The sequence below is a fragment of the Macrotis lagotis genome, chromosome 5 (assembly GCF_037893015.1).
Source record: "Macrotis lagotis isolate mMagLag1 chromosome 5, bilby.v1.9.chrom.fasta, whole genome shotgun sequence".
Classification (NCBI taxonomy): domain Eukaryota; kingdom Metazoa; phylum Chordata; class Mammalia; order Peramelemorphia; family Peramelidae; genus Macrotis; species Macrotis lagotis.
The window spans coordinates 57,358,940-57,503,118 of record NC_133662.1 but is presented as its reverse complement, the minus strand read 5'-3'; the positions used below and the strand labels follow the sequence as shown (position 1 = coordinate 57,503,118).

The following is a 144,179-nucleotide window of genomic DNA, read 5'->3' as shown; positions in this document are numbered from 1 at the left end:
GACACAAATCTTTAACCTTAAGCAAGGCTTATTATTCATATTAGCCTCAGAGAGCTGCTAGTTCTGCTCACCCTGTCCATTTTGGAATGTCTCTGTGAAGCAGCCTGGGGTAATTTGCAAAACCCAAATTAGTTGCCCTGGATAAAGATGGAAAGACAACTTTAAAGAGAGAATACCTTTCTGAACTCCAAAAGAATTATCTGAAAGAATTAGCACAAGTGACAGATGCAACATTGGGACACTGAATGGTTCATTTTGGTACACACCTTGCTTTGGGAAATTTCCCAATGAGAAAACTCCCTTTACCAAAGCAGATCAATTCCTAGAACCCTGAGAGTTTAAGTGACTTGTCCAGAGTCTTGTAGCTAAGATATGTCAGAGGAGAGACTTGAATTCAATTCTTCCTGACTGTTTTTAGGTTTCTATCCACTGCATCATAATATCTTTCATCATAGCTAACTCAAAGTGGAAAGAGGTATTCCTGAAGTCACTTTAAGAGATCTCCTTTGTGACAAGTATGAGGTCCTGGAACCTGTTCATAAAGCAGTAGGCAGTTTTTAAATAGGCAGAAGGTATTTAATATACCTAATGAAACAGCTATAAGACTCTTAGTTGAGTTTTCATCATCCAGATGATAAAAACATTTGACAGTGTATGCTAGGGCATAGCCAAACAGCATAAATCAGTGAAGTAGCTTCATCATTGAAGAAGGACCAATGAAGAAGGACTCTGAGAACAGAGAGAAGTGAAAGATAAGAAAAGGACCCAGGACCTCAGTAAGGTACTGAGGTCAGCAGCAGCAGTGGGATTCTAAAGACACCAGCAATGCACAGAGCAACCACAGAAGGGAACAGACTTACCCATTCCCCTTATTTGAGTCACAGCTAAGTTAGAAAAGGAGGCTATAAGATCCTCAGGGAAAGGGAGAGTTCTTTTTCTCTTTATTCCCTGTGACAAAGTCCTTTTGCTGATGAGGAAATGCTCCCAGGGAAAGGGGAAATCAAAGATCAGATTCATTTTGGGGTGAAAAACTCACCATTATCACTCAGGGAGGTAAGAAGGCTTAGTTTTAATTCACAAGTTGCTGCAAAATTCACATGTTATTACAGAAAGTTCACATGTTACTACATAAAGTTCACAGGTGATTGCAAACAGGTCAGAGATTAGGCTTTCTGGAGAGGCAGCAAGATAACTACTTAAAGGACTAGTTGAATAATAAAAGTTGATATGTTTAAGGAAAAAGAGAAAAGGAAAAGAAACATCCAGAGACATGACAGAGATTAGACCTAAGAATCTAGTATAGAGGAGGGTATCATTTAAACTTTTATAGAGAGTCTAACCCACCTCTTGTGCAGGGAAGAGTTAGGAGGAAGGGATCAAAGACTGAACCCACCTGGATGTGACTGAACCAACCAGGAAGGTGGAGGAGGAGAAGGGAGGATGGCTAAGATTGCTTTCTATTCTCATGGTGAATTTACATATGAGGAAAAGATTATACTGAACAATGAAGAAGGGAGTCAGAAATGCACAGAAAGTATCAGGCAAGCACAGATAATAGTTTCTTAATATTAAAAAGGCTAAGGGGCAGCTAGGTGGCATAGTGGATAAAGCACCAGCCCTGGAGTCAGGAGTACCTGGGTTCAAATCCAGTCTCAGACACTTAATAATTGCCTAGCTGTGTGGCCTTGGGTAAACCACTTAACCCCGTTCGCCTTGCAAAAACGTAAAAAGAAATATTAAAAGGCTAGACAAATATTTCTCCTTCAACACTTTTATATTTTTTACTATGAAAAATAAAATTCTAACTCAAGTTGTCTAAATGTATAGATGACTATGTGGATAGTATGGATGAATACCTGATCTTCCTCTTTCTTTCTCTCTAATGAAGAATATCAAGGACCAAAATTGAATTCTAGCTGGTGAGAGCAGGGGAAATTAGGAGGGGTTGGTAGATCTCAATAGTGTCATAGAGGCTGAGTACTTTTTCCTTCAGTCTTAAGGAGTCATACTGGACTAAAATTAAACCTCCCTGTGTCCCCTCCACACCCACCACTGTATACACCTACTCACACATTAATTTTTTTATGATCCAGGCACATGATTCTGGGATCAAAAGAGCAACCACTTCTTTTGTCAGTCCTGGTGGTGGTTTCAGGGAGTGAGGGATTGTTGTTATTTATTCAATCAATCATTTCTGCCACATCTTGCTCCTATAGCATGCTAGGCTCTTTTATCCTCCTCTATCTCCTGTCCCAGTTCATGTTCATTGCTGCTACCCTCTGCTATCCCCTTTTCCTTTTACCTTCAATCTTTCCCAACATCAAAATCTTTTCCAGGGAGTCCCTGTCATCTCATTCTGTAGACAAAAAAAATTAAGCTTCAGCTTCAGTGTTTGTTTTTCTGATGAGGAGTATGAATTAATTTCTTTAAGTGTTTACTACCTTGATGTCCATAGGACTCCCTAAAATCTTTTCTAGCATTACAATTCAAAAGGGCCCATTCTGTGGCACTCAGTTTTCCTATATTCAGCTCTCACAGCCATACACTACTACTGGGAAAAACTATAGCTTGACTATACAGACCATTGTCATCAGGGTGTTGTCTCTGTTCTTTAATATTTTGTCCAGATTTGTAATAGTTTTTCTTCCAAGGAGTAAAAATGTTTTAATTTCATGGCCCGGTCACAGTCTGCAATGATCTTTGAACCCAAGAATATACAATCTCTCATTGCTTCCATTTCTTTTCCATCTATTTGCCAGGAAGTGATGGGACCAGTTGCCATGATTGTAGTTGTTTTTTTTTTTAATGTTAAACTCCAAACCAGTTTTTACATTCTCTTCTTTCATCCTGATGAAGAGATTCTTAATTCTTCTTCACATTCTACCATCAGAGTGGCACTATCTGTGTTCTTGAGATGGCTGATATTTCTCCCAGCAACCTTAATTCCAACTTTTCATCAAGTCTGGCATTTTTGGAAAATTTAATCTGTATATAAGTTAAATAAATAAATTGACAATATACAGCCTTGTCATACTTCTTTCCCGATCTTAAACCAATCAGTTGTTCCATATTCAGTCCTAACTTACTTCTTAACCTACCCATAGGTTCCTCAAGAAACAAGTAAGGTAATCTAGTAACATCTCTTTGAGGACTTGGCATATTTTGTTGTGAGAGGAGCATTGCCCCTAACTCACATTCACCAACTTATTTCCTTCAGTAAAATAAACCTCAAGCAGAAATAGAAACTGTATTAAAGATTAGAATGCACCAAAGATACCTAAGAATGAATGAACTCTTTGACTGGGAGTGCAGTGAAGATTTAGCTCAAACCAGAAAGGAAAAAAAAAAAAACATTCACCCATTAGGGATTCATTCTGGACAATCTATAGATTTTCAAGCAAGTTCAGAAACATGATGGAGTCAGTTACCAATACATATCTACTATTTTCACATCTTTCTCATCTCTTTTCCTAGAGTATTCTTTATTCACTTTTCTCTTCCAAAGAATTTGTGTACCTTCCCAATAAGTCTCTTTTGTAGGTATATAACACTGAATACAGTATTTTCTCTCCCAGTCTGGAATCAGGTCTCAACCATGCAAGCTTTGTAACATGTATTTTAAAACTTTGTGAACCTAAATGAGAGGGTAAGAGATAGCTACACTTGGGACATAAAGGAGTGTTGGTCAAAGGAGAGAGTTTTGGTTTGGGAAATTAGAGGGATAGTGAGAGGAGTCATAGGGTAATGCATTGCAGAAACATTACTGGTGACCTAGTGACTTGATTATTGTGCCCAGAGCAAGAGGTGACATAAGTTGTCCTAGATAGCATGACTGGATTGGCATATGAAATATAATATAGTGTTATAGGCTAGATGTAATGTATTAGGTAAGTATGCACTCAGCAAATTGAGGTATAATGTGTTGATACTTTTTTTGCTTTTTTGAGACCATGACTGATATTGGAATAGGTTTTACATAACCTTGTCTATAATGGGTATCATATTGCTTGTCTCCTCAATATATAAGGTAGGTGTTGAAGAAAGGAAGAGGATTTAGAACCAAAAATTTTAATGTTAACAATAAATAAATTTTTTAAAAGATAAATTTACATTCACTCATTCACTAGTTAAGAAGTCTCAGGAATTCCAAAGCTATGTAGATTCAATTTCTAGAAGTCATGGCTTCTGGAGATCTGTTTTGAAGCATTTTGGTCCAAGTGGGGAAATGCAGGGCAGATGGCAAGATTGCCTTTGTGAAACAGTTGAATGCCAAATATTTTTTTAAAAGATCTAGTCTATTAGATAGTTGCCTAGATAAGTTGATACTCAGTCACAAATCAAAACAGTTCAGTATCAAGAAATCCAAAGTATGAACATATGATTTCCAAAATTCTCCTTCTCTAGACCTTTCTTCTAAGCAGTGGGAAAAAAACAGAATTTAAACCATAGATTTGGTGGATAGTTCTACTTGTAAGTGCCACCATTATTTCAAACTCAAAATAAGTAAAATCAATCAGTCCATCAACAAGTAATGCCAGGTATTTAGTAGGCACTTAATAAATGTTTATTGATTGATTATGAAGCACTTACTATGTGGCTAAGTACTATCTTAAATACTAGAGGAATGAATTGTCCTAAAGGAGTTCACATTCTAAGTGGGGGAAGACAATATGAAATAACTATGCACGTACAATATATCAATGCAATGTAAATTTGAGACACTCAAAAGGAAGTCATTAGTTACTATTTGGAGGGAGGGAAGAGACCTTGTAAGTGAACATATACCAAGTCTAGGAAGAAATCAGGGAAGCTAGAAGGTGTGAGGAGGGAGAGAATTTTAGGCATGGGAAACAGTTAATGCAAAGGCACAGGGAGAAGAGATGGAGTGTCATGAAAGGAAAATATCACTGAAGTTGCATTATAAGGTAGGTAGAAGGGAATAAAGTAAAAAAGATTAGAAAGGTAGGAAAATAGCAGCCAGGTGTTTATGAACTTACATGTCAAGTAAAGGAAATAACTGAATTGTATGTATCATTTGTTCATTGCCAACAAGAAACAGCATATTTGATCATCTTGTCTTACTATTCTCATAAATGTGAGCAGACAGTGAAAATAATGGCAAATGATGACTAATATAAGTTATACAGAATAAAAAAAAGTAGAGAAATTATATAAAGAACTAAGTTTCTTCAAACTGGATCAATATAGTTCCTGATAGAGAGATTATGGAATAATATGCAGAATAAGACCCATTTTGGGACATGGCTTTGGGTATTTGACTATATTTGACTTATTTGCTACAAAAGCTTTGTTTTTCTGGGTTTTTTTCTTTTTTAGGGGAAAGAGGGAAAAATATAATTGAAAAAATTAATTTAAAAATTGTTTTTAAAAAGATCTTGATATTCTGGAACTTTAATGGGGATGTGGGCATAGAGAAGAGTAACAAAAAATAAGCTTGAAAATGTGATTAAGGATTAGGAAATAAAAGAAGTCACAGACTAATAGATTACTTAGAAATTTCATGTGGAAAGGATTCTGGGAAAATCTAAGCTTTCCAGAGTTTCTCCACAAACAAGTCAAAAAAGCACCTCAGGGTGAATATAGAGAGAGGCAAAAATAAACAAGAGTTTCCCCAGAACAGTAATCCTCCTGGGATAATTGAAGAACTTTAGAACCCAAGTTCAAAAATGATGTGAAAACACCTCCAGCCTAGCTCCATAAACAGTAAGAAATGAACCCTACGTGCACCCAGGTTAGAAGTAACCACTGCCTCAGTCACATGAATTCTCACCTCCCCACTCAGCACACTCCTGGTTCATATAGAAGCAGTGGTAGGAATGCTGCTGACTGTGGACATTTACTGGAGAACTTGTCTTGGTCCCAGAGCTACTGGAGGATTCTGAGGGAGTAAAATCATTTGCACCACAGTGTGATGAGGGTCCCCAGTTGTGACTTGGAAGGAGAAACGAGGCTGGACCCAAGATAAAGCTCCTGAAGCTAGAGGCACCATCCCCCATACCCCAGAATAGAGGTGAATATAAAAATAAGCTGCTAATTTTTTTTAAATAAGCAACAAAGGGAAGCCAACATAAGAAAGTTACAGTGGAAATAGAGAAGACCAGGGTTGTCCTCAGAGGAAGATGCTGAAGCAAAAAAAGCCATCTCCTATCTCAAAGAGCAATGTCAAATGTCTATCAGATCAAAAAAGAATTCCTAGAAGAACTCAAAAAAGATTTTTAAAATCAAATAAGAGAGATTGAGGAAAAACTAAAAAAAAGAAAGTAAGAATGATCCAAGAAAAACAAGATTATGATAATAAAGTAAACCAACTGGAAAAGGAGATCCAAAATCTTAAGGAAGAAAATGATTCTTTGAAAATTAGAGTTTTCCAAGGGAAAAATAAGTTACAAGAGACTGAGAAACAGCAAAATAAAATATAAAGAATGAAAAAATAAAAGAGAATGTGAAACACCTCTTAAGGAAAAGCAACCACTCTGGAGAACAGATCAAGAAGAAAAAAAACATAAAAATAATCAGACTACTTGAAAAATACAATCTAAAAAAAAATCTTGATTCAATAATTCAAGAAATTTTTTAAAAAATTATCCTGAAATGTTAGAACAATAGGAGAAAGTAGAAATAGAAAAAAAAAATTTATCACCTCCTGAAAGGGGATCCTAGGAGAAAGCTAATAGCAATATCTTAACTAAATTTCCAAACTCCCAGGTTAAGAAGAAAATATTAAGATTAACAAGAAAGAGCAATTCCAAAATGACAGAACCACAATTAGCATTATACAAGACCTAGGAGCAGCTACTTTGAAAGATTGCAAGTTGTGGAACACTACTTATCAAATTATAAAAGAGCTGGATTACAGTCAAAAATATCATACCCAGCAAAGCTAAGCATAATCCTGAACAACAACAAAAATGGACATTTAAGTTGGGGCAGCTGGGTGGTGCACTGGATAGAGCATGAGCTCTGGAGTCAGGTGGAACTGAGTTCAAATATGACCTCAGATACTTAATAATTACCTAGCTGTGTGACTTTGGACAAGTCACTTAACCCATTGCCTTGCTAAAAGAAAAAGAAACATGGACATTTAATGAATTGCTAGACTTTCAGAATTTTATTGTAAAAAGATCTGAACTTAAGAGAAAATTTGACATCCAAGACCTAACAGAAACATAAGATAAACATCAAAGACTAATTACAAGAAACTCAAAAAAGACAAATTATTATTTACTATTTATACACAGAAGTGTAAATTTTATGTCTAAGATTGTTATTAGTAATTGAGTAGTTCAAAGGAAAGATTGGGCTAGAGCTTAAAGGGATGGGATTCTTAAAAGTAAAATGGTGTAGGATATATATATATTTTTTTGGTTTTTGCAAGGCAATGGGGTTAAGTGGTTTGCCCAAGGCCACACAGCTAGGTAATTATTAAGTGTCTGAGGTCTAATTTGAACTCAGGTACTACTGACTCCAGGCCTAGTGCTCTATCCACTGCACCACCTAGCTGCCCCGTAGGAAATGTTTTTAAAAAGAGTTATCATCTTATACAAATGAGGGTTAAGAGGAAGAATTGATACAGAGGAATTAGTTAAGGAAGAAAAGCTGGTAGTTCTGGAAACTGCTGTCATGGAGAATAGATTTAAAAAGGAAACAATATATTCATATATGTGTATGTGTGTGTGGATGTATGATATTGTCTAATCTGACACTTGAATTTGGAATTAATATTTCTGATCTATATTTCTGATTTAAAATCCATTTTTGAAGTCTAGAAGCTTGAAATATTGGCCTTTGCCCTCCATAAGGTTTTTCTTTCTATTGTTATGAATCTGAAGTCAGGCGCTGTCTGTGTGTAACAACTTAGTTCCCTTCTAATTGTATCTGCAAGTTTTACTTTCAAGTTGTGTGAAAAATGGGAGGCTAGGCAGCACAATGGATAGAGCACCAGCCCTGGAGTCAGAAGAACTTGAGTTCAAATTCAACCTCAGACACTTAATAATTGCCTAGCTGTGTGACCTTGAGTAAGTCACTTAACCCCATTGCCTTAAATAAATAATAAAAACAATTAAGACCATCCTGAGAGGTTGGGACACTGCTCTGGTTATCTAGATAAGAACTTGAATAAATTATCATACTTATGACATTTTTTGAAAGGAAGAAATTCCAATGTTTTATATGTCTATATCATATCTAATAACACATAAATCAAGTCAGGAGAGAATAATCCTGGTGCTAACTGGTTCTTTGTCAGTTCTGATATAGAACAGACCTTATGTATGGATTAGAGTAATAAATAAAGTAATCAATGACACCTTTATGCACAAATGTTTACAACTTGATTGGTTGGGTGCCAAAATGTTAGGGTTTTTGTTTAAATTCCCTAAGTATTGATAATTCATTTAATTCTGTATTGGTATACATAAGAATGCCATCCACCCATGGGTTTTTGGTAAGATCCTAGAGAATAAAACTTCATTTATAAAACTAACTTTGTTATTCATTTTGAGCCTAAGAAAAGTATGGTTAAAAATATATAGATATAAGTATAAAAACTGCCTAAATTAAGAGGGGAAATAAGAAGAGGGGATGGGGGTTACTGAGTTAGAGGAATAGGATAAAAGGAACATAGACAGTTATATGGATCAATGGGGAAGTAGGTATAAAAGAGTGTGAGAAGATTCTTGGAAGGATACTAGGTTAGAGAATAGGGAGGCAAGGTAATGAGTGGAAATAAAGATTGAGAAAGGATTGTTGCTTTCAGAAAAACGTTTTAAAAATAAGAGAGATATACAAACCAAATACATAGATGTTTATGAATGTGTATGTGTATATGAATATAAGTATCTATGGGTATGTGTGGGGGCATGCATAAAATGTTTACATTATATATAATATGGGTATGTTTATATGTATATGTTTATATGCATGTAATTGTATATGCGTGTATATCCATGCTTAATTGTAGCTAAGGGGGGGAGGGGAGAGTGAAAAATTAAGTAAATAGTATACAATAAAGAACAGAAGAAAACCTATAAGAAAGCAAAGAAAAGATGGAAAATTTTAAACACAATGTGTAGTATTATATGGATTTTCTTGAAATGGAAATGTGTTGCTATATATATTATAAATCTTTTCTTGTGTTTTACTGTGCACATGAAAGTGTTTTATCCTTATTCTGTGTTTAAGTTTAAAATAAAATTACATGATAAAAAGAAAAAGAACATAAAAATGTTTTCATGTATATACATCCTAAATGTTTTCTTAAAAAGCACTTAGTAAAAAGGTAATATGTAAGTGGTGGACACCACATATTTTTAATGCAATTGACTGCATATTAACAGACAGAAAACAACTGGCTCTTGATGTGCAAGTTATATCCAAATCAGCTATCTGAATGTGGTCAAACCAATGAGTATTTAGAGCTGGGGAAAAGAATGTCAGCTTGCAGGCCATTTGGTCTTGTGCTTTCAATAAATCTATGAGCTCTTCAAGGATGAATTAATTAAATGTTTGATCAAATATAGCAAGTGAATGATGTTATAAATATTAAATGTCCCTTAGCAAAAATAAAAGGTTCCCCATCCCAAGTTAGAGAAAAAAATCAAAATCAACAATAAATTAATAGCCAGAATAAAGAATAAAAATACTGGCTGTCCAGCGGCTAGGTGGCGCAATGGATAGAGCATGGGCCCTGGAGTCAGGAGTACCTGAGTTCAAATATGGCCTCAGACACTTAAAAATTCTCTAGTTGTGTGGCCTTGGGCAAGCCACTTAACCCCATTTGCCTTGCAAAATGCTAAAAAACAAAAAACCCAAAAAACTGGCTGTGGTTACAACTCCCACCTGACTTCTTTAATAAGGCATTGATTTCAGAAAATGGAAAATAGACAAAATTTGAAACAATGACATTAGCATATTTTTGGTAAATGTTCAAATGGTGTGGAGGAAGTAGTCATCATGGACCCTAAACAAACCTAGAAACCACTTCATTCAATAAGCACTTGATTTCCTCTCCAAGTACAAAAAGGTATGGCAGTCAATGCCAACATGACTTAAAAGCACATATTCTCTGGAAAGCCATCACAGCAGAGGATGACAGAAGTTTTCTGGTAACCTCACAAAGCAGTAAAAGTAGTTCACAGTAAAAAAGGCTTAGTATGATGTCTTGCTAATCCAGATCATCCTTAGAGGATTTGTAGACAAAACTGGAAGAACAACAAATAGATGGATGTGAATTGGAGCAGATCAGCTGGCATTTCATTAGGTATCTAGTCTTATCCATAGCAATAGTAGAATAAACAAATTTGGATTCTAATACCTAAGTATCTGATGATGAATTGGCAGTAGTACTTTAGGAGATCAAATTGGAGAGAGCAACCAGACATGAACATACAGAAGAAATTCATGCTGGTAGCAATGTACTTTTAAAGGGACTCTAACATTGATTTTCAAGGGATCTTCAAGAGGGAAAGACACAAAAGAATGGAAAATATCACAGATAATAGAAAAGCAAGAATACATTAGTAAATATTAATCTGTATGAATGCTTTCTTATAACCATAAAATATTTACAGTCACATAATTCACTAAGAAATATAAAGAATATAAAATATCATTATGTCTGTTGATGCAGATTTTTTAAGTATTCAACTTAGCACAATAAAATTTAGTAAATAAGATATATTTAACTCTTACTCAAAAGTGATTCAAAAGTAACTATAGATTACAATGACTACCTTAACTTATTCATTTGATTATCCACCAAATAGCAAAGTAGACTAGCATTTCACATCATATCTTATATCAAATTCCAAATTAATAAGTTCATTGCTTTTTTTAAAGTTATATTTTTAATGTTTTAATCGTGGCTAACTCTGTGATCCTATTTGGGGTTTTCTTGGCAAAGATACTGGAGTGATTTGCCCTTTCCTTCTCCATCTTATTTTACAGATGAGGAAATTAAGGCAAATGGGGTTAATTGACTTGAACAGAGTCAAATGACTAGTAAATGTCTGAGGTCAGATTTGCCAGGAAGATGTCTTACTAATTATGAGTCTGACATTCTGTCTTCTATGCCTCCTACCTGCTCCAATGAATGAATTATCTACATGTTAAAAAAAATACCATAAAAAGATTTAGAATAAAATGAAAGATTACATCTTCCACAACTATATTTAGAAGATGAAGCTCTAACTAGTTACAGCAAAAACATAAACAATTTGGATTACACAAAAATGAGAATATTTATACAAAAAATTATAATGAATCAAAAATGAATAAAATTCAGACTGAGAAAAATCATTGCATTATATATTTCTGATAAAAGTCTGGCAACTAAAACAAAAATAGGAATTGATACAAATCTATGTTATTAAGGGCAAATCCTTTTGTCATCAAAAGTTATGAATATTCTAACATCCAAAGAAGAAACAAACTTTTAACAACCAGTTGGATAAATATCCAAATTCATTTATAATCTGAGAAATGTCAGTCAAAACAACTTTGTATTATCTCGCAGTTATCAAATTGGCAAAAACAGCTAAACACATACACACATACAGGAAAAAAAAAACATTGTTGGCAAGGCATTACAAAAATAGACATGCTAATTCTCTATTGGTGAAGCTATAAGTTGGTCCAAATATTTTGGAAAACAATTTCAAATGATGTGAGAAAAGTTGACAAAGCTGTCTGTATTCTTGGACCCAGAAATTTCTCTCATTACTTATGCCCCAAGAAGGATGCTGACAAGAAGAAATTTATCTGTACAAAAATATCCATCATATTATCATTTGCAATGGCAAAAAGTTGGAATCAAACTGTGTGTGATTAGGAAATAGCTGAATAACGTGGTATGTGAGTATAATGAAATAATATTGATCTGTAAAAAATTACAAATATGAAGAATTCAAAGAAATATGAGAAGGCTTATGTGAAGTGAGGTTCAGTGAAGAAGCAAAGTCAAATTAAAATTACATAAATAGAAGTAATATTAAGCAATGACAAAAATAAAAGCAAATACAATGGGGAATGTGACTGATGTATTAAGATAAAAGCATGTGACCTTCCTTTAACAAAACTAATAAAGCATAAAATTACTTGTATTATAAGTTGCAATCACTCTTCTATTCTTTTTGCCTATATTCAGGGATTGTGCTTTTGTGAGTCTGTGGGAGTTTTTATGTTGTGTCAAAATTTATTTAAAAAAGAAGTCAATCAAGTTACTTTCAAATAGGTATTTGCACAGTTAGAAGATCTATGCTCAACAAAGGTATTTGCCAAGGTCTTGAAAGGGATGGCAAAGATGTGCAAAGATCAAAATATAAAAGAACTCTGTCTCTATTCTCTGTCTTTACTTTTGTCCCTTCCAATCCCCCCCTTTCACAAATATAATTTTAAATTTAATTTTTATGTTCATGGCAATATGTTATAATTATTCTAGTGCTTTAATTTGGGGGGGGGGGGATTTTTCTTTTGATGAATCTCCTTTTTCATGCTTAAGAAACATTTCTTTTTCAAGTCAGGAACACCTCAATAAGGCAGAGAGAGACTCAGGTATGAGTGAACTTGTCCCTGGGCCCTTTAAGTTCTCATTTTTACTGATGGATGATATTTGCCCTTTGTTCACAAAGAAGATTTTTGACATCAACAAGGTGGTTCTATGATATGCGAGTGAGTTAGATTTAAGAATGTACTGTGCAAAGTCTCCAGCCTCCCTTTTTCCTCCAGGGACACCTGAATCCAGTGGTCAGATATGAATCAAGATGAATGGAGATGACTCTGGATGCAGTGGGAGAGACCTTGATCTTTTAAAGGTTGGTCTTTCCCAAGCCATAGCTTGACTGAGATGAAGCCCTTCCAGTGATTAAGGTTAGATAAGAAAGAGCAGTGAAAAAGAGTCAAGAATGACCACTTCAAAAAAGAACAAACACAAAGCTGAGAGGGTAAAACCCTCAGGATTTCTCTAAGATTGAGTCTGATAAGAAAGACAAGGAGCAAAAAAGCCTCTTTTGCATAATCCAAAAAAGAAGAAAAATAAACCAATCTGATAACACCCGGGGGGGGGGGGGGGAGCAAAACATAATCTAGGTGCAAATGATGACCAAGAGGGTTTAGTTAGAGACCCATTGTTGAACAATCAAGGAGAGCCATTGGGATTTGGGCTTGAAAACTCCAAGAGGTCCTTTTTAGACAGAATATTCACAAGTATAGGAAGAAAGAAAAGGAGGGAGGGAGGGAGGGAGGGAGGGAGGGAGAGAGAGAGAGAATGGAAAAGCTCTTCAAAACCCTTAAGTTCCTAATTGCTTTCTCCTTTTTTAAGCTTGTGCAGTCATGATGCTTTTTTCCCCATTAAATATTTTATGTTTTCCAATTACATACAATGTTAGTTTACACCACTTATTTTTTTTTGCAAGGTTTTGAGTTTTACAATTTTTTCCCTCCCTCCCTCTCTTTCCTCCGCCCCACCTCCCCCCAACAACAGAAGAATTTGATATAGCCATAATCACTGTCTTGGAGCCAGTAACCCCATGTACCACCCAAATGAAGAGCCTAGGCACATCTACCAATTCCACCATTGTAGTGATGGAAAAGAACATACTGTTTCTTTACCATATCTTTCAAATACTTAGTAATTTATAAATATATATATATATATATATATATATATATATATATATATATCTTTTTTAACTTGGTCAGTGTTAGGGTTTTGTTTTGTTTTTTGCAAGGCAAACGGGGTTAAGTGGCTTGCCTAAGGCCACAGAGCTAGGTAATTATTAAGTGTCTGAGACTGGATTTGAACCCAGGTACTCCTGACTCCAGGCCCAGTGCTTTATCCACTGTGCCACCTAGCTGCCCATTGGTCACTGTTATAGATACTTCAGTATACTGAGATCTGAACAATTTGATTTTCATAATTTTGGAAGGATTAGAGGTTGTGTAGATCAAGTGAGATGTGGACCATTTTTTTAATATTTCATTAGGATTGTATAAGGTGAAAGGAAAATCATGAAAAGATTTTCTATTTCTGTGACCAAAAGAAATGTAATATTACTGATATTTTTTCATCACCTGTACATCACTTGGCCTCACTACATATGTCTCCCCATGTTTTTCCTAAGCTTTTCCTATTTATCAATCCTTATAGCACAATAATAATCCTATTCATTCATATAACACAATAATTATTTCAAATTTAATTGAATTGATTGATCTGTCATCTTTCACTCTAGCTACATGACCAACTCACCTCCTTTTCTGGTCAAATTGATTTGCTTAAGAGAAACAATGTAAATGACATAACAGAAACAGAATTGGTAATATACCTTAGCCTACTGACCCTGACTGTGAGTCTCTCTATTGACCTCTGGGGTCACCTAAAATTTTAATCATCTACATTTATGGTGGTCAATGATTTGTAAATATTCAACATCACAGGGATGTCATTAATATTTAAAATGACCCTTTTTAAATTAAAACTAGTGCTTTGAAATTATAATAGCTAAGTTAGACCCCCCAAAAGAACCAGGCTTGATAAGGATAAGCCTCCTTCCATTCTTTACAGGGGTAAGAGACTATGAATAAGGAAAACTACATATAAAGTTTGCTTGATTTATTACTTTTGCTGATTTTTTTTTTGTTTTATTTATTCTGAAGGAAGTCTGTCTGGGGAGGAGAGAAACAGGGAATATAATAAAAAATGAAGGTGCTGATGCTGATGTTTCCCCTTCATTCTCAAAGAAGACCATGATATCAGGGAAGTAAGGCCATAACAAGAACATTAATTGGATTTGAGTGGGTGGGTACTGTGGGAAGTCACAAGTCTCACTTTGTTCTTCAGAGCCATCTGGCTCCAGTGGCAGGATAGGGATCAGTATGATTGGAGAAGACCCTGAATGCAAGGCAGTGAGGGTTAGGTGACTTGCCCAGGGTCACACAGCTAGTAAGAGTAAATGTCTGAGGCCGGATTTAAGCTCCTGTCCTCCTGACTCCAAGACCAGTGTTCTATCCACTACACCTCCTAGCTTCCCTAAGAAATAAAATAATATAAAAATAAAAACACTAATAAAATTAAAAATGAATGACTGGATGGGTAATTAGGTAAATAAATGAACAAACAAATAAGTAGATAAATGGATGAACTAATGAATAAATAAATTGGAGGACAGATAGGTAAGTGAGTAAATAAATGGTTTGCCAAATTAATCAAAATATAAATGAAAGGATGAGTTTAAAAAATAAATAAATAAGAAATTCCAGATGCATCTTGGGATGTCATAAGTACTGTGTTATATAATTTCTCAAATGCAATCCAGAATGATCTTCTCCTCTTGTTCACTTCTGGATTCAGTTCATTATCTCCTTGAAGCATCTTTCCAGTATCAATATAGTGATAGAATAATTTCATAGGCTTCCTGTACAACTTTATGCTACTGTATAATCTGAGTAATCTAAAGAGGATTTGTAACATTGGGGGCTTAATGTAACTAATGTCATGTCATTTATGAAGACTTTTATTTAACAGAAGAGGAAATAGCATCCAAGTTAAATGTCTTTCCAATGATCATACATTTAAAACCCAGATCCTCTAATGTCAGATCTAGTATTCTTGTTATTATCCATTGGAGATGATATATGCTATCTGTTAAACAAGCTCTTATCTCCTCCTAAAATCAGTTGGGAGAAGATTGATTTTAACTTGGTCCAATCCCTGCCCAAGTCCCTGATTTTTTTTAAGGAAATTAATGTGAATCTAAGAACTATTCCTATAGCTTTTGATCTATTATTAGACACAAGAGGTGAGAGTGTAGAAAGCATCCAACCATTGTGAACTGTTGCTTTTAAGTACTTGTATTCCCACTTTAAAGATGAGAAAACTGAGGAGCCTGAGGGATTAAATAACACACAAATTGTCACAGCTAGTAAGAGACTCAAGCAAGATTTAAACTCATCTCTTCCTGACTCCAAGTAAAGAGTTCTATTTACCATACCATTTATGGTGGTCAATGATTTGTAATTGGCATTGATTTCCCCTCTCAATACCCATAGTTAAGGACAGTTAGGTGGTGCAGTGAATAGAGCACTCACTAACCTTGGATTGAAGAGGTAGGGAGTTCGAATCCATCCTCAGCCCCAACACTTACTAGCTGTGAGATCTTGGGCAAGTCACTTAACCCTGATTACCTCTCCACCAGAGCAACTCCAGGTGTTCTGATTCATATCTGACCACTGAACCCAGTGGTCTGGAGGAGAAAGTAAGGCTGGTGACTTAGCTCAGCATCCCCCTCACTCAAATCCAATTAATGTGCTTATCATGGCATCAACCCTGATGTCATGATCATCCAGTATAATGAAGGACAAACATCACCCACAGTTAAAAAAAAGGTTGTATCCTAAACTTAAACCCCAAATTTCTCATTCTAGTGCTTCTCATTAGCAAATGAAATTATCAGAAACTAATCAGAAATAGTCCTCACTGAAGAATACCCATTTGTTGTGTAGATATTTCAGTTTTGTCTGACTTTTTGACACTTTGGGGGGTTTCTGCGCAAAATTACTGGAGTACTTTGCCCTTTTCTTCTCTAGCTCATTTTCCATATACAGAAACTGAGACAAACAAGAGTTAAATGACTTGCCCAGAGTCACACTCCCTCTGGAAGTGTCTGAAGCAAGATTTGAACTCAGAAGAAGAATCTTTCCTGACTCCAGTGCCAGCACTTTTTTCACTGGGCCAGCTAGCTCTCCAAGAATGCCCATAAGATGACTTAAAGAAGAAATCCCGAGAATTTTATGTTTTAAGTGTCTATCCTTGCATGTTAATTCATGGTAATAGAGATGACCAAGTGAGATGAGAGATACATAAAAGGGACACAAATATTATTCCAGGTTTTCAGCTTTGTTTTAGGAAAGCTTTTAATTAACTACCATTTCGTAGTCGTTACTATCACTAGTAATTATATAGAGAAGCTCCTGGTAGAGCCCCAGAAAGATATCAGAAAAAAAAATCTTTTAAGTAGTAAAGAGACTGTATAATATAGTAGAAAAGATATTGGAACTGGATTCTGGTAATATCTGGGTATAGAATCTGATCCATAGGCAATTCACTGACCTTCTCTGAGTCTCAGAGGATGTGTGTAATTAAAGGGTATCTCACTTTACTTCCAGCATTAATCTATGACCCTTTAACATCTAAAGTACCTATTTTTCAGTCATTGTAAGGATCAAACAAGATATTTGTAAACCTTAAGATGTCATATAAATGACCTCTCTCATTATAACAAAGGCAAGATATTAGTTTCTGAGACTGGGCTAGTCTCTCTGTTCCATTGGCAAATAAAGCGCTTTTGAGGGATATGCTTTATCATATAAGAAAGTAGATTCATATGGAAGTGGAATGAATGAATGAATACCTGAATGAATGAGAATGAATATAAAATTTCCTTTTGAATATTCGGTTAAAGGATGGAGGAAAATAGGTAACATGTTAATGATAATGAATTAGATATCTGTGCATATCATCTCTACAACAAGTGACACAAAGTGCTACATTTTTCCTCTTTGAAAATAAATTTTCTAAAAGAGGAAGGTTACTTTTTAAGAAATTATGAGCTTTCAGGGTCTGGCACAAAATAAGCAGTTAAAAATGTTTTGTTTCCTTCCTTTCTTTATTGAACACAAGAACCTTGGGTATTAAAATTAATATTTTGAAGGATGAAGATAGATTGCTAAGATAAGAAATTGCAAAATAATTTCTACCAAATCAGTATGATAAAAGTATTCCAAAGGAAAAAGTCAGGCTAACACTGAACAATTACCAAAAACATTTACAACTTATTAAAACTGTATTCTCTTCCCACAACAAATCAGAGCAGACCCTAAGCCCTTTTTTTGTCCTATCTAAAATGAAAAGCAATCTAATTTCTTTGAGGAGTGTACGTGGGCTAGGAACATCCTTACACCATTTGTTCAGTATATTATGTTGTCATGACCAAAGAGGCAGACAAAATGTCAATTATCAAGGGTTGGCATTAGGAATGAAGCATATTTTCCTCTTGAACAAAATATTCTATAACTGCTTCTGAATACACAAAGCAATTTTTACTTTTTCACTTGAAGATCTCATTCAACTAGAGAAGATATAACTTCAGAAAATAATATTATCATTAATAATATGTAGCAAAACAAGTACTATATTTGGAGTTTGATGAAGAAATCACTTTAGTTCTCCAGGCCTCAAGTTCCTCATCTGGAAAATGGAGAAGGAGGTTGAAGGGATCAAGAATAAATGGACATCAAGCTTTAGCTCTAAGTCCATGATTCCAATAATAAGTGGAGATTTATATGATATTTTAAGGTTTATAAGAGATACAACATGATTTGATACATGGAGAGAAAACCATAAAGACCTTTTGTTCAAGTCCCATCACTGACATACTGCTGAGCAATTTACTTAGCTTTTCAATGATTCAAATAACTCTCTAAGAATTTAATTATACAAGTTGCCAATGCACACAGTTAAAAGGAGTTTCTTAATTAGGAGTTCTTCATACTAATGAAATCACAGGTCTAATTTTTAAAAGGTCTTTTAAATATCAATCAATCAATAATCATTTATTTAAGAACCTACTACTAAGGGGTGGCTAGATGGCACAGTGAATAAAGCACCAGCCCTGGAGTCAGGAGTATCTGGGTTCAAATCCGATCTCAGACACTTAATAATTACCTAGCTGTGTGGCCTTGGGCAAGCCACTTGACCCCGTTTGCCTTGCAAAAAAAAAAAAAACCTAAAAAAAAAGAACCTACTACTAGCTAGGCACTTTGCTAAGCACTATGGAATACAAAAAGAGACATAAGACAAGTCTCTGTCCCCGAGATTACAATCTAGACAACATACAAATTATACAAAGCAAGTTTTATACACGATAAAAAATAATTAACAGAAACAGGAAAGCAGAATTAAGAATGGTTGCAGAAGGCTTCTTTTAAAAATGGCATTTTATTGAAACTTATAGTCCTGGAAGTCATTAGGTGAAGTTGAGAAGGAAGGACATTTGACAGGCAAAGAAAACACAAGAATCCTAGAGATTGACTGTCTTATTCATGGTATATTCCATATCACTGGATCAAAGAGTATGTAGTGTGGATTAAGGTGTAAGAAGACAGGAAAGGTAGGCAGACCCTAATTTAGTTGAGTGCCAAACAGAGCATTTTGTATTTGATCCTGGAGGAAACACAGAGATACTGGAGTTTACTAAATGGAGAGTAATTAGTTGGATATTTGAAACATAATAACCTATAATAATATAACATGAAACATAATAATACTAATTATATAAAGTATGATGCAAGTACTCTAAAGTATGATAAAGATACTCTTAAGTGTCTTTTTAAGTATCCCTCTTTTGTAAAATGAAGAAACTGAAATTTGGAGAGGTTAAATGACTTTTAAAATTTACAATTGTAAATTTGCAATTCCAATTCAAACTCGGACTTCTTGGCTCCAGGTCTAGAATTCTAATTATTGCAATTCACTATTGCAGTTCTATGTACTGCAATGTGCCTCTCCACAATAGGAGAGAAGAGCTGCCCCACCAAGATTACATTAAAAAGGACCAATTTTTATAAAAGTAATCTGACTGACTAGTTTTGATTGTTCTAATCTCTTCTTGGCATCTAAGTGACTCTATATTCTTGAAGCATAAGTCAGTACAACACAAGCTTTGACAAATTTTGCCAAGATGGGAAGCTTTCATGCTTGAGACCAGGTATGTACTGAACAATTATCTTTCAAGGACCAGCTTTGTCATATTTAGAGAAGCACATTACCAAAGGCTATGCATGTTACTAAACTACAGCAACTTATGAGATACTCTACTAAAGGATGAAGGATGGCATGGTAGCTAAATACTTTGTCTGGTGTCAGGAGGTCCTGAGTTCAAATGTGACCTCAGACACTACCTTGGGCAAGTCATTTAATTTCTGTCTACCTCAGTTTCCCTATCTGTAAAATGGATGATATAGAAAAATCTTCCTCCTAGAACTGTTCTAAGTATAAAATGAACAAAATTAACACAACATACCAGCTTTGATCTGACTATGGCAAAATACAATTCCTTATTCCTGGAAGTTATGTGTCTTTTCATGTAATTTAATGATCACATTAGCCACATTTGATAAATGGATAAAAGGATATGAACAGGTAGTACTCAAAGAAAGAAATCTAAGCTGTCAATGCACACTTTGCAAATCTTAAAGCATATGGAAATATTAGCTATTATTATTAATAAAATATAACCACAAAATGTAAAGTTAAAAGAGATCCCAGTAGTCATAAATTTACCTGAAAAAGAATTCTCATTTCAACATACTCAGCAAGTGTTTATCTAAAATTGGACTGAAGGATTTCAGATAAGGGGAATCCACTACCTCTCTACACAACCAGTTATTAAGACTCTTCCTAAGTTCAAATTTGGCCTCAGATACTTATTAAACATAACTTAGTAACAAGTTACTTAACTCTCTTTGCCTCAGTTTCCTTATCTGAAAAATGAGCTGAAGAAGGAAATGACAAATCACTCCAATATCTTTGCCAAGAACCCCAATGGAGTCAAGAAAAGTCAAACAGATTGAAATAATTGAATAACAGCAAACTTTCACCCATTACTCCTCCCTCTTCCCTATGAGATTAATAAGAAAAAGGAAAATCTCATATAAATACTTGAATATGTCCATTTCCCCCTTTTTTTACCCTGCCTTAAAGTATTAGCTTCTTTTAAACTTCAACTGATTCTTGAATGCTGTGGGAGTTTTACTCTTGTATGGTAGTGCTCCTTAACAGCAATTCCCAGAACTAATACAACTTACCAGCTTTGATCTGACCATAGCAAAATACAATTCCTTATTCCTGGAAGCTATGCCTCTTTTAATGTAACTTAAGATCACATTAGCCACATTTGATAAATGGATAAAAGGATATGAACAGGCAGTACTCAAAAAAAGAAATCTAAGCTATCAATAGTTATATGGGAAAAATACTACAAATCATGAACAATTATAGAAATTCAAATGAATGTAATTCTGAGGTTCCATCTTACATCCATCAGACTGACAAAGTTTTCAAAAAAAAACGATTCTCCTTGGCAGAAAAACAGAAATGAAATAATCAAGCATTTCTAACTTAACGCTATTGTCAGCTGTCATCCTCCCATCTACTTCAATCATTCTTGTCCTTTCCTTAATATCAATTTTTCCATTCCTGCTTTTGTTATCCTTTAATTTTCTCACCATTCTCATACTTCATTCCAACTTTGACATCTCTGACACTGTTTTAACATTAGTATTCCAAACTTTGTTTTTCATTCCTATTCAAGTTAAGTCAAAGATTATTTTTTAAACCTTAATTCTGTGTCAAGTATTGTGCTATAAGTAATGAAAATGCAAAGAAATGCAAAGAGGGTCACAGTCTAATGAGGAGAAGCATGCAAATAACTATGGTTTGGAGAAAATTCCAGTGGGTTGGCATTAAGATTAAGGAGGACTAAGAAAAGCTTCTTGGAGAAGGTACGATTGTAGATGGAATTTGAAGGAATTCAGGGGAGCCAGGAAATGAAGATGAAGGAGAAAATTCCAAGTCTGACAGATAGTGAAACTGGATGGAACTGGGCAATGGAGTGTTATGGCTGAGGAACAGCAAGGAGGTGAATGTCAGTGGACCCTTTTCTTCGCATATTTTTACAAATTTTTTATAGGTTTTTTTGCAAGGCAATGGGGTTACATGGCTTGCCCAAGGCCACACAGCTAGGTAATTATTAAGTGTCTGCAGTCAAATTTGAACTCAGGTACTCTTGACTCCAGGGCCAGTGCTATATCTACTGCGCCACCTAGCCACCCCTACATATTTTTTAAAATCTAATTTCATGGATCCACATCTCTTCAGACAATTATTTTTCCCTTTGTGCCTTCAGAATTTCATTTTTGTGAATTTACCATCTCTGCTCAATCAACTTCCTCCATCTTTCCTCTGAACCCTTTGAAAGTTGCATTTCCAAAATCTGAAGTGCAAGACAGATTTTATCCTGCTTTCCGGTTCTTTCTATGCCTCATGAGGATCTTCTATTCTTCCCATGTCCTATAAGGGACCTCATCTGGAATCAATATACAGTCAGATCCCAGCTTCTCCTACTCTTCCCAACAGAGCCCATCTCCAAATTTACTCCCAATACCCTCTTCTCATCTCACCTTCCCACATAATACATGCTACAGAAAAACCCCATATCTCTTGATGTTAACAGGCTAAGAAATAGATGCCTCAGTATCCATTAGCATATGATCACCAATCCTTATTTTTCTCTTCTTCCTTTGGCCTTTACTCTTATCTGAAAAAGGGATAAAGCTACTTTGGAAGAAAGTGGGAGAAGAAAGAAGGAGGAAAGGAGGAGGAGGAGAGGAGGAGAGGGGAAAGGAGAAAGAGAAAGGAGGGGAGGAGAGGGGGAGGAGGTGGAGGAAAAGGAAAGAAAGAAGAAAGGAGGAGGAAGGAGAAAGGAGAGAAGAAGAGGAGGAGGAGGAAGAGGGAGACACCTTAGTTCCCATTAGCATATGTCACCAACCCTTATTTTTCTCTTCTTCCCTTGACTTTTACTCCTACCTGAAAAAGGTAATTAAGCTACTTTTGAAGAAGAAAGAAGAAAGGAGGGGGGGGAAGAGGAAGAAAGAAGGAGAGAAGGAAAAGGAAGAGGAGACACCTCAGTATCCATTAGCATATGATCACCAACCCTTATTTTTTTCTTACTTTAACCTTTACTCTTTTTTTTTGAAAGACAGTGAGGTTAAGTGGCTTGCCCAAGGCCACACATTTAGGTAATTATTAAGTGTCTGAGGTCAAATTTGAACTCAGGTACTCCTGAATCCAGGGCTAGTGCTCTACCCACTGTACCACCTAGCTGCCCCTTAACCTTTACTCTTAACTGAGAGGGGGGTAAAGCTACTTTGGAAGAAGAAGAAAGGAGGAGGAGGAGGAAGAAGAAGGAAAGAAAAGAAGAAAGTAAAGATAAATATGTGGGAAAGTAAAAAGACAAGCTAAAAATGTCAAAAATATTCTCCCATGAGCATCTGTAACTTATGACTACCTATAAGCTTCTTTTGCACATTGTTTTTAAACCTGACATACCTTTTTTCTTATCACATGATGAAAGACAGTCTGGCATAATACTTAAAGGGTTGAACTTGAAGATAAGAAGAAATGGGTTCAAGAACTTCTGACACATGCTATTTGACAAAAAGGTAAAACACTTTACGTCCCAGTATAGTGAAGAAACATCATAATGTTGTAAATTATAAAGAGATTTTGCTCATTTAATAAAGGATATTTCTGGCATTTTCCACCTAGAATTCCTGATGAAATCACAGATCCAAACAAAACAACAAAAACAACCTCCTGCTATGAGTTATAAGGAAATCATTTTGTTTGTTGAAAAAATGTCTATTTCATCTACTAGGAAATTTCACAATTATTTTTTTTTCAGGACCATGTTTCTTCTTCTATACCTTTCAGATGGGTATCATGTAAGTGGAGATAATGCAAAATATTGACAAGACTTGGCAACTAATGAAATAGGAGAGAGGTGGGTGAGCTGATTATCCAGGTTATAAACTTCAATCCAATAGTATGTTGTGAAAGAATGTATTAAAGGACAATGTATGTGTAATGACAGTATCTCCCACTTGTCATAAAACTATTTTGCTCTTCAAGGAATGACATTCTGAATTAGTTCATAAAAATAGAACTACTTTTAAATCTGTAACCAGACCTTTAAAATGAACAGAAGATACTTCCCTTAAAGAATGAGAGCAACTCTCTCCAAACTGACAGAAAGTGACTTCATGTACATTTGGAAGAGACAAAAAACCAAGATTAATGTAATTACTTTGCCTACTGAATTATTGGAAGTGATACTGAAGACATGTCTGATCTACCATGATCTCCTTTGCTCGGAAATGAGGTCAAGTAGACATTTTATTTTGTAATACAACCTAAAAGGACTGCTCCGAGAAGTGATTTCATGTCTTCCCAGTGAGAAATAAAATGAGGTCTTAAACTTAAGAATAAAAACTTCATGGTGTCCTTAGGTTTTTATAATGGACTTACCAGTAATTTGCTTTTAAAAGCATTTGTGTGTTTAACATGAACCTCTGAATTCATACTTCAGTATATCTCTGCAGTTATATGACATAATGTCTTTATTCCTTGCAGCAATTTACTTAAAGTCTTAAAACATCAGCTTTATTAAAGGCAATTTTTGAGCTACCTTTTCCTGTTACAATTTGTTAACTGTACAAAAAATTTTCAAAACTCCTTGAAGTCACCCCTTACACAGATGATGTCCTGCCCTTTTTCTGTAAGCCATTTTTTTAAATAGTCAACCTAAGAAATTGAAGTATTGCAATCCAACACTTTGAGGATTCTTTGCAATGTAACCTGACTTTAGAGGTTAGCAAGATGAAAAGGATTTCAGTCAGTGGAGAAATGAGAACATCCTGTAACTTCTCTCTCTTACAAAGGCAAATATGTCCTTAGTCAGTCCTTAGTAATCTTACATGCAGACACTAGTCAAGAAAAGATTTGTTTTGTTTTTTGTTTTAAATAATTATATCAAGCACAAATTTTACTAATATGATGAAATCTGCCCGTAGTTTATCCTGATTTAGTGAGTATTCTCTAAGTTCCCTCAACTAACAGCAATACAGGGGGGGGATTGGAAAATGTTGAACTAATAGAGTCTCATAAATTGCTATGGAAAAATTAATCTTGGGGGATGGGAAAAAAAAGGAGCAGGGTCAAGGAGGAATTCCATTTAGGGCATGGGCATCTCCAAAAGAGAATGATGCCCCAGGTCCTTCAGAGTGTATACAGTTTTTCAGTAGGAAAGTTAAGACTAACATTAATTAATTTATGACAATTCCCTTTGGACACTTTCTACTTTGGTATATACATGACTTCATCAGTGTGTGTTCTCCTTCCACTCAGGTTTAGGTTTTGTTGTGTTTGTTTTTGTTTATTTGTTTTTTTGTAGGGCTATGTCTTCTATCCTATGTTCAATCAACTGGACCAAGTTGTCATTGCAAATTTGCAATACTTGATTTTCCAAATGTAATAAATGTTGTTAAGCACCACAAACAAGGAGACCTGCATTCTCACCAATTATCTTGTTTCTTTCTGGGCCCCAGTTTTCTCATCTTATATTATGGCATTTAAAGGGAGTTGAAAGGCCACCTAATCCAATTTTCCATGTAATAATCTCTCTTGACCATCCTTGACTTTTGATGATAGAAAACTCACTAATGATATGAGCAGCTAGGTGGCACTGTGGATAGAATGCAGCACTTGGAATCAGGAAGACCTGAGTTTAAAAGTGGCCTCAGATATTTAATGACTGTATGACTATGGGCAAATCAGTGTACATATTTGTCTCACTTTTCTCATCTGTGAAATAGAGATAATAATCATATGTACCCTACCCTAAGGTAGGATCAAATAAGACAATGTGAGGATCAAATAACATAATAATCGCAAGGTATTTAGTACAGTGTCTGACAGATGATGCTACATAAATGCTTATTATTATTATTATTACATGATATAACTATAATAACATGTGTAGCTAGGCAATACAGTTGATAGAGTACCAGACCTACAGTCAAATAGAACTGAGTTCAAATCTAGCCTCAAATACTAGTTGTATGACTCTGGATAAGTCATTTAATCCTGATTGCCTCAGTTTCTTCATCTACAAAATGAGCTGAAGAAAGAAATGGCAAGGCACTGGGGTATCTTTGCCAAGAAAATCAAAATGAAGTCACAGAGTTGGATGTGACTGAATGACAACAACAACAATTATAATTATAATCATAATAATAACTGACTTTTTCTATCATTTTAAGGTTCACACAGTACTTTATACATTTTTTTCCATCTGATCCTGTGAAAGAGGTTCTATCATTATCTCTATATTATATGGGAGAAACCTAAACTAGATTAAGTGATTTGCCATGATTTATTCAGCTAATAAGGAATTGGGGCTAGATTTGAATTCATACCTTCCTAATCACAAGAAGTTATCCCTTGTTGCCACCCAACAGCCACCATTTCACAAGGCAGCCTATTCACTAAAGCATACTTAACTAAGGTATATGATATATTTTCCTACTTGCCTCACAGTTAGTGTGAGAATAAAATTGAGAAAATACTTTGAACTATATAAATATAAGAAACTGCTATGGTTATTATTACTATTATAGGATTAGGTGGATGCAAAAGAATGTAAGAGTATGGGTCATTGGAAAGTTCATCCACAGAATTAAATTTCAATATAATTCAATTCAAGCAGAGTGTTGGCAGCATGTTTGCTATAAATAGCTAGTGATGACATGAACTAAACTTGCATAGTAATATATGCTCTGAGAATTCTTAACCCAACTCCCATACTCAGAAATGAATGGGCTCCCAGAATAAGACTACAAGTACGCATCTAGGTTCTAGGGAGTGTTCCTCTGAGGAATTCAGCTTTAATGCTATCAGCTTAAGTCCACTTTAGCCCACATTGATTAGTGATTCAATAATATTTAACCAATTGACATAAATTAGCTTTTATAAATGATTATTTGCTTTGAAGATATATCAAGCAAAATTACAAAGCATTTCTTCCTTCCAACACTTGGGGGCAAGCTCTTCCCAATACCACCTTAGTCCCTGGAGGGCATAAATTTTTAAAAGTTTCTACATAGCATCCACCTCTCCAAGTTCACTTCCAAATCATTGTTACTCCAGCTTGGCTCCCCTTTGACTATACTGAATCAAACAGGTGGCTTGAGACTTCATTTCTCACCATCTGATTTCTGGCAAATTCCAGCACAAACTCTAAATCCTAGGCTATGGATGGCTTACTCTCATGATTTTTAAAGCTCACAAACTTCTTGCCATATTTAATGCTCCTTCTAAGAAAGAAGAATGGAGCCACCTAAGAAGGAAGAATGGACCCAAAGTAAAGAGAACACACATTCTCAGCTTCAATTCAACTCTATGTGACAGAAGGATAGAGGTTCCTCCCTCACCCAGAAGTCCATGGTTGCTTGTCCTCCTTCTCAAACACCCGTCAGTTAAGAAATAGCAAGACCAAGAAATTTGCATCTTGAATGCACCTAAGTTCTGGCTCTCCTAGTCATCCAATAGCCCATGAACAGTTCAGAGTTATTACAAAATATCTATGTATGTTCCCTGTCAAGGACCAGGGGTGACATTCTGCTTTTCCAGAAACAGGGTACCCAGATTCTTCTGCATTAGAACAGGATTGATTGAGCACTTTACACACACTCATCAGCCCCTTTCCCCTTATATTTAATATTGTCTTGTGGTATTACAATTGAATAAAGACAGAAAGGTCCCCAGGAGGAAGTACTCAGTGAGTACATTGAAAGGACAGTTTTCTGGGAAGACTAATTAGTCTTTCCTTTAGTCTACATTAACTTCATGGTTCTGAAGGAGGGGAGCATGAGGGTCAGAGAAGGGATCTCAAGAGTCAAGAAGAAATTAAAGGTCAAGTGAGATAACTTATGTAAGCTCATTGCAAATCTTTAATATAATATATAAATGTCAGCTATGTTGACAACACCTAAGAAAGCAGTGGGCACCCAGGTTGTGCTGTAGATAAAAACTTCCTAAGTTCAAATCTGGACTCAGACACTTATTAGCTGTGTGACCATGGGCAAGTCATTTAACCCTGTTGTCTTACTTTCTTCATTAGTAAAATGAGCTGGAGAAAGAAACAGACCACTCCAGTATCTTTGCCCAAAAAAAAAAGCCCTATATGAGACTATGAATGACTGAACAACAATAACAAGAAAGCAATAGAAATAGCCATTAGATAAATACTAACAGAAAGGCAAAAGCAGCAAGTTCTGGGAGGACATTTTTCCCCTTATTCTCTAATTGGATTCAATAAACCTTTAGTAAACTCTGACTATGTCATGGGCAGTCTTCACTTTTGACTCACTCCTCTCTCCCATAACTTTTTCTTTTTCAGGAGCTTAGAAACTGAAGAGAGACAATATTGCCCATTGGTTAGAGTATAGGACTTGTGATTGGGAAGACCTGGGTTTGAATCTGAACACAGAAATCAACTGCTTAGATAAAACTAAGCAAGTTACTTCACCTTTTGGAACTCAGTTTCCTTTTCTACAAAATGAAAGGTTTGGGCTCAATGAACTGCTAAATCTAAATCTATACCTAGAAGTACCCTTAATTTTCAGATGACGAACATGAGGCTCAAAAACCCAAATGATTTGCTCATTTCCGTCTATCTAGGAGTCAGAGATACAATCAGGTGCTAGTTAAGGGAAGTCTCTCTCCCCATTATTACCTTGAATGCTAAGGCTGTGATTATTTACGTTTATTGAAACTGAGGTGCCAGATGAGTTAATGAGGGGAATATGAACTTTGGTGGCAGGTATGACTTGATGCTTTTCCTTTTGGCACAATTTTTAGGGGAGAAGATGAGATTTGGGTTCCTGAAAACCAGAAAAATAGATTTTAAAATCAATGTCTTCAGAGACTGGGGGATTTTATGTCCCAGTTCATGCATTCAACCAACTAGAACTGAGGTGGCAGGGTGGTGGGGAGGAACTCCAGAGACTATTTAGACGAATTCCCTCATTTTACAGATGAGGAAATAAGTCTTGATATCATTTCCTTGGGGCTTTTTTTTAATTTGACAAATGTAAAGACTTAAGATTTTAGAATAAGAATTCATTATTTAGGAAAAATTGTTGGGAAAATTGGGAAACATTCTGGCAGCAATTGAGCATAGACTAATATCCATATCATTTACCAAGATAAGATCAAGACAACCTAGATATAAAGAGAAATATAACAAGAAAATTTAAAGAGCATGGGATTTATCAGTATCTGATTTATAGTTAAATAAGCAATTTATGAATAAATAATAAGGGACCAGTTTGCAGGGTAAATTGGATAATTTATATTATGTTAAATTAAAAAAGGTTTGCACAAATACAAAGAATGTAGTCAAAATCAGAAAGAAAGCATTAAATTGGGAGGGGGAATTTTATCAACAGTATCAGATAAAGCTCCCATATCTTAAATATATAAATAACTGTCAAATTTATAACAATATGAGTCTCAGTTGATAAATGGTCTTTTCATTGTGCTCATGGCTGACCAGTTGGCATCTCATAGCTGAGGGATCCGAGGTGATATATTCCAAATTCAAGGGAGGTTTCAAAAAAACTCTGAAAAAAAGTAATTTCCATTTATAGCCTTCTGGTGTGTATATTTTGTCAGCATATGTTTGTTAATAAGAAGCAATGTGTCAGAGTTGAGAGGGAACCAGGATAGGAATTCTGATATATAATGGTTATGTGACCCTGGACATCTAATTGAAATTCTCAGTGAAACAGGACAACATCAAAGATGATAAATTGCAAAAATGTTACAGATTTACATAGGTAGAGGGTATTTCCATAATAGAAAGACTCAAAGTCAGGGTGGGCTAGATTCAGATCCTGCATCACATGCTTCCTAGTAGTGGGAATCTACATGTCCTCTGATTCCTTAGCTTAAAATAGAAGAATTGGGTGAGATTATCTCCAAAGTTATTTTCTATTCTAGGTGTATGCTCCTACAACAATGAAATCTGAGATCTGGAAAAGAAATGACAAGGTGCATGCTCTTAGAAAAACCTGGAAAGTCTTTCATGAACTGATGCAAATTGAAGTGAGCAGAACCAGGAGAACATTATACAGAGTAACATCAGTATTGTATATGATCAACTGTGAAAGACTCAGGCATTCTCAGTAATACAAAGATCCAAGGCAATTAATAAATAACTAATGGTGGAAAAAATGCTATGCACCTCCAGAGAAATAACTGTTGGAGTCAGAATGCAGATCAAACTATGCTTTACTTTTCAGGGAAGGGATGAGGAAATCTCTGTTTTCTTTCACCACATAACTAATATGGAAATGTGTTTTACATGACTGCATATGTATCAAACTATCTCAGGGAGGGGAGAGGAAAGGAAAGAATTTCGAACTCAAATTTTTAAAAAATGAATGTTAAAATTGGTTTCATATGTAATTGGAAAAACAAAAATAATATTTGTGTATTCAAACAAAATTCTTTATGCAAAGACATAATTTGGTAAATCAGCATTTTTTTAGTAGATCTTGGCAAGACAAAGATATTCATGCTGATATATGGTCTGATATCTAAGAGAGATTGAATAAAAAGGAGAAGAAAGTCCAGTGGGAAAGTGATTCCCTTCATCTTGCATAAAGGTTATGGTATAGAAAGATTCAACTTGTCATTGCCTTGCTTGATAAATTGGTGAATTAGATAACAGTGTTATAAAACTAGGAGTATCGTATTGATTAGAAGCTCATGTTTCTCACAGTGAGAAACAAAGACAGAAAGACAGAAAGAGAAACAGAAAGAAAAACATACAGAGAAACAGTGAAAAAGAAATGCCTGACAAGCTAATGGGAGTAATGTGGATTTTGGTGGTAGGTTTGATCCTTATTGATAGTATTTCTAGCACTGTAAAACTGGGTCACAAGGATGGAGAAGGAAGGAGGAAGGGAAGAAAGGAGAAGAGAGAAAAAGAGATGAAATATGAGAGACAGAGATAAAGAGACAAAGAGAAAGTGTTTGCAATACTTGTCATTTTTTGTCTATCTAGGAATAATGACCAAGATGTGATTTTGGATTAAGGAAGAACTTTGACCAAAGGGACCTTAGTTGGGACTATGACTCTAGAAATTTCATGGTAGTGTGGAAAGTACATTGGCTATCAAATTTTGCCTCTAATACATTACCTGTATGACCATAAGCAAATGACTTAATCTTAGTTTTTCAACTTTAAAATAACTGGGTAGGGGTGGCTAGGTGGCACAGTGAATAGAGAGAGCACCAGCTCTGGAGTCAGGAGTACCTGAGTTCAAATCTGACCTCAGACACTTAATAATTACCTAATTGTGTGGCCTTGGGAAAGCCACTTAATCCCATTGCCTTGGGAAAAAATTAAACCTAAAATAACTGGGTAACCCTGACCTTTTCAGCTTTATCTTTGTTATTTCATGTACATATTTGGGGTCTCTGTTTACTTATTGCAAGATTTCTCTTTTGCTTTTGTTTAAAGCTTTGTTTTATATCATGATAGGTAAACTATAGCCAATAATTAAAAAATGTAAAATCTATTATTTGGTCACAGGTTTCATATAGGAGACAGATCAGATTTAGCTCTCAGACTGTAGTTTGCCAACACTTGTCTATAACAATAGGAGCTGCTTTCCTATGCTGAGGAGTCAGTCTCAGTATATCAGGAAAAATACCATGCAAACATTTTCTCAGGAAGGATAGAGGCTAGGAGCCAAGAAATGAAGAAAATCTATTTATGTGTCCCTGGGCCTTTCATGTCATGAGAGTCTCTGACACTAGGTTTGCTAATAAGAGGAAAATGTGAAATTGGACAAATTTCAAAATGCAGAATTAACAAGTTCTAAGAGTACAGGAAGATCATCTTATGACATTCACAATCTAGTCATGGAGAATGGGATAGCTTCCAGGCATAATTGGTTCTGTTATGATCTAATACTTTCTTGACCTTGTCTAGACTATACTCTCTAGGTTGTCATCAAGGCTGATATAAGCCTTAAGTAAAGTTCGACTTCATTGCTACTGGCTCTAACTAGCATCCAAAATTGGCCTAATCATATAGCCAGCTGGCATGATCCCTGGCATGGTTTTCTCCTGCCAGGGCCCCAGACCAATTCTCTTACTTTCATAGCACATATCCTTTGTTGCACCTTTCTCCTATTCCACTTTCATTTGCAAAATTAAAAAGAGCAATGTCCACTGAATCAGATGGCTATTTGATATCTGTCAGGGTCCCGCTCTTGGCTCTACCTCTCTCGCTTTTGTTGCAATAGGCAACATGTATTTGCCCTCTTTCCTTTAGGAAAATGTCAAACCCAAGGAAACTTTATAGCTTCATAAACTTTCTAGATATGATAATTACCTATATAGATATATAGCTATATAATATATATATATATATATCACCAATAGTTAACAGAAAGCTTATTTCATCCCAGAATTCTTTATAGCAATACCTTGAGACAAAGTACATCTCTACACATTTATTTGAGTTCATCTGATGAAATGTAGAAAAGCTGGTGACAATATATGCATTTCATCACTATTTAAAAGCTACTCCACTCATTAGTATTATCACTTACTTATAAATATCAATCATAAATTCAATTCTATTTGAGATACAAAAAAATGGTCAATACTTTTGTCTAGAAGCTAAACTTAAGTCAAATATATAGATAAAGAGCTGAGAAAATGTTTCCCAAACCTGAATATTTAGAAACAATGAACACTACTTCCATAAAGTTTATGTCTTCATTCCAAAGATATAACTATCTTCTACATAATTCAATGACCATACACTAATACACTATTGATGAAGCAGTGAATTGGTATAACTATTCTGAGAAAACAATTTGATATTATGCTTTTAAGAAAACAAAATAAAGTAACTCAAATGCCATTATCTTTGACTCATAAACCTCACTTTAAGGTATAAAGTGGGTTGAAGATAAAAGAAAACATCCAATATACACTAAAATAACTGTAGCATTGCTTTTTATAATTGTTAAGAATTGGAACTAAAGTAAATACCCACTGATTTGAGAAGGAAAGCAATCTTTACAAGTACTACAACAGTATAAAGAGAAAAATGATGCCAACAAAAAGAAACTGGATGTTTTGTAATTATAATGATGACTTGTTCCCAGAGAAGATATAAGAAAATGTATCTTGCTTCTTTCATTCTTATACAGGATCAAGATCATGAATTTAGAGCAAGAAGGGCCTCAGAAATTATTTAGTCTGATCTTTGTGCAGACAAAGAAACTAATTGTCTTGCCTGCATTGCACAAGTAGTAAGCATTAGAGGAAGCCATTTGAACTTAAGACTCTTGGACTTCAGAAGTAATGCTCTTTCCATCATACTATGCTGCACCTCATTGAGGAGATATGTGTGAAGAGTATTTATCCTGACATACTAATTGGTATGTGGGTTACTTTTGCTGATTTTCCCCTTTCTTTGAAATTCCTATTATAAGGGTGGAGTTCAATAAGGAGGGGACAGGATAAGGGCATATTCAGAGACAAAGGTCATTTGAAAACAAAAGATATCAAAAAAATTATTAATATCCTGAGACATGACCACAAAATAGATACTTATTTTTCTATTTTTGTATTCCATATGAGGAAAATGTTAGTTAGTATACTATGTATTCTATTGTACTTGTGTACTATTTAGTACACAAAATGATGATGCTCATAAGGATGGTATGATGGTGATGATAATACGTTTACTGAAAAAAGGCACAGCCTCTCTTCTCTCAGAGTCAGAATTAAAGTTAGGCAGGATAGGCAGGGTAGGCACCTATTTAGGGCATAATACATGGGCAGTAAGCTATAGTAAAGGGCATATTACTTTTAATAAGCTTCAAAACATGGAAACTTTATTTTATTATTTCACATCATGTTTCTTACAGTGAAGGTTCAAAGATCTCGATGGAGACTGGGCACATGGGGAGAGGGAGCACAAATTTCAAATGCAGGGGTATATAATTTTAAATTTTTGCCAGAGGTTCATAAATGCATTCTTTTGGGTCTTTGTTGTCTGAACAAGCATGAAAAGTTTTCAGAATTCCAGGTCACTAAACTAAACTTTTAGGTGCACTCCCACTGGAAATGGGTTTTCAAATTAATTATTCCACCCCATAAAATATAAACATTTGAACAAGTTGCTCACTTCCACTCTAAGGCAAGGATATAATCTCTTGAATGAATGGCTATGAGTTTAATAGAATAATTTCTTTGAAACTTGTTCCCACACTCCCGCCTACCCTTCCTCTCTGTAGGTTGACTAACCAGTACAAGATGATCACCACATCTTCATGGAATTTTTGACTAGGAAAGAACCAATGATCATGCAGGAAGTGGCAGGGCGATGATATTCTTTCCTCTATATCTCACTCTTTCCTAACCTTAAGAAGGTGGTCTAGGGTATGGCATTTAGATGTCTTGGCAATTTGAACCCTTCCAGTTTTCTTACATTTCACACTATTGCACATACTCTATGATCCAGTCACATTGACCTAACTGTGAGTCCTCTTACTCTAACCACCATCACTCACCTTTGTATTTTTTCTCAATAGCTGTCCCTCATGTTTATAATATTCTCTTTCTTCACATCTGCTTCTTTCAAGAACTTGCTCAAATATCAACTTTTATAGAAAGCTCTTCCTTGTTCCCCCTATTCCCTGGTAGTCAGAGCTTTCCCTTTTCGGGTTAATTCCCATCCCCTGCAAATCTATTTATTTACATGTTGTCTGCCTCATTAGAATTTTAATTTCTAGAGGGTTTTTACCTTTCTTAGTAAGTATCCCCAGCATATTGTCTTGTAAGTGCTTGGTAATTGATTGATTGACAGTTAAAAAGTATGTAGTCCTTTTGTCTAGTTTCTCTACTAAATTTTGTATAGGGACAGGCTGAGCAAAGGCATCCTGGAGAAATGTTGCCTCCTTGTCTAAGTCTCTCTAATTTTCCCTTGGGAGCCTGTCAATTATTTAAAGGTGAGAGAAAAGTAGATACTTTGCATGCACTGCCTGGGGGAGGGAGGCATTATGCTATATCTCTCTTTAAGAAAGGACATTACAAAAGAAGAATGTCTATAATTTTGCCCTTCAGAGCTTTTGGGGGGAGTTGATATATTTTAAATGATGTATCTTAAAATGCAACAAATCCTTCTTAGTGACTGAACTGAGGGAGATGGCAAGTGATGACTCCTCTGTTTACTTCATCTTTAATAAACAATACCCATGGTCTTCTTCCGGGCAACCAAGTGGCTTGGTAGCTACAGTGCCTAGAATAAGGAAGATGCGAACTGAAATCTGGTTTTAAACACTAACTGTGTGACCCTGGACAAGTTACTGAACTTCTGTCTTGCCTCAATCTTCTCAGCTGTAAAAGAGAGAACACCTACCTCCCAAGTTGCTGTGAGATTCAAATGTAATATTTGTAAAGAGATTAGTTTATTGTCTAACACATAGTTATCACTTTATAAATACATTTTTGCTTCCTTCCTTCTGATCCTCCATACCACATGAGCTCCTACAGAGGTTCATATATACTATAGTACATGTGAATTCTTCAACAAAGAAGATTAAGTAGGGAAAGGAAGGAAAGAGAAATATAAGGATGTGTAACTAGTGCTAAGAAGGAGTGTGCATGTTTTATTTTTATGATTTATTTTACATGTATTTAAAATGGAGCACCTAGGTGACGCAGTGGATAGAGCACCAGTCCTGGAGTCAGGAGGACCTGAGTTCAAATTTGATCTCAGACACTTAATAATTACCCAGCTATGTGACCTTGGGCAAGTCACTTAACCCTTTTGCCTTGTAAAAAGAAAACAAAAACAAAAAATGTATTTGAACTGCAGTGATCTATATACTACTTTACAAATGCTTAAGTATAAAGGGAAAAAGAAAATAAAGAAGTTATTCCAAGGCATGGGGGCTAAGCCAAGATAATTGCTACTTTTGACTAATTTTCTTGCTACTTTGACTTTTCATTCCTTAAACTTGAAGTTGGGAAGCCCTAGTATGAGTTAGAGGGGAGAAAATTTGATTTCATGCAGAAAGCAAAATAATAATGATGATGAAAACAATAACCACTAACTGCTAAGATTTATAAAGGTGCTATATAAGTCTGTGCCAGACACTATGTGCTTTATGATTATCATCATCTTTTTTGAGCTTCATAACAATCCTAGGAGGTAGGTGCTAAGGCAAAAAAAAAAGCATCTGGCCCTCATTGTAAGAGCTCAGTCTTTGAATCTCTGTAGATATATCCCAGTCTAATGAAAGGGTGTCATTCATTTCTCTTTAGTCCAAACAGAAGAGAATAATGAGTGCCACCGAGTCACTCCAAACCTCTCTGACTAGGTTTTAATCTAGTGATAATTCCCTTCCCTTATGTTAAGGAATTGTTTCTCTTTAATGCAGCAAGGTGGCTAACTTCTCTCAATTTGTTTCCTCACCTGTAAAATGGAGCTATGACAGTTTCTATCAATTGGTGAGACTCACAGTAGGATTACAAGTAATTTGCAAAACTTAGAGATTTTGTAATGGCTAGTTATTTTTATTAAAATGCTTTATAAACCTCATAAACTCTCTAGAAATGAGAGAAGTTGAAATAGGTCTGCAGAATCAAATATTCCAGAAATGCTATTGTATATCTAACCTCGAAGAATTAGGAATGCCAATTTTGAGTATGCACCACAGGATGGCCCTTATAGGCCAGTTCATTCTTACCATATAGGCATTACTCATATTGTCTTTTTGTACCCCTGGAACCCAACATAATATCTGAGTTACCCCAGAGCAAGGCAAAGACTGCCAAGTCACCACTCATTTTTTTTGCCTTTCTTTTTAACCTTAGCACTTGGCACAATGTCAAACACAGAGTAACACAATAAATAAGAAGAAAATGAATAAAAGAATATAAAAATTTGTATAGTATATAAAATGTATAAATATATAAAAATAATTGCATATGCCACACTCCAAGCTAAGCACTTCACTAAGAGTACCTCATTTGATTCTCACAAAAACTCTGGGAGATAGATACTAGCTATTATTATCCCCATTTTACAGATGAAGAAACTGAGACAAAGTGATGTTTGCTGACATGACTTGAGGTGGAGTTCTTTAGTCAGAACTTTAAACAACTTACATATTTTAACTATAAGTACCAAATCCCCGTAGCTATTTTATCAAAAACAAGAGTTTATAGTTTTATTAAAGTATGTCAGTAATCCAGAACTGGCCTTGCCTCTCCCATATATGGTATGTGTCACTCTGGAAAAGTCACTGAAGCTCTCATTGCTCCAGACAATTATCTAAGGTTATGAGTTACATTTCTAGTACATATCTACATTGGTAGAAGTATCTGCTACTCTGTGGGAATTTTCCCATAATAGTGACATTCTGAGTCTGAAATAAAAATACTTCTCAGCTTTAGCTGAGACCATGGTCATGAGTTAGCCATCTAATGAGAAGAAATAGCCTCACCCTGAAGGCAACAACTTATTCTATACCCCCACAGAACATAGTGGGTGCTCTGAATGTGTCCTGCTTCCTTCACCAACTCCATTTAACCCCAGTTTTGTCACTTCCATTCCAAATCACATCAGTGAGAATTTTGCTAGCCTAAATATTAAGTTTTTAGGATAAATTCTCTTTAAATTTCATTTGTCTCTTTTCTAAAAATTTAAAGGCTGTAAAAATGCAGCAAAAATATGACAAGAGCTACATTCCCAATGCTAAGTCCTGAACAGTTTGATTTTGCTGTTTAACTGTGCTCATTATCTTCACATGAAAAAGGTGTCATGGCCACTTGCTCTTGTTTGAAATCACTGAATATTCATGTCATAATTCTGCATCTCCTCCATATTTCAAGGACATTGTTTTCCCTTTTCATTAAAATATTATAAAAATCATTGAAATCAACCAAGACTATATTAGCCAAGGAATACAATTCAGGAGAATATTATTCTTTAGCTTAGGATTATAGCTTAGGATTATATGAATTTTTAGGCAAATAAAAAGTGAATGGTTTATGAGACTAAGTGCAAATTTGCAACATTTACTCTTAAGTCATCAGTTTTAAATTTTCTGAGTTGAAAATGACTTATAATATTTGTTTGGTGTGCCCAAAGGGCAACAAAACTGTGCAGATGCATTGATCTAGCAATACCACTACTAGGTCTATATTCTGAAGACATCATGAAGAAGAGCAAAAATCCCACTTGTACAAAAATATTCATAGCAGCCCTTTTTGTAGTGGCAAAGAATTGGAAATTGAGGAATGGCTGAACAAATTGTAGTATATGAATGTGATGGAACACTTCTGTTCTTTAAGAAATCATGAGGGACAGGACTTCAGAAAAACCTGAAAAGACTTACATGAATTGATGCTGTGTTAAATAAGCAGAACTAGAAGAACATTATACACCTACTAACAACATGGGGTGATGGTCAACTGTGATGAACTTGTTCATTTCACCAGTATAGTAATCGAAGACAATTCTAAAAAATGTGATGAAAAATACCACCCTTATCCAGAGAAGGAAATTTAGAATTTAAATAAAGACCAAAGCTAACTTTCTTCACTTTTTAAAGTCATCCTATGTATTTCACCATTTTTTTCTCTCTAACACTTTTTTTCTACCATTTGGATTTGCTTTTTCTTTCACAACCTGATCAATATGGATCTATGTTTAGTATGGTTATAAATGTAGAGCCTATATTAGATTGTTTTCTGTCAGGGGGAAAGGGGAAGAAAGGGAAGGAGGGAGAAAAATGTGAAACACAAAACCTTGCAAAAAAGTGATTGATGAAAACCATATGTACTTGGAAAAACAAATAAATAAAATATTCAAATATTTTATAAAGGGGAAAAAAGAATATTTGGTTAGAAAAATGCATAGATAAGTCTTAATGAATTGAGCCTTTCCAATAGCCACCATATAACATTGAAAAAGCAAGTCTTAATAGCCAGGTGGCATAGTAGATAAGAGTACTAAGCTTGAAATCAGTAATATTCATCTCCATGAGTTCAAATCCAGCCTCAAACTCTAACTGTATGAGCTTGGCAAATCATTTTACCCTTTTTCCTCAGTTTCATATCTATAAAATGAGATGAAGAAGGAAATGGCAAACCATTCCAATATATTTACCAAGACAATCCCATATGAAGTCATATGAAGTTGGATAAGACCTGGACAAGTCAAGAACAACAAAAGTAAATCATATGGGTGTGTAATCCTGATTAAGTAGAGTCAGTCTCTCAAGAGTCAACCTCTGATTAACTTGGGTTTTTTTACAATCAGTTTTTATAGTTATTTTTGTTTTTATATCCCTAGACTTTTTCTTTGCCAGAGAATCATTGCTTATAACAGAAAGAATGGAAGGAAGGAAGAGAGGAAGTGAGAGAAGAAAGGAGAACAGGAAGGAAAAGAATAGGAAAAACATCAGCAAAACTGATTAATACATGGGGAGGAAAAACCTGAACTTATATGCAACGTTTCACATTTATGAACCACAAATTTCTATGTACTTCTTGACTTCTTCTTGCTCCCCTACCCTTAAGATACCTACCATATATGTATATATATATATATATATATATATATATATATATATATATATATACATACTATTAGACAATGACGGATGGATGGATGGATGGATGGATGGATGGATGGATGGATGGATGTAAAATCATTCTATACATACTTCTATTTACTATTTCTTTCTCTGGACACAGATAGCATCTTTATTCATATGGCCTCTATAATTAATGAATATTTATAATAGTCAAAATTTCCTCAAAATCATTCTTTTTTTTTGGTTTTTTTCCAAGGCAAATGGGGTTAAGTGGCTTGCCCAAGGCCACACAGCTAGGTAATTATTAAGTGTCTGAGACTGGATTTGAACCCAGGTACTCCTGACTCCACAGCCAGTGCTCTATCCACTGCTCCACTTAGCCGCCCCTTAAAGTCATTCTTAAAACAATATTGCTGCTAATGTATAAAATATTCTCCTGTATTCCTATTCTTATGTGTAGTACATTGTACTAAGTTATAGGGAAGATAAGGTTCCTTTTAGTTTCTTAATGACTTTTGTTTCCTAATTGAAGCCTCCTGGTAACTATGACTTCGACTCTATCTTTATCAATCATAACTTACTGAATACAAATCTGTAATGGTCAAAGAAAGAACTTGACATCAAATATGTAAAAGACATAGCCTCTGGAAACTTTTTCACAAACTTCTAGACAATTGGCAATCCCTATTTACAAAACCCATCATCAGAATTCCATTGTTCCAAATGTCATCTTGAGGCAATAACCTTAATGACAGACACAAACATTAAAATTATTGTCCATCACATAACTGATGTTACATGGGTGTGAAGATCTCAAAAGTACTTTATATACACTGTCCCATTTGATCTTCAAAACAATCTTGTTAGATAGGTACTGTTGGCATTATCCCTATTTTACAGATAAAATTGAGGTTATAACTTGTTCAGGTTCATGCAATTTGTAAGTACCAAAGAGAGTATTTGAACCCAGATCTTTCTTTATTCTAAATCTACTTCTCTTTCTACTGCACCATACTTTGTCCAGAATTAATAAAAATGATGACATTTCTAGATTGATACAATACCCTTTAGGTTTTCTAAATGATGGCCATGCAGTAGTCTCATGTGATCCTAACAACCATTTGAAGTAAATGTAACAGTTATTATCTCCATTCATTCTCCCAATGATTCCAGGAGATACAGTTGCAGAAATAGCATAGGCTACATGGGAGACCCTTCCATCCAGTGTTACTTAAAGGTTACCACCAAGACTTCACTTACACAAAAATCTCTTTCCCACTTGCCTGTCATAGTATTCTTGCCATCGTACTTGGTGCTACAGATAGCAATGAAGCAGCTTTTCCACATTGCATGGTAAGACACCTTCAGTGTCAGAATATTGTCATCCTCAGTGGAGAATACCAAAGAAAAATGCCTAGAATCTTCTATTTTGTTATTTATAGTATTATTTTATTGTCTTATACCAAGCCACAGGGATTAATCCATGTAGAATATTTCTGAGTAGATCCTTGTGGTTCCCCTAGGCTTTCCCTTTCACCTTTTATCATTCCATTCATCAATCAGAATGTTGGCAATGGAATGGATCTCCCATTTAGTGTATCTCCTTTATTGCTTTCTTGCTCTTATATTCCCTTTTCTAGCCCTATCTGTACATAGTACTTGTACTCCTGTAGAATAAAATGCAAATTCTTCAGTTGACATTTAAAGTTTTTGTCAATCCAACTCTAGCCTACCTTCCAGATCTATTAAATATGATTCCCCTTAACATATGAGGTACTGGCCAAAGTGCAAAACTAGCTGACATGGACAGTATGGTAAAAAGAGCATTGACTTGGATTCAGAAAACCTAAGTTCAAGTTCCAGTTTTACCACTCACTCCTTGTGTGATGTCAGGAGACTTCATTTTTCTTGGCCTGTTTCTTCCTCTGTAAAATGAGGAAGTTGAAATTATAAGAATACTAGTTATTCCCACAAATTGATAAATGTTCAAAGGAAATGAATAAGGCAATTTTCAGAAAAAAAGAAATCAAAGCTATCTATAGTAAAATGAAAAGAATGCTGCAAATCAGTATTGAATAGAGAAATATAAATTAAATAACTCTGATATCACTTTATAACTACCAGATTTGCTAATATAATAGAAAAGGCAAATGATAAATGTTGGAGGAGATATAGGAAAACTGAGAAACTAAATGCACTATTGGTGGAATTGTGAACTAATCCAACAGTTCTGGAGAGCAATTTGGAAAAAAACTGTCTTAAGCACTATAAAACTGTGTATACCCTTTGACCCAGCAATACTACCCTTTAGATCTACATCCCAAAGATATTTTTAAGAAAGAAAAAGTACCCATTTATACAAAAATATTTATAGCAACTCCTTTTGTAGTGGCTAAGAATTAGAAATTGAGGAAATGTCCATCAATTGGGGGAAAGGAGGAACAAATTATGGTATATCATTGAAATGGAATACTTTTGTACTATAAGAAAGAACTGAACTTACACAGACTGATGGAGAGAAACAAGAGAACACTGTTCACAGTAACAGGAATCTTGTACAATGAACAGCTATAAATGACTTGCCTATTCTCAGCAATAAAATAATCCAAGACAATCCCAAAGAACTCATGATGAAAAATTCACCTCTAGAGAAAGATCTGGTGGCATCTGAATACAGCCTGAAGCATATTACTTTCACTTTCTTTCCTTTTTGTTTTCTTTGAGTTTTCTTCCACAAAATGACTAATATGGAAATGTTTTACATGTTTGCACATATATAATCCATACCAGATTGCTTACATTCTCAAGGGGGGAAAGAACTCAAAACTTTTTTTTAAAAGAATGTTAAAAAGAGTTTTTACATGTAACTGATGAGAAATAAAATATTTTAAAATGAGGATATTGGATTAGATGGTCGCTAAAGTTCCTTTCATTTCTAAATCTAGGCTTCTATGATTATCTTTTTACTCTTGGAGAAGGAGAGGAACATGAAATGGGAGGGCATAAGATTTTTTTTTCATGTTGGGAAACTCAAAATATACCAATTCCCTCCAGTGATGCTGATTAACAGCTCATTTTTAACTAATAGCCCCCACTTCAGTTTCTTAAAATCCTTAAGATTTTTCAAGGCTCTATCTACTAAGTCACCATCTTCTCTGTGTTGTATCTTCTAATCTCTCATCATTAGTCACATTAATCTCTTCATTATTCATTTATACTGAAGTGTTGCTCCCTCCAGTATGTTATCTTGAGAACAAACTAGAGACTGTCTGACTTTTAAGGGTCAGGGGGGGTTGTCATTTGGCTTTGTTTGATTTTGTTTTTGTGTCTCTAGGATCAAGCACATTGATTTGCACATTTATTTTGGTCCAGACCTGTGAGTTCTATGTGTATATGTATGGAAATTCCTTCTACTAATAGATATCAGCAACTATTCTGGAAATTAAAATCTTAGAGAGGTGCTCAGGACACTGAGACGTTAAATGACTTGTTGTCCAGGTTCCCAAAGTCAATAGGTATCAAAGTCAGGGCATCAACCAAGATCTCTGACTCTAAGACCAGTTTTCTATCTACTGTTTCATGTTTCTTTGTACAAAATAGGTGAATAATAAATTCAGGGGAGACCTTGTTTTTATAGGTTTTGGAAGAAGTTCTTATCCCCAAAATTATCGTGAAGTTATAACACCAACTCTGGCTTCTATCTCAGAAACTTTTATGGGATTGGGAAAGGCAAAGCTATTATCTCTTGGATTCAGACTTTGGAAGGACAGGCTCTTTAAAAAAAAACTCAGCACTCTTCAGAATTAATGCCTGATAAGCCCTGAGATGCTCCCCATTAAAAGGTACTACTTTCCATGAAACCTCTTGCATAGAAACTGCCTTTTCTGGCAGAAAGACTTCTCAGTTATTGACTCTAGCTTGATTTCTTTGGTCCTGACCTAGCTTCTCAACTCCACATATGATTGTTCCATCTTCTGTTCTGTTAATTTTTACCTACCACCTTCCTTCTCCCCAGTCATCATCTTACCTGGAATGGTGGGAAGAAACTCATAACTAGATTGTGGTCCTGCATGGATATAATTTATTCAAAAGAAATAGAATAAAGCATTATATTTTAAGAAGCTATACTTATTTCATGAAATCTAAGAACTAGAAGAGGAAACTTGGAGCAGTATTTTAATGAGTAACAAAGGAGAGAGAAATGGAATGATTTTGTCATTGGAGTAGTAAAGAATATAAAACACTGGGGTTGAAATCAGGAAGACCCGAATCCAAATCTAGAGTCAGATTCATGCTAGCTGTAAGACCTTGGGCAAGTCACTTAACCTTAGTTTGTTTCAGTTTCCTCATCTATAAAATAGGAGCAATAATAGCTCCTACCTCCCAGGGTTGTGGGAATCAGAGAAGATAATAATTATTATGTGCTTAGCACAGTAATATTAGTTATTATTCTTACTACTATAGATCAGCTTAAGAGAAAGAAGAAATATATGAGGAGTTTAGGCAATAGTTCACAAGTCTGGTTCATTGGCAACATAGATTAATGATGGAAAACTTGAGTTACCCAGACATCTGCTGGAACTCTATGCCAAAAATGGAAGGAACCCTTTATGTCTAATTCTCTTTTAAAGAGAGGGATGCAAATGAAGGCAATATTAGGGAGAAGTGGATACTCCATCCTAGAATTTGTGATAGAGAAGAAGAAATCTAGCCACAATTTGATATCTATCTTAGATTTAGAGAAAGTAAATATTAAAGAGTTCAGAGACAGGTAGGATCATATAGTAAAATCTTTCAGGGTAAGTCAACATAAGAGGGCTAAGAGATGTTCAAGATTGAACCCTTAATTCAAAAATGGAAATAATTGAATAATGGAATACATCTGATGAGACAAATGTTGATAGTTCACTAAATGTTGAAATTTCAATAACTTTGGTTTTTAAAAGAATTTAAAGAAGAAAACAAGAAAATTAAAAAGAAAGTAGAAAAATGCTAAGGTAAAGAAAAAATACAATATGGTAATATGGCCTATAAAAATAGTGTGGAGGAAGCTGAAGCTCAGAATGTGAGGATTGCACAGTGAATTCACTTTGCAAGCCTTTAATTATTATATAAATATCATTTATTAGAGTTATTGCTGCTCCATCACAGATTTAGATGAGATTGTATCATAATTTCAGGTCATTTGTTTCAAGATTTGTTGTGAGGAAGCATCATTAAATCTTGGAGATAATAGGGGTTATGAAAAAATCTCCTGTTTTTGCCTAAGGTCCCCAAACAAGATTTCTAAAGAATTAGTGAAGCAAACTCCAGGGAAATGTCATGACAAAAATAGTTTTTTAGGAAGTTGAGTGTGCTAAGATACAAGATGAAGTGAAAAGATTAGGAGGCCATCTAGGAAACCACCATAGTAGTTTGAATATGATAGTGATGAGGACCTCTTATGAATGAAGAAGTATTGGTGATTGAGAGATTTTTTGAAAGGATTTACAGAAACTAGTGACATTTGAATATAATGTATAAAAGAAAGAAGCAAAGATTAACAAGTGACTTTGACCCCAGTTGTTGCTGGAATTCATAAATAAAAGGGAGAAAAAATTTAAAAATTGATGAGAATGGGATGATCACAGTCAAGAATTCAGCTCTGTGCTCCTTCATCGGCAAAGTTCTGATTTCTTTAACATAGAACTTACATTAGAATATAAGCTCTTTGAGGGCCAGAATGTTTTAGCTTTTCTTTGTCCCCTGGGTTTTACTATAGTATCTGACAAATAGTGACCACTTAGTAAATGCTTTTTTGATCATTGATTGATGAATATTCCAAGACAACATTACATGAACTGAAATCTTCAGGTGAGTCCCCAGTGCAAAAGAGAATAGCATTTACTATATGATTTGCTTCTTTGTAAAAGAAAGTCTTTAAAAAATGATTATCTCTGAACCTCAATTTTCTCATCTCTAAAGTGATGGGTTTGGAGAGATGACTTCCAAGAATGTTTCCAGCTCTAGTTTTATGTGCCTTTGTTATTGTTTTTAATCTTTTTCGATCTTTGGTAAGGCACGAGGTAGTCTAGAACTATGATTTTTATCTCCATATACAGGTTCTTAAATTTTTTTTCCTGTCATGAACCTCTTTGGCAAACTAGTAAATCTTATTGATTCTTTACCAGATCTTTTTTAAAAAAAATTCTTAATAGAAGGAAAGGCTAAACTTCAGTTAAAGGTCAGTGAAAATAAAGGTATAAATTTTAAGTTTGCAAACACTCTAAAAGTATTGGACCTGGAGTGAGGAAGACTTGAGTTCAAATCAAGACTCATACACTCATAATTATAGCAGCTATTTCACAGGGTTATAGTGAAGGTCAGATGAGATAATATTTGTGAAGTACTTAGTACAGTATCTGGTACAAAGTAGGTGTTATGAAAATATTAGTTAGTAGTAGTTAGTAGTAGTAGTAGTAGTACTAGTAGTAGTACTAGTAGTAGTGGTGGTGGTGTTATTATTACCTTTATACATGAACTTATAACCCCAAATTAAGAACCCCATTTCTATGTGATATTTCTTATGGGGGGAACTCCTGATATAGAAAGATTATCTGACATAGAATGATTATCTGCCTTGGTCACTAAGAGGCAGAGTGACTTGGATGAGCTAATAGTTATCAGAAACAGGAATGTATCTCTTAAGAAAGGTTCCACCAAGCTACACCTTCTATTAATTCCATCAAGACTGCCTCTCTTTATGTTCTTATAGTATCCATTAAAAGACTTTAAGGGGTGGGTGGGCAGCTAGGTGGCACAGTGGATAAAGCACTGGCCCTGGAGTTGTATAGACCTGAGTTCAAATGTGATCTCAGACTCTTTTTTGGTTTTTTTTTTTTAGGTTTTTGCAAGGCAAATGGGGTTAAGTGGATTGCCCAAGGCCACACAGCTAGGTAATTATTAAGTGTTTGAGACCGGATTTGAACCCAGGTATTCCTGACTCCAGGGCCGGTGCTTTATCCACTGCGCCACCTAGCTGCCCCAGGTCTTAGACTCTTAATAATTGCCTGGCAGTGTGACCTTGGACAAGTTAAGTGACTTGCCTTAAATAAATAATTTTTTTTAAAAAAGACTTCAATGCTTAAAATATTGCAAAATTATCTTTTTGTCATGGTTCCAGAATGATAATACACCAAATTTTTTTTTTCCATTTTGGAATGATTTGTCCCCATGAACATTCTTGATTTTTGAAAAATATTTGCCACACTAGAGTTACAACTAGCATTGATGAAGAAGAAAAAATAAAATTTGGGTTTTTGAGATATCTTTTTTATAATGGCCAAAAAGCTATTTAACAATTCACTTCTTTCATGGCATATTTGAAATCCAGCTAAAATTAATTGTCCCGAGAAAATTATAATAGGGAGGTAATTTTGCTAAAGGGTTAGCTCACCATTTATGCCTAATCTTGTAAATCACCTAGTGGAAAACCAATGACAGGAAACAGGCAAATGTGTGAGCATTTCTCCTTGGTTGTAGACTAAATTGACATAACTTCTAAAAGAATTCTTCTAAAAAAATAAAGAAAAAATGATATCATGCCTGATTCCACCAACATATATCAGCAGTGATATAGGAACCGCTGGATGGAACATTACTTTTTCATTATATGGAAAATGTAATTTGCTGTTTTATTGATGTAATTGCCCTGAGATTCCAAAATCATATTCAAAAACACAGATTTAGCAAGCTTTCAGCTTGGGGGCATGGTGGTGAAGAATGATAAGAGTTGGAACATACCTTTCCCTCCAAATGTATCCTCAACTCAAGTACCAGCTATAAAGCCTTTCCAAATCCAATCCGTAGTGCCTTACCTTTCTAAAAAACTGAAGTTTGTTTTGATTTCAAAGATTTAGAGCTAGAAGGGACCTTAGAGGATGTCTAGTCCCACCCTCTTATTTTATGTGTAAGGGAACTGAGGCTCTTGTTATCTTCTCATTTAGAAGTAAGATCCATAAAAAGAGATTATTTCATTCTTTGCATTTGTGTGTATCCATGATACCCATCACATAGTACCTGGCACATAATAGATATTTAATAAATATTTGTAGATTGATTAATCTATCTCCTTGAACTTCAGTTTCCTCATGTCTTAAATAAAAGAATTGAACTAGATGACCTCTAAAGGTGCTTCTAACTCTAAATCTCTTTTCTAAATTAGAAATAGAAGATATCTTAGGAATCATCCAATCCAATCCCATCATTTAAAAGAGATGAACCTCTTATATGATATTCATTATTCAGTAAGGGTCTGGGTACTCCTATTTCATTTTTAAAATAAGTACAGTTGACGATTTAAAATTTTTTCCTATCATAATCATTTCCATACATCTCACATACATAAATACATAAAAAGATACACACAACAACCACTAATAAACTCCCCCTTATAACAATAAAAAAAACGTTAAGCAAAAAGCAAAACAGACAACAATCAGATCTGATAATACATGAAACATTTTGTACCTATATAGTCCTTCCCTTTCCTTTCAAGAGAAGAGATTCATTGTTTTGGAGATTTATATTAGTTCCCATAGTTAGTAAGAGTTCTTTCTTTTAATGTTCTTTTTTCATTTATATTATTATTATAGTCATTATAAATATTGTTCCCTCAGTGCTATTTATCTGACTCTACATCAACTCATATGTCTTTATTTCTCTAAATTCCAAATTAATAAGAAGAAATGTAAGAATCACATAGGATATTAAGAATGGATGAGTCATTATCTGCATAGGTAGAGGAAATATCCTTATTGATGAAATCTCAGAATCATTTGAACTGGTAGGAAAAGATCAATGAGAGGAATTTAGAGAAACAAAGAAAAATGAATCAATATCTCATGAGGTAAAGGGCCCTGTGGCTTTCCAAAAGATCATGGAACCAAAGAAAGATGTCCCAGAGTGTTGAAAATGGGAATAAGAATTTTATAATGTATAGAGAGAATTTATAGAATTGGTCACTCAGAGGCAAAGTGACATGAATCAGCTAATAGAATCCTTAAAAAGGATCCACCAAGGATCATCTTTTCTCACTTCATCATAACTGCCTCTTTATGTTCTTATACTATCCATTAAAAGACATTAATGCTTGAGAATATTGCAAAATTATCTTTTTATAGAGTGATTTCACACCAAGTTATTTTATTTTCTAGGATGATTTGCCCCATGAAAATTCTTAGTTTAACAAATTCTTTAGCAAAAATTCTTAGCATGGCAAAAATAATTGATTGAACAGAAAAACTTGAATACATGGTGGCAAGTCTAACCAACGAAAAAAGAGAGGCTAACTGATTAGAAATTCAAATAGAGGGGCAGCTAGGTGGTGCAGTGGATAAAGCATCGGCCCTGGAGTCAGGAGTACCTGGGTTCAAATCTGGTCTCAGACACTTAATAATTACCTAGCTGTGTGGCCTCAGGCAACCCACTTAACCCCATCTGCCTTGCAAACATCTAAAAAAAAAGAAATTCAAATAGAAAGAATAATCCAGAAGAAAAGCAAATAGGAATAATATTAAGAGAAAATATGCTCACCATACAAGCAAAAAATACTGATCTTTAGGATAAGACACAAAGACACGACTTAAGGATTACAGGATTACAAGTCAAAAAACCTAAACGCCACAATTCAAGAACTAATACATGAAGACCACCTGGAAGTTCTGAACACAAAAAGCAAGTGCCATTATAAAGAATTTAGAGATAGCCTCCAGAAAAAAATACTATATAGCAAACTCCAAAACACATACTAGTTAAATTTGACAGTTCCAATTTAACAAAGAACAGATTCTGCAAGTGACTAGAAGAAAAAATCTTAAAAGAAAAGAAAGAAATGTCAAATAACACAAGACTATTCTGAACCCACTAGAAAATGCAGAGAGAAATGGAATAATGTGTTCTAAAGAGCAAAGGCACTCAATATGCACCCCAGGGTGAACCATCTTACAAATCTGATCATGAAAAAAATAGATGTTCAATAAAAAGAGACATTTTAAACAATCCTAGGAATAAAAACTAAAGAAATTATTTACTTCTTTTTCTTAGATCATCCCAAAATAATTGACTCAAACTCATACCCTCTTCTAACTGCCCTGGTAATGATAAAGTTCCTAGGAGTTACATGTATCATCTTTCCATATAAAAAGCCTAACTTTATTAAGTCCCTAATGATATGTCTTTCATGTTTACCTTTTTTATGCTTCTCTTGAGTCTTGAATTTGAATATCAAATTTTCTATTCAGTCTTTTCATCAGGAATGCATAAAGTCCTCTATTTCATTAAATATCCATTTTCCCCTGAAGGATTATACCCAGTTTTGCGAGGTTAGTTATTTTGTTTTAAACCTAGTTCCTTTGCCTTCTAGAATCTCATTTCATGACTTCTAGTCTTCAATGAAGAAGCTGCTAATCTTGTGTTATCCTAACTTTAGATCCACAATATTTTTCAGCTAGCTTGAAAATTTTCTTTTTGATCTGGGTGGTCTGGGCTTTGGTTATAATATTAATTTCACTTAATGATTTCTTTTGGGGGGTGATCAGTGAATTGTTTCCATTTTTACCCTCTGATTCTAGACTATCAAAACAGTTTTCCTCAGCAATTACTTGAAATATGATGCATGGGCTCTTTCTTTGACTTTCAGATAGCTGAGATATTCTTACATTATCTCTCCTCAATCAATGTTTTTCCAATGAGATATTTTATATTTTTTCTGGTTGTTTTTTATTCTTTTGATTTTTTTTATGTCTCTTGGAATTATTTTTCCACTTGAACAATTCTAATTTTAAATAATTATTTCCTTCTATGAAATTTTGTATCTCTTTTTTCCATTTGGCCAATTCTACTATTTTTGGAATTATTTGCATCAGTGAAAATATTTTTTCTTTTTTTTTCACTTGGTCAGTTCTGTTCTTAAAATGTTATTTTATTCAGAATTTTTCTGCCTCTTTCCCCAAACTACTAATTGTCTTTTTCTCAATTTTTCTCTACCACTCTCATTGAATTTTCTAAAAAAAAAATTTAGCTCTTCCATGAATTTTTGTTTTGCTTGTATCTAGATCACATGTAACTTTGAGGCTTTGCTTGTAGCTATTTTAATATCATTGCTTTTTTCTGAGTTTGTGACTTGATTTTTGTCATCATAGTAGTTTTATGGTTGGCTTCTTTTTTGTTGTTTCTTCATTTTTCCAATCAATTTCTTAACTTTATATTTTTTGTTTAAATTTCCCTTTGCTCCCAGGGGAGTGGGATACTCTTCCAAACTGCAACCTACTTTTGGAGCTAGTTCTAGGGATTTTTGTTTTCAGTGATTTTAAGACACTGTGATCCAGGGAGGAATGTAGTTACTCTCCCCTTGGGACTGAAAGTGATGCTGTTCTTCAGGATCTATGCTACCTTAGGACAGCAAGTCCTCCTCTCCACCCTAGAGCTGCAACCCAGAAGAAAGTAGGCAATCGAATTTCAAAACAGTGCCTTGTCCTGGTCTTAGTGTTCACACAGGAATCCTCAAAAATCTCCACTTCTCAGTTTCTTATACATTTATCATCTCTTGTTTGAGAGCTCCCAACATTGTTGCTACTTCCAAAGTCCACTGTTAGTGTTGCCACCAAATAGACTCTGGAACAGCCTCAATCCCTGTGTCAAAGATTTCTCTTTCTACCTCCTAAATTGACTTAGGCTGGGGAAATGTCACCCTAATCTTCTCTTGGCTGGTCCAAACTTCAGTTTGAAGTAGTATTTTAGAGTATTCTATAGAAGAATGTTGGGAGAGGTCAGCTGGTTGCCTTCCACATTTTGTGACTCCACCTCACCCCAATGCCCCAGAATTCAAAATAAACTTCTTGAGAATTGGGATTTTTTTCATTTTTGTCTTTTTAATCCCCAGTCCCCAGCACAACTTGATACTTAATAGATTATTGTTAATTAATTGATTGAATTTGAAAATTTTCCTCAATAGTCTGATCATACTTTATGGATAGGAAAAGAATATTCCATTGTTTCCATTGTATTTTGAATTGATTTCCCTAACAGTTCCAGCATTTTCAAGATTAATGTAAAATACCATATCAGATATTCAAATGGCATTGCTAAATTTATTCAGAGCTTAAAATTGTGTATTATATTTTCATTCTGCATTCATATAGAACTGTTTTCTTCTTAGTAAACAGACAATGGAAATGAAGTCATGGCTGATAGAAACATGAAAAAACCTGAATTTAGCTTGTTTCCTTGGCTGTATAACTTCTTGGTTTCTACGGGGGGGGGGGAGCTGAAGATATTATATTTTGTCAGCTAAAGAAGTGAGCAGCATGGACTGCTAAATATTCTGCAGAACCTTTGGTATGTCCCAAAAGTTTAGTCTACCTAAAGTGAATTTTACTACTGTCTCAACTTCTTTTGTGTTTTGCTGTCTGGTTGAAATCTCTTAGTTGCTGAATGTCCTCTTTAGTGCCCCTTATAAAACTCATACAAGCCATGCCAGACCTAATAAACAAAAAACATATCTTCAGAGATACAAAATAATGATTCATGTTAGATGTAAAAAAATGTTTGGAAGCTAAATTTTCTGAAAACAAGAATATTTGAGGAAGACTATTTCTTTTTTCCTTTATCAGTCAGATTGGAGCCATTTGAAATTGTTATGAAATGATTATCAAGAGCTATTTGTTCTTAGATGATCATAAGACACATGGTTATTCACAACATCATCCTGGAATCCTACAGTCTATATTAGACACAGTACCCAGAAAAATAAATTGAAAGGGCAGCCATGAGATGTACCAAGATAAGAAACAAATGGGCAGGTCATTTATTGTAGTTACATGAAGGGGAAGGGGAAGAAGAAATAGTACCAATATCAGGAACTATGGAAGAAGGTTGTCACCTGTTTTCCCTTCAGGGTGCTCATATTTTACAATGGTGTGATCTGATTTGCAAAAGGTTGCAACTAGTCTTAAGAAAACCTAAAAGAAACTAATGAGGGGCAGCTAAGTAGCACAGTGCATTAGAACACTGACCCTGGAGTCAAGAGGACCTGAGCTCAAATATGACCTCAGACATTTAATAATTACCTAGTTGTGTGACCTGCCCAAAAACCAAAAGCCAAAACAAAAAAATCTAATGAATTGAGTAGTTTGGAGGTAGAGCCGTAATACCAATTTTATTTAATGGAACAGCAATGGCACAGAGCAGACAATATGACTATTAGGACCAATTCCAGTCCTCACCCATGAGGCAGTCAGAAGGAAAGGAAAGGCCTGGAAGAGGGGTCCTAGATTTATCTTTCATGAGAGTGCTAGTCCATGTGTTGACTAATAAGTTGCAACTAGTTGTCTAAATGGTTCTCTTAAATAGCAATTAGGTCAGGGAGTTTGGAGATAGCTAAACTGACCAATCAATTCATGATGGGTGTTGGTATGCTGGGATTGGATGGGGATTTTCCAGTAATGCTTTGTTTCTCCAGGTGAAGGAATTTGGTCTTCAGATCTGACATTTTTTAGTTCCTTTTGAAATGCTATATCAGTTCTCAAGTGGAGTGAAAATTTTCTCAGCTTAAGATTTGAGAGAGACAGAGACAGAGAGACAGACAGAGACAGAGAGAGAAAGAGAGACTAGGTCAATGAGATGCACTTTCTCATGATGCCCAGTCCTTTGGGAAAAAAAAGGAGAATTTATTCCCAGTTACTTTGCTGTTAAAACAGTCCTCAGATTTGGAAAGGCAACTTCATTGCTAAGACCTCATTAATTTGGAAGATATTGAGATGTTCTTTCACTATCTAGTTGAAGATGCAAAATTTGAATATCAGAAACAATAGAGGATGCTCTGACTAATTCTCAGTTCTCAAAAAAGTAGTCAGGATCATGGAAACTATATATAGTCTTTGCTTCCTCCTACTTGCCCCACTCTTCCTCCCTTCCTCCCTTCTAAGTCAATAAAACCTCTATACAAGTTCATTATCTTAATATATGATTTAATTAAATTAAATAGAAGAGTTTGGAAAGCTAGGTGGATAAAGCATATAGAGGGTTGGACCTGAGTTCCAGGAAGCTCTCAGGAAGACCTGAGTTCAAATCCAGCCTCAAACATTTACTAGCTGTGTGACCTTGAGCAATTCACTTAACCCTACTTACTTCAATTTCCTCCATCTGTATAAAAAAAGAAGGAAATAACATACTACTCTGGTATCTTTGCCAAGAAAAGCCCAAACTGAATAGCAACAAGCAATACAGTTGTGCTTATTAACTTGACTAGATAGGACATACCCATTCTACTATTCACAACAAACACTAGTTAGTCTCTGTGCTAACAAGATATAGTGCTTTAAGGTTTACAAAACATTTCACAAATATTATCTCACTTTAATCCTTACAAAAAGTCAAAGACATAAATAGTATTATTATTTCCTTTTTACTAATGAGGCAGAGATTAAATGACATACCCAGCATCACATGACGAACAAGTGTTTGAAGGGAGACTTGAACTCAAGTCCTCCTGATTCATGGTCTAATACTCTACCTCTATCCTTCTATGCCTCTTGAATTCAATTTTTGGTGTGGCAGAAAGTTTCTCCTTTTGGCATAGAGACACACCATGGAAAGACATTCCCAGGTGTCACCATGCCTCTGGATCTCCCCATCTTCTCTATCACTTTCAACTCTATTATCCTACACTGGTGACATTCTGTGCATTGTTCAGGTCTCTGGGAAATATTTCAGGATTTCCATTTCCATTCATTTTGTGCTCAAAGACAGGAAAATGGGGAAATGTCTTTATGTATTCAGACATGGGGTCATTATACATTTTAAAAGACACAATACAGGATAGTTAATTATGTGTCAACTGAATTAATATGATGAAAGAAAAGATTAACAGGATAAAGCCAAACCTTCAAAGAATGCTTTAGATCTCCTCAGGGATTTGTCAAATAAATACAAATATTCCTATTTAACAGATAAAGAAACTGAGGCAGAGAGTTGAAATCATTCATCCTAGTAAATGCCAGAAGTGAGATTTGAACAAGGATCCTCCTGACGCCAAAGTCCATTACTTTTTTCTATTATCATGCTTCCTCAAAGAAGACAACAATGCGTCAGAAAGGAGAAGGATATGCAAGGTATTACAAGCAAGGGAAACAGAACATAGAGTGGTAAGAATGTTAAGTTGTCTTTGGAGGGAAATGAATAGACTAGAATAGTTGGAGTAATATTCTTCAGTAAAGGGGGGCTACTGATAGTTTTAGTGCAGAAGATCAAAATCCAGGGTACATAGAAAAGATTTTCTCTATTATCTATTAAGTAAAACTATTTCCCTATCTTTTTTTACCCTCAAATAGAAATTTCTAATATTTTTATGATTCTCACTGTTTTTGTTGTTCAGTCATATCCAACTTTTCATCATTCCATTTGGGGTTTTCTTGGCAGTTACTGGAGTGGGTTGCCATTTCCTTCTCCAGTTCATTTTACAGATAAGAAAAAAACCGAGGCAAATAGTATTAAATGTCTTACCCAGTGTCTCATAGCTAGTATCTAAAACTGAATTGAACTCATATTTTTCTCTATTCATTGTACCATCTAGTTTTCTTATAGCTATTAGTAACAGTAACTAGATGGCGCAGTGGGTAGAGCCCCAAAGTCAGCAGCACATGAGTTCAAATGCAGCTTCAGATATTTACTAGTTGTGTCACCTTGGGCAAGTCACTTAATACTGATTGCTTAGCATCCAAGGTCATCTCCAGTCATCCTGTTTCACATCTGGTCACTTGATCCAGATATCTCTGGAGGAAAAAGAGGCTAGTGAGCTTGCATAGCACTCTGTCATTCAAACTCAATTCATCTCCCTGATGTCATGGTCTTCTTTGAAAAGGAAGAAAAAAAAATCAATAGTAGTAGTAGTAGTAGTAGTTTATTAGTAGCTGTAAGGCATTGTTTAGTAGTAGTAGTAGTAGTAGTAGTAGTAGTAGTAGTAGTAGTAGTAGTAGTAATAGTGAGGAGGAGGAGGAGGAGTAGCAGTAGAAGCAATAGAAGCAGTAGCAGCAGCAGTAGTAATAGTAAACATTCATATAGTGTGTCACATAGGGCAAAAGTGAATTAGTCTGTTGGAGTCATCCCAGGACAGTTCACTGATATTATCTCATTTGATTCTCAGAACCACTATGTGAACTAAATACTATTATCCCCATTTTAAAGATCAGGATTGATAGAGATTGGGTGGGTTGCCCATGGTCACATAAGTGGTCTGATTCAGAATTCAAATCAACTCTGTCCACTATGTACACTGCCTCCAAATTAATTTGCTTTCTGTTTTCACTAGAGGTTTTACCTTTGTAACAGCTCTATATAATTCTGTGGAGATTCAGCATTCATTTATTTTTCTTTTTTCTTATTTTGATCAGTATTCATTTTGCACTAAGGATGTCATCACACTAGATAAAATTGTGAAACAGAAATTGTTTTTAAAAGCATTAAAATAAAGGGAAAAAGAGCATGTCAAAGGACATACTTTTGTTCATCCCAACTTCTTTCAAGAAGAGTGTTTTATCAAAATAAGCCTGCATGTATTATAATATCTATTATAAGCTGTGTTGGTTCATTGAGTTCATAATTTATAAATTTAAGAACAGACAATCCCAGGAGTATCCTCTAAATGGTACCAGATTTGGTAATACAAAATTAATCATCCCACCTAGAATTAAAACATAAGATTTATGATATTTAATTAAGTAACCTGATTCTCTCTCAGCCTGATGAGTTGTCTTTTGATATCCCAAGCGTGGAAACAAAGCGATTAGTAGTCTAGAAAAGCCTATGATATGTATGTAGGGCAAATTTTCTTGTGAATAATTTTTTTTAAATCTTTAATTAGTTGCACTCAAGATCCAAGAATGAAGGCAAAAATAGAAATAAGGAGAAGAAATTTGACTTCTATTTTCATTTAAATAAAATGATATTTTTATGTGTAGGACAAGAATAATCCAAGTCAGAGGACAATGTGCTCAAGGAGAAATAGTCTTGTGAAATATATTTGATTGAAAAAATAATATGGTCATGATCGCCATTGATGCAGTGTGTTATTTTTCTCTTTGATTGATATATAGCCATTTTCTACTTTTTCTACTCTCTACATGGTATTTCTATATTAAAAACCAAGGAGATGCTTAGTTAGGGGACAAAAATAAAGGATAAGATCATACAAGATATTTGGCTATCTTAAAATGGGTGAAACTAGAATTCTGTTCATTTTCAAGAAAGGTATGTTAAAGAAAGCTATTCATTTACATGTCTTTATTTCAAGTCACTTCACTACAATTTTTTCTTTGTGTGTACACTGATTTCCGTTTGTAGAAAAAAGAAAATCTATGTTAACAAAAATATACTTCTAAGATACATTTCTGATCAGAGACAAAAATAGTATGGTACATGATACCTATGCTACAAAATAAATTCTCAGAATTAGAAACAGAAAGCATTCCACCACATTCCTTTCATGAAATAAATATATCCTCATCCAGAGAGAGAGAGAGAGAGAGAGACAAAGCAGAGAAAGAACAACATAGAACAATCTCACTAATAAATATGTATTAAAACTTTTTCAGTAAAATTCTTATACATAGAGCACAGCAGTATGTACAGAAAAATATTTCATTATGTCTAAGTTAGAATTATGCCAGGGATACAAAATGGTGTAACATTAAGAAAATAAATAGCTTAATTTATCATATGAACAAGTGTTTTAAAATAGTTAATTCAATAAAAAAGTTTTTAACATTTCACACTCATTTTTTCTAATATCCCAGAAAGCATAGTAATGAGAGGATTTTTTTTTGTTAGGCCTATATTTAAAACCCTAAACTGGAATTGTTTGTAAAAGAGATACAATAGAATCCTTCCTTTGTGAACTGGAAAAAATGAACAAGTTCTTTGGCAGAAATTAGATTTAGGCCAACAATTTCCACCATATCCACAATAAGCTCAAAATGGATACAAGACATGAATATAAAACAGCATAAAATGAGATCAGGGTCATTTTATATCTATACCCAAGGGGAAGAGATCCTTCCTTCTTTCCTTCCTTCCTTTCTTCTCCTTTTTTCTTCTTCTCCTTCCTTTCTTTCTACTTCATTCTTTTTATTTCTCCTTCTTCTTCCTTCTTTCTTTTTCTTTCTTCTTCCTTCATCTTCATTTATCTTCTTCTTCTTTCTTCTTCTCATATGCTCTCTTGAATAAATTCCCAGTAACAGTAACTACAACTGGAGGTAGGACAAGGGCAGGAAAGGTAGGTATCTGCCTAAAATACAATATTTAAAAGAACATAAGATGAGATAGAATCATAGAACAATGTAAATTAAAGTTCACTGGTTTTAGAGTTGGTGGGTCTTGTGTCCCTGGGATTTTATTTTCCCATCTGTAAAAATGAGGGGATTGGAGTGGGTCAAGGTTTCTTTATCTGAGCTCAGTGACTTGTTCTTTTTTTAAATTTAAGTAATTATTTTTTCAAAATAGTTGTTTTCCTTTTAATATATAATGTATTTAATACATTTATAAGCAGCTTGAGGAATATATAGGCTTCATGAGACTGTCAAAGAAGTTTCTAACAGGAAAAAAAGATTAAGAACCCATGAAAAGCTGGGAAATATGTATAGTAAATGGTATCTGAGATCCCTCCTAGATCTAGACCTATGATCCTCTAATAAACTTTTTTAAACAAACATAGTTTTAAAATCAGAAAACTGTTCCCCATGAGATATAAATTTCTTAATGAGTAAAATGTTATGGGTTCCAGTGATGACATAAAACTTCTAATAGATGTTAATAAATGGAATCACAATTTTCAAACCTTTCTCCAAATGCATGGATGACTTCTCCCAGCTCTGCCCTCTCAGGGGGAATGCATAGTAGAAGAAACTACAAACCATTCCTTCTCATCCAAATTACCCTAAAATACTAAATCATATTTATCTTGAATGAATGAATGAATGAAAAATGTATTTATTAAATGCTAGGAAACATTAGGAATACAAATGCAAAAAGTAAAAGTCATTGTCCTCATTCTATTAAGAAAAATAATAAAAATATGAGCAGTGGTCAAGGAGAGGAGTTATGACCTGGAAAATCACAAGGATTATGAGTTGAACCATAAAGGAGTCAACTGACATGCTGTTTTCAGAAGCTTTATGCCTAGATGTGATTTTTGCCTAAAACAATAGATTATTGATCATTATGCCCAGAACAATAGATGAAACAAAGGAGGATATGAGAGAAAGTATGTTCACTTGACCACAGGCAGTTAGTAAGATATTTTGATGTGATGAGATGTGAAGTAGCATTGTTCATCGGGTATCTGGGAATGGATAAATTTTACTAGGGAAGTTTGCACTCAGTAATAAGTCAAAATTACTCAGTCCTAGTATAAAACTTCCAAAGATGATTGGATTAACTGCCCCCAGGATTAAGATATGAATTCTAAAGGTCCAGTGTGAGAGTCTTATACAGAGAGTACTAATCCAAATGGGGGAAAAAATCACAGTGCTTTTCTAAAGTTGATGTCATTTTTTTCCTCTTGTCCCATAATTCCTCCAACTTCCTGAAAGAAAAAAAAATCTTCAGGAATGCTAGATGATTCTGAAAAATTCATTTTACCAGGAAACAGTCACAATTGTGTTCTCACCTGTTTTTAAAACATATTACTGGTTAAGAGGTAGTAAAAAAAAAAGGGCTTACAAGGAAAAGTCCTAATTGAAGAAATGAATGGAACAAAAACCTATACATACTAAACTGTAAACAGTTACTTGCTTGAATAATGAATAACAAAACATTATCTATTTTCATGGAGAAGACACAAAAGCAAGAGCATAATGGGTGCTTGAAATGAAGGAGAAAAGAGTTTTAATTGGAGAGAATGGAGGAAGAAAAGAGATGGGAGAGACTGGAGATGAAGAAGAATCTAGAAGATGTCCTCAAAGAGTTCAAAATTTCATTGGTAAAATGGTATACTTTTTAAAAAATTCAAAGTAGCATTGCTAACTGCCAAATTGGAGTCATAGATAATTTTTGTCACAATAATCTAGAGGAGGGGTGGCTAGCTGGTGCAATGGATAGAGCACTGGTCCTGGAGTCAGGAGTACCTGAGTTCAAATCCGGCCTTAGACACTTAATAATTCCTTAGTTGTGTGGTCTTGGGCAAGCCACTTAACCCCATGTAAAAACCTAAATAATAATAATAAAATAATCATAATCATAATTTAGAGAAGAGTGCCAGTCATCAAGGGCCAAAGTAAGTGATCCAAAAAATACTTATGGAGAAGATAGGACTTTTAAAAAAATAGAATTTGGACCTTTCAGATAAAGGGGGTCATGGAATCACATTTTCACTATTACATCAGTAAACTATTTTCTTACCCATATTGAGTCTCAACTACTTTATTTTCCAACCAAGGCTGAGGAGGAGGTCAAATAAGGAACAGAAGAGCATATGAATAATGACTAGGAAATTCATAGAATTTTAAGTGGGTGGAAGGGCCCTCCCTCAGAGATCTTCCCTCCTTTTTTTAGGGGAAACAGAAACTATTTTTATGAGTATATTTCTTCTAATGAGAGACCACAGAGGAAATAGAAATGAACTATCCAGCAGGACAGAGATCTTCTAGAGAACATGTCACCTACACCTTATAGATTGTATAGCTGGCAATTGGTAATTAATGTCCTTCCACTCCCACATGTGTCATATTACTGTGGTTTAGCATGTATCCCTGCTCTTCATGCCACATACTGAAACGTCAAATGATTCACCTCTCAGTATGAATATACTCAGAAGCCCAGAAAAAGAGTTACTTAGAAACTTCCCTAAACAGGGAAGCCTTTACCTTGCCAAGAAGTCAAATAGGAAATACACTGCCTTGAGAGCAATATTTCATTTCCTTCTATATTCCACTGAACATGATAGGTGAATTATTGAATTATCTCATAAATTATGTATCAAGTAACCAATTAATAAAGTCAAAATGTGTGTCTACTATTGTAGCATGCCTTGGTTAACATATAGTGGTATTTGCCTGGTTTTCCACAATTATCTTTTAGCTACATTCCAATAATGATGACTACATTTATACTTAACTCAAATGCTCAGAGATCCATGATTGTAATATCAATGTGAATATTCTCTCCAATAATACACATTGCAGCGCCTTTAACTCTTCAAATCCTAGCCATGGCAATTGATCCATAAAAGTTACATTTATTGATTTTAGTAATAAGATTATATGCATTTTAAAATAAATTTTGCATTTTCATTTGTTGTACAAACTAAAAAGTGTCCCAAAAGTCTTAGTGCATGTTTAAGCTCTTAAATTTTAAATTCTTGAATAATAAAATAAAATAAAACTTACTCAGACATTTTAGTACTTAATAATTTACAAAGTGCCTCTCATACTATGTGCCTCTCATAGCTACGTATGAAACCAGTTAGCATTTTTTGAACTTAGGTTCTCCTGTCTTTGAGGCTGGGCTTTACCCACTGGACTGACTAGGTGCCCTTTCTAGCTTACTGTGTGACCTTGGACAAGTGAGTTAACTCTGATTGCCTCACATCCGGTGCCTTCTCCAATTGTCCTATCTTTATCTGTCCATTAGACCCATATGGCTCTGGAGGAGAAAGTGATACTGGTGACTTAGTACAGCATCCTCTCACTCATATCCAATTTTCTTGCCTGTCATGGTATCATTTCCCTGATGTCATGGTCTTCTTTGAGAATGAATGACAGCCATAATCATCATCATCATCATCATCAAGCATTTACTGTGTGTACTAAGTGCTTGGGATACAAAAAAAAAAGGAAAAGACAGTCTCAGCTCTGAAGGAGATCACTGTCTAATAGGGAAGCCAGCAAGCAAATAACTATGTATAATCTATATGCAGGATAACTTGGAACTAATGAACACAAAGTGAGCATTAAAATGAAAGAGGATCATAAAAGGCTTCCTTTAGAATGTGGGATTTTTCCTGACATTTAAAGTGCCCAGATTGTAAAATTGAGTTTCTTATTTGAGGAACAGCAAGAAGACTAATGTCACTGGATCAGAGTCTTGCATCAACCCTATAAAGTGGATTTTCCATGAATATCTTCATTTTTGACTGATGAAGAAACTAAAATTCAGCAATTTGCCCACGGTCACAACAACTACTAGGTGGCAGTTCTTCCTAGATCAAGGTCTACCATTCCATCCTGTAGCATACATTGGCTCTCAAACAGTCATTATTTGAAAAAAAACAGACAAAAACAACTTTAACTTTGGGAATTCACACTATCATTGTTGAAAAAGATGTGGACCAAATATCATGGAATCAGAATATATCATAAGATAAATTAACAATCAAAATGTTATGTAAAATCAGGAGGTTGGACTGGCTTATCTTAAAGACCCTTATGACTCTAGAAAGTATCTATGTTCTTGTATATTCTATGATCAATCTCATCCTGATTACCAAGTTAGCATTTTGGTCTCTGCAGGTTAAGTCTTTAGCTATAATAAACCTATGATAGTCTAAACACTCTCTATTCGTACAGATAACCAACTGTCCATCCTTTACAACTGTTCATCCTTCCTTTACAATTTTCATCTGTTAGTGGCCAAAAGTATTCCATTAAAAACGTACTCATTATTGCCCTGTAGTTGCCCTGTAGTCTTGCCCTTTTGATGCTTGTTTTTTTAAGAACTGGGGGAAGCTGTCATCTTTGTGTAAAGATTGTAGGGATTACTATCTTTGACTCATGTCTAATGAGACATTTGGAAATGCATTATATTCATGGTAATAATTGTTTTGGAATTATTCCCCAGAAAAAGAAAGAAAACTTAGAGTTTGGAATCCCAACTCAGCAAAAGTCCGTCTCTACTCCATGACACCCAGAGTGACTGCCCACTTTCATACTAACAATGATAGATAATTAGGTGATTAGAAAAAATAAGATTGAGTCAGGCAGGTATAAAGTTAATAGAAAAAAAGTCATGACTAGGAATATGTGGCATTATAAAAATACAGGTATATGTTCTCTTTATCCTTTCTTCTTTGTTTTTTACATGGATCTTTTGATCTAACCACTTTATCTTTTTTAGTTTTTAGTTTCCCCTTTCTACAAAATGAGAATAGTAATGGTATCTATAAGGCAAGAAATGGTACACTGATTAAAGGGTATGAGTCAGGAGAACACATCTTCATGAGTTTAAATGTGGCCTCATACATTTACTAGTTGTATGTTCCTGGGCAAACATTTTTTTCTTCAGTTTCCTCATCTGTAAAATGAACTGGAGAAGGAAATGGTTAACCAGTCCAATATCTTTGCAAAGAAAACCCAAAATAGGATCACAAAGAGTCAATGTGACTAAAAAAAATGACTAAACAACAAAATAGCCCATACCTTACTAGATTGTTGTGTAATCAAATGAGATAATATATGTAAAGTATTTTTCAAACCTTAAATCAGTGTATGACTTCTAGTTATTGATATATGAGTCAGCAAGGTGATATAATATGGATAGACTATTTTATCTGGAGTCAGAAATACTTGGGTTCAAATCTAGCCTCAGACATTTACTTGCTGAGTGACCTTGGACAAGTCACTTAACTTCTGTATGCCTCGGTTTTATTTGATTGTGAGATAAGGATATTAATAGTACCTACCTCACATTGTGAAACCCAAATAAAATAATACTGTTAAGCATGTGGTTCAATGACAGGCACATAACAGTAGCTTAAATCTTATTTCCCCCCAAATTCCCCTTCTATAACCAGGCACTCATTTGATTCTAAAATCAGAGCTAATTCTATTACTAGCTGCTTCCTTTATATTAAGATACAGTCAGTTTTTTGTTATGTCACTGGGTGATAAACATGTCTAATATATTGTCAAAGAGGCAATAGAAATGGCTTTAGTTTTAGAGTGCTAACAGCCATAAATTTAGGAGAGTTTGTTGTTTGGTTTTTTTTAATTTTTATCCATTCTGTTTTTTAAATTTTAATGAATTTAATGACCAATAAGTGTGAATATTCAGTATGCAAAGGAAAACAAAAAAGATTGTTTATGAAACCATGAACATCTGATCCATATAGTTGTTATGTATCATTAAATTTAAAATAGTAGTTTTTAATGCCCTGCTAACATCTTTTTTAAAAAATTTTCCCTAATGTGTACTTTTAAATTGGAACAGCTAGGTGTTACAATGGATAGAGCACTGGCCCTGGAGTCCAGCCTCAGACAATTAATAATTACCTAGATATATGGCCTTGGGTAAGCCAGTTAACCCATGCCTTGCAAAAACACACACACACACATACACACACACATATATATATATATAATTGTTGTTCCCTTTGGGGGGGATACCTTTATCATTATCCACTAACTTTCACATAATAAATAAGTGTACAGAGACATGGTTGTGACTATCTCACTCCCTTTTGTACCTAATACTTTAGCTGTGTAAGAACATGTTTCAATCCATCAATGACAGGTGTTAGATTGAAAAGTCTTTTAAGAGACTTCTAGTCAAGATGATGGAGAGAAGCCAGGCACTGTCCTAAGGTCTCCTGGCTTTCCTCCAGAACTAATATGATTCAAACCTCTTAACAGAATTCAAATCCACAAAATCCAGAAGGAGCAAAGGTGAGCTGCGGTCACCAGCATAGGGGTGGTAGGGTGAGATCTGGGACTAACCTCAGAATAGCCAAGGAAGCTTTTGGCTTTGTAAGCAGGCAGAAGTACTCCAGTGAGGCTGGAGGGAGAGTTCCAGTGCAGTGGCTAGACATCAATCTGTTCAGTTCTACTGGCCTGGAAGACCAGGGCCGCGTGCCCCATATTTTCAGTGGAGTCCACATGTTTCCAGTTGAGCCCACCCCCCATTCCCGCCAGAGAAAAGGACTTTTCCCAGAACAAACACAGTAATAACCTCCCCCCCCCCATCCCAGGCTCAAGTGTGGGCAGCAGATCTCTATCAGTACTGAGTGAATAATAAGGAGCTTAACTAGATTGCCCAAGGGTCCAGCACACATTGATCAAAGATAATTCACATCCTGCTGTTCCCCAAACCCCACCCCCACCCAGGTCTAGGGAGTAGGCCACAAATCAAGGTCAAAGACACTCCAGAGAAAGCCTCTAGCACCCCTACTTGCCAGTCCACTTGGAGTTACTAAACTCAGCAAGCAAAGCCTCTAAAGTTTTCAAAACCAAAGGTTTGTGAACCAGCCCCTCCCCCAAGACAAGATCTAGGAAAATGAAGAAAGGCCATTACAAAGGGGGTTCCATTGAAAGCTGCCTCAAAGACAAAGACCATAACTCAAAGAGCTAAAACTTCTGAGGAGAATATGAATTGGTCTACAACTCAGAAACACTTCTTAGAAGAACTCAGGAAGGAGTTTAAAAATCAGTTGGAAAAATTGGGAAAAGAAACCCAAGAGAGGTTCAGCTAGGTGGTGCAGTGGATAGAGTACTTGCCCTAGAGTTAGGAGGACCTGAGTTCAAATTTGACCTCAGACACTTAATAATTATCTATGTGATCTTGGGCAAATCACTTAATGCCATTGCCTTGCAAAAAAAATAGCTGAAAAAAAAAGAAACCCAAGAGAAAAATAACACCTTGCAACAAGAAAAAAAAATCCTTGGAAAATGCAATTGTATAAGGGCAAAAAAAAGATAATTCTCTCAAAATCACAATTGGCAAATGGAAAATTCCTTCAAAAATAGAAATGACCAATTGGAAAAGGACTTGCAAAAGGTAAATGAAAAATATTCTTCTTTAATAAAGAAAAAAAGAATGAAATCCATGGGAACTAATGGCTTCATGAGACACAAAAATCTGTTAAACAAAACCAGAAAATCAAAAAAAAAATAGAAGAAAATGTAAAATACCTCATCAGCAAAACTATTGACCTAGAGAATACATCCATGAGAGACAAGCTAAGAATCACTGGGCTTCCTGAGCACATTGAGGATTGAAAAAGAAAAAAGCATGGACTCAATATTTCAAGATTGTTTGGAGGAAAATTGCCCTGATGTCATGGAACCAGAGGGCAAAATAGTTATTGAAAGAATACATTGATCTGCTCCTGAAAAGGATCCCCAAATGAAAATACCAAGGAATATTGTGACCAAATTCTAGAACTATCCGATGAAAGAGAAAATCCTGCAAGCAGCCATAAAGAAACACTTTAGATACAAAGGAACCATAATAAGGATTACACAGAACATGGCTGCATCCACATTAAGGTATAAAAGGGCCTGGAATATGATATTCTGAAGAGCAAAGGGGCTTGGAATGCAGCCAAGAATCCACTATCCTGCAAAACTGAGCCTTCTCTTCCAGGGAGGGGAAAAATGGACATTTAACAAAATAGGAGACTTCCAACTTTTCCTGATAAAAAGTACAGAGCTAATTAGAAAATTTGGATTTCAAATAAGAGCCTCAAGAGACACATGAAAAGGTAAAAAAAGTGGAAAAGAAAAAAATTGTTATCCAATAACATGAAACTGGCTATATACATACATATATATATATATATATATATATATGTATGTATGTATATATATATATATATATATATATATATATATATATCCCCATCTGGGAGAAAGATTCTCATAACTCTTGAGAATTGTAACTCAATTAGAGAGAATATACTTAGCCAGAAGTAATGGATACTCACAACTTCTCTGTGACTTAGATAGAATGATTTAAAAACAATATTTCATCAAAAAAGGGGACAGTAAAGAGACAGGAGGATAGAGGAGATTGAATGGGGTAAATCACATTATATAAAGAGGGACAAAGAACCTATTGCAATAGAGGGGAAGAAAAGAGGAGGTGAGAACCACCTGAATGTCACTCTCAAAAGATTTTGCTCAAAGAAGGATTAACATACATTCCTCAGTTAAGAAACTTAACTTAACTTTCAAATATTAAAAGGGGAAGTGGGGAGGGGGAGGATAAGGGGAACTAACAGAAGGATAGGAAGGAAGAAGGGGCAAAGGGGAAAGGGGAAAGATAGGGGAGAAGGTGTATATAAGGGGGCAAACACACTGAAGGAGGTGGTATTCAGAAGTAAAATACTGGGGAATATGGATAAATTAAAAAAGGGGGAAATACAAACAGAGGGAAGATAGCATGGAGGGCAATAAAAAGGTAACATTTATAACTTTAAATGTAAATGGGATGAACTCTCCCATAAAAAGTAAGTGAATATCAGCGTGGATTGAAAACCAGAATAATATTCTACTTACAAGAAATTCATTTGAAGCATATATATATATATAGAGAGAGAGAGAGAGAGAGAGAGAGAGAGAGAGAGAGAGAGAGAAAAAGGTAAAAAAGTTGGAGCAGAATATATTTTGCTTCAGCCGAAGTGAAAAAAGGCAGGGGTGGCAATCCTTATCTCAGACAAGGCAGCTGTTAAAATAGATCTCATTAAAAGAGAATGAAGAAAACTATATCCTATTAAAAGGTACCATAGACAATGAAGCAATTTCAATACTAAATATGTATACACCAAGTGATATAGCATCCAGATTCTTAGAGGAGAAGCTGAATGAATTACAGGAAGACATAGACAGAAAAACTCTACTGGTAAGAGATCTCAACCTGCCTCTCTCAGATTTAGATAAATCTAACCATAAAATAAACAAGAAGGAAGTTAAGGAGGTAAATAGAATGTCAGAAGATCTAGACATGATAGATCTTTGGAGAAAACTGAGTGGAGATAGAAAGAAATATACTTTTTTTCTGCAGTACATGTCACATACAAAAATTGACCATGTACTAGGACAAAAAAACCTTATAATCAAATGCAGATTGGCAGAAATAGTGAATAGTTCCTTCTCAGATCATAATGCAACAAAAAATCACATGTAATAATGGTCCATGGAGAGAAATAACTGAAACTCATTGGAAACTAAATAACCACATTTCAAAGAATGAGTGGATGAAACAACAAATTATAGAGAGAAGTAATGATTTCATCCTAGCTAATGACAATAACAAAACAACACACCAAAATTTAGAGGATACAGCTAAGGCAGTTATTAGGGGATATATTATATCTTTGACTGCTTACATGAATAAAATAGAGAAAAAGGAAATCAATGAACTAAGCAAACAACTAAAAAAATTAGATAAACCCCCAATTAAACACTAAATTAGAAATTCTTAAAGTTGAAGGACAAATTAATAAAATTGAAAGCAAGAAAACTATTAAACTAATAAATAAAATCAAGTGTTGGTTTTATGAAAAAACAATAAAATTGATAAACCTTTGGTTAATTAGATTAAAAAAGAATAAAAGAAAACCAAATTATTAATATCTTAAATGAAAAAGGTGAATTCACCAACAATGAGGAGGAAATTAAAATAATAATTTAGAATTATTTTACCCAACTCTATGCCAATAAGTTTGATAATCTAAGTGAAATGGATGAATATTTACAAAAATAAAAGTTGCCCAGGTTAAATGAAGAGGAAATTAAATACCTAAATAGCCCTATCTCAGAAAAAGGAATTCAACAAGCTATCACTGAACTCCCTAAGAAAAAAATCTCCAGGACCAGATGCATTCACAAGTGAATTCTATGAAGCATTTCAGGAACAATTGGTTTCAATTCTATACAAACTCTTTGGAAAAATAGGTGAAGATGGAACTTTGCCTATGACACCATTTTATGGTGCTGATACCTAAACCAGGAAGAGTCAAAACAGAGAAAGAAAATTATAGACCAATTTCCCTAATGAATATGAATGCAAAAATATTAAATAAAATTTTAGCAAAGTGATTACAACAAGTTATCACTAAGATAATACACTACGACCAAGCAGGATTTATCCCAGGCATGCAGGATTGGTTCAATATAAAAAAAAAACTGTTAGTATAATTGACTACATCAATAACAAACCTTTCAGAAATCATATGACCTTATCAATAGATGCTGAAAAAACCTTTGAAAAAATACAGCACCCATTCCTACTAAAAATGCTAGAGTGTAGGAATAAATGGATTGTTCTTTAAAACTATAACAAGTATCTATCTGAAACTATCAACAAGCATTAAATGCAATGGGGAAAAGTTGGAGGCATTCCCAATAACATCAGGGATGAAACAAGAATGCCCATTCTCACCACTACTGTTCAATGTTTAATATAATATAATTCAATTTAATTTAATAATTAATTTAATTTAATAATTTATCATTTGATTTAATATAATTTAATATAATATGAATTTTAGCTTCAGCAATAAGAGAAGAAAAAGAAATTGAAGGAATTAGAATTGGAAAGAAAGAAACAAAACTCTCACTCTTTGCAGATGACATGATGGTATGCCTAGAGATTCTTTAAAAATCATCTAAAAAACTACTAGAAACAATTATCAGCTTTAGCAGTCTCAGGATGTAAAATAAACCTACATAAATCCTCAGCATTTCTATATATTACTAGCACAATAACAGCAGCATGAGCTAGAAAGAGAAATTCCATTTAAAGTAACTTCAGACAATATAAAATATTTGGGAGTCTACTTGCCAAGGCAGACAGTAAAACTCTATGAAAACAACTATAAAACACTTTTCACATAAATAAAATCAGATTTACATAAATGGTCAAATATCAACTGCTCATGGATAGGCCAAGCTAATATAATAAAAATGAAAATTCTACCTAAACTATACTACTTATTTAGTGCCTTATGAATCAGACTTCCAAAAAATTACTTTAATAATAAGATAGAAAAAAATTTGTAACTAAATTCATATCGAGAAACAAAAAAGTCAAGACTATTTAGGGATTTAAAGAAAAAAGTGCAAGAGTAGGTGGCTTAGACTTACTTGATCTAAAATTATATCATAAAGCATCAGTCATCAAAAATATCTGGTATTGGCTAAGAAACAGAGTGGTGGAACAGTGGAATAGAGACAGCAGGATAGGATTATAGTAATCTACTGTTTGATAAACCCAAAGGGTCCATTTTCTGGGATAAGAACTCTCTCTTTGATAAAAAACTGTTGGGAAAATTGAAAGTTAGTATGGCAGAAACTTGGATTAGACCAATATCTCACACCCTATACCAAGATAAGATCAAAATGGATACAGGATTTAGACATAAAAGACAATATTATAAGCAAACTAGGAGATCAAGAAATAGTTTATCTGTCAGATCTATAGAAAGGAAAGCAGTTTATGGTCAAGGAAGAGATGGAGATCATCATTAAGGACAAATTAGGTAATTTTGATAACATTAAATTAAAAAGCTTTTGGGGTGGCTAGGTGGTGCAGTGGATAAAGCACTGGCCCTGGAGTCAGGAGTACCTGGGTTCAAATCTGGGCTCAGACACTTAATAATTACCTAGCTGTGTGGCCTTGGGCAAGCCACTTAATCCCATTTGCCTTGCAAAATGCTAAAAAAAAAATTAAAAAGCTTTTGCACAAACAAAACCACTTAACCAAGATTAAAAGAAATGTAGTAAATTGGGAAATAATTTATACATCTAGTATTTCTGAGAAAGGATTCATTTCTAAAATATACAGATAACTGAGTCAGATTTATAAAAAAAAAAGCCATTCTCCAGTTGACAGTCAAAGGATTTGCAAAGGCAATTTACAGATGAGGAAATCAAATCAATTCATAGTCATATGAAAAATTGCTCTAAATCATTATTGATTAGAGAAATGCAAATTAAAGCATCTCTGAGCTACCATCTCACACCCACCATATTGGCCAATATGACCAGAAAAGACAATGTTCAATATTGGAAGGGATGTGGGAAATCTTAAACACTAATACATTGTTGGTGGAACTGTGAACTCATCCAGCCTTTCTGGAGAGCAATTTAGAATTATGCCCAAAGGGGAACAAAATTGTGCATACCCTTTGATCCAGCAATACCACTACTGGTCTATACCCTGAAGAAATGATGAAAAAGGGTAAAAACATCACTTGTACAAAAATATTCATAGCAGTCCTGTTTGTGGTAGCAAAGAATTGGAAATCTGATGAATGTCCATCAATTGGGGAATGGTTGAACAAATTGTGGTATATTGTATGTTCTATTAGAAACCAAGAGGGATGGGAATTCAGGGAAAGCTGTAAAGACTTGCATGAACTGATGTTGAGTGAGATGAGCAGAACCAGAAGAACATTGTATACTGTAACAGCAAAATGGGAGTTATATTCAACCTTGAAGGACTTGCTCATTCCATCAATGCAATAATAATAGACAATTTTAGAGTGCCTGCAATGGAGAATATCACCTGTATCCAGAGAAAGAACTGTGGAGTTTAAACAAAGACCAAAGTCTATTATAAACTTCAATTTTTTAAAAAAAAAGTGTCTTATGTACAATATAATTTTTCTACCTCTAATATTTTATTTTCTCCTCAATGATATGATTTCTCTCTCAACACATTCAATTTCAATCAATGTATAGCATAGAAACATTGTAAAGTTTACCAGACTACCTTCTCTGGGGGCTGGGGAGGGAAGGGAGGGTGGGTAAAAAATTATAAAATTCGAAACCTTACAAAAATATGATAGGTAGAAACTACTATTGTTATAATTGGAAAACTAATAAAATATTTTAAAAAACAAAATAAAAAATCTTTTAAAGATAATGAACTAAAATAAATATATAGTGGCTAGGGAATTTCCTTACATATTTTTGGAGGAGAGGCCTCAGATTCAATTTCAGTTCTCTTTTCTTCCACCCTCACCCCAACTTTGGCAAGAGGAGGATCTAGAAAGCTTCAGAGTTCAGAGCATTTTGGATTTCCCAACTTCCTTTCATTATCCCCCCCAGGACAGCAATTGACTCTCAGCAATGTCTGCTGCATCATCCCTCGAGGAAGGGAAGAAAAAGGATTTCTAGCAACTAAGAGTTGTGTATTATCACTTTGCTACTTGTACTGTCTAAATCTGATCCCACTTTCCTCTGCATTATGTATATACTTGTGTGAGAGAGTGTGTCACAGGCATTTCAAGGAATGTTTTTCCCAATTGTTTTTATCATACCACTTTATTAGTAAATACCCTCTTCCAAATACTGTCCAGTGCTAACTGATAATTAATCCTCAGCTCATAATCTTGGTGTAAAGCATACCTGTGGGGGTTCAAGCTGACAGCATTAGAGAATCACCCTCCCATCTCTTCAAGGTTACCCCTAGAATTCTTCATTTCTCACTATAGGTTCCTATCTTATAGAACTCTTGTAAGATCATTTCAGTTCTGGCATTTACCACTTGGATGTATCCTCAGCCCCTCCTTTTAATTGGATTTAATGTCTATGTATGGAGAGTACCTAGGCTATTCATCTATCTCTTCATTTCTTACTAGACTAATATGAATTCCTCCATCATCATCCTCTTCCCCTGCTCCTGATTGAGCTCAATTCCTTCCACTCTCCCCACCCTATTCTTTTTAGCTTTCTTTTCTGTGTGAACTTCACCCATTAGAATAAAAGTTCCCTGAAAGCAAGGTCCATCTTCTTTTGCTGTTGTTTGGATTTGTACTCTCAATGATTAGCTAGTTGATCAATGATTTTAGAGATGTAGCATTGCTCTGGGATGTAAGACTCATCTTTATAATAGTGGCTGCTGAACTAAGACTTCTCAGAGTTTATATAAACTACAAGTATAGTCAAGTAAAATTAATTTAATGCATTAACCATTTTTGAAAGAGACCTAGATTTGAATCCACAATGCAATATTAATTAACTGTGTTAACTTGGGTAAGTAATAATAATAATAACATGATCATGAAAACCTTTGTTAACAGGACTGATATAGATAAGGCATTTTATGCATTAAATCAGAACATAATTATGAACTATTGAAGATAAGTAGTAGTAGTAATAGTACTGAAAGTATTGGATAAGACTTTCATGAAGAATAGGCACAAGACTTCTATCTACAGACTTTTGGCCTTTTTTGTTCCTGATTCCCAATCTGTTTTTTCAGTTTAGTTTTTACCATCTTCTTCCTTGTCATTTTCACATTGAAGTCACTGAGTATTAATACAAGCTCCACTTGGCAGATAATGAGTGAAGACAGATGAACTGCCTTAGGAAGCTCTGTAAGGAAGCAAAGATAAGCAGCCTGATGAGGAGGTTGTGAAAAAAAATATGTCAAGGACAAGCAGTCAAGGGGTTTCCAAGAGTTGGAAATAGGTGGCTTGGGGATGAAGGAAGGACAAAAATGTTAATGAAAATCATGCTAGACAGGGCAGATGCTTTGAATTTATTTTTAAAATATGAATTGGCCCTTTGATGTCTGGGTTGTCTGTCTTGGATCGTCACCCCAAACATCACATGAGAATATGTATTCACTGGATGCCCCTGTTAATGGTGCTGATGTTAACAGATGGCCCAGTAGAAACAGTATCAGATTGGTAGTTAAAAGGTCATTTCTATCATGAAATGCATGACCTTGGGCAATTCACTTCACTTCTCTAAAACCCAGTTTCCTCATTTATAAAATAAAAGGGTTTTAAAGAGTGACTTTTGAGGTTTTGGTACTCCTTGATTCAATGACATCTGAACCTGGAAAAAAGTGAGCTGAGGGCACCCATCCTATGAAATGAATTATTTCTGATTCACATATGATCATAATATCTTAGAATATAAGTCTCAGAAGTATGGAGGATATTTATTGGGTTTTCCAATAGACTGGTTTATAAAGCTTCATTGTTATCCTTTTTTTTTTATTTTCCTAATAAAGAAACCAGCTCAGTTGACATAAACCATACTAAGCTGTTGTCAAACTCCTCCCAAGTCTGATGATTAAAAAAGAGCTGAAGGGCTCTAAGGCAGGTGATAATAGACAATTCCACCTCAGAATACATTCCCTAGGGAACAAATAGAGGCAGTAACTAGGGTACTACTTCAGACTACTGTTGTCATTTAATATTAAGTTTTCCCATTTGGGTACCCAGTGTGGTTGGTGTATTAGACTGATACAGACAAGCAATGAAAACACCCGTACTTCGGCTCTTATTACTGTGCTCTGGAGAGAGGGAGAAAAAAATCTCTTTTAGACTTCTTCCCATCTTTCAATTTTATTAGTTACATGCACTAAGTATATAGCATTATTAATCCCTAGCCCCTTTTAGGGGATTATGGAAACCACAGAAATGAAAAATGGATTTAGTGCTAAGGATTTGGATTCTGAGTTACTTATTATCTTTGGAGAACTCTATGGAAGAAAAGAATTAATTTTATTGCTAATAATCAGGATGACCAAGTTCCCTTCTTGGTTACTCATTTTAAATTGGTATGCGAAGTTTCTTTTTTAAATTTCCCTTTGGTAAGGAAAATTAAATTCTTGTTTCCATATGGTAAAGTCAATTAGGAGACACTAATGAATCTTATTTCAGTTCCCCTAGAGTCCCCGAGCCATGCACATATAGGAGTTATTTTGATTTTTACTTATAAGCAAAAGTATAACTGCTTAGAAACTCCCATGCTCTTACAACCCTTCTGCCCATGATGAAAAGAGAAACAAGGTATAAATTTTAACCTTGAAGGCCCATGCTACAAGTACTTTTTGTTTCATTTTGGTTAATGGATTTTTTCTCCATGGCATATTATTATTCTGTTGCTTTGATTTATTGAATTTTGTTAAGTACCCAGGGAAATGAAAAGTCTGTAAAAAAAAGCAAATTATTAATGCATATTGTTATATATATTTGACAACTAATTAATTTCCTCCCATAGTCAATAAGGGACTTCAGGATCACTTCAGCTTAATGACATACAACACATCTTTCTAATTTTCTGAGGCAGAATCATAAAATCTTAGTGTTATAAAGGACTTTTCTTGAATGCTCAAATGGATCTGTGACCTCAGTGATAAAAATGCTCCCTCCAAGGATGTATTTGTCAACCCATCTATGCTTACTCATATTTTATAACTCTTGTCCATGTCCTTCCTTTTATTCATAATAAGAAGTTCATTCAGACTAGTTGGCTTACTTTCCCTTAGGTGAGAGACACTGTAAGAATATCACTAAAATACACAGGTTTTTCCCATTACTCTTCAGGTTTACCATGTGACAAGTCTACCTTCTTTCAACCCCATATATTTATCCTAAAGATATTTTTTACTACTTTCTCAAAGATTTTTATATGATATATGTTACAGATTGCTCATACTCACCCATAGTCCTTGAAAGGGACCTTAAAGATGGCAATGTTATCCACCCTGGCTACTGAACAAGAATCTTTTTTACAGGTAACTATCCAGACTTGGCTTGAATATTGTCAGTGATGGGGAGATGATTTCATGAAACATTTTTATTGTTATATAGTCAGACTAGAGATACAAAGAAAAGCAAAAAAAAAAACTAAACTAAAAAAGCAAAAAACAGTCCCTGCTTTCAGGAAGCTCACATCCTAATGGTAATTAGTCTAATAACTAAAATTCTGACTGTTAGAAATTTGTTCTTTATATTATATTTGACTATCTATAATTTCTACCCATTAGTCTTAAATTGTTCCCTCTGGAATTCCTCTTCAGTAAGATAACATTCAAATATTTGAAAACAGTTTCTATACCCCCCCATTTAAATCTTCTTTTTCCCAGACTAATATCTCTAGTTCCCTCAGTGGTTCATATGATCTAGTTCCCAGACCATTTATTATCCTGGATGAGCTTCCTATCTTAATCTGGAGACCATGAGCTTCAATTTTTAGTCTATATTTTGGTTTCCTTTGTTATCTTTTCTACTTATTTTATGCATTTAAAAAGATGGACCCTCTGCAAAAGGGATTCCATGATACAAAAAAGGCTAAGAATCCCTGCACTCAATATTCTTGAAATCACAGGATCTAAAAAAAAAGTCAAAATCAAAACTACTTCATTGAGATGATGAGAAAGGAATGGAATTATATTCAAAATGAAATCCTGAATTTTTCTTTCAGTTTTGAAAATACATACTGTTAATGTACTGTTGGTGGAATTGTGAACTGCTTCAACCATTCTAGAGAGCAATTTGGAACTATATCAAAAAGGCTATTAAACCGCATACCCTTTTATTCAGCAATGCCACTACTAGGTCTGTATACTGAAGAAATCACAAAAAAAAGGGGGAAAGACCCACATATACAAAACTATTCATAGCAATGCTTTTTATGGTGTCAAAAGAATAGGAAATTGAGGGAACATCCATCAACTGGGGAATGGCTGAACAAGTTGTGGTTTATGAATGTAATGGCAAATTATTGCTATCTAAGAAATGAGTAGGTAGATTTTGGGAAAACCTGGAAACACACCTTAAGTACTTTTTCTTTTTTTTTAGTTTTTGCAAGGCAATTGGGGTTAAGTGACTTGCCCAAGGTCACACAGCTAGGTAATTATTGTCTGAGGTCATATTTGAACTCAGGTCCTCCTAACTCCAGGGCTGGTGCTCTATCCACTGTACCACCTAGCAGCCCCTCCTTATGTATATCTTAACAGCAATATTATGTGAACAACTATGATAGACTTAACTCTTCTCAGCATTACAGAAGTCAAAGACAATTCTAAAAGACCTGGGATGGAAAATGACATTCACATCTAGATAAAGAACTATAGAATCTAAATGAGGATCACAGTATATTATTTTTACCTTTTTAAATTTTTTTATTGATTTTTCTTTCTTGTGGCTTTTCCCTTTTTGCTCTGATCCTTTCACTGCATGACTAATATGGTAATATATGTAACATGATTATACATGTATAACCTATATTGAATTACTTGTTATCCAAGGGAGGGGGAGGGAAGGAGAGGGGGAGAAAACTTTACAAAAATGAATGTTGACAATTATCTTTACACATAACTGGAAAAGTAAATAATTTTAAAAAGAATGAAAATATATTGTATTTATTATAAGGTAAACAAAGATTTTTGGTTTCCCAATATGTATTTATTTAGAAAAACATATTTCTGATCTTAAGAATTTCTCAGTCAGTGCTATGAATTTAAATTCCAGATCCTGGATAGAAGCCCTGGCCTTTATTATTAAAAAAATAAACATGTTTATTTTTTATAGTTGAAATAATCAAATAATTTAAAAGTTGGAACTCAAAACCTACAAATGTTTAACAGAGTGAGGCAAACTTTGATACCTCCAATAAATGAAGGCATAAGAGTTTTGTGCTTGAGTTGTTTACTCAGCATTTGTAAAGATTGGGTTTGAAAATTTTTTGTTTTGCTTGAATTCCTATGAAAAAGAAACATGGAAAAAATAGATGAAATAAAGTAAAAAGTTCACTAAGGGATATAAACAGAGCAATTTTGTTACTACTATGTTAAATTTAGTGTATACATTTATATGTTTTATATTTTTTAAATAATTAGAACTAACAAGGAAGAGCAGTAAATGGATAGAATGCTGAACCTGGAATCATGACAAACTGAGTTCAAAACATGCCTCAAACATTGGTCATTGTGTGATCCTAAACAAGTACTTAATGTCTACCTAAGTCTCCACATCTATAAAATGGGGATAATAAAAGAACCTAATTCCCAGAGTTTCTATGGAGATAAAATTAGTTAATGTAATTATATTTTATAGTTAATATAAATTTTTCTGCAAACTGAAAAGCACCATGCAAATACTATTATTTATAAGTAATAAATTTTATCTGACTTAGCTTCACATTTTCATATACAATCCCTTTTTGTACTTTGAAAATTAAAATGTTCATGTTTGATGTTTAAGTTCTTAAGAAAAAGATTCTTCTTTTTTAAAAAGTTGTATAAAATCATTTGATTTACATATCTAATGAATGCGAAACATCCTTTTGGGTGTTTTGTTTAATTTGCTGAAAAACAATATTTAAAAGCAAAGTGTCTCACAAGAATTACATTGCCTCCACCTTCAGTCTACATGAACATGCTAACCTTAGTTCTATTTAAAGGTATTTGGCCCTTTATTTCTGGAAACTTTCTTTCACCTAAGTAGTTCATATCTTATCCACCTAGATTACAGTGGTTAACATCTGAGACTCTTCTTTCATTTCATAGCTGTTTCAGTTGAGTTGACTACTGATCTTAGTATAAGCCCTTAGCCAGGAGGTGGTATAGTGGACCCAAACTCCATTATCTCTTATTAAATTGTGCTATGTGTGTGTGTGAATGAATGATCCTATACCTTGATTCCTTAACTCTATCAGGAAGTAGATAGCATGTTTCATTATAATTTTTCTGGAATTGTGAGGATTTTTATTTTTAATCTGTAGAATAAAACAAGCATTTCCCTAATCTAGTGCAATAAAAAAAATAACTATACATGAAGCTTTAAATCTACTAAGTACCACTTATTATTCCTTTCAAATATACAACAAAATTATCATATAAATTTTTTTCTTTTTTCTTTCTTTTCTCCCCTTTCCACCCTAGAGATAAGTACTTAGCCACAATTCATTTACAGCAGACAGATTAAGTACTTGATTAATATCACACAACTAGCAAATGTTTTCAGTTCTTCATGATTCCAGGTTCTGCATGATTCCAGTTCTACATGATTCCAATTCTGCATAATTCCAGTTCTGCATGATTCCAAGTTCTCCATCCATTTACTGCTCTTCCTAGTTACTTCTAATTATTTAAAAAATATGACACATGTAAAATTATTCTATATATACTTCTATTTATCAGTTCTTTCTCAGGATCCAAATAGTATCTTTCTTCATATAGCCCTTATAGTTAATTTGAGTATTTGTAATAGAAAAAAATAACTTATTCACTAAAAGTTATTCTTAAAATAATATTGCAGTTACTGTTTACAAAGTGCTATTGGTTACATTCATTTTACTCTTTGCTTTTTCTTTTTTTTAAGTTTTTGCAAGGCAATGGTGTTAAGTGGCTTGCCCAAGGCCACACAGCTAGGTAATTATTAAGTGTCTGAGGTCAGATTTGAACTCAGGTACTCCTGACTCCAGGACCAGTGCTCTATCCACTGCACCATCTAGCTGCCCCTACTCTTTGCTTTTTCATGCAAGTCTTTCCATGTTTTTCTACAATCATCATTTCTTGTAGAATGGTAGTATTCACTCAAAATCATATACCACAATTTGTTCAGCCATTGCCCAATTGATGGGCATCCCTGCCATTTCCCATTCTTTGTTAGTACAAAAGAAAGCTGCTACAACCATTGTAGAACATATAGGTTCTTTTCTTTTATCCCTAATCATCTTTAAATGATTAGACAAAGTAGTGGTATGAAAGGGTCTACCTGGTAGTTTAATAAGTCCCGGAGAATAATTTCAAATTGCTCTTCAGTTACAGTCATTCAAAGTTGTTTTTCCCTTATAATATTGTTATCATTATATAAATTGTTATCCTAGTTCACCTTATTTCCAGATTTCTCTTATTCTTTGTTGCAAGCCCATATTCTTTGACTCCTGAAATATCATATTCCAAGTTCTCTATTTCTTTGTAGCAATAAATGCTATATTGCATGTGCTCCTTCTCAACTATATTCCAGGGCTAAGCCTGATCAATATAATTATACAACAATTTTATATTAGTTTCTTCTTCCCATTTTTATTACTGTAGTCTTGTATATTATTTTCCTGGTCCTATTTACTTCACCCCACATCATTTCATGTAAGTTCTTTCCATATTTCTCTGAATACTTATTACTCATCATCTTTTATGCTATATACTATTCCATTATAAACCTCAACCACAATTCATTTAGCCATGCCTCAATGAATGAGTGTATACTTTGCTTTTTGATCTTTGTTTCCACAAAAAAATAAAAAACCTGCTCTCTTGGATATTTTGGCACATATTAGTCATTTTCTTTTCATCTTTGGTCTCCTTTTGTATATATCTATGATATTTGAGTCAAAGGTATGAAGATTTTAGTTTCTTTTTAGCATAATTCCAAATTGTTCTCCAAAAAGATCTATTCTTGTTGCAAAGTCTACAAATTGGTCACCATTATATATTTCCATTTATAACTCAAAGATTAAACCCTGAACCTGAAACCTCATTTTGAAAATAGAAGTCAGAAGTATTACAAACATTTTTGAATAAAAAGATGTGGTTTCTTTGTCAGACACAAGTAAGAGGTGGTGATGGCTGCTCTAAATTCAAAACTCAATTTTAAACAGTGACAGCAATTTTCTCAGGGGTGTTTATTGAATTAACAAGACTATCATTCATCGGGAAATCTTCTGTTTACTTAATTATGTGCAATGGTGTTGCGGCTTAGAAGAAATTTTAGATATCTTTGGAAGAAAGATTTTTTTAAGTGGCAGAATACCTTTTTGGTTTATAAGAAATTGAAAAGAACACCTGTGACTTACTGGTTTTAAAAATATACTCAGACTAAATGCAAATGAAGCAGTGCTCATCTGTTTCCTCCTTTTCTATTGATACTCTATAGAAAGTTTAGTAATTAAAAAAATCTATTTCTATTCCCACGAACTCAGTACATTGATACCTTTATGTGCATTTGGTAAAGCAAAATAATAGTTGTTTGGGAAGAGATGATTAAGATATCTATGAAAAATAATGCTGAAATACTGTCATAATAAAGAGAATGACTCTTGAGGTCTTTACTTAATTACTTCTCTAAAGGGACCTAAAATCAACTATGCAGTTTGCACAAAAATGGATTATGTACCTTCAGAAATTCGCTGTATTTCTCTACTTTGATATGGCCAATTTAAAGGTAATTCAGGATGTGTTTTCTTCCAGGGATGTGTTTTCATCCATAACAAGGATTATTCTATTATAACCTGCTCACTTAGGATGGATGGAATCAATCAATAATATTCTTAAAGTGTTTATTTACCATGCTGGGCACTAAGCATTGAGGTTACAAAAAAATGCAAAAGACAATACAAGTCTTTGAGGAGTTCACAGTGCAATGGATGAGACATGTAAATAGCTATGAACAAAAAAGCCACATACAGGATAAATAATAAGAAATGATCAACAGAGGGAAGACACAAATTAAGAGGGTTTAGAAAAGACTTCTTGTAGAATGTGAGATTTCAGCTGGGACTTAACAGAAGGGGGAAGTAAGGACCCTGAGCTAGAGAGCGTTCCATGCATGAGAGATAACTAGTTTTAAAAAATGCCTGAAATAGAGGACTGAATTATCTTTTACTAGAAACCACAATGACACAGTGTCGCTGAATTCAGTATGTGGTAATGGGGAGGATAAGATGTTGGATACTAGAAAAGTAGGGGCAGGTTACAAAGGGCTCTGAAGGTCAAAAAGAGGAATATGCATCTGATCCTGGAGCTGATGGTGAGTCACTGAAGATTTTTAAGTTGTACCAGTATATAACAATAGTTGATAGATGAAGGCTGGGCTGGAATGGGGAGAGATTTGTGACAAATAGACCAATGGGTAGGCTATTGTCACAGTACAGGCATGAGGTGAAGAGCATGAGTACAGGAACTGGGGAAGAACAGAGATTATTGGTTATGTACTGAATTCAGTGAGGAAGGAAGGGGAATGTCTTGGAGGTCTATAGATATGAGCTACCAGAATTTTTATTAGTTAGTAGATAGGTATTGAGTGAACCACAAAGGAGAAGAGGCCACTGAATGAATGATGGTGGTCAAAGAAGAACTTGAGATTGACATTGGGGATTAAGGAATATTCCAACTCACCCACCTAGATCAATGAGAGAGAAAGATTTTTATAGATTATAGATTACATATCTATATATAGATTATATATCATCTTTTATATTATAGATTTTATAGATTTGTTTATATATTACATATCTTATAACAACAATAACATCAATAACAATAATACAATAGGGCCTATTGTGCCAGCTGCTATGGTAAACACTTTTAAAATATTATCACATTGGACCCTCACAACAACATTAGGAGGAAGGTGCTTTTATTGTACCCATTTTACAATTGATCAAACTGAGATGGAGAGGTGAAATGATTTGCCCAAAGTCACATAACATGTACCTTGAGTTGAATTTGAACTCCAGTTTTTCTGACTCCAAGTCTAACATTCATCTAGCTGCCATCTAGAAGGAGTAAAGTCTCAGTAAAAGCCAGAGAAGGAAATGAGAAAGGAAAAAGTTTAAGATGAAAGCAAGTTTGTTCACTTTGGAGTATGGGACATGGTTAAAGGTCTTTTGGGAAATGTAAATAGAGAAGAAAGAGAAATGGAAGATGAAGAGTGTTTTATGTATGATTATTTATTGGATTCAGAATCACTAGAAAAAAAAGTATAACTAGGATGGAGAAAATTCTAGATATATTTTCAATGTTGGTGGGGTTTTGACCTCAGAGTGACGTCCTTTCAAAGATTTGGGCAGCTCAAGTGAGGAAGTAAAAACTTAGAGTAGAACTCAAATTGTTACTCTCTCTCCTTCCAGGCAGGAGACCAGACTGGTAGCTATATGTAATGACACCTATTCTCTTCACCTCAGAGGCAGGAGATGGTATAATGGAATAGTGCTTATACTCTTCCCAAAGGAAGATGGAAACGAGTTAATATGGTATCATTTTTTCTTCTTTCTTCTTTCTTTCAACATTCTACAAAGTGGGATAAGCATTTAGGTCTTTCTACTTTTCAGGATTAGGTTATTGAATATTAGAATCATGGATCTAGAGTTGGAAGGAACTTTACAGGTGATTTAGCCCAGTACAAGCATTTTGCAGATAAGAAATCTAAGTTATGCAGGTAAAATTCTTGATCCTTGTTTTTGGATAACCCTAATCTCCAATATTTGGCAGAAGACACTTCTTATCTATAGAGAGAATGATGTCTCCATGCTGTATGCCTTAATGAGAGACTGAATTGGAAAAAGTTCTTTCCTGTTTTGAAATAGTACATATATATATATATATATATATATATATATATATATATATATATATATTACACACACACACACATATATATGTATATATACATATATATACATATATATATATATATATGTCTCATACTTTCCTTTGGACTTTTAGCTCCAAAATAGAAAGAAAAGGCTTTGGAAATTGGGATATATTGAGGAGCTGGTCTGCCCATACACAACTACCTTCCTAAATCTTTTCTCTTCCTCCCCAAAGTCAGCCCCCAAAAGATTTTAGGGCCTCTATGTGTGCTCTGAGAAAAGGGGAAAAAATGTCCTTTAGAAAGCTTTCAGGAAAAAATAAAATAAAAATAAAAAAAAGCTTTCAGGATAACTCTTTGCCTCATATAAGCATGAACCATGTAGTCATCTTTCTCCCCACTAATGAGGACCATCTTGCAAAAATGCTGCAGGCTTGAGACCTGTATTACAATTGTTTTGTGAAAGACCTAAAACCTCTTTCAAGTGAAATTAACTCCATTTAACTACAATATTGTACTGACTCCTACTCTCTTCCAACTCTGTCCCTCTGGATCATGAGCAAAACATAAAATGCTCCTGGGCAAATGACCAAGATCACAATAGAATTGAGATTAGTTGAAGATGCTACTGCAGAACTCTATCCTTGATCCTTCAAGAACAATGCCAAGTTCATGTTTTTGCAAACACTCACCACTTAATAGACATGCTAGAGAAAAAGTGAAGGAAAAATAGGGGCTGTGAAATTGCCTCTTGTTTTATATAATGAAATATTTATCATGATAAACTATCTGGATGTTTTGACAAAGCACATCAAAGAAAGCAATGTGCGCATAAGATCAATTTGCATATTTACAGAAACAGTGTTATCAATGTCAGCCATCATATTTTTGTCCCAGATTACAGATTTAATGTAGTTATAAATATGCCAAAATAAGAGCATGTAGATGTTTTCCAGTCTCATTTGGTTTTTGCCAAACATGACTTGCTACTATTTTGCTTCATTTTTGGCTAGGATATTTGCTAGTTTCATAAAAACATATAAGACTAATATATCTTCAAATTTTCTGTGCATTCAAAGTAAGAATATTTTTCCTACCCAAATGTGAACTTTCACATTCTAGAAATAGAGAATTCCATAAATCTACCTGTCTTTGATACTGAGAATTTGTGTCAGAGCGCAGTTAGAGATCTATAAGAATCTATTTTTTTGCCTGCATGTTCTAACCATGCTTTTTAGTCAGAAAGATGCAACACTAGTAATGGTTGGACAGAAAAAGATGGACAGAAAAGCAACTTTTTACCTACCTGTGTGACCTTAACCCCATTGCCTTGCAAAACAAAAACAAAAACAAAAAAGAGAGAAGTCAAGAATGTCATGAAACAACTGTAAAATCCAGCAGAAACTAGAGTTCTAGGCTTGGAATCAGGAAGACCTGAATTCAAATCTAACCTAACCCATTGGCAATATGACTCTGGGCAAGTCACCTAGCCTCTGTCTACCTCAGTAAAGTGCTTGATATAAGCACTTAATAATTTTTTCCTTTATTCTCTCAGATATGCATTTGGTGCCTAATCTAACACTGATGGACAAGTTTGACACCTTCCTAATTTTGGTCTATTTTCCCATCCTACTTTTAAAGCCCCAATTTTCACTCCTCTTTTAACATTTCTATAATTTTTGCTTGGTGATTCTTCTTTTTTCCCTAAATTGAACAAATTGTAAGATTTTTTGTTTTCTTTTTTGTATTTGGTTAGATTTTTGCAAGGCAAATGAGGTTAAGTGGCTTGCCCAAAGGCCATACAGCTAGGTAATTATTAAGTGTCTGAGGCCGGATTTGAACCCAGGTACTTCTGACTCCAGGGCCAGTGCTCTATCCACTGTGCCACCTAGCCTCCCCTCTTTTTTGTATTTTTGAATGAACAAAAATCTACTTCTCTCTTGTCCTCATTCCAAAAAAAAGAGAAAGAAAGAAAGGAAGGAAGGAAGGAAGGAAGGAAGGAAGGAAGGAAGGAAGGAAGGAAGGAAGGAAGGAAGGAAGGAAGGAAGGAAGGAAGGAAGGAAGGGAGAAAGAAATAAAAGGAAGGAACAAAGAGAAACAAAGAATATGCACAATCAGGCAAAACTAATTTCTTCTTTGCTTTTCAAAAATAAATGTTTTATTCTGTAACCTAATCCATCACCTTTCTTTCATGGTAGGAATATTTACTTCAACATTAGGCCTCTAAAATCATGGATGACCATTGCAATGAACATAGTTTTTGCTCCTTTCAAAGTTCTTTGTCTCTACAGTGCTCTATTCTCCACATTCTATTCTCTTCATTTTGCATCAGTTTATACAAATCTTCCCAGGTTTCTGAAACCATCTATTTTCATCACTTTTATCACTTTCATCATTTTGAGAGTACAATATTATCCCATTACCTTCATTTTTATCTAGCCATATCCACTGATATAACTCATTAGTTTCCAGTTCTTTACCATAATAAAAAGTTATGCTAGCAACATTTTTATACCTATGAGTCCTTTTTTGCTTTCTTGGATCTCTTTTATTCACTGTCACCATATGACTGTCACTACAAACTAGATATACTTTAGTGGTCAAGGAAGGCATTAGTCCTTTTTTTTGAGTAGCTGGGAAAGAAGTTTGTTAACTGGTTCTATAACAGTCACTCTATCCTCAAAAAGTCAGAATAAAGTTCATTACAGAAAGGGCTGGCTTGGAAAGTAGAGCAATTGGACAGATGAAATAATTGACAACTAATACCATTCAAACCACTTTCTTCATGAAACCTTTCTGGATTACAGAATTATAGGATGAGAGAATTAGACCTGGAAAAGGACTTTAGCCATCATCTAGACTAACTATTTCATTTTAGAGATGTAAAAACAGACAACCAGGAAGGAAAAGTGACAAAGAGAACAAAAAACAGAACCATGTGTGCCAGGTACTTTGCTAATAAATGGAGATACAAAAAGTGCCTTTGCCTTCACAAGGGACTCATAATCTAATGGAGTAAATGACATATAAATAAATTCATGCAAGTTCAAGAGAAGTCAAGATGGATGCAGCTAGGTGGCACAGTGGATAGAGCACTGGCCCTGGAGTCAGGAGGACCTTAGTTCAAATTCAGCCTCAGATACATAATAATTACCTAGCTGTGTGACCTTGGGCAGGTCACTTAACCCCATTGCCTTGCAAAAAAAACAAAAAAACAAAAAAAAAAAGAGAGAGAAGTCAAGAATGTCATAAAACTACTGTAAAATCCAACAAAAATAATGATTCTAAGTTATATTATAGCATCCAGATCAATAGAAATAATATTATAACTGTATGCCATCCTAGTCCAACTATGTCTCTAGAACTATATTTAGTTCTCTAATTCAATATCCAGTTCAGAACTTGAAGTCAAATGTTAAGGCATTGACAAACTGGAGAGCACAAAGAGAAGAGCATTAGGCATAATCAGGATGCCATATGACAAAGTGTTGAAGGAACTGGGGTTATTCAGTCTAGAAAAGAAAAAACTTAAGAGGAGTACCTGATAAATGTTTTCAAACACTTGAGGAAGAAGAAAGATTGAATCATTATTGTGAAGATATGGTTCTAAATGGTGGAACTAGAACCATTGGGTAAAAATTACAAGGAGGAAGATTTCAGCAGAACTTTCTAAGAATTTGACATAACCATGGACTGTATTTAAAAAGGAAGCTAAGCGAAAGCTAGATTATATCCATCAAAGATATTGTAGAAGGAATTCCTACATTAAGAGATAATAGGATTTAGAGCTGTCAAGAGAGTTATAGAGAAACAGTATGGAAGAGAGGAAAGAATGTCCTTGGAGCCATGTGACCTTGGAGCTATGTGACCTTGCAGAAGTCATTTAAATTCTATATTTCAGTTTCCTCAACTGTAAAATGAGAGAGTTGAATTAGTCAACCTCTAAAGTCCCTTCTGACTTTGGACTTTTGATCATCTATACCAACTCTACCATCTTAAAGTAGATCTCCCATAGTCAAAAAGCTAGTCAGTGGCAGAAAGTTGAAATGAGGCTATTAATCAGCCCAAGGTAACAGAAGTAAACAACAGCTGGGAAATGAACTTACATTCTCTGACTCAAAATTAATCACCCTTTTCACTTTAACATATTGCCAACTCCACCCAATGAAGTTGGATAAATTTCTTTGAATTTATTCCTAAGTTTCTAAATTCTCCTTATGTGCAAAGAAAGTTTCTCTTGTTTTTATCCTTGTTATTTTCCAATTCCTTCTCTACTGGACAGCAGAATAAATGTGAATATTATTTTTTATATATCTATCACATATATAAAGCTAAGTTATTACATGATAAAACTGGAGAAATTTACCCAAAGGACAACAAATGATATATATGAGTAGTTTTCCTTAATATATTACCTAATACACTACTTTCCTTTATCTCATCTGTTGTTTTTTATCCCCTCCAGTAGAATGTAAGCTTTTTTTAAGGCCAGGTATTGTTTCGTGTTTGACCTTGTATTTCCAGTTCCTAATTCAGTACCTGGAAACATGTTAGGCATTTAATAATCTCTTACTAAAGCAGAAGTTTTATAATACAATGTTCCATGGCCCTAAGCTTGAAGCCATAGGACCTGAGTTCAAATCCTTATTAAATCACCTATTTGACTTTGATTAAGTCACTTAGTATCTCTGGATCTGGTTTATCATCTGCAAAATGTGAGATGAATGTTTTATATTATCACTGAGATCTCTTCAAGTTCCAAATCTCTTGAATTCTCACATACAAATCCTTTTCTTTTTTATGTCCTCAAAATATTTAGAAACACTATGTCTTCTCTACCTGAATAGACTCAGTATCAAAATTTTAATAATTTTTATTGTTGTTCTCCACGTTTTATTAGCCAACAATCAGAGGAAGGCATGAGGATCAAAGGATTAATACCCCTTTGTATATTTCAATCATTTTATATTGTTTAATGTTATTCACTGCCAACGTGGACTATATAGGAGCAGCATTCTAATAACCATTAGATCCATGCAAGTGGAAGTTAAAACTTAGGGATTCGATTTTCCACTGACTTCACTACAACCTTGGGAAATGCACTTAATATTTCTCTGTCTCAGTTCACCCATTTGCATAACTGATTTCATAATAATCTTAATTCATTCATCATGGCACTGTGAGATTTAATTAATGTTGGTAAACTTCCCAAAGATTCTGAAGGGAAGGAAACTTGAGAATTATGTATTCTTAAAAACATGATTTTTTTAGATATTTAGGTGATTTCAGTCTTCAAATTTTAAAGAATATTCTCAATTTTTTATCAGTTAACGTTTAATGTTTTTTCATTTTAAAGCCGAGATCTGGCCTTTCATGGAAATATACTGAAATTACTTCCATTCAAGTGAAAAAAGCAAATAATTCTTTCCTGGGTATATTGCTTTAGTCTCCCCCCACCCCAATTTTACTTCTTTGTCATTTTTAAACCTTCCATGTTTAGAAAAGGACCAGAGTGTAGCAGAAAGAGAGGTATTCTTGGAGGCAAAAAAAAAAAATGGGTCCAGGTTCCTTTTCTGACATGTACTAGTTGTTTGACCATGGACAAGTCTTAGTACTTTCTTAGTATCTAACAATTTCTTTTTAAACTTGGTAATTTTTTTTCATTGATGCCTTTTTTAAACAACATTTATATATGATTTTGTATGTGTGTGTGTGTGTGTGTGTGTGTGTGTACACACACACACACATACACACACACACATACACACACACACACACACACACACACACACACACACATATATGGCAGCTCTTTAAGAATGTAAGCTATAAAAGGGGGACAGTCTCAGAAGAACCGAAAAGAACTTGTATGAACTTGTGAACATAAACATGGAAACAATTTATATAATAAGAACCTTGTAAAATTAAACACTTTAAAAATATTTCAGAGCAATGACCAATATAATGCTCAATCACAATTCTAGAGGACTGATGCTAAAAAATGTTACTCACCTCTTGCCAGAGAGGTGATGGACTAAGTATTCAAAGTGAGATATGCATTTGGAGGCACAAGCAATATGAAATTTTCTTCTGTTTGATGATGCTTATCTGTTATAAAGGTTTTGTTTCTTTTTTTTCCTGTGGGAAGAGATGGAAGAGAAAAAAATGAATTCTTATTCACTACAATAATAATATTTTTTAAAAGCCTAGACTATTTATCTGTGGAATATGATTCCTCACCCACAGTTCATGAAATCACAAGTTTGTGGAAGGGAAGGAAGGAAGGAAGGAAGGAAGGAAGGAAGGAAGGAAGGAAGGAAGGAAGGAAGGGAGGGAGGGAGGGAGGGAGGGAGGGAAGGAGGAGAGGAGAAAAAAGGAAGGAAGGAAGGAATAGAAGAAAAGAAGGAAAACAGAAAAACAGAATAGCCTTCACTTTTCAAGCTGCTAATGTTTGATAAATTTCAAATGAGCTAATCTATTCTGGCTCCATTTTGCAAAACAACATACCATAAAATACGGATGCATGTATATATCTGGTAAGCTCAACACAGACAAGTTAGTTAGATGTAAACTTTATTTACATCACAATTGTGTAAATTTTGCAAGCAGGATGAGATAAACTCAAGGAGAATTTGTAATGTTCAGCATCATAAACTGCTTCACAGTACCCTTTACTCCCATAGGAAAACATATTTATTGAGTATATTTTACCCTTTCTAACGTCCCAATGCCCTATCCATCATTCAGTCTGATGCATTCCCCTCAGTTCTTTTTTCAGGCCACAAATGATCACATTTGATTCTAAAATAAGGTAATATAGATAAAAAATAGACTTAAAATTAGCTTTCCAAAGAGATGACATAAAATATCAGCACACAAAAAAAAGAGATAATGAAAGCTAAGGAAAGCAGAACAACTTTGCTTTTTGGGGCATATTATCCTTACCCCACCACCCTTACAAAGTTTCAGTCTTCCCAAATTGATGCTAAAGGAATCATATACAACCTCATTGCAAAATTTCCTTGAGGAAGTTTTCCCCCTCAACTACTATTCCCTCTTTGAAATGAATTAGAGTTAGCTCTCAATTAACTACATGAAGTATAGGATCATAGCTCTAGAACTCAAAGGGACCTTAAAAGTCTCTTCATTTTACAGTGGAGAATCCTGAGGTCCAGAGATTGAATGACATACCCAACTTAAGGACATATCAGCATATTTTCCCTTGTACCACAATATGTCCTTAAAATATACTTTTATTTCATTAAATCTTTGCTTATTAAATGCTAAATTTTTTAACATTTATTTTTTAGTTTCAAATTCCCTTCCTCCCCTCCCCTTCCCCCACATCCCTTAAAAAGACAAACAACATGATATCAATTATGCATGAGAAACCATTCATACTATATTTCCTTATTAGCTATATTGCAAAAGAAATCAGAGAGAGAGAGAGAAAGAGAGAGAGAGAGAGAGAGAGAGAGAGAGAGAGAGAGAGAGAGAGAGAGAGAGAGAGAGAGAAGTATGCTTCAATCTGCACATTGAATTCATCAGTTCTCTCTCTGGAGATGGATGTTATTTTTCATCATGGGTCCTTTGAAATTCTCTTGGAATATTGTTTTGATCAAAGTGACTAAGTCTTTCATATGGATCATTTTACAATATTGCTGTTTTTGTGTAAAATATTCTCTCCTGGGTCTACTTACTTGCCTTTGCATCAATTCATATGTCTTCCCAGTTTTTTTCTGAAACCATACTGTGTGCCATCTCTTAGAATACAATAGTATTATATCACAATCATATTCCATAACTTGTTCAGCCATTCCCCAATGATAGGAATCCCTTTAATTTCTAGTCACCACACTATTTCTAACAAAGATTACAGGTATTTTAAATTACCCAAAGTGGAGCTTTACATTTCTACTATTGTTTCCTCTACTCTTGCCCTGAAATGAGTGATAACAAGGAGCTGCCAAAAACTGTTTTGGTAGTGAACAAAATGAGTGACAGAGCTTAGGGTACTAGGTTTAGAGTCTGAGGACCTGGATTCCAATCCTATAGTTGTGTGATCCTGAGAAAGTCACAAGCAACCAGCATCAATGTCCTCAACTGAAAAATAAGGAAGTTATACTCTAGATTCCTTTATAGATCTAAACTCATGACTTCTAAACTATGACCTCTCTGAACTTCATTTTCCTCACCCAGAAAATAAGAGGGTTGGACCTTGAAGATCCCTTCTTACTCTAAATGCTATAATTTTATGAATGGGGATCAGGAACCACAATATTTCTGAAAATTAAATATTTGTTGCCTACTAAAATAAAAGACCTCTTTGATATTGAAATAGGTTGAGTTTCTATGGCAAGATTTCTTTCCACATATATGTGACTTTTTAAAAATCAATTTGCTTCTTGTAGCAAAGTCACTTCTAACCAACTAAATGGATTTCCCAGTTCTCAATGAAGAGCATCAATACTCAATGGCAAAACTGAGCATGGATTACAATGACCTGCTCACCATCTCCTTTGGCTTGTAAAATAAAGTCTGTGTCAAATTCAAATGGTAAAACCAAACTTTAGGATAAGAGCTAAACCTATGATTTCATTAATTTAGGAAATTCCAGGTGTTGATGCTGCTTAATGATTTTTTTTGTCTTTCATTCTCAAAGATCATGACATCAGGGAGGTGATCCCATGATGAGCATTTGAACTGGATTTGAGTGAAGAGAAGCTCTGCTAAGCCACCAGCCTCATTTTCTCCTCCAGAGCCTTCTGGGTTCAGTGGCAAGATATGATAGTATGACTGGAGATGGCCCTGGATGTGAAACAGAGTTAACTGGCTTGCACAAGGTCACACTGCTAGTTAGTGTCAAATGTACAAGACTGTACTGTACTCTGGATTGTAGAGCTAGTACTCTATCCATTGTACTACCTAGCTGCTCCTGAAACTCCTGATGAGGAAACTCTCCCTACAAATGCAACTTGTCTCCTCTTCTACAACTTAAAGTCTAGGAGAATTGTTGAGGTTAAACACACAGGTTAAAAACTGGCACCCTAGATGGTGATGTGTGGTTACTAACTATTCAGATCTAAAGAGGATCACTTAAATTGGAGTTCCTTCTCCCAAACTAGATCTTGGATCTCTTAGAGAAGATGAGTGGGAAATGCTATTTATTAGAAATGGGAAAGCCATTTTTTAGGAGAACATGACCTCTCTCAGGGATCAACTGATCTGCTCAGAAAAGGTCATTTGCTGCAAATATGTGTGTGCTTTGCTTTCATTTATCATAATATGTCCTAAAGATCATTGCCCTTTGTAGTCTAAGGTAATGCCACTTCTTACTTATGTGGATAAAGAAATCATTTTAGGAGTTGCTATGTGGCCAACAATGCTTCTCAATCTTCTTTACCACCACCCAACCTATTTGAATATACAGGTCATCTGTCCTGACAGAGAAATTATGACTGATATTCATTCTCTGTTAGCCTCTCTGCCATAGCTCCCCTTGGATCATGCCCTCTTCAAAGACCCAGATACTTCCAAGGTCTTTCGTCCTTTTTTTGCTTTCATCACAGAATCAACCAGTCCCATGGAGTGTAAGCACCTAGTGTGGGACTGCCAAGCACTGTGCTTGATAATGGAGGTACAACGACAAAAATCAAACAGATTCTGACCTATATACACTCTTAGATGGGAGACATATGCACATATAGATATTTACAAAATAAACAGATGCTAATTTGTTGGAAAAGAAACTCATAGCTACTGGATGTAGGAAGAGATTAGAAAAGGTTTCATGTAAAGAACTTGAACTGAGCGCTGAAAGAAGCTAAGTATTCTAAGAGGTGGAGGCAAGGAGGGAAAACATTTCAGAGAACATAGACTTTGGGAATTCCAAAGCTGTATACAGAAATAGATGATTGCTTCTCCCCTTTTTTCTCTCTCTCTTTGATTTTGAGTATTTCTCTGCTTTATTTTATATCTATCATGAATAGAAATTGGGGAATGGGGGAAAAACTGAACCCTACCTATTTGCCATTTATTTACAATTCTGCTTAAAAGACTTGATGGATAAAAAATAAGAGTTAAAAAATTAGAGTTGAGGAATTCTGTGTGCCTTCTTCTTATATGAAGTGATGCAAAGAGACAGCCTTGAATTCAGTAAGTCTTAGGTTCAACTACAGACAAGTCAACTCTCTAATCAATCAAAAAGCAATTATGATTTTTGGTTATAAGGCCTGGCTCTCTGAGAGGAAGGAAAGAAAGGGAATTCAAAAGAAAATCTAGGTTTTATGAAAAACTAAAGATCAATAAAAATCCATCTTAAAAACACTTATTTAACAGCTATAATTGTGAGACAATATCCTAGGCACTGAGAATACAAAGACAAAATTGTCACTATGAATATGAATTACAGGTGAGTTGCTGATCTACATCAGTGGGGGCAGTTTCCATAATGGTTGCAATCACTGGTCCTAACCTTGCGCTATTCCTCCTAGATGACTGAAAACTGATGACAAATTTCTATTTCATTCCAAGATATCATCAGTTTTGTAGCTGAAGCTTCTCTCCTTTCCAAATTGGGATAGGACATTTCAGTGTTGTTCATTCTACTGTTCTCTTTTCATGTACTTCACTGTGGAAATTTTATGGACAAAAAACCTGGAGATAGGCACCCTGCTCATTAATTCAATTTTAGCAATGGGGTGGGTGGAGGCAAAATCTCAGCCGTGTGACCTTTTTTCAGGCAAGTAGTTCCCTCCATCCATGGGAGTGACAGCCCCTAAATTCAATCTTTCTCTGGTAGAGCAGTCTTCTACTGGTCTATTTTCAGGCTGGATTCACATAAATTTTTTCACTCTTATTAAAAGGCAAAATTGTTTTTTTAAGGATGGTAACATTTGAAAAGTCTCCATTCCAATGAGTAGCCAGGAAAATGACTTTCCTAGCATGCCCAACTGGTCTTACTCCATACTTAGCATACTTAGTATATGCAAAATAAAAGAAAATGTGCCATGAACTTGGAAACATCTATTAACCTTCATTTAATTTGCTTCCACTCCAAAAAATAGCTTATGCATTAATTTTTTTTTAAAAAATTGCAAGGGAACTACCTGGTAACATAGGGAATTTCTTCATATATTAATTTTCATTTTTGGTGAGATGAAGTCTGAAATTAGATTCAGATTGCAAATTATAGCTTTTGTATGGGCTCCCTACTGCTCACTAGTGAAATACTCAGGTTCCTAAGGATGAAGCAATTTGGCTTTCTGTAATAGGTCTGCAAGAGTCTTATTTCCCACTGGTAGAATAATATGTCTGCAGCATGAAGTAGAGGTATCAAACATTTGCTCTTTGACTTGGTCACCAGTAGGGACACATTAAACTGCAAAGAAAACAGATGTGGAAAAACAGAACCCTAGCTGTGTGTTTCATATTTATTCTGAAATCACCTGTCTAGCTACTCTTATTCAAGTATTTAGATATGCATTGTTGGAAGGTTCTGAGGAAGAATTAACTTTCCAAGTTATCTGTAGATGAGACAATGGAGTTGACACTTGTAATACACTTATCCAATATCAGGTCTATGTTTTACTACAAACTACATCAAATTAAGTCAGAGTTGTGTTTCATTTAAGTTATTTTAGACTGCAAAAAATGTAATTATTAATTGGCTGCATTCTAGTGGCAATGTCTTGGTTCAAAATGGGACTTAGGCAAACTGACTTTCCTCCTCCCTTACAAGTTGGTTGCATCAGTCAGCTGCCAGAGCTTCAAACCAAGCATCAGTATTTCTTTTTTTTCTCTAGTTAGTGCTTCCTAGCAGAGACTTGAATCAGCCATGCCATCATAGTTTGCAGATAGAATTTCTGTCTTCAGAGCGGTTTTTTTGCAACTCTGTACATAGTTTCATTTAATTTTACTGTTTCTCTTGGCTGCTCAGGAGAATGGGTAGGAAAAGAGAAGGGACTTTATAACAGTTTAGCAAAATTTGTTTTGTCTTATGGTTTTCAGTTGCCCTTTCTACTATGTCTTTGAGTATTAGAAAGCAATTCATGTTTTGCCGAAGTGGTTTCTCTTTCAGAAATTTTCTGTATTTGAAATTCAAATATCTACTATCAGCGTTTGTTCCAACTGTGAGTTTTCATAAGGTCCTTAGCAGGGTCCCATATGGAATATTTCTCAAACCAGAAGTTTCCTTACTCCAAAGCCCAAAAGATTTATTCACTAGCGAGTAGGAAGGTTTAAAATAGTCAGCTAAACTGTATTGTATCCATTTGACAATTATAATACTGGAAGAACATGACATCATATTCAATTTACATAAACCTCTGACCTACATAAAACTATTATGACAACACACACACTCACATATTATCTCCCATCTTCATTGACTGATTATCTAAAATGCAATCTCTCATCACCTCTACCTCTTGGAAACCTTAGCATCCTGCAAAGGTCAAGTCAGTAATAAAAGCTAAACTTTGTATGATGCCTTAAGGTTTATTAAGCACTTTATATGTATATATATATATATATATATATATTACCTCATTAGGTCCTTACAATACATTATAAAGTTAAGTACCATCATTATCTCCATTTTACAGATAAGAAAAGTGGAGCTAAGAAAGTTTGAGTTTTTAACTCAAGATTGCACAGCTTATCTCAGGAAGAATTTGAACCAAGAATTTCCTGATTTCAAGTCTATCATTCTGTCAACTATACCACCTAACTAACTGTTCAAGAGGTGCCATCTACATGAACAGTTTCCTCATCTCTAACTTCTGGACTGCAAGTGACTCCCCCCCCCAAATTTTTGTATTACACATACACATAAATATATGCACATATACAAATGCATATTCAGAACATGTGTTTTCATGTTACTTTTCCCAATAGAAGGAAAGCTTCTAGAAGACAGGCGCTATTTGATCCTTGTCTTTATTTTTATGGTGCCTGGAAAATTGTTAGGTTCTTAATATGCATTGATTTGTATCATTTCCCATTTTTAATGGTTTGGCCCAAAATCTTCCCACTGGTATTTGGAGATATATATATATATATATTATATATATATAATATATATATTATATATATATATTATATATATATATATATATATGCATATATATGCAGTATCTTCCTTACATTTAGTTAGTAATCAATAAATGTTTGTTGTATTGAATTTAGATTTGATAGCACCTGCTGTAATATTGCTGTCTTATCAATTTAGGTCCTTGATCTCCTGATAGCACAACCTAGCCTCACCTTCCTTGTCCTGTGTTATTCTATAAATCTTTCAGAAAAGGATCTTCCAGTACATGAGCAGTCTTATACTTGATCTCTTAATGTAGAGGATGCCAATGTGAGCTCATTCTATTACTTGATATGACCTATCCACTTTCTTTTCTGGGCATATATCAACTCACTAAAAAAGGAGAATTTAAGGATAGATACATCATATTTAGAGTTTTACTCTATTTCATTAGTTTCCCTTTTTCATATAATTCAATGAGGAGCACAATTGAAATTTCTCTTTTTGATTTGATGGTCTCTGATGCTATGCATAAAATAAATTCTCAGAATATTTAACTTTTGTGAGAGCAAAGAACTGGAAATAAAATCAATAATACTTCATAGGATTATGGAGTTAGAGCTGAAAGGTACTTTATCAAGTCTAAGTCCACCACTTGACTGGTAAGGTACCAAGATAGGTACTAAGATCCAAAAAGGCTAAGGATCATTTAGCTCATAAATGTCTGAGGAAGGATTCAACCCCAGATTTTCCTGACCCCCCCCAAGTCCAGTAATCTATCCACTATATTAAAAATGGCTCCTAATTAAGAAATGCCTTCTTACTTAAGGAATTTAACCAATTGAAGAATGGTCAAACATATTATGAGATATTAATATGACAGAATTATTATTATAGCATAAAAATAAGAAATATGAGCAATTCAAAAAAGCATGGTATGGCTTATATGAAATGGTGAAGAGTAAAGCAGAAGCAGGAATGTTTACAATCACATAAAGGGGAAAACAAGCAAAATAAAACCAAGTGCAGTGTAATTACAATGACTAATCTTAACCCTAGAGAAGAGATGAAGATAAACCCTACTCTCCTTTTGTTGGGGAAATGGGGGAACTATGAATGTAGGATATTACATATGCTTATTATTTCACCATCTTATGACTTCCTTCCTTCACCTGGAAGCCCAGTAAGTCAAAAAAGAACTACAGACCTTCCAAAGCACATCAAGTTTGTCTGAAGTAGATCCTCCAACAGACCAGATCACTCTCATCTAGGTTCTACTCTAGAATTCATTGAGCAGACTGGAATAGGAGGCACAGAGGTTGACAACAACTATTTATTAAGCACCTACCTTGTAAAAGGAACTGTGCTAAGTGTGAAGGATACAAGAAAAAAACTAGTCCCTACTCTCAAGGAACTCATGGAGTAATGGGGAAAGAGCATTCAAACAATTAGAACCCACATTAAACCCTTCAAAATATTTAACAACAAAATTTAGAGGTTTACTATATGTCATGGGATCATAGTTTTAGACCTGGAAGGGTTTCTTGGGGTCATTTGGCCTTTGGGCCTGCTCTAGCTCAAACATAGGTCCTTTGACTTCACTTCCACTATACCTTCAACATTCTAAATACTAAAACATGGAAGAACTGGTGCTTTGAATTTTTATCCTCATACTCTTTTATTGCCATTTCTGGTCCTGTTTGATTGAATTTTAATGTTCCACATCCTCTTTAGATACTGGATTTATAATATACCAGTATTTGATAGAGCATTAATAATTTCAAATGTTTGGTATTCTTTTCATCCTGAAAATGATCCTTGCACCTAGAACTTCTCTACATATTAAGAGGTGATTGTTTCCTTGATTGATGTAATTTTTTTTTTACATTTGCACACACAAACAATTATATCAAGGCATTGAAAGGTTAGAAATTCCATCAGGATATTTTGAAATCATTGTTCACCTGTTCAAGAAAACATTTTGAAAGTTCTCAGTTCAAATGCGGCCTCAGACACTTAATAATTACCTAGCTGTGTGGCCTTGGGCAAGCCATTTAGCCCCATTGCCTTGGAAAAAAACAACAAAAAAAGTTCTCAAATATTCTGTGTTGAAAACAGGTACTAAGTCATAGAGTTTCAGAACCTGAAAAGACCTTAGAGATCATAGTCCAACCCCTTCTCCTATTTTACTGAAGAAATGACTAGGAGCCCTAGAAAAGATTGTTGTTATCATTTGACCTTCATTTTTAAAGAGGACTAATGACATCACAGGTTGACATAGTGACTTGAGCATAAATTGGATTTAAGGGAGGCAAAGTTGTACAAAATCATCAGCTTCTTTCTCTCTTCCTGAATCATCAAAGTCTACTGGAAAGAAAAAAGTCAAGAGGCCTAGCAATGGCAAAGGATGAAGAGGATGGCCTTAGCATCTTTGATGTCTGATCAAGCTCTAAGAATTCCATAATGCCTATTCCAAAGGAGAGTGATGTCCATTACCTAGAAATCAAAATATATTCCTCTGCTTAGGGGAGCATTATACTGTGAGTTTGGAATAACTGTAAGAAGACATGAATGAATTACTGATTACAGAAATTCAAATTAAAGCAGCTCTGAGATATCATCTCACACCTATCAGATTGGCCAATATGACCAGAAAGGCCAATGTTCAATGCTGGAAGGGACATGGGAATCTAGAACATTAATACATTGTTGGTGGAGCTGTGAATTCATCCAACCTTTCTGGAGAGCATTCAGTAATTATGCTCAAAGGGCAATAAAAATGTGTATTCCATTTGATACAGCAATACCACTACTGGTTCTATACCCTGAAGAGATCATGAAAAAGGGTAAAAACATCACTTGTACAAAAATATTCATAGCAGTCCTGTTTGAGGTAGCAAAGAATTGGAAATCAAGTGAATGTCCATCAGTTGGGGAATGGCTGAACAAATTATGGTATGTGTATGTTATGGAACACTATTGTTCTATTAAAAACCAAGAGGGATGGGATTTCAGAGAAACCTGGAAAGACTTGCATGAACTGATGTTGGGTGAAAGGAGTCAGAAGAACATTGTACACCCTAACAGCAACAAGGGGGTGATGATCAACCTTAATGGACTTGCTCATTTTGACAATGCAACAATCAGGGACAATTTTAGAGTACCTGAGATGGAGAATACTATCTGTACCCAGAGAAAGAACTGTAGAGTTTAAGCAAAGACCAAAGTCTATTACCTTCAATTTTTTTTTAAAAGTGTCTTATGTACTACATAATTTTGCTGTCTCTAATATTTTATTTTCTCCTCAAGAATATGATTTCTCTCTCAACACATTCATTTTCAATCAATGTATAGCATGGAAACAATGTAAAGATTATCAGACTGCCTACTGGGAGGGAAGGGAAGGTGGGGAAAAAGTATAAAATTCAAAATCTTACCAAAAATGATAAGTAGAGGGGGTGGAGGAGCCAAGATGGCAACAGGAAAAGGGCCTCTCTTAGGTGCTCTCTCCCAAAACTTAAAAAATAAGTACTCTCACTAAATTTTCAAGAGACAAAATCCACAGAGGGATCCAGTGAAGCAATTCTCCAGCCCAAGGTAACCTGGAAAATAGTAGAAAGTCTCCGCTCCATGAGGGGTGGCTCACCAGAGTGAAGAAACTTCAGCCTTCTAGAGGCAGCTCCAGGGTGCCTGGGAGCCTTGGCTCACAGCAGTGGGGGCAGCTTCCTGACCTACACCCCAGGGAGCACCAGTCACAACTTGGAAGATCAGCGGGAGACCTCTGCCTGAGGGAGAGAGTGAAGCCAGCCCTCAGGGCACTCAGAGAGCAGAGTGGCCAAGGCAGCCCAGATCCAGAAACCATAAGCATGCAGAGGCAGTAAGTAGGAGCCCCCAGGCAACTGAGCCTTGAGTACTCAGCCTAGGTAGGGGAGTGGAGAGAGACTTCCAGGTCTGTCCTCTGTACCTGGAAAAGGACTCTGGAGCTCTGACCACATTGAAATCCTGATCACAGTCTAGGCCTCCTATAGAACAGCAGCCCCACCCCCCTCAGTCCCATGTTAGAGGGGTGCACTTGTGTTCATTCACAGACCAGGAGGGAAGACAGCTTCACACAATGGGATCCTTGTGGCAGGAAAAAAGGGGGGCATCCCAATAATACTTAAAAGCTCAGGAAGCACCCCAAGACCAGACACAGGCTGGGGAAATGAATAAACAGAGAAAAAAAGAGGAACACCATTGAGAAATACATTGTCTATGATCCCAAGAAGGATCAAAATATTCAATCTGAAGATGAGGAAGTATAAGCTCCTGCATCTGAAGACTGCAAGAAAAACAGGGGCTCAGGCTATGACAGAGCTCAAAAAAGATTTTGAAAATCAAGTGAGGGAGATAGAAGAAAAATTGGGAAAAGTTATGAGAGAGATGCAGGAAAAACATGAAAATGAAGTCAGCAGCTTAGTCAAGGAGATCCAAAAGAATGTTGAAGAACATGTTAAAAACCAGCATAGGTCAAATAGATAAAATAGTTCAAAAAGTTATTGAGGAGAAGAATGCTTTAAAAAGCAGAATTGGTCAGATGGAAAAGGATATATGAAAGCTCTCTGAGGAAAACGAATCCTTCAGATCTAGAATGGAACTGAAGGAAACTGTTGACTTTCCAAGAAGTCAGGACACAATACTTCAAAACCAAAAGAATGAAAAATTAGAAGAAAATGTGAAACATTTCATTAAAAAATATAACTGATCTGGAAAACAGATTCAGGAAAAATAAATTAAAAATTATTGGGATACCTGAAAGTCATGATCAGGAAAAAGAACCTTGACATCATTTTTAAAGAATTCCTACAGGAAAATTGCCCAAATATCCTAGAAACAGAAGGCAAAATAGAAATTGAGAGAATCCACCGATCTCCCCCACAAAGAGATCCAAAAGAACAACTCCCAGGAATATTATAGCCAAGTTCCAGAACTCCCAAGTCAAAGAGAAAATATTACAAGCATCCAGAAGGACACAATTCAAATATCGTGGAGCTACAGTCAGGATCACACAATTCTTAGCAGCAACTACATTAAAGGCTTGTAGGAGCAAAAGAGCTTGGAATGCAACCGAGAATCAACTACCCAGCAAAACTGAATGTCCTCTTCCAGGGAAAAAGATGGACTTTCAATGAACCAGGGGAATTTCAAATGTTTCTGCTAAAATGGCCAGAACAGAAAGTTTGATCTTCAAATACAGGACTCAGGTAAAGCGTAGAGAGTGGAGGAGAAGAGTAAAATATGAGGGACTTAATGATGATGAAATACATGTATTCCTGCATAGAAAAATGACACTGATAATACTCATAAGAAAATGCTCATTTAATAGAGCAGGAAAAAGGAGGTTTTATGGATGAAGCACAGGAGAGAGCTGAATTTGAAGATATAATATATTGTAAAAATGGAGTCAATGGCTAAAAGGGAAATGTAATGGGAATCAGAGAAAGGAGAGGTGGAATAGGCTAAGATCTTTCATATAATAAGATTTTTTTATTATAATGAGCTATTGCAATAATATGGAAGGGGGAAGGCGAGGGGGAATGAGGGAAACTTTGCCCTCATCAAAGGTGGCTTGGTGAGGAATATATACTCAATGGGGTATAGATATCTAAAGTAAGAAGGAGAGAAGGGGGACAGGGGGAGGGGGGATGTGAGTGATGGAGAAGAGGGTGGACCATGGGGGAGAGTATTCAGATATAACATATTTTCTTTTTTACTTCTTTCAAGGGGCTAGGATTGGATACCCTGTCTGGGACTACAGGGCCGGTAGTTGCTGGGCCTTAGGCATAGTATGTGGGCTCAGGGCCTCATGGCCTCAGGGCTGGTGATCAGTCCCTTGAGTCATTCAGCTACCCTACAGCACATTTAAGAAGAAGGATGGAGTGAAAGGAGAGAAAAAATATCATGTATGGTACTGGGGAAGTACAAATGAAGGGAGCTGTGATCAGCAATGGCTACGGTGGAAAAATATGGAAGTAGCCTTTGTGATGGACTTATCCTAAAGGATGTGATCCACCCATGACAGAGCTGGTGGTGTGGGAACACAGACTGAAGCACATTTATTATAATAATAATAATAATAGTAATAATAATAATAATAATAATAATATTATCATTATTACTTGGGAGGGTTGCGGGGTGGATGGGGTTGGATGGCTTGCCCAGAGCTGCATACCTGGGTGATTGTTGGGTGTCTGAAGCCAGATTTGAACCCAGGTGCTCCTGACTCCAGGGCTGGTGCTCTGTCCTCTGTGCTACCTGGCCTCCCCTATTATTATTACTATTATTATTATTATCATTATTATCATCATTATTATTATTATTGGTTTTTACAGGGCAATGGGGTTGGGATGGCTTGCCCAGGTCACACAGCTGGGTGATTGTTGGGTGCCTAGGGCTGGATTTGAGCTTGGGTGCTCCTGACTCCAGGGCTGGTGCTCCATCCACTGTGCCTCCTAGCTGCCATTATTATTATTATTATTATTATTATTATTATTATTATTATTATTATTATTATTACTATTACTATTACTATTATTATTATTTTAATTTTAATTTTTTCCTCTTTTCTTTACTTTATTGCTCATGAGGGTCTATATTTGGGGGAGGGGATATTATATTTATTCTTAAACAAGAGTATTTTAGTAATGTATAAAAAACATCATTTGTACAAAAATAAAATAAATATAAAAAATGATAGGTAGAAACTCCTGTATATAATTGGAAAACAAATAAAATATTTTTTTAAAAAAAGAAGATATGGGGAGGAGTGGGCTGTTTGACTCCCTACCCACCCCAAATGGATGAAGATTATGACTGAAGCCAACATAAGTTCCTAAGAAATGTGAAACCCATCAATGGGGCAAGTTTTCTTCACTAAGGACTAGGAAATGGCAGAATTTCAATTAAAACATGGATCTTCTGATACTTAATCTAGGGCCCTCTCCACTATATCTCTTTATTGATTGATAAAGTTTTTAGAGAAAGTAACCCTTCTTAAACAAATGCATATGTATTGAATGCAGGAGATCAGTATTTGCTGTCAAATATGGAATTCCTAGCTTCTATGTACATAAATCCATGAGAACCATGGAGATGTGACTACCTAAAAAGACAGTCTCTTTCTTCCTCTACCTTAGAGGAAGAAAAAAATTGAAATCTCAAGAGTGGAGAGAAGGGACTAGATACCTCAAAGCAGTAAAGAGGTCCAAGACTCAGTTCCTAGGCAATGAAAAATATTGCTAACATGACAGAGTGTAGTGGCAAGGAAGCTATCTTTTTGCTCCTCCCATGAGTTCTGTGCCTAATCAACTCCAATCACAATGACAAGCAAAAACTGAATGATTGCTAGATTTTTCATAACTTGATGGAAAGAGAAATGGGAGGAACTGCTGAGATTGAATGTGACTATTGCTGCTACTTCCACTATAATAACCCGAAGTGATATGTGGAATCACCCAGTACTGTTGCAGAAAAGACTATAGCTATCTTCATTTGTTTATAGATGCAGATGGGGAAATTATAGCTCCATCCTAAAGCTTAGCTTAGTTTCTTTGGAGTTTATAGTTTGCATTGCCATTCAACTAGTCTCACGATAAAATTCCACTTAATATATACATTGGTTTATGTTTGTTGTATTTAATTTGCTCGAGAGCAAATGAGAGGGAGTTCATGGTTGCTTTATTCACAGATGATAAAGAAATTCTCCAGGATCACCAAGATTTCCCCAGTAAAGACCATGAAACAAATCAAAGATAATTTATTGATAAATGTTATTATAACTCATCTGAAATGGAAAAAAATTGAACCATGTGCACGTAAACTATCATGGATTTCTCTGGGTACAAATGAATCATCTGAACTAAGAGAAAGTACACTTTGTAAAGAGAAACATTCTCCTATAGTTCGTTTGAGGAAGTGATCTCTGACAATTCTCCATTCTTATTGTCCATTTTATGGAGCTGGTTCGAGGAAATCCTTATCCCTTCATGGTGGAGCTGAGTTAAGGGGGTGAGAGTGGTTTCTGAAGGAAGGAGTTAGGAAAGAGTAGTTTCACCCACAGAAGGGTGGACAACAATCAGGGAGTTCCTAGTGTTCTACAATCAAAGAATTCTATGTCTCTCCTATCCACTGCTTATATAGAGAAGACAAGATAAAAGAAGTTCAGAAAAAGACACAAAGCAAAAAAAGGCAATATTGTTCCTACCATGATAAATTTCATACAGAAGGGAAGGAAGGATGGAAGGAAGAAAGGAAGGAAGGAAGGAAGGAAGGAAGGAAGGAAGGAAGGAAGGAAGGAAGGAAGGAAGGAAGGAAGGAAGGAAGGAAGGGAGGGAGGGAGGGAGGGAAGAAGGGAGGGAAGAAGGGAGGGATGGGGAGAGGAAGGGAGGGAAGGGAAGGAGGGAAAGAAGGAGGGGAGGAAGAGAAGAGAAGGAGAAAAGAAGCAGAGAGGGAGGGAGGGAGGAAGTAATTGTGGATAATAAAAGTTCAGTTTCAGCTACAACCTCTTTTTTATTCTCTGTTACTAAAATATTTCTGCATACTAATGTTCAAATTCATAATAAAACTTTAAAATAAAAATGACCTTCTTTGTCTATATGTACCTTGTGTCTGTCTATCTATCTATCTATCTATCTATCTATACTAACATGTAAAAATGAAAAGCTACAACTTAGAAATGGATGGATTTTAGCATATGCTTATTCATGATAATTTCTCTAATTACTGCAAAATCCCAAGTGCATGTCTTACTGTCGCCGCGGGTGACTATATTAGAAGACTCCATGCTTTTTGCACTGTTTCTCATATTTGACATTAGTGATTCATTAATATTAAACAGACCTGCACCATCGTGAGTGCTAGCTAATCATACAAAAGCCTATCTTTGGTATCTGTCAAGTCCTGGTTTGGGTTCTATTTTTATGGGTCTGTATACACCTTGGAGTGATGTTCTTATATTTCTATGTGTCCATCAATACTGCTTTAAATAGAAGAAAAGGGGGCCAAGAATAGCCTACTCAAGCTTGCACACTATAACTAAACTAAATATCGCTTGGATTTAATATAATTTTAATTAATTTTAAAATTAAAAAATCAAAGTAGAAAATGTAAAGTCTGCCCATTTCTCCCAGAAATCTGGTTAGAGAAAACCTGAAGAGGGAAGTGCTCTACAAATTTGCACAGCTGAGATCACAGACCTTTTGCCTCCTCCCAGGACAGGAGTAAAAGGTAATTATTATACATACCCACTCTTTTCCAAGTTCTTCAAGTTTCAGAAGGATCAATACATGAACAAATTGTCTTCTTCTGAGTACAGCATGGATCTACTTCATCAATTTTCTGTGATTCTCCTCAAAAAATTCAGAAATGTTTGCACATTTCTGATCAAATTTAGAGAAAAAAAATCTCTTTCAGAAATCAGTCTATTTTAATTGGTGAGGGATAGCAAGGAGAAAATAAAATTAGTTTGCATAATGTATTATTCAGCTGACAATCATTGTCTTGTATATCATCCTTTTAACTCATCTCAGCAGTTAACAAAAACTTACTGTGTGCCTAATATGTTCAAGGCATTTGGGGTGGGGGGTGAAGTATTAGGGTATAACTGTTGTTATGTTGTTATGTTGTTAACGATCTAGTTAAAGAGACAAGGACTTCACAAATAAATTAAAGACAATTTACTATGAAACAGATAGCTGAAACCTCAAGGCACTATAAAATATATTTGATCTTTGCCTTCATTTCCTAGCTTGGAGTTTGCAAGACTTATAGAAGTTGCCTATGATTCTGCCATATCTGCAATTCTGTTAGCTGATAAAAGATGAATAAATTCTAGTAGAACAGTGCACTTAAGAAATTCTATTAGACTCCCCAAAATGGGCAAATAAAAGACACAAGTACAAGCTTCCATGCTAGCTCTTTCTATTTAAAAATATAACTACTAAAGTAATGTCACAAGTCAGTTAGCAATTCAGTAGAAAAGATTTCTAGACTATAATAAGGAGCAAGTTTCAAAAGAAATTGTTAATCATTTATCAAGTTTACCAGGTATAAGTCACTGTTCTAGGTGTTGAAGATATGAAGAAAAATGACACAATACCTGCATTCAGGGAATTTACATCCTTCTGGTTGAAAGCATAGTTCAAAGGAAGGAGTAATGTGGGCAAAGGAAAGACCCACAGAAAGGGCTCCAAGAATACTTGAAGAACGGGGGGGGGGGGGGGATTCCTCCCTACTCACTTCCACCTCTTAGAATTCCTAGTTTTTTTTCCCAAAATCATCTCCTACATAAGACCCCTCCTGATTCTCCCAGCTAGAAGTGCTTCTTCCTTAAAATTACTTAGTACTTATTCTGTTCATAGATACATGCATTATTATTATCTCACTTCCTCACTTGGTGAGTGAGGATATATATGCCTGGGACAAAACCTTGAACATGGCTAAGAAATATTTATTGGTTGAATATTTGAAGATGAAGAATCAGAGGATGATTTATCATCCTGGATGATAAAATGCAGAGAGATCACTCCAGAAGTGAAATATATCTCACAGAAATTCGTGGTAACAGACACAACAATTTAAGTTCAAAAACAGCTAAATAGTCCAGATAGGCTGGCAATTAAGTGTGTCTATTAGCTTCATGCTAGTCCTGCCTTTTACCTTTCTTTTTTTTTCTTGTTCCCTTCTATTTCTCTCCTTTCTCTTCCCTCCTCTTACTCCTTTTTTCTTCTTCCTCTCCCCTTCCTATTCTTTCTTCTCAGTTTTTCCTGTGTCTCTATCTTTATAGCATGATGAAATTCTGTAGCATACTTTGAAATAGCAGCATGTTTTAAAGTAGCTCAAACTTGATAACATAATAGGTGCTTTTCAGCTGAGATGGTGGTTGAAAAAACTGAAGTATAAGAATTTAATGGAATATTACTATTTTTCAAGAAATGATAGATATGATAGACTCAAAGAAAGATGAGAAGACTTAGGAACTTGTGCAGCATAGAATGAACAGAAGCAGAACAATTTATTCCCAATAACAGCAACAATAATGTGAAGGAAAACAACTTGGAAAGAGTTCAAAACTAAGATTAAAGGAATGAATAAATAATAGTGACTTCAAAAGTTTACCATTTTGACCAATTTCTCGATTACCCGAATAATATTAGGACTTTATTCCTATCTAGAATATTATTCTCCTTACAGTGAGATGTTTTAGAGATTCCCTAGAGCATACAATTGCTGACTTTAGAGTGACCCTAAATGCCATTGTGGTTCATCTTCTACCTTAAAAATTAGTCCCTTGGGGCAACTAGGTGATGCAGAGGATAGAACCCTGAAGTCTAGAGGACCTGAGCTCAAATCCATCCTCAGACACTTAATAATTACCTAGCTGTGTGACTTTGGGCAAGTCATTTAACCCCATTGCTCTGCCAAAAAAAAATTAGTCCCTTGTACAATATTCCCATCAGGTAGTCATTCATTCTCCTCCATTTCAAGACTTCCAAGGATGGGAAGTTTGTTCTCTCCCAAAACAATTTATTCAATTTTTAGACAGTAATAATTCTTAGAATTTTTCTTTTTTTATAATGACATTAAATTAATCTCCTTGGTAATTCCCACCCACTCTTCCTAATTTTGATTTCTGGGACCAAAACCATAAAACTAATTGCTTTTCTACACGATAATTCCTTAACTGTTCAAGGGCTACAGTTATGAACACACCTAGACCCACCTTTTCTTCTTCAGGTTAAAAACCTCCAAGTCCTACAACATATCCTCATATGAACTGAAATTCAGTCCTCTTACCATTCTGCTTTTAGATGCACTCTAGTTTGTCAATCTTTTTCCCTAAAATGTGAAGACCAGGAATAAATATAGTGTTCCAGGTGTAATCCAACCACAGCAGAGTGCAATGATGCTATTGCGTCTCTTCTCCAATTCTTGGAGATAGCTAGGATAGCCTAAGACAGAATTTCTTTCCTAGGCCTCCAAGTCCCTATTGATTTATGTGGCACTTGTGGTCCACCATGATATTCAGGCTTTTTTAAAAATGAATTCCTTCCTGGTATTCAATCGTATTTGACTCTTTGTGACCCCATGAATTCCTCTCTAACAATCACTATCTCATCCTGTACTGATGTACTTGATTTTGTGACTCTAATAATGTATAGTACAGCACAGAATAGAAGGTCAGGAAGAACTGGGTTCAAATCTCATACCTAATGTTTGCTAACAGCTTGATTACACAGAAGTTCAAACCCCATTTCTGACACTTCTTAGTTATGTGATCATAAGCAGTCATTTGAGGCCTTTCAGTCTTAATTTTATCATCCATAAAAATGGGAAAATTAATGTACAGTATCTCCCTCCTTATGAAACAATATATGTAAATCATTTTGCACATTTAGAGTGTTGTGTAAATGTCAAATATTATTGCATTTATTCCTATTAAATTTCATTTGTTTAGATTCAGCTCTTCATTTTACTCTGACAGCATTTTTTTGGAGGATGGTGGTTCTATTAGCTATCATATTCAGTTTCATGTCTTTAAAGAATTGATTAAATTGAAAATAACTGGGTCAAGGATAGAACACCAAGTCATTCTACTTAAGTCATTCCATTTCTTTTTTTCATAACATCACTCTTCAGTGTCCCTATATGAAGCACCTAGGTGGCAAAGTTGATAAAACACTGGCCCTGGAGTAAGGAAGCTCTAAATTCAAATTTTACCTCAGACTTTAGCTAATAATATGACTATGGACAAATCAGCTTACCTCAGTTTCTTCAACTATAAAATGGGAATAGTAACACCTACCCATTAGAGGGGAAAACCCTGATGCTGGGAAAGACTTAAAGCAAAAGGAATGATACAGATAGATAGTGATATGGAAACAATGAACATGAACTTGGAAAGACTTTGGGAGGCAGTGGAGGACAGAAGGGCCAGGTGTGCTATGGCCCATAGTATCACACAGAGTTGGACCCAACTGAATGACAACAATGAAGCGTCATAGGATTAAATAAGATATTAGTAAAGTTCTAAGATGCCTGACACAGAGTCTGTACTATGTAAATGCATATTCCTTTTCCTTGTTGAATTTAGGCATTCAACAAGTTATGAATTCATATAACTGTAATATCAACCATTCCCATATATTTCCATCTTATTCATGAGTATTTCCAAAAAGACTAAATCTTTCAATGCCAAAATTTGTCAATTCTACCTTCACAATTTACCTATCCTATATATATATCCTCTCCATTCATAATTAATACCCTGGAGCAGGCTCTCATCAACCTTTTTTAGCTTTCACAGCTTCTTACTCTCATCTAAAGATTCTACAAACCAATTACACTGAGTTTCTTGCTATTCCTCAAACAGAACATTTCCTAACAACAATTTATGCCATCAAATGGGCTATTCCTCTTACATAGAATGCTCTTCTTTTTTACCTCAAACTTTCATTTTCCTGGCTTCTTCTAAGAAGAACCTTTTGTAGAAGGCCTTTTCTAGTGGTACCCTACTACCTTCATCTTCATCACTGTCACCCTCTTTGACATTATATCCCACCCAGCCAGTATATATCTTTTATGTACCTATTAATTACCATGTTATCTCTCCATTAGATTGCAATCTCTTTCTTGTTGTCTTTGTCCTCCAAATCATACCCAATTCTTTATGACCCCACTTGAGTTTTTCTAGGCAAAGATACTGGAGTGGTTTGCCATTTCCTTCTCCAACTCATTCTGCAGATGAGGAGACTGACTCCAGGGCCAGCACTCTATCCAATGAGCCACCTTGCTTCCCTGGGCTCCTTAAAGATGTGGCCTGACCCATAATAATTACTTAACAAATTCTTGATCACTAACTATATCAAACACCTTATTGAAATCCAGTCATACAATAGAATTCCTCTACATAAAAAAGTTATCTTACAAAAAAAGAAAGCAAGAATTCCTGGAATGACTTGTTTATTCTTGAACTCATATTTGTTCAAGTGACCTATGATTCCCTTATCACCACTCTGAACGTATTGTGTGCTCACAAATATTTTCTTAATAAGCAACTGCAGATTTTTTCTAGGAATGCAAGTCCAGTTCATAAAGTCATTAATTCATAGCAGATCCTTCCTTTCTTTTAAAAATAGATAAATGAAAGATTGATAAATGTAGTGAAGGGGGAAGGGGAATAGGAGAGAGGATGAGAGGGGTATTGTGCTAAGTACTAGAAATACCAATTCAAATAAGAAAGGCAGTTCCTACCTTCAAGGAGCTTATATGGCAGTATGGTATAGGGATGGCTAGAAGTACTAGGCAACATGGAGGTCTGATTTTTATGTCCTTTGATTTTTTGTCCAAAGATAAGGAGAAAGTTTACTTATTAGAGCCTATTATCCCCAAGAGTGAAGTCCAAGATAGGGCAGTAAAGGAGAAGGGGAGATAGGAAAATGGACAAAATGAAACATTTGCCCATCTGAAGTCTTGGGTCCCCTGTTAGACCTTCCAGAATTCTTCAAAAATCACTGATGGAAGCTCAGCAATCATCTTTACAAATTCTTTCAGTACCCTAGGATAAATCTTATCTGAGTCAAATGGTATGAATTCATTTAGAGCTCCCTTACTGTGCTCCCTTACTAGTTTGGTGCTCCCTTACTAGTCCTTCATTTATCTAGTGTTTCCTCTTAACTTTTTCATTCTGTATTTCTCAGACTAAAGATTATTCTCCCTGACAGGAAGGAAACAGCTATTTATTAAGCACTTACTGTGTGCCAGAGACATTATAAATTTTATCTCATTGTGTCCTCACAAATGCCCTGGAAGTTGGAGATACAATGATCATTATTTTATATGTAGGGGAAACTAATGCAAATAGACAGTAAGCCTAGGGTTACACAGCTAGAAGTGTATCAGATTTGAACTTAGATCTTTCTAACCCCAGGACCATTGTTCTATCCAATAAAGCCCCAGTAGAGGAAAAAGAAATACCAATACTACCATTGGTATTGTCATTGCAAGAAGCAGTTGACCCTTATCCTTAACTTTCTTCTTTATTCACTATAACATTTTTAAAAGAACCCTTACCATCTTTGAGAGGTCCCATTCTTACAAAATAATATTTTTTCATATACTCTGTCATATGCTCATATTTTTATCTTTTGTACATATACTTTAAGATCTGAATTTAGTAGAGAGCTCTTCATGTAGCCATATTGGCCTTTTTCACCATGATCTCCTTTTCCTTCTCATCAGAATCACAATTGCATCATCAGAAATACATTCTTAAGAACCACCCCTCCCTCTTGAGCTGACTTGCTTTATAGTGTCAGATCATATCAATCTTGTTACTAAACTCTTTTGAAATCTGTTCTCTGAACTTCTAGAGTACATATTAGACTATGACTAGCCTTTCCTACTTTTCTATAATAAACTTTGATGTTTTATTGTCTTGGGAAGTACCAAAGGCTTGTAGCTTTCAGCAACAATTTTCATAATAGGAGTTTGACTTTTTACTTACTTCAATCTTTTCAAAGACAAAATTATAAGCAAGATAGTGTAAAAATATATTACATGATATGTTTTTGTCAGAGACATTTTAGAGATGTCCCCATCCTTGAACTGTCCCATTTCAACTTTATCTTTCAATGTCAAGTTTGTGATCACAGCCAAAAATTCATCATTCATTTCATCCACCTATCTAATCAATCTTTGGTATACCTCTTCAATGTAACCCCATTCTGATTTCTGTACTTTGATCTTTGTCCAAAAGTTGTCCACTATGATCATGTAGAGACACTTTGATGAAAAGTGTTAGCTTGTCACTACTTTTTATTTAATATGACCTTTTGAACAAGGAATGCTCTTTCAATGAATTATTGTAGTCATGAGTCCTATCCTTCAAAGCTAACTTTACTATTGACCCATATTTTGTCCGTATTATGTTAAGACATATGAGGCCAAGAGTATCATTTCTTCCCCTCTTATCTATTAAGGTTTTTTTTATTTTCTGGGAATTACTACATACCATCTCTGCTGTTCTTTCACATCATGCATATTATTTAGTTATCCATTCCTGACTTATTCCAAAGTCCATTATCAGTTAAATATCAGGAAGAAAAAAAATTCCTTCCCTCTCCTTATTAGATGGAATTAATCCCTTGCCAAGTTCTATCATTATTATATTTAAAATAGGATCTATAAAGCCAGAACTCTTGTCTGACACCATCTTCTTAGTTATCTTCAAGGAAAAGTAATGATTTGGGTAGCTATGTGGTATAGTGGTTAGAGCACCAGTCCTGGAATCAGGAGAACCTGAGTTTAAACCCAGCCTCAGATACTTACTAGCTGTGTGACCCTGGAAAAATCATTTAATTCTTATTGCCTTATTTACTGGTTAAGCATTTTACAATTCTAGCATAAATTTCTTTTGATACATGCTGTTTCTTAAGGTATTTTCAAATTATAATATTAACAATAATTGACAACAACATAAACTAGTGTTTATATAGTACTTTAAGGTTTGCAAAGCACTTTACAAAAATTATTTCATTTTATCATCACAATAAGAGGGTAAGTACCATTATCATCCACATTTTATAGATGAAGAAAAACTAAAGTTGAATTGCCCATGGTCACATAGCTAACTAATGGTCTGAGACTAAATTTGAAATCAGGTATTACTGACTCCATGTTCAATATTCCATCCATTCTACCACCTAGAAGTCATTTCTCTCATTCCCATCATTTAAAAATTCATTCAAAACTTAACGGAGGAATAGTTGGTGGCACAGTAGATAAAGCACCAGCCCTGAATTGAAGAGGACCTGAGTTCAATTCTGGTCTCAGACACTTACTTAATAATTACCTAGCTCCGTGACCTTGGGCAAGTCACTTAACCCCATTTCTTTACCAAAAAAACTCCCAACTTAATGTAACTATACCTTACACTGTAATTTCTTCACAGTGTAGTAAGTGCCAATTAAGCAGTAACAACTAGATTAGAAGTTAGATTGGGAAAAGAAATGAAAATTCAGGAGTAATGGAGACCTTCACAGAGAAAATGAGACTTGGAAGCAGACCTATACAGAGAGATAGAAAAGACCATAGGAAATATATATATATATATATATATATATATATATATATATATGCATATATATATGCATATATATATATGTATGTATATGGATATGTGCATGTATACACACATACACACACACGAAAACTGAGATGGAAAAACTGAGATGGTAATAAGTTGCAGTCAGGGTTTGAACATAGATTCTTTAATTCCATAACCAATATTCTTTCTATATTTGCCTCGAAAGAAGGACAGAACTTCCAAAGGTGTCAAAGAGGAAACTGATTTGTTTAGTCTCAGAAGTAGGAATGTGAAACATGGAGGACAGTGAACTGGCCAGCCCACCTGAAAGCAAAGCATTCCTATAAGGGAATACTACCTGGAAAGTATCAGTCTGGAAAAGTCTGCTGAAACCAGTAAATGAAAAAACCACATAACCAATCATGAATTTTGGGTTGCATCCAGTGGAAAAATAACCACTGAATATTTGTGAGCAGTATTTTAGGAAGAGTAATCTCTGTTTGCCAATGTCATGAAATGTGTCCTAGGTAGAGTATGAATAAAATCAGTTACCTATTGATATCAAGTATTATTGACAATGACTTTGTACTAATTACTTCAAGTTCTAAACTTTCCTTGACAAAAAAAAAAACACAAGAATGCAAACAACAAAATTCACTAGACTAGAAAATAAAATGCATTCATTGCACTTATTTGTCCAGATATACAGGTCATTGAAAAAGTAAGTCAATGTGTGTATAATGGACAAAAAGACTATAAATTGTGCTCAGTACTGAGTAGCAGAAGAAGACCGAACTGGATCTCACTGTGGAAGTGCCCAATGTTCAACTATCCTTACTTAATGTGGAATAGTGAAAGAGTTCTCACTACACCAGTCAGAAGATGTGACTGTCACTTTGAGTAGTTATAGGAGCCTCACCTCCCTCCTCAGTTTCTTCATCTTTAAAATGAGAAAATTTCCTCAGGTGAACTCTAAAATCCCTTTCAGCTATTGTATTTCCTGATCTCTGAAATAGAAAGAATTCTTGTCTTGAAATAATGCCTGTAACTCAGTTACAAGACTTAAGAACTGAGCACCTTATTTTACTACTTCTATACATTTGTTACTTTATATGAAAATTTCTTAACTTTTTTGGATCATGGATTTCTTTACAGTCTGGTGAAGACTATGAATCTCTTCTAAGAACAATGACTGTAAATACACAAAATAAAATAATCAGATGACAAAAGAAACCAATTATATTGAAAAAAAGATGAAAAGTAGTTTTTTAAAAATAAAAGTTTGTGTATTCCCCTGAAATATGACCCTAGATTAAGAACATTTCTTCAAATAGATAAGCTCTTCTTTAATGGAAATGGAATTACCTAGTCTTCCACAAAACTTCTTTGGTTTTCTGTTGGAAGTTGGTGCCATATGCCTATAGGGCAGCTTGGCTTCATAGTAAATAGAATGCCAGGTCTGGAATCAAGAGGATTCCTCTTTCTGAATTCAAATCCAGCCTCAGACACTTACTAACTGTGTGACACTGGGAAAGTCCTGAGCTAAAGAATAAAATGGCAAACCATTCCAGTATTTTTCTCATGAAAACCCTAAGAGGGTCACAAAGAGTTAGACACAACTGAAATGACTGAGCAAGAACAGTAACAAAAACCTCCATGCCACCTCTTTCAAATGATAGTTGTCTCTTCTACCAAAGTGGTACAGTGTACGTGCCATGATAAAGGTTTTCCTTTGCCTTCAGGTTCCTTATACTACAAGTACTTCTTTTTACATTGTAGTGACAAATGAGTCTATTGCCCAAAGAAAACATTATTTATTCTTTTTTTGAAAAAATAAAATACACATCTGGGTTTTTTCCAAACCATGCATTTATTTACACCTTCTCATAAAATGCAACTGGAAGCAAAAATCGACACAAAGAGAGGTTTGAAGACTGCTGTCAAAAGTTTCCATTTGATCTAGAAAGCAACACGGAGCCAACAGTGCTGTTAGTAATGAAGTTGCAGGTATAAAGGTGAAATAGAATGCTGGAGACATATCTTCTGGCAGAGCAAATCCTTCCAGCTCCCTGCTACTTGCACTCCTGAAGAGTTTCAAAGATGCTATGACAGCTTGAGACTCCATAATAGATATACTAGAACACTCCCTTCATCATCCTTGTTCTTTGTGTCTCTTTCTCTTTCTCTATCTCTCTGTGTCTCTTTTTGACTCTCTGACTCCTTTCTTTCTTTTTTCTTCTCTGTCTCTTTGACTCTGTATCTCTGTCTCTCTGTATCTGTATCTCTGACTCTCTGACTGTCAATGACTCTCTCTCCCCTGTGTGTCTCTATCTCCCCCCACCCATTCACCCAGAAGAGAGGAAATAAAAGACAGAACCAAGAGTTTCAAGATTTAAACAAACATGTCAGATAGAGCAAACCTTACAGTGGGGTCCAAGGAAGGAGTATAGGACCATTAAAGCCTCCATAACTAGCAACTGTGCTAGACAGGGGAAAGCCTCTGCAACTTCCACCATCATCTGGAAGGAGAGCAAGTAGGGGTAACTCAGAGGAGTAGACAAAAGAGGGGATACATCTGCCTCTTGAAACAGGAGAACATAAAGGGAAAAGCTGACAAACAGAGCAAGGCAAAGTGCTGACTTGGAACAATACAGAGCAAATTTGGAAACACTCCATTAGATTGAAAGCTCCTTAAGGGCAGGGTCTGTCTGTTCCTCTTTTCATATTGTCAGCACTTGGCACAGTTTGGCATATAAATGTTTTTGATTGATTAACTATATCAAGTATACAAAATCCTGGTGGTGTTGACACTAAAGTTGGTAGACCATCCATGCCATTGAACCAGAACTGATGAATACCTATTTGCTTTGTCCTCTGCCTCCTCAACACTGTCTCTAGGGAGATGGATGAACCTATTTTCTGATCTCCATTTCTTTAGAGTTCTATGATTTCTGTTTCATTGTTATTTCAAAGCTGGTTTCTCTGTGATAAAGTGGTTAACTATTGCATAACTGATCAATATGTTTCATTACTTGAATGCAACAGAGGGAAGGTAACGGGGTAAAAAAACTAGAAAACATAGAGAGAAATATTTTACAATTATGCTAAAACTTTACCAGGGGAATCCTGACTGGGGGTTCAAGTTAAACCAAAAAAAAAGGATTATTGATTCATATTTCATAGCTTACTAGAGCAGGGAGAAAACATAGCTCTGGATCATGCTCAGCAAATGAGTCAGCAGTTTTGATGGGGGAGAGGCTGTGAACAAGCTGGTTATTTTCTTCCTTAGTAACTCTGGAGGGGCTAAGATAAAGGAATGGAACCCAACTTATATGACAGTGGGAGCAATTAACTCTTTCCACACCAGCCCATTCTAATAGTAGTCATAAAATGACCACAATACTGCAATAGAATAATGAAATTATATCTACTATGTTGTTTGCCCAGTTTGGGGGATTAAAAACTAAAGAGCTATCAAAAATGAGTTTATAATCTAACCTATTTCTGAGAAAAAGAGAGTGTGCAAAGTTATTTGTGGAAGGAGAACGGAATGAGTACCTGAATTATGCTAAGATCAAAAAAGAAATTATACTCAAAACTCATAGTAAATAGAACCTGAAAGTATACACTATTGTTTGGTGTAGTGGAGAGAGAGGAAATTGATTTTGGTGTCAAAGAACCTGGGTTCACACCTTTCCTCTGCAATAAACTTTTTGTGTAATATTGGACAAGTTGTCCCCCCTTTCTGAGCCTGGGTCCTTATCTATAAAAGAAGCAGAAAAAACTAAATAACCTTGAAAGACCTTTCTATCTATTTTTTTCTATAATCCTATGACCCATGATTATGATATTAAATTTAAGGAAATAAATGAAATATTACCCATTATTAAAGTAGGTATGAGAAAAAGAACCATATGTACTATAGGATTTTTATCCAGGAGTCACCTTTGGGGCCATCTATTCTAACCCCTTCATTTTAAAGATGATAAAATAGAGGTTCACAGCTAGGGTAAGTGATTCCTTAAACCACATTTTAAGTGTACCTTAAACTGCTAAATTGCACATCTATACTTGACTTCCCCAAATCATTTTAAATCTAATAACATGATCCCCTCTAGTCTTCATCTCCTCTTTAGCCTGAGTTGTTATACATTGGATTTATTTCCCAGGACTAAATGAAAGAATCCTTACTGTGCTCTTAGGATGTTGCCTGTTCAATAAATTCTGTGAATGTAGTAAATAGATACTCAGTACCTTTAGGCACTTGGTTTCTTTAATTTTTCTATCACTGCTTCCCTAAACAATGTCTGGTCAATTAAGATCCCCTATGATCCATGTTCCTGTCTTTTTGGGCCTCTGGAATTTTGTGGAAAATATGTCCCAAGATGTATTTCTAACCACATCAGAATGATTTTTAGAATTATCTTTCCAGTATTTTTGTCCTTATTGCAAATTTTGTCCTAACCATTTCCCTTTGACAGCCAGAGCCCTAATATCATCATTTTGCTTATAAAATATTGCGTCATTCTTCATCATTAACGTCACCCATCTCCTTCTTTATCATGTTGGTGCCTTTCCTATACACACTGTTCTTTGGTGTTTTTAATCTTTCTTGCCACCATGTCCTTATTTTAACTAGGTCTATGTAATACTAAAGATACAGCACTTTTTTTTTTCCTCGGGAGGTATTCCTCTTGCCCATCAATCTTAATATGCATGCTTCCAGCAGTGGGTAGTATAATAGACATTTCATTTTACAGTTTCCTTTTCTCCCTTATCTCAGCTTTACTTTTTTCCCTCTGCATGCTCGTCTTCCACATTTGCCTGCAGATATGTTCCTGGGTATTCATTCAAGTTCTATTTCTCCCCATTTCTCTTCTTCATCTCATTAATACAAATAAAGCTGACAAATGATTTCCTGGATTAGTGGCATTTGAAGCTAACTGAGGCACAGTCCATCCCTTCCATTATCTGCAGAGATTTTCTTCAATACAACATTTACCTACAGAATACCAAACCATCTGACTGCCAATAGAGTCACTTATGGCTTTATTTTCTAGCAATTAAGAGGCAAAGACCTGAAACATAAAATGGTATTGATTTTATTTTATTCCCCTCTTTTTTCTTTCTGTTTCTCTACAAGGTCTTGCTATGTTTTTAAGCTTTTGCCATTGCAGCTCTTTCTTCTAACAACCTTTTATTTACATCCTAAGTATCTTTGACCTTGGCTTCTTCTAAAAATAGCCCCAGTTTCTTCAAGGCATATGAGGCTAAAATGGGATATGATGGTACAGGATTTTGATTTCAGAACATTTCTAATAAGGAAAGGAATTTGATGGGCTTTTATTTAGCACTTGATGGGGGTAAGGAGAAATAATTAGTTCCCTTTTGATTTTCTCCTTAATCACCAATGTTTGTGGTTGAGAATCTCCCCTTCTTTCAAAGTTAGATTCCTGATACCAACTGGGTAACCAAAATTTCTTTGATGGTTTAGAAGCAAATTCTTCATCTCTACTGTACAAAGGAAAGAGCCCTAGCTCCAGGATCAGGGTTCAAATGTAGTCCCCAAGTCTTATTATCTATGTGATCTCTTCAAAACAATGGTGTTAGATTAAATGACATTTGACATCCCTTACAGTAGTTCTTAATCTATGATCCCAAATGTCCCCAAATCCCATAGCTCACATTGGACCACAAGTCAAACACAATTAGGGTGGAGCAATTCTAGGGGACTGAAATTTTCATGATGCTTACAGATATTACTGTCTTTGAGCCACAAGGAAACAACTGAGCTTAGCATTAGCAAGAATAATTAATTAAAATAGGAAGTTATCAAATAGCAAACTTCCTTCCCAAACATATGGATGGGCTATCCCTTTCCCAATTTTGTTCCCCATCTACCCAACTGATTTGTCTTTGAGGATATATTGTAAGGCATAATTTCTGCCACTTTCTCTGTGCATACAAAATAATTCTTCCCCAAAACTCTTCTCTTAAACACTACTTGGTAGATTTTGCTTAGTATTCTCCTACTATCTTTTTCTGCTCCTTTATTTATTTCTGGTGAGGGTTTATTGGTTAAATTAACATAAATAGAAGGCACAAAAGTTCACTGCAGCAGAGACTACATCCTATCTAAATTTTCTCTCTCCCCAGATATCTAATACAGAGTTTTGTACAAGGAGGTGATACTTAATATTTGTTGCATTCAAGTGAAACAATAAACTATTGACTTATTTTCTTCATTCTGTAGCACAGAATTGAAATGTTTCATCTTATTGGTCAATTTGACTGCTTTCTCTATGATGTCTTAATGGCTTTAGAAGAAATAGTAAAATATTATGATCAATACATTTATACACTATACATTAATTCAGTCAATCATCCAATAATCATTTTAATTAGAATCTATTATACACAAGGCTCTATGTTAGGCAGTAGAGGTACCAATACAAAAGTACGACAAACAATCCCTTTTCCCATGAGTTTACATTCTAATAAGGTACTATGACACATATAGGGAAATGGTGCCCTTGGGAGTTCCTGCCTTTGGACTAGGCAGTAACAGAAATGGTGAGTGGAGCTATAGGGCAATAGATCACATACCCTTTCCTGATAACAGTGATCATATAGATTTGATTATTGTGCCCAGAACACTTTCCCTTCCCTTCTCTCTCTTCCCTGTACTATTCAGCTATATGATAGACACTTTGGAGCTGACTAATTTATACTTGCCTCCAGTCTTTTTAAGATACCTGTATCAAAAGTGCATATAACACCAATCAAACCAATAGACAAAGATGAAATACCCATAGCAAAAATCAAGAAGCTTTAATAATAGGGTGCAAAGAAAATTCCAAGGTCAGATCTTGATTCCTTATTGGTTATGAAAGTAATATGAGAAAAATGTGTGTCTTCTCTTGGATTCAAGATATTTCTAGTACTTTAAATCAGAAGAGCTGGAAGTGTTCTCAAACTATAAGAGAAGGACAAAAGGGTTAACCTAGCATATTGCCTCTGTCCTACTACTCCATCTCTTTTTCCCACCAGGAAAAGCAAGCTAAAAGACCAAAGATCATCAACTCCCACCTCCACCCCATCCCAGTCCAGGAAAAGGTAATGTGCTTAGTATTTAAACTTCATTCTTATATTGAACTAACCTGATTGGCAGAATGAATGAAAACTCACCTAGTTGGCCAAGACAATGCTTCAAATACCATTTCTAGTCATCTACCAGGACACAAGGGCCCACACAAAATGAGTATTTTTCCTGTTTTTTGTCTTTTGGGGGTTTTTTTAGGATTTTTGCAAGGCAAATGGGGTTAAGTGGCTTGCTCAAGGCCACACAGCTAGATAATTATTAAGTGTCTGAGGTCCGATTTGAACTCAGATCCTCCTGACTCCAGGGCTGGTGCTCTATCCACTGAGTTACCTAGCTGCCCCAAAATGAGCATTTTTCTATTGTTGATTTTTTGATTTTCCCATTCCCTTCCATCCTTTGTTTTTACCTAGAAATAACTAAATCAATATCATCACTGCTATTAGAAAGGGCATAAGGCTCTGCTTCCCAATGACTCTGCTCACTATCCCTGTGATTGTCTAGTCTAAAACTCCCTCCTCTGGCCTCAAGGTCACTAACAAACTTCTCTGCTTCACATGTGAAACCCATTGCAATCTATCTTTTCCAAGTTTATTACACCCATTCTCCATTCCAACCAAACTTATTATTCCCCATATTATTGGTATTCAGTCCCACTCTTCAGGACCCTGTGGATCATAACACACCAGTGCTGGCCATGGGGATTTCTAGGCAAGGATATGGGAGTAGTTTTCCATTTCCTTCTCCAACTCATTTTACACATGAGGAAACTGAGGTAAATAAGGTTAAGTGTCTTACCTAGAGTCACACAACTAGTATTTGAAATCACATTTGAACTCAGGTCTTCCTAACTCTAGACCCAGTGCTCTACCATTGAACTAGGTATAGTTGCCTCTTCCTGCCTAAAAACATTCTAATTTCTCCCTCACCACTTCTCAGAATCCCTAGTGTTAATATGAGTCTCAGCTTGACATCTCCCACAGGAGGGTTTTTCTTATTCCTTTTGCCTCCATCCCTCAACTACTAACACTTTTTCTTCAGTAATTGCTTTATGAATACTTTGTATTGATAAATAAATATAGATAAATATGTATACATGTTGTACAGGTTTAAAAGAGTTATAAACTCCCTTTTATTTTCAAGTTGGGTTTTTTTTTTAATTCCTGGCAATTACCTCAGTGCCTTGCATTCAGTATGTACTTAATATATGCTTGTTGAGGACCAAAACAAAATTCTTTAATACAGCCAAAGAGAGAAAATCCAAGCAGAATAAAGACAGAATGGCAAGAATTTCTTCTGCCTCAGATAATTTTTTCCCAACCCTAATTATTAATCACATCTCTGAGCTGCTAAGAGACTGTGATTAGAGGATCCTGGCTTACATATGTGGAATCCCTTGTGGTCAATTCAGTGAATTTGATTGCAAAGGTAATTTATTTCTCCCTCTCTTAATAAACTAATTGGAAAATAGCACATAGAGTAGGCAGAAGTGAGCAAACAAGAGTCCTTGAAGAAATGAATTTGACACAGTGGTACTCCATGTGTATTTCTAAGACTAAAAACCCTACTGCTAAAAGACATAGTGTTCAGCAAAAGGAAAGAAACGTTAACAAAATCTCTATCATCACCCTCTAACCTAGGGGAAAAAAGGAAAATCTAACTGAATAAAAATAAGGTAAGTTTTAAGAAGGAATGAAAGGCAAGTTTTAGTTGGAATTCTTTCCAATAGTATATTATTTTAATATCTTCATATTAACCAGTCTTAACCATTCCATCTTTCTGCTATGCCTGCCCTGCCTCCTGCCACACCCTCTCTATCAAATCTCTAGCTCCCACCTGGTGTTGATTAGAAAGAGAGTACCACATCTAGCAGATCCCAGACACTTAAATCACACACCATCTTCCTGCCATGCTTCTAACTACAATCCATCTTTACCACTGAGAACAGTTATCAAATCAAATTCATTCTTCTTGAAAGGTCATGTGATTCAATGGTCTTATGGCTCCACTTTGCCATCCCTATGATTTCATACTTCCCTGGTCACCACCTCACATCTTACCCTATTAGAATGTTAGTTCTTTGAGAATAGAGACTATCTCTTTTAGATTTGCATCCCAAGGGGTGGCTAGGTGGCACAGTGGATAGAGGGCTAGCTCTGGAGTCAGGAGTACCTGAGTTCAAATCTGACCTCAGACACTTAATAATCACCTAGCTGTGTGGCCTTGGGCAAGTCACTGAACCCCATTGCCTTGCAAAAAAAAATATAATAAATATATAGATTTGCATCCCATTACCTAGAACATAATAAAGACATAATTCTCTCCCTAGTCATCTCCTCCTCCTAGTTTCCTTGAAGAGTCCACTAACTAGCCAAATCAATGTGATCAATGCCACAGGAAACAGCAAAACAATCTTCTTCCAATGGCTCTGCTAACCATCCCTGTTTAGTCCAAATCTCTATTTCCTGGTCTCTCCTTTCTCCTAGCTTCCTTCCAGACTCCACTAAAGTCGCAGCTTCTACAAAAAAGTTTTTCAGATCCACTTAACTTCTAGTACCTCCACTTTGCTCCTTATGCCCAGTTTACCTTGTATCTATCTTGTCTCTCCACAGCTGCTTGCAAATTCTCTCCGCATTAGACTGTAAGCTCCTTGAAGGCAAGGATGTTGACATTTACCTTTTCTTATATTCCTAGTACTTGGCATTTTATATTTAAGTGTCTGGCATTTTATATTTAATAAATTCTAGTTGGTATTTACTAATTACTATGTATATGTTGTTCCTCATCCTCACCTTATGGAATGTAAGTTCCTTGAGGGTCAAGATGGTTTCATTTTTGAGTTTACATCCCCTCTGTTCAACACAGTACATAGTACGTACTTAATAAATGATGCTAAGTTACATTGAAATATTCAATTGTGAAAAAGTTTATATCTTTTTTATTTATAATTTTTGTGATTTTCAAAGAAATTGACTTCTGAACATTATAGGACAGTAAAATATAAGCTTACAAACCTATTTCCTGCCATCTATCCAGTGCAGTGAAGAGATTTAAAAAAAAATTCAAAATGTCCTACTCCTCTCTCTAATAAGCAAGAAGCAGTTCCACCGCAATGAAACATACAGAGATAGAAAAAAAAATAAGCACCCTGAAACATAACAAAATATATGAAGAAAAGCAACTCTGAAATGAAATAACATGAAACAGACAAGATATGTCATAAGAAAATGATTTAAATGTCAATATGCATAACTAAACATTAAAATCTAGTACTTGTATATTCAGGGAAGTTAGGGGTAGCGATGGATAGAGTGCCAGACCTGAAATTAGGAAAATTCCTCTTCCTGAGTTCAAATCCAGGCTCCAGACCCTTAATAGCTGTGTGACCCTGGACAAGTCACTTAACCATTTGCCTTGGTTCCTCAATAAAATGAGCTGGAGAATGAAATGGCAAACCACTTCAGTAATTTTGCAAAGAAAACTCCAGATGAGGTCATGAAGAGTTGTAAATGACTGGAATAAATGAACAACAAATTATATGTTCAATATGCTGTCATTTACAAAATCTAAATTTCATAGAATCATAGATAGTTACTAGAAGTATCCTAGCAATCACTTAGTCCAGTTCCCCTTATTTTATAGATAAGGAAACTTAAGCTCAAAGAGGTAAAGTGGAAACCAGGATTTCTGACTCAAAATATATTTTTTCCAATAGATTCCACTAGTTCACTTTTTCACTAGAATAACAACCATAGCTGCAAACCTAGACGAACCATTTATGAATTTTCATTTTCATTATCATATGCCGATTACTAAAAAACACTGCTACAAGTAAAAATGAGATGATGTTACCATTAGCCTTCAAGTTCTTTCAATCTACCTGTATCCAATAGTGTTCCTGCACATGTAACCATAGTTTACATAAAGCAGTCTGTATGGTTCAAATTAATTAATCAATAAACTTTTAATAGGTGCCCTCTATGAGCCAATCACTGTGCTAAGCACTGGAAGTAATGAGAGGACTAAAAAAACAGGAATAATGAAAGTACTTTCCCCATTGACTATATTATTATCAAACAGACCTAAAAGACCTAAAATTTCCATGATTAAGATTCAATCCCATAAGGAAGGGAAGCTGTTTTTAAAAAGTCACATAATACTTAAAGCAGACAGGGATCTAAGATATAGGTACAGATCTCACTTTTCATACTTATTCTGACCAAAGTCAAGTTGCTGAAGTTCTCAGTTCCTTCATCTATAAAATTGAAAGAATATTATCTAGAGTACCAACTTCAAAGTAGGATTGTTGTGAGGCTCAAATGAGATCATGTATGGAAAAATAGCGCTTGTGCCTGGGTCTTGGACACAGCAGACAATGGAATTACTTCTGGGATTCTGGTTGCTTTAGCTGCTTCTATATTTAGTGACCAGAATGGACAGGTGGAGGCACCAAGAAGAAAGTGTCCAAGGAATTGATACCTATCGATTTTTCATTTCAGAGAAGATATAATAGAATATAATCTGGGCTCTCCCTTCCACTATGCCCAAATAGGACAGAAACTGTTCCCAATGTTTTGCTAATTTGTTTTTCTAATTTCTATTTAAGTAGTTTGAATTTCTTTTGCTTATTAGATAAATATAGTCATTCTAACAGCTGTTGAACTGAATATTGACTTGCTTTATTTGCAAATGAAAAACTTCAGCAGGAAGGAGCAGTATTTGGGAACCAGAAACAGATCTAGAAATAATCTGGTTTTTTATCTCTAATTTTGTCTTATAGTAGGATAATTGAGAATCTTATGGTTTCAATTCTAAGTAGTTTTTAAGTAAACTTCCCAAAACATAAAATTAATTTGCATCTTAAGTTTTTCTTTACTTTTTCCTATTCTAAAAATGAATGTGTGCCATTTTATTATTTTAAGATTTAGAAGTATTCTCACTCAACCTTTCCTCACTCCTTCCATGTTTGTTCAGAAAAAAATGCTAGGCTGAATTAAAGTCAAAGTGGTAACTAGAGAATAGGAGCTTCCCAAAGGGAAGTAGAAAATATATAACTCATCCTGGTTGCCAACATCCACACTCTAAAGGAGGTAACCTGAGGAGAAAGGAATTTTGATCCTTTTGGATTCATCTTCTACCTCAAGCAGACATAAAGGCTATATCAAGATTGCAGGTCATTGATCTTAAAAGAAGCCATCAACATAAGAAAAGAGTACAGGAACTAGACCTACAATTTCACTGAAATTCTCAGAGAAGGAAATTTCTTCTACCAATATACCTTCACTGTAAATTCTATTTTTATTTTTTTATTAATTTCTATTAAAGATATTTGCAAATTCTATTTTTAGAAAGATACTCAGAGAGGTTAATGACTTTTTCCAAGATCACTCAGCCAATCTGTATCAGAGGTAGAAATTGAACCCAGATGTTCCTGTTCTGAGATCAGTCCTCTGTCCATTATACTATGACTGCTTTTTATAAACATAATTGAGCTCCTTAATAACACAAACAATAAAAAAACATATAGTTATATATAAAAGGAGGCCAAAAAAACCTTTTAAATTAAGTAACAGAAATATTAAGCATCATCTTCCCAATCGTGTCAGAGCTAAAGCACAGATTCCCATTGACTATTATTATATGATATAATTTTAAAATAACTAAGTATAAACATGTCAAAAAATCATCAAACCACCCTCCCAGTTTGTTACAACTTTCTTTTATCTCCTGTTTTGTCAGTACATGTGTTAAAAGTGACATGATTTAATTGCTCCAACAATGTGTCCACTTGATCATTACATTAAGAAGCTCACTTTTAGAGTAGCAACAACTAAGTTAAAGCTTAATTTTTTTAAAAAATATGTGACTCTTTCCACTCTCTGTACCTCTTTATGTGACTCTGCCACTATCACTTCAGGATCGGAGTTAGGACTCAAACACTGAGATCCATTTTGTATTTTTCTTTGTTTCAAAAAAAAGACTAAAAAAAATAGACTGACCTAATGGATGGAGTCAGGAAGACCTAGGTTCAGGTCCCACTTCCGACACAAAATGACTCTGTGACCCTGGACAAGTGACTGAACTTCTCCTCTAGCCCCTTCTCTAAGAATAAGAATTGAAGAGACAGTACCAACCTGCATTGGCAGAAGTGGATTACATTATCAATGAAGTTCCTGATCTAGTATTTATCTCTATCCCTTTCTTGTTTCATGTGTTGCCATGGACAAAAAAAAATCATCACCAAATGAGAACTGGGTTGATAATGAGACTCTCCTTCTTGTTATTTGGCTCAAAGCTTCCTTCCTACAACTTGTATCTATTCCTGGTTCTACCCTATGGAATCAAGCATACCAAGTCTAGGATCTCTTGACCCTATGAACCTTCTAACACTTAGAGATAGCTATCATGTCCTCTCTAAGTCTTGTCTTCTCCAAACCAAACATTTCTAGTTCCTTCAGTCAATCTTTGTATGACATTTTCTCAAAACTCCTTTCTACCTCGATGACTTTCACTGTGAGTGACATCAACTCATCAAGGTCCTTCCTACACCAAAGACATAAAATGTGATAACTTAGAACATAGCCAAAGACAATTCCAACTCTGGGATGTAAAATAGAAAAAGATTCTATTACAGAAGACTGATGATGATTGAACTGGTACCCTCATTTTTCTATAGTAAAATGCAGGTTTTACTGCATCATAGTACAAGAAGAGGTATCCATTTGTTCTGGTTCTTCATGAAGAATTTAAACACATCTCTAAGACCCTCAAGAGACATACTTCACATTTGATTCTCTAAGGAAAGTAGAAATTTCAGATTTTCACTAGTCTTGCTTGTTCAGAGTACCAGAAGTGGTCAGAATAGGGAGTCAGGACTGATTCAAAAAGGTCTCTCAAACTAAGCTCTCTCAGATTGTGTGAACCTAATTCCTAACACCTGAATTGAGAGGGTTCTGTTTCCAGGGCAACAACTACAGTCCAGAACTCAGAAAATATGACTGAAAGTTGTCAGGTTTCCTTCACTAATATTCAAGAAAACTGACATGAAAATTGGAGAGCAGAGAGGAAAGTAAGTGGAAGATGTTGGAGACAATTTTAGCCTGCTTCAAATCCCAGCCCTGATTATGTCATAGTGGCACCAAGGGCAGAATACAAGAAGCAAAAGTTTTTTTCTATATTTAAAAACAAGTTAACTATATGGTTCTGGTTCTACAAAATAATTTAAGATTATTATACCAAATTTAGATAAAGTCTAACCAATCACCAAATATTTATTAAGCAATTACTATAGATGAAGCACAGAAAATGAAAGTTTTGAAATAACTTCCATAATACTACTATAAAATTTTACTGAGTCTATGATCTTACTGATGAAATGGGTATCCCCCCCCACCGCGATGTAATTCCCAACCCATCAATTCTTATCCACACTCTGTGGTTCTCATCCACATTCTTTCACCCACGTGCTACAGGAAATATTTCATACATACTAGAGATCTTCCTTTTGTTCTCTTGACTTTGCATGGATGCCAATGGAGCATACAAGTCAACTACCATTTCCTTGATAACTTCCCTTAAACAACTTCTTCATAAATCCATGTTTGGAATTCTTATATTGCTTTCTGCTCTCACATGCCTCTCTCATGCTCTCACAAGCCAACCACATGCCTCTCCATTGCCCTGTGAATTATCTATAACTTCAGTTTTTTGAAATCTGAAGTATTCCATAACTACCAATCACACAATATTTTTACCTTTGGTGTTTAAAAATATAAGCCTTAGTTTCAATGAGAAATTTAGGTGAATAAAAGAACTTCATAATTTCTCAGAACAATATAACTCACTTTTCCCTGTTAAAGCCTGGATCCATTCCATTTTCCATCAGCAGTGTCTAACTAACTAAGAAAGATATATTGACATATAAGCTCTGCAGATTGTCTATACAACTACTTTTCATCGTCTCAATAGTGAGCATTCTTCATCTGTTTGATTTTTTTTCTTATATAGTTAGGACAGACTCTTTTGAATGGATTATGGATTTTATTTAGGAGACTTCAGTGCTCAGGGTTTGATGTACCAAGAAAATTTAGCAAATATCTTTTATGAGTGTATTTTCCCTGTTTTATGCTTGTTTATATTAATGATAAAATAATAATAATCACTGATCTCGTAGTTAATTCTTTTGTAGAGGAAGGAAGGAAAGAAAGAAGGGGGCAAGGGTGGAAGGGAAGAAGAGATAATAGAAAAACCATGTATTAAGTATATACTCTGTACTAGTGCTATGCTAAGCGTTGATGATTCAAATACAAAAAGTGATTTACCTGACCCTAAGGAGTTAATATTCCTGACATGATTTTGGCAGTTTCCCTGTCCATGTTGAAAACTCCTAGATGTCAAGTGGAACAGAAACTATCCTGGCCCCTGGGGTCTGAAGGTCAGATTTATTTTGTATCATTCTTTCCCCCAGAGTTCCCCAGTATTCTTAAATGGAACTGGAGCATTTGGACTCTTTGTCTATAGCTCAAACTATTACCCCTGATTTTAGGAGTTCACTTTATCCTATTTCATTTAAACACTTAACAGTCAGATTAGATTCTTACAAAAGAATATTTACTTCAGAGGTATAACAAAAATAAATATCCAAATGCTCTTCCCTCCAGCTTCTAAGGTCATAGTTGACCTCTACAACAACTCAGTCTTTGAACCTATATATGATGGTCCACAAAAGTTTAGTGCCCCAATTTGGGTTAGCACCCTCACCTCCTGATTCCTCAGGGCTTTCCTTGATAGGTTGGCAGCAACATCCAGCCTATAAACTGCAACTCCAAAGCCAAATTGGTTGAACTTCTGGGTCTATCAGAGTATCAAAAAAATTTAGAAATAAAAAAAATTAGTTTTTACACCAATTGGGTATGACATCTTACTTTCTTTCCAAAGCACTTCATATATACTCAAAAAAACCATTTGGACAGGAACTTCTTATCTTAACTGAAAATAAACCAAACATTTCTAATTGTACTGTTACACTTAAATGTTTGTTGAATTTTATTGTCAAACTAAAAACAAATATTTGTGAATATCTATTATATTCCCAGAACTTTGTTGGGCCCTGGATGCAATACAAGAATCATTGTTTTTCAATGGACCTAGAGTCTAGCTATGTAAATTAGATTAAATTTAGAGCTAGAAGGGAACTCTGAAGCCATCTAGTTCAACACCCTCTTTTTATAGAGTGAATAAATGAAGCCTAGAGACATTAAGAGACTTATACAAGATCACACTTAGAGTGAGTTTCAGAACTGAGATTAGAACCCAGGTGTTCTGATTTCAAAACCAACTCTTTCCACTGCACCACTGCATAGAATCCTTAGAAAATAATGTCAGAGGGACAGCTAGGTTGCACAGTGGATAGAGCACTGACCCTGGAGTCAGTAGCACCTGAGTTCAAATCTGGCCTTAGACACTTTATAATTACCTAGCTGTGTGGCCTTGGGCAAGCCACTTAACCCCATTTGCCTTGCAAAAACCTAAAAAAAAAATAATGTCAGAAAGGACATGATTACATAGTAAATTCTGTATCTGTAAATAGCAAGAGCTATAGGAATACAGAAAGGAAACGTTATTGTGGGTTACAGTGCAGTGATGGTACAAATACATATGTGTGTGTGTGTGTGTATCTCTGTTTCTCTGTGTCTGTGATATGGATGGGTGGATGGATAGATACATATATGTAAACATATACATATATGTTACTTAAGTCTACTAAATATATATATATTTTTCATCCAGTACTCTTATAGAAAAGAAATTAAGGAAGAATATGTTCATAAATGCCTAGTATCTCTTTGAATGGAAAGGCACTGTGGGTCAAGGTGGGAAGTATTCAATTCAAGCTGGAGGCAACAGTTACTATTCTTGGGTTTGGAAACAATGTTCTTTGACATGTATATATATATATATATATATATATATATATATATATATATATATATATATAAAATTAATAAATCATCACAACTATTAAGGAACCAAGCAACAATGATAATATTCATTCAGAGCTTAATATGTACAAAGTTAATCATCAATAGGTTGCTTACTTGGCAATGAATTCTTTGGTCATGGAAAACCCATGAGATGATGAAGGAAATATTAAATGGTATGTAGCATTGTAACTTCTTTTCAATTCTACAGTTACAGTGGCACAAGGGTAGAAGAGAGGACAAAGGGTCCTAAGAATCACATAGATTTTGTCCTGTCTATTAACCTAAATTTAACTACTATCAATTTAAATGTGAAATCCTTTTCTTGTACCCCAAGCATCCTGGAACTGTAAAAACAATATTGTAAAAACAGATGGGAAGACCTAAATTTAAATTCGTGCCATGCCATTTTTTGGCCTTATGACTTTGGGCAAGTCATTTAGCTTTTATGAAACACAGTTCACCATAAGGATGACTGGATTAGATGGTCTCTTGGGTTCCTTATTATGTTTAATTCTAAATGGGCATGCTACAAGAAAAATTGAAAAAGCAAACCTAATATTATGATATCAATCAGGGGTTCTTAACCTAAAATCCATGAACTTTTTAAATATTTTGATAGTTGTATTTCAACATAATTGGTTTCATTTCAAAGATATGCACTCTATTTTATTAATTTAAAATCATTATTTTGAACAGGGACCCCATAAACAATACCAGACTGCTAAAGGATGGCCAAAACAAAAAAGTGGTGAGTAATTCCTGGCATAAATTCAATTATATAAATTCAATTACAAGGAAGTTGTAGATGGATGAAAGGATAACTCATAGAGTCTCCTTAAAGAAGTAGTTAAAATAGATGACAGAATTGATTTTACTTTGTGCCCAAAAGTAACAAGAAGCATCATTGAATAAGGTACTTATCATCTTATATTTCAGGGTTCGTGCTCTTGATAAGCATTCACAAAAAAAATATCATGAAGATAATTGTAGCTAATGTGCCAACACTTCTACTAGTTAAGGATGAAGAGACAGAAGAATTATGCAAAGAACTCCAAATTAAACTAGTATAAATATGAAGTTACTCATAAAATCTTTTTGAGGAAAATGGTTGGTTATTGTCCTTCGTTTTCAAAGAGGATCCATATGACATTAACTATATTAGAATCAATTTTCAATATATCCAACTGTGACTAATCAGTCCAATACAATGGAATGTTCTAGCACAGGTCAGACACAGATAGGCCATATGAACATTTGGGGTGGATTCTCTAAATTTGTGCAACTCGAGTTTCTTTTGAGATACTTCAATTTTCCTTTATTTAAAGAAAATAGCACCTTCTTTGTTAGGGGCACACCATGGTGGACAGTCTATGCCAGTGTCTCCCATGTTATGCAATCAATTCCAAAGTTCTTAAGAGAGATTTTGAAAGTGTCCTTGTATCTCCTTTTCTGACCACAATGTGAACAGTTGTCCTGGGGCAAATTTATTTGCCATAAAATATGTCTTTTAGGAAACACAAGTTCAACATTCAAATAATAAGGTCAACTCATCAGAGATAAAGTAGATTTTGAATGTTTGTCCATTTAGTTTGAGAAAGGACCTCAGTATCTATTATCTTATCCTACCAAATGTTCTTCAGAATCCTTCTAAGACAATTCACATGGAAGCAATTCAGTTTCCTGGCATAGCACAGATAGATTGTCCAGGTTTCATAGGCATACAATAATGAATTTAGCACAATAGCTGTAAGTCTTTGGTCTGGTAGTCTGTCTAATACTTCTTCTCTCCCATACTTTCCTTCAGAGCCTCCTAAACTCTGAACTAGCTCTAGTAATTCAAGCATCAACCTCATTATCAGATGTATATATTCCAAGAATGCCAAGGAAAATGTTAGATTATAGTCAATATAACTTCATAAAAGAATAAGAACCAGAAGAGGAAAAAAAACTTTATGGAAAGCTTGGCAAGGGATTCAATTAAGCCAAATCATCCTAAAGATATTCAAGGATGAAACTGGAGAATAAAAAATAATAAATGGAATGAACCTGTTACGATTTCTATTACAGAATCTTTCCTCCAACACTGACACTAGAATTACCACATGTGGATGTTAACATCCTCCAATAACCACTAGGAAATAAGATGTAACATAAGAATATAATTATATAGAGAAATATATAAAGAAAGCAAAGATGGTAAAAACATTAGGACTATATAAAGTATATACAGAGTAGGTTGTGCTGAATGCAACAGAGCTTTAAGATATTAAGCTATTTGTTTTTAAGATACCTGAAAGTGGGAAAGATATAATGTTGGAAGAAAATCACAGATTCTATTATTACTGAAAAAGTAATCCAATAACTATGTTCCATGATCCATATGCCCAATTTTCCATCTCTATAAAATCTTTATAAGGAAAATTTACAGATGTATCAAGGTCTTACTTGATAAAGGTATAAGGAAGGAACAGAACAGCAGAACAGCAGAACATATCTCTAAAGCTATTCATGTGACTGTAAAATACAAAAAAAAGTAAATAAAAGAAAGATTCCCACATGTATATTTATAGTTAACTATAAGAAAGCATTTGATTCAGTTGAGCAAAACACATCCTACTCCAATGAAGTTTCTTCCATAAATATGTTAAAATCATAGAAAATTTCTTGAAATATATAACAAGAAATAATTGGATGATTCTTTGATTACTATTGTAAACTATCCTTAAATTAGGGCAGCTAGGTGCTACATTGGATGGAGTACTGGAATTCAACTCATCTTCTGGCGTTCAAATCTGGCTTACTAGCTGTGCGAACCTGGGCAAATCATTCAACCATTGCCTTGGTTTCATCATCTGTGAAATGAACTGAAAAAGGAAATGGAAAATCACTTCAATATTCTTCCAAGAAAATCCCAAATGGGGGCTCGAAGAGTCAGATACAGAAGAAACTGAACAATGACAGACTTACAATTGCCAAAAAATGTCCAAATGGAATGAATGAATGATGGAATATTTGTTGTCTATCTGGCCATTGTGCTAAATCTTGGGGGAAGGGTTGAGGAAGAAGGTAAGATGAAGATATGAATAGAACAATAATTACTAGGGGGGATTGTTAGGTGATGCAGTGGATAGAGCACCAGTCCTGGTGACAGGAGATCCTGAGTTCAAATCCAGCCTTGAACACTTAATACTTACTTAGCTGGGTGACTTTGGACAAGTCATTAACCCCATTGCCTTGCAAAAAAAAATTACTTATAAAGAAAAAGTCCTTTAAGCACTTCAATTCATGCTGAAGTCATGAAATACTGAAGAGTATCCTAAAAGAGGCTCATAACACTCAAAACATTCATTACCCACAGGAAAAGCTAAAAAAGATGGAGAATATTTATAGTCCAGCCAGTGATAATGAATTAGCATCACTATTACAACTATTTGATTGAGGGTTCTCTTTGTGAATTCTAGTATCTGTTTTCCTATTTATTCAATTTCTACATTTGTTAGGAAAGTCTCCAAGTGACTGACTGTCAAATAGTCAATAAGCTTTATTAAGTACTTATTCTATATCAGACACTGTACTGAGCACTAGGAATATAAAGATAGGTAAAGGATAGTCCTTAACAACAAAGGGCTCAAAATCCAATGGGTGGCAAACTATCATGCACACTAGAAACAGAAAAAGAGGAAACCCATACAACTAGGTAAGATTGAAAGGTGTTCTTTAGTTCTGACTGAGTCCTTGAGGAAGGGCTAGAGAAGGAAGAGGTACATTGAAGTCTTCTAATAAATCTGTGTCTGGTTTGGAGTAATGGTATTGTAGTTCTAAAAATGGCTTCCCACTTCGCCTTTTTGTTCAAATAATGGTAACAACTGGGATTGACTGAGGAGATAGATTATCCTTAAGAATATACAGGAAAGTCCCAACTTGTTTGTGTGTTCAAGATGCTTTCCAGTTTTTAAGGGTTTGCAAATGGTGAAAAAGAGGGAGAAGGGAATTAAAGTATCATTTATCTCCAATTACAGATCTAGACTTTGGAACTTTGAATTCTATAAATGATTGAAGAGAATAAGGAATGAGATGTTGACCTATACTCAAAGTCAGATAACAAGGGTAAAATTATTGATTTTAATCTATAATCTTATTGGATCCAAAGAGAATACTTCTCTATGAAGTTAAAATTGGGGAGATAGGAGATCTTTTTCTTAGAACATGCTAATGGTTAGCATAGAGCCTGGAATCAGTAAGATCTGATTTCAAATCCAGTCTCAGATATTTACAAGCTATGAGACCTTGAATAAGACTTAACTTCTATCTGCCTCAGTTTCCTCAATTATCAAATAGGGACAACAACCTCCTCCTAGGGTTGCTGTGAAATCAAATGAGTTAGCACTTGATACCATGCCTGCACAAAGTAAATGCTATATAAATGCCAGTAATAGTAGTAGTAGTAACAATAGTAGTACTAGTAGTAGTAACAATAGTAGTAGGAGCAGTAGGAACAGTAGAAGGGGAAGGTGGAAGAGGAAAAGAAAGGAGTAGTAGTAGTAGTAGTAGTAGTAGTAGTAGTAGTAGTAGTAACAGTAGTAGCAGTAGAAGGAGGTGCAGCCAGAATAATTGTAGTAGTAGTAGTAACAGTAGTATTAGCAGCAGCAGTAGTAGTAGTTGTGGTAGTAGTAGTAACTAGAATTAGTAGCAGCAGCAGCAGTAGTCGTAGTAGTAGTAGTAGTAGTAACTAGTAGAAGTAAAAGCAACAACAGTAGTAATCAGAGTAGTAGTCACTAGTAATGGCAGCAGTAGTAGTAGAAGTAACTGGTAGTAGTTGTAATTAGTGCTGACAATAGGAGCAGCAATAGGAGCAATAGAAGTAGTAGCTAGTTGTAACAGAAGCAGAAATCATAATAGGAGTAGTATCAGCAGCAACAGTTGTAGTAGTAATTGTAGTAATTAGGAGTAACAACTGTTGTGTGCTGGCTGGCTAATTGATCTTTGCTCATAACCTATTGCTTAACTCAGTACAGCTGTAGTCAAGTTCTCAGGCGAACAGTTGAAGAGGCAGGAGATGACAAGTTCTCCATTTATTTTTCAGAAGCAACAGTTTAAATACCCCTTTTTTTTAGTCCCTGGTTCTCTCCCAATCACAAGGCATTCTCTAATTAACAGTCAAACAAGTTCCAGAGCTCGTGGACAGCAGAAGATAAAAGTTTCCTTCCTCAGGCTAGTACTCTCACACAATGTTGTATCACCAGCTTACTGTTTACACACAATGCTCCAGGAAGTGACAAAACGTAAGGAATAGATAAGATCCAGAAAGTCGACCCAGGTGAGTAGCCATCGATGCAAGTGCGCAAGAGGACCTTTAGTCCTCTTTAAGTCAAGCAGCAGTAGTAGTAGAAATAACTGGTAGCAGTACTAGTAGCAGCAGCAGCAGTAGTAGCAGAAGTAGCAGTTGTTGTAGTGGTGGTAGTAGTAACTAGTGGCAACAGGAACAATAGAAGGAGCAGCAGCCACAGTAGTGAGGTAGTACTCACTAGAAGAGGCAGCAGCAGCAGCAGCAGCAGTTGTAGTAGGAATAGGAGTAGGAATAGTAAATAATAGTGGCAGCAGCAGCCTCAGTTGTAGTAGGAGTAGAAACAGCAGCAATAGTAGTAGTAACTAGTAGAAGTAGCAGCAGCAGCAGAATTGTCAAGTACTCCTTGTTTTTGCTACACTACTTTTCTCCGATAACCAGTTTAATTATTCCAGGCCATCGAATCAAATCATACGTTTTTCTCCAGCTGTCTACCATTGCCCTTTTGCCATTTGTCTTATTGTCTTATAGCTGACTTTTCCATTTCTTACTCTGGCTTCTCACTCTGGGCTCAGTAATCAAATCAAAATCAAATCATTATTACCAACCTACTGTTGTTCCTAAATAGGTAGAAAGGGTGTGTCAATTGACTGGGAACTATTACTACTAGGAACTACACCCTTTAGACTTCCAGACAGTCCCTTCTCTGATCTGAACATAAGTGATGCCTCTCCCTATCAAATGCAAGCTCCATACAGTAACAAATACAATGAGCCATCATAATTCCAAAGAACTTATGATGAAGCATACCATCCACCTCCAGATGGAAAGCTGATAGACCCAGTGTGAAGCTGAAAATCTGTTTTCTTTTTCTTCTTTTTTGATATGGTTAATTAGTAATTTATTTTACTTGACTCTATCCTTCTATCTATCTATCTATGTATATACATAGTCTGCTCACCTCCTGATGCAAGGAAGGGGTTAAGAAAGGTGCCCTGGGGCAGCTAGGTGGCTCAGTGGATAGAGCACCCGTCTTGGAGTCAGGAGTAACTGAGTTCAAGTCTGGCTTCAGACACTTAATAATTACCTAGCTGTGTGACCTTGGGCAAGTCACTTAACCCCATTGCCTTAAAATAAATAAAATTTTAAAAATATTTTTAAAAGTGCTTTAAAAATTGTCTGCTTACCCAACTCTAGTCTGATTACTTTGCCAAGTGGGGAACCCCACATTGTGATTAAGAAACAAAAAATCTACAAAAGAGAACTCAACAGGTACAGTATCCAAATAGTAGCCCTGAGTGAAACAGGGCTGGCAAATGATGGTGAAATTACTAAAGTCTATGCTATCTACACATTTTTCTGGAGTGGCCACAGTAAAAGGGAACTCTGGGAAACTGGGGTAGATTTTTGAAATCAAAATTAATCTAGTCAACATTCTTGAATGCCTACCAAAAGGAGTGAACTAGAGGCTCATGACAATGAGATTGCCACTTCCAGAAAACACCATGCCACCATCATCAGTGCCTATAATCCCACCATGATGAACACTGATAAAATTAAAGAAAAATTTTATGAAGACCTGGAGACCCTTATCATCAATGTACCAAAAGAGGTCAAGCTTATAATTCTGGGTGACTTTAATGCTAGAACAGGTTCAGATGATCAGATATGAAAGGTAACCCTTGGGAGGAATGGAGTTGGAAACAATAATAGCAATGGTCACCTTCTACTGAAGACTTGCACATCCCATGACCTCATCACAAGCATTTCCATTTCCCTAAACACAATAAAACTTCCTGGATGTACCCTCTTAGCAAATATTGGCATCTATTAGATTATGTGATTGTGAGTAGAAGAGACAGAGAGGATGTGAGAATGACAAAGGCAATGTGAGGTGCAGAGTGTTGGACTGATCACAGACTCATCTTCTCTAAGCTAAATATTCACATTCAATCAAAGTGGTGGCCCCAAAACAAAATGAATACTTACAGAATTAATGTCAAAAGATTTGAGTGTCTCTCTGAGCAGGAACAGTTTGTTGCTAACTTGGAGGGAAAACTAAGCCAATACACAGTTGGCGACAGTGGAGCAGAAAAGGAATGGGCAACTTTCAGAGATTTGGTATACAGTACTGGATTTGGATTTGTTCATCTGGTCAGAAGACTCACAAACACCTAGACTGGTTTGGTGAAAATGATGTAGAAATACAGAAGTTGCAAAATGAAAAGCAAGAACTTCACAGGGTTTACCAGCAGGTTCATCCATTTCCTTAGAAGGAGCATTTAATTCCATCAAAAGTAAAGTCCTTGCAAAGCTTAGAGAGATGTTGGAAAGAAGGCTGATGAAATTCAGTTTTATGCAGACAGTAAGAAACAAAAATGCTTTTATGATGACCAGAAGGCTATTTATAGACCAAATACCTATGATGTATCTCAACTACTCAGTACTGATTGATCCACATTGATTAATGATAGGGACATGATCCTAGAGAGATGGGCTGAACACTTCTATAGTGTTCTTAACAGACCCTCATCGATCAATGCAGAAGTCATCGACCCTTTACCTCAAGTTGAAGTCAATCAGTCCCTAGCTGAAATTCCAACTTAAAAAGAGGTTTTGAATGCCATTAGCTCCTTTCAAGTGGCAAAGCACCTGGAGTTGGTTCTTTTCCAACTGATATCTACAATGGGGGGGGGCATTGCTCATCCAAAAAGTGACTGAAATGTGACTGAAATTTTCCAGGTTATATAGCATGAAGAGGTTATGCTCCAAGAATTCAAGGATGCCTCCATCATCCATCTGTATAAAGGTAAAAGAAATGGATTGTCCTGTGACAATCACAGGGGTATTTCTCTTTTAGTCATTCCTGGTAATATTCTTTCCAGAGTCTTTCTCAATAGACTGATCCTTCACCTGAAAGATGGTGACTTCCCTGAGTGCCAGTGTGGCTTCAGAAAGGATAGAATAACAGTTGATATGGTGTTTGCTGCCCGATAATTCCAGGAAGAATGTCAGGAGCAGAAAAGAGGTATGTATATAATATTTGTAGATCTGACCAAGGCCTCTGATGCCATCAGTTGTGATGGTTTATGGAAAATTATGTCAAAATTTGGTTGCCTGTAGAACTTCATCAGTATTGTATGTCAGTTTCATGACAGCATGCTTGCCTGGGTTCTGGGAGGTGGACAATGCTCTTGAGATATCCATGTCACCAATGGAATGAAACAAGGATGAGTCCTTGATCCCAGGCTTTTTAGCATAATATTTTCAGCCATGTTATCAAAAACCTTTACTAAGGATGAACACGACCTCAAGGTCAGCTACCACACTAATGGCAAATTCTCTATCTTGAAAAGGTTACAGGCCAAGACCAAAGTGGAGTGAATGTTGGCATATGATCTTCTGTTTGTAGATGATTGTGCCCTCGATGCAGCCTCTGAAGTTAAAATGCAACAAAGTATGGACTGATTTCTCTGCTGCTTGTGCTAATTTTGGACTAATGATTAACACCAAGAAAACAAAGGTGCTACATCAGTCAGCACCCACCATCTATATGTGGAACCATTGATTACAGCGAATGGAGAAGTTTTGAGTACTGTGGACAAGTTCACTTACCTTGGCAGTGTTCTTTTGAAGGAGGTACATATTGAGGTTGACACTGGAATTGCCAGAGCTAGTTCAGTATTTGGGAGGCTCTGAAAGAAAGTTCAAGAGAGAAGAGGTATTAGACTGACTGCCAAATTGAAGGTCTACAGAGCCATTGTGCTGACCTCATTGCCTGAGAAACTTGGACAGTCTACCAGCACCATGTCAGGAAACTGAATCACTTCCATTTAAAGTGTCTTAAGAAAATCTGACAATCACCTGGCAAGAGAAGATACCAGACACTAAGGTCCTTTCTCAAAATAAACTAAATAGTATTCCAACAATTCTATAGAGAGTGCAACTACAATGGACTAGACACATTGTTAGAATGCCAGACATATGCTTGCCAAAAAAAACTATTTTATGAAGAACTCACACAGGTAAAACCTTCACAAATGAGTCAGAAGAAGTGATGTGGAGACACCCTGAATGTCTCATTGAAGAACTTTAGAATTGATTGTACAGCATGAGAAACACTGGCACAGGACCGCCCAGCATGGTGTACTCTCATCAGTGAGGGTGCTGCGCTGTATGAGGAAGGAAACATCCCAAAGGAAGCATGACATCCATAAGTTTAGAGAACCCACCCCAAGTGTTCACATGGACTATTTGTGCCCAACCCAAGGTAGAGCGTTCTGAGCTCGTGGTGGTCTGATCAGCCACAACAGGCACACTGTTATTTGTCTCAAACATAGTGATGTCATTTTGGTCTTTTTGATAACAAAGACAAGAACCAAGTGATCTTACTCTGACTGCCTCAGTCTCCTCAACTATAAATTTGGGGTAGGAATAGTACATACTTCTCAAGGTAATTTTGAAGATCAAGTGAGATAACATATAAAGAGATGTGCAAATCTCAAAGCTCTATATAAATATTAGCTATTATTATAATTATTACTTTCGTTCATTCACTGGTAGAGAAGATTCAGTTCTACCTGGGGAAAAAAGAGGGTAGATCTAGAAATGACTGTGGGTTTTTTAAAACCACATCAATAAAATTATTTTAAAAATAGGTGAAGGAATGAATTTTAAATACTTAGGTCCCATTCAGCTGAGGCAGCTAAGCTGCCAAACGGGAGCAAGAGACTTGAATGAATGAAAGAATGAATATTTCAACCTGCTTTCATTATCCTCCAATTCCAGCTCATGTTTTCCTATCTTCTCCCCCCCCCCACAAAAGCTCCCTTAAGCTCTTTTCAGATTAGAAATGCCCTGTAGTTAAGCTGCAGAGACATCAGGTGATAATGTGACCACACATGTTTGCACAGATTATAGTTTAAACTAATAAACATCACTTTGAGCCCAGAAGAATCTGGAGAATCATGCATTTCAATTTCAAATGACCCTATATTTGAACACAATGTTTTTTACCAGCGAAATGGAGAAATAATAGGATGACTTTCCAATATTTCCTGAATTTGTGAACAAGAATGTTGAATGCTAAATTTCTATTCCTTTCCCTTCTCTATTATTATTCAGTGAGTTTATTTTGCCCATACATTTTGGCACATATTTTTACATATTGAGTGAAAATAGCTGGAAAATATAATTGCCCTTCTAAGATACACTGAATTCTCTAGCTTGTTGTTGCTATATTAAGCAGTCCTTGTCTAATCTTTAAGAACGGGAAAAAGAATTTATTTCCAATGCTTACTCTTTAGTATAGTAACTTAGATAGCAGATTTGGTATAATGAAAGTTTTTGGGGTTTTCTACCCTCCATTTAAACTATATATGTGTTATTTGACAGTTCATGCTTAGTTTGTCTCTGTATGTAAGAACTCAATGTTTTGAGGAATTGGTGTTATTCTGATGAGAAGAATTACGTAAAGAAACACTGAATTAAGTAAGTGGCCCACATTTTATCTCTTGCTATTTTTGAGTGTAACATTTCATTTTCTTTTCTAAAATCTGTTAATAAAACATTTATCATTTAACTGCTCTGAAGTCACCTGGCTTGCCTCTGCTGTAGTGCCTTCTGTTTTCACTAGACTGCAAAGAATTCCTGTGATGATTACAGTAGATGACAACCCTGGGTTTGTTTCCAGGGGGATCAATATTATAAGCCCTTCAAACGAAGACTTGGCCTTTGTAATCTCATTTCTTTGAGGTGTTACTAGAAATCCTGGAGATGAATTTTGATCAGATGGTAAATTATTCCTTTACACATTTGTGATGAGAAAATAATATCCTTAGTATTTTCAAGATCCTTCTCTAGCCTGATGATTTAATATTTCCAGAGTTGAGTAAACACTGCTTTGCTGCCAGGGCATGATCAATGGAATATTGTTTATTCCTGGATATGCTGTTAATTTGAAGTTTTAAATAATGAAAGATAAATTATGTCAGGAGCATGGTCCCAGTCTCCCTTAATGCTGACAAGCTCCATATGTCTTCCTCAGTAATCACTTTAGAAGACCTAGAGGGGAGGAAAAAAACCCAGAGTTAATAAGAAGAAATTTATCATTTTTCACCATTCGCCTTTCTAGAGATTAATGTGAATTTACTTTAGGTAATGGGAGGAATCTAGGCTTAGAAATTAGAGGATCTAGAGCCTAGTGCCACCCTTGCCACTCAGTGTGTTGGGTTAGTTGTTTCAACTTACTTGAGCCTCAATTTCAGAGTCCTTAAAATGGGAATGATAGTGTTTATTTACTAGAAAGGGTTGTTGTTAAAACTCTGTAAACTGGTAAAGTACTATTTTAACATAAGCTCCTATTCTTATTAACTACAATAATCATATCTGTCAACTGAGCAAAAGGAAGATTTGGGGATTTCTGTTCAGAACCACAATTAATTTATTGTTAAAAAAAGATGATGTGACATAAACAAAAGAAAGGATTTGGAAACCAGAGTTAGGTAGCAGAATGCAGGATATGGAGTTAGAAATAACTGGGTTCAAGTCCTGCCTCCTATACTAACTGTGTGACTGTGAGTATGTCACTTCACCTTTCTCAGTCTCAGTTTTCTCATCTGTAAAATGATGAGATTGAATGTAATGGCTGTTTGGACTCTACAGAGCTCTGAGGTTCCACCTAGTTCTAATTCCCAGAATCCCATTTCTGGTTGAAAATTCTCCCCCTGGAAATGCACACATATCCCTAAAGAGTAGAAACCCAATTCTAAATAGTCTGGGAGATTAATTCTTTGTCCCTGCCCATCCCCCACCACAATAATAATTTGGAAAATGCCATTAGTTCAAGATACAGATATTGTATGTTGCCATGGGAACAAGAAATGCATTGAAGCTATTTGCTATCCTCTGGAACCTCCATCTTCCCCATCCCCCAATGCCTGCTATCTTTATATACTAACCGTGCAGTTAAAGGGGAGAAATTAAGGATAGATTTGATTGCTTGCAAGGATAAAGGAAAGAAAAAAAGAAAGCGAAGGGTATTTCAGCTCCTAACCTCATAGTCTCCAAATCTAGTTTATTTTGCTTACAATGCTTTACTATTTGACATTAACCACTAGGAAGATATTCTGATTTTAAAAAATTATGCCTTTTACCCCACCTTAAAAAAAATCTGTATTTCCTTGTGATTTTCATTGTTGATTTGGAAAACTTTGCAATGAATCTTTAGAGGCAGGAGAGAGTGAGAAAGAATAAAACAATGATCATTTTATGTATACCAGTAGTGATGCAGATTTGTGCCTAGATTATTTCAAAGAGAGTCTATCCTCTGTTTATCCACATTTGTAAAATGTGCAAAATAATAACACCTACCTTCCTGCATTCTTGTGAGAACCAAATTAGATAATAATTGTAAAGCATTCTACAAACCTTAAAATGCTTTATAAATGTTAACTACTAGAAAATTGGATTTAGAGTCAACTCTAATATGAGTTCAAATGCCACCTCAGATATCTATTAGCTAGCTATGTGACCCTGGGTAGGTCACTACTTTTCTCTGTATTTCAAAATAATGATTGGCTTTGATGGCTTCTAAAGGAGTAATAAATTGGTAAGTGTTTTACAATTGTCTCTTCAAGAAAAAAAAATGTATGCATGGCACACATTAATCTACATCATTAACATTTTCCCATCACTATCTTAGGCTTATTTAACCAACAACATAATAAATCATGCTCTGAATTGTAGAACTTACCAGTTTCTAAGGGTTAAATGCTCATATTGAAATCCTAAAAATCAGTTCTTGGAAAACAGGATGAGCTGGCTCCAAAACATCCTTGCTCTCAAGTACCTTCCAGTTCCAAATCTATAGTTCAATGATCCTGTACACTAAAGCTCAGAGAGCTGAAATGATTTGCCCTGATTAACAAATATGCATCAAGGGAGGAATTCAAACCCAGTTCATCCTTAATCCAGTTCAGTTCTCTATACTCTATGACATATTTCCCATGCCTCAGGTTAACTTTAAAAAAATACTAAGTTTTCCCTTGGGCAGACTTGAGTATGGTGATTCATCTAGCTCACTTGTGTAAATGGCTCAAATCAATTCAATACCATTTAATTAAATATCCATTGTGTTCCAATTAGTTCCCTGGATGCGAAAGATTCAACAGAAAGGAACTATCTCTGACCGCAAGGAACTTCCATTCTACTGGGAAAAATACAAGATCTACTTAGATCATTGTTCAGTTATGACCAACTCTTTGTGACCCATTTGGGGCTTTAGCAAAGATAATGGAATGGTTTGTCATTTCCTTCTTCGGTAGATTAGGCACACAGAAGTTAAGCCACTTGCCCAAGTATCACAGCTAGTAAGAGACTGAGGTCACATTTACACTCAGTTCTTCTTGACTCCAGACCTAGCTCTCTATCCACTGAACCACGAAGCTGCCTCTGTATTAACACTGATTTTCTCCTAACGCCCTTAGTGCTAAGAATTTGCTGCTTTGCAGAAGACCTTAAAAATAATTGTTGATGCTTCATTATTTTTGCCTGCATGTCCAGAAATTTCTTGAATGCTGCTAGACTTCCCACACAACAGCTTTTCTGTTTACACTCTTTCATTACTGTAATCAAATTCATCTTCCAAGTCACAGAATTTCTTACAAAGACCTCACCAGCTTAAATCTATAATTGTATTAGTTACTCCCAGATGTTATTGCATAGTAATTGTTCTTATCTGAAAAATGAGCCTATGGTATCATCTAGAGGCAGCTAGGTTGTACAGCTGTAAGGGGGCTGGGCCTGTAGTCAGGAAGACCTGGGTTCTAATTTGACCTCAGGTACTTACAAGTTTTATGATCCTAGATATATCACATAACTGCTATCTGCCTCAGTGTCTTCATCTGTAAAATGGGGGTAATACTAACACATGCTTACCGGGGTTATTATGAGAATAAAATGAGATAATATTCAAAAAAAGTAATACTAATGATAGTTTACATTTATACAGCACTTTAAAATATATCTTGTCATTTGAGTCCCACAATAGCCTTGTAAAAGAGGTGCTATTCCCATTTTTATTATTTGTGGGTGTTCCTAATTTTATATTTTATACCATATATTATATATATATATATATATATACATATACATATATATATATATATACATATGCAGCTAGTGGCACAGTGGATAGAGTACTGCTTTGGATTCTGGCCTTTAGACACTTAATCCTAATTGCCCTACATCCAGGGCCATCTCCAGTCATCCTGATTCACATTTGGCCACTGGATCCAAATAACAGAGAAAGTGAGGCTGGTGACTTCAAATAGCATTCCTATTACTCAAATCCAATTCACAAGCTTGTCATGGCATCACCTCCCTGATGTCATGGTCTTTTTCAAAAACGAAGGGCAAACTATTATTATTATTATTATTATCTAATATAGATGATATA

The 144,179-nt window shown here is 35.2% G+C and overlaps 1 long non-coding RNA gene across 1 annotated transcript; it reads right to left on the bottom strand.

The window, feature by feature from the left end:
- Positions 1-57,568: 57,568 nt before the first annotated feature.
- LOC141489710 (uncharacterized) lies at positions 57,569-134,881 on the bottom strand. Its single transcript, XR_012468969.1, has 4 exons — positions 134,698-134,881; positions 128,216-128,308; positions 88,214-88,339; positions 57,569-57,655 (listed from the first exon to the last, which is right to left on the bottom strand). It is a non-coding gene; the product is annotated as an uncharacterized LOC141489710 (long non-coding RNA).
- Positions 134,882-144,179: the final 9,298 nt, after the last annotated feature.